The sequence below is a fragment of the Bradysia coprophila genome (assembly GCF_014529535.1).
Source record: "Bradysia coprophila strain Holo2 chromosome IV unlocalized genomic scaffold, BU_Bcop_v1 contig_5, whole genome shotgun sequence".
Lineage (NCBI taxonomy): Eukaryota > Metazoa > Arthropoda > Insecta > Diptera > Sciaridae > Bradysia > Bradysia coprophila.
The window spans coordinates 2,731,861-2,876,039 of record NW_023503374.1 but is presented as its reverse complement, the minus strand read 5'-3'; the positions used below and the strand labels follow the sequence as shown (position 1 = coordinate 2,876,039).

The following is a 144,179-nucleotide window of genomic DNA, read 5'->3' as shown; positions in this document are numbered from 1 at the left end:
AAACCAATGGAACACTAGTTTCGGGTAAATGTTTATGACATTGGCCACATGTCACATTCAATTTGTTAGATTGCAACACATGCCAAAACTCAATACTAACCAATATAGGTTTGTTCCAAGTAACTGTAAACACGAACTTTGACAACCCGAACAACAACAATTTCATCCACAGCAACGTCGCTTACGTGATATTTCAAACAAATCGAGCAACGTCGCCTACGCGATTTACACAGAAATGTTATTGAGTTCTGTGGATGAAACTTGACAATTCAAATGGCCTTGAAACAAACCTATGCAGTTCCAACAATATTACGCCAAATAACACGGAGGCGTTCTTATATTCATCCGAAACTTGGGTTCCGTAAAGTTTGTCATCCGCTGAGCGTTACCTCCAGTGTTTATATACTTAGGTAAAGAGATCCAACAAGACATTGAAACGTTTTACATGTGGGCGCGGTGTGATTTAGCGGTTTTCTCCACGAACCAAAAGACAATGAATGTACAAACAAGGTACGGCCGATTCTTCATAATCGATCGATTTAGCTTGAACGCACTCATTATTTTGGTCAAAATAATATGAGAATGAATGAGTTAGAATCCGCTTTTAAAAGCGCTATGTCCTTCGCGGTGACATTAGACCATGCCTGGGAAGTTTATATTCATTGATCATTGACTATTTTATTTTTCAAAACGTACTGTCAAAATGACAGTTCAAGGAAGAAAAGTTCTATTTTCTCCCCACGGAAGAGAAAGTGCTGCACTCAATAGAAATGTCATTCGGCTAATTGTCTAATAGTCAACAAAACGCGATTTTCTCACAGCAAATAAGGTAAATCACACCAAAAAAGGCTTTCGCTTGCTCACAATTAATTCGTCATGTGATAAACGTGAAACCTATAAGCCTACAATACTTCGACGGTCTAACATTTTTGCTGGTCTTGTTCAAGACTACGAATTAGGTAATGGCATTTATGATGTTCAAATGTTCATAAATAGTACATATAACAGTAGCTATGTATATCCTTTCCATCCGTATGATTGCTTAACATATAATTACACAATATAAAGAGATTTATTGCAATGTTTTTCGTTTTTCCATCCCAAATCATCATAACATGTTACACATACACACATTACAAAAATAAGAATAAGGACGAACCACCAACTCAATAACGGAATATATAAATCGAAAACAACAAACAAATTCTGGATGTTTTTTTTTACTTCGTTCTTGCAACATAAACACATTCATTCCATAATACACATCGCTTCCTCACCACTCGTCTTCTATTGTAACAACAAGCACCACACATAAATTTGTATTTTATATACATTTTATTGCTTGCCCCACGCGAAAATTGATTCTTACATATCAATTCGGTCCCTGCGAAAATGGTTGATTACATGAGGGATATTTGCCACAAACTGTTGCGATCGTTGTGACTTCTATTGAGATTACTGCTGTAAACTAATTATAGTAATTATAGCTAGAGAGGAAATTCGTACGACGAAATGAGGTCCCAACATCAGTTTCTGTAAGATATACATTTCGTATAATTTTCACCAACGCATGTATGCGTTGACGTTTTGATAGTTCAATTTGCCCACTTAATTAAGAGGGTAAACACATACCAATAAACACTTCATGTTGTGACCACATATTTTACGTACAGCCTATACATATTTTTCACATGCAGAATGAGCACCAGCTGAATATCACCAGCTGGATCTGCTAACACACACTTATTGTATGATAAACAATCAAAACACATTCTTAACAATGTGTTGACTTCATTCATACGTGTTACGTGCGCGTAGATGACGTTAACGTAGAAATGCACTGTGTGTAGGTTGTCTTTGAATTGTATGCAATACAAAGTGTTTTTGTTTGTACACCAGCTGGTGATATTCAGCTGGTGCTCATTCTGCATATGAAAAATATTTAGCAATTGTAAGTTTGTTCGAAATTTCATCTCTAGGTATAATTACTGTTAGGTTGTAACAACACCAACGTAACATTAGTGTTGTTTTCGGGATATTTTTTTGTAGAAGTGAGAGCCGATTTCAGCGTTACACTGATTCGTTTGCAAATGTTGTATCGCAACAAATTTGTTTTTCATGCTTCGGGGCCGAAAATGAGGGCAATTTTTCGAATTTTCTCGGGTTTACGGCCCTCTGCATGAAAACTTACATGTGCACCTGTTTAGGACGGTTGATTTAAGGCACTTTCGCTTGTAATCCTCACTTCCTTCGGCCTACAATCCGCGAAATTGCCTAAAATCAATCGTCCAAAACAGGTACACAAATAACCATTGTTTTGTTGGTTTTGTCCATCGATATAACATAGGGTAGATAAGTAATGTCAAAGCAACTCTATGCGGAAAGATCACATGGATGTATGTGTAACGTAACTTACGTTTTGAGAAAGCGCGCTAAATAATGTCATACAAATATTTGAAAATAATTGAAACTCTGCATTTCTCAATTTCTATGTTCTATGTTTCCGAAATTTCGTTCTTCTTGTCTCAATATCTACAGTATATTATATCGATAGTTTTGTCTACAGATATAATTGTATTAGGAAAAGTTAGAATCAATTTTCGCATGCTGCTGGCATGATTTCTTAATTCGAAAATTATTTTGAGATAAAAGCAACCGCACAAGTGTGTTGTTGAGCAACAAGCTTCGGTAACTGTTAGTTGAGACAAGTCTAGAGTTTACAGTTTTCGCCGAAAGCGAAAAAATTGTTCCCTCATGTAATGAATCATTTTCGCAGCATGCACTGTAACCTACTGTTAGATATGAAGTAAGCGCCCGCGATAGAATGAGATAGAGAGAAAACGTACGAGACGAACACAAGAACAAATTTTAAGATTAGGATTGATAATAATAAGATCGATGGAATATATGAATATGAATATATTAAGTGAATATATTCAGCTGACGCTATGCCATCTATCAAAAAACAACTCAATAAAACGTTTTCCTTAACATTATGATCCCCACGTGAAACATGTTTCCACATAATTTCAATTTTCTTCTCGTTTTTTTTTCTCTGCGGTGTGTGTTATCAAACATGAGTTTTTGTTTCGGTTATATATATTACGGTAAGTACGCCTATAATACTACTATTGTACATTAGCGCGACTAGTATGAAGTGGTTGGCTGGTTGAAAAGCCTGAAAATATTACGTTTTGGAACATGTTATGTATGAAAAGTCTATAATTTCATATTACAACACGCCGCTTATATATATATATGAACCTACATTCATCCGTATTCGCCTGCAATAGATATGCTGAGGTTATTACTTTTCATGTTGACAGATTAGACAAGACTTTACCTAATGATGTGTACAGAGATATGATAACTTATCAAATGTGAAAAATTTCCTTAGCTTAAAATCCCTTGCTCGCTACATAATTTCCAACGTAAGCCTTACATTATTAGCATAATATGGTGAACTGGCGGTTTTCGTTTCTAAATTAAATTGCTCGAGAGTTTAATTACTGGAAGATAGGATTTCATATCAATATGAAGTGGCGAATTTTGCGAAAGTTTTGCTTCCTCATTGGTAGAGTATCGGTAGCGTAGACGTATTACAGAAAATATCGAGTTCAAAAGTTTGTTATTCTGTGCTTTAAAGTTCCAAATTAATGGTTATTTACATGCCATTGTTTTTACAAGTGTCGAAAGTGACATATTACACACCCAGGTAAAACAAGAAAAATTGTTTTAACATATTCAAGGACGAAACATCTAGAACAAATCGGAATGTAAAAAGAAAAATTTGGTACAGGCGGGAAATCGAACCACCGCACAAGCACAGTTTTCGCTATCTAGGCGACTGTTCTAATCCGTACCTTCTCAATTGGTTTAAGTTTCAAAAGCATGTAAAATGCAACACAAAACTTGGAACAAAAAAAATTTAAAGGCTCATGTAAATAAATTCTACCGCTGGAAGAAAAAAGGACATTCCAACAGGAGTTGGTGCCGCGAATAGCTCGAGTTGGAATTTCAAATTTTTCTCCAAGGTTTTAAAACTCAGTGACAATTCAGGTCAGACAACAGACATTTTCTCTCCGTATTGCAAAGACTAAACTCTATGCCGAATTGTCTCCATTCAAAACATTAACAATTAGGACATTGGGGGCGAATACAACCGTGTGCGAGAGTTGATGCCCAGATGAGTAAAAAGTGTCCAAGGGCTTTAGCCCGAGGTACGTTTAGTCATCGTGATACGAAATATCAAATTATTTCCCTACTGTAGTATGACGTTTTCCTTTACGAAGGAGGAAAAGACTTTTCCCTAGGAACGAAAAGACCATTTTCCCTCCCTAGTAAAGGAAAATGCCATTTCTTCATGGCATTCTGTGTAGACCAAGTAACCAGATTTTTTCTGGATATGGACTTTTAGGATTGTTGAGGATGAGGTGATAGAGGCTGTTTCCAACATTCATGGCGCCACTTTTAAACTTTCCCTCCCTTTTTCCCTACGACCCCAATTTCTCTGTAATAATATTAGGATTTCTCGGTAAAAAAATGTATTTTCAATATTACTGACGCAACATACCTATGTAAATCGTCTTTATGCCACTCAGCATCATAATATGCAAAATTTGCAAACTAGATGTTTCTAGACCAATAATAAGAAACGTGGGATCGGAGGATATGCCCGACATAACTGTTGATGAAGTCAAGGCCGCAGTAGCCGAGATGAAAAACAAAAAGTCTCCCGGAGAAGATGGTGTTCCAGTGGAAGCCATTAAACTGGGTGGAGACTCCTTATTACAGGCAATCACGGCTTTGTTTAATCAATGTCTCCAATGGGAAGAAGTACCAGAAGCCTGGGAAAATGCGGTAATTACATTGCTGCATAAAAAAGGAGACATAACAAAGCTGGAAAATTACCGGCCCATAAGCCTATTGTCAACACTCTACAAGTTGTTTATGAAAATCATTACGAAGAGGAACACTAACAAGTTCGACTTCTACCAACCTGTTGAACAAGCTGCTTTCAGATCTGGTTTCAGCACAAACGACCATTTGCAGGTGATGAGAACGCTTATTGAGAAGTGTCGTGAATACAACATCGACATAGTCTCGCTATTCATAGACTTCGAAAAAGCTTTCGATTCAGTGGAAACATGGTCGATATTGGACGCATTAGACGAATGTAGAGTAGACTCAAGGTACTCCAACACAATTCGATATGTGTACAAAAATGCTACTTCATGTATAAAACTTCATAAGAGCACGGAGAAATTCAGAATCGGCCGAGGTGTAAGGCAGGGTGACACCATTTCACCGAAATTATTCACGGCGATTCTGCAGAGTGTTTTTAGGAAGTTAAACTGGAGTAAAATGGGAATAAAGATAAATGGAGAGTACCTGAGCAATCTCCGCTTCGCTGATGACATTTTACCGATAGCAGCGAATATAGGTCAGACTCAGCTTATGCTACAACAGTTAAGTGAAGAGGCAATCAAAGTTGGCCTCAAGATGAACTTATCGAAAACAAAAGTCATGACCAACATCAGGGACGATAGAGAAATCAAAATTGGTGACACTGTCATTGAACGAGTCGACAGCTATGTATATCTAGGACATAAACTGAAGTTAGGTCTGGACAAATAAACTGCAGAAATAAGACGTAGGATTGGTCTTGCATGGGCAGCGTTCGGAAAACTCAGACTAATTTTCAAAAGCAAAATGAATAATAGTCTGAAACGCAAAGTTTTCGACACTTGTGTCCTTCCAGTGCTCACTTATGGAGCGGAAACGTTAACTTTAACGAAAGCATCCGAAGATAAATTGAGAGTGACACAAAGAGCCATGGAACGGAGTATGCTTGGAATAACACTCAGAGACAGAATGACGAATAAATGGATTCGACAACAAACCAGGGTCGTTGATGTCATGGAAAGAATAGCATCTCTGAAATGGAGCAGGGCGGGACATATTGCAAGAAGGACAGACGAACGTTGGACCAAAAAGATCATGAACTGGCGACCATATAAAAGACGAGCTATAGGTAGACCACCAGAGAGATGGACAAACGGAATTAAGAATATTGCAGGTACAAACTGGCAGCAAATGGCAATGGATCGTACGAAATGGAAAGAAGTTGGAGAGGCCTACATCCAGCAGTGGATAGAAACAGGCTGAAAAAGAAGAAGAAGAAGATGTTTCTGTGGCATAAAACGTTGTATGCAACTCGATGCAAAGTACTTGATTAGGGTCATCACGATAAGTAATATGACACACTGCCTGCGGCCTCGCGACTAGAGCCTAATAAAGTACTTTGCACCTCGATTGTATAAATTACTATTACGGTTCCTAAACACTTATGGCATCATTTCATCATGACGTTTCGATAATGCTGACAAACAATGGTTTTCTTCATATCTCCAAAATTTTGTGAATGGAGCCTTCCGGTTGAATGAAACGAAAATGTACTTAACAAGAAACAACAAAAATTGACCAGTAAATGTCCAGACGCTTGTATTCTGTTCCTTTGAAAACGTCTATTGGAGGACGCCAGCATTTTTCGACGAAAACGATAATGCCCCACAATAACAGTAATTCCCAACAATAATGCCCCGTCAAAAATGGCGACCATTGTGAATGCATTCACATGGACAAGTCAATTTTCTATTTATTTATGATTTTTATGCTAAAAGTTCGTCCGGATCTATATTTTATCACAGCAATCCGTAGATCTAATCTGTAGCGAGCTAGCGACTTTGAGCTGGAAAAAATCTATTCACTTTACAACGCGCTGTACGACGACAAACATCATGTGTTCCGATTGCAGGTTAAGCACGTGTTTGTTGTGTAGTGGATGATGTTTGTCGTCGTACAGCGCGTTGTAAAGTGAATAGATTTTTTCCAGCTCAAAGTCGCTAGCTCGCTACAGATTAGATCTACGGATTGCTGTGATAAAATATAGATCCGGACGAACTTTTAGAATAAAAATCAAAAATAAATAGAAAATTGACTTGTTCATGTGAATGCATTCACAATGGTCGCCATTTTTGACGGGGCATTATTGTTGGGAATTACTGTTATTGTGGGGCATTATCGTTTTTGTCCAAAAAAGCTGGCGTCCTCTATTGACTAAAGCTACACTATGTCAATGTTATTGAAATGAACAAAATTGATCAACGATTCTTAATTCCCGTTACTCGATAGAGTAACGGGTCTGGTAAAAAAAATTAGTTTGTGTGTCCGCTGCTCGAGATCTGCTGATAATAGATATAATACTATTGCAATAATTTAGTAGTACAGTGGGTTCATTTTAGTTCGGAACATATTTGAAATTTTTGAGAGTTCTAAAAGTCATCGATGTTCCCAGTCAATAAAGCGTTTCCAGGTTATGATATTTTGGCACAAAATTTGAAAATCCCATAGCGAATTCAAATTTCGCGCCAAAATATCATAGACCGGGAAGAACTTAATTGACTGGGAACCTCGATGACTTTTAAAACTCTGATAAATCTGAAATTGTTCTTTCTAAAGATGAACACACTGTATATACTCCTTTGTGTTGCAATACTGCAGTATGATTTACTATATAAATAATAATATATAGTTTGTGTGTCCGCACATACACCCCTGGGCACGGAGAGTTTGTGTGTCCGCAGCCGAGAACTTCTGACACGTTATATTACACTTGCTGTTTATATATTGCAGTACTGCAGTATTATATATACTATACTTCCTAATACACAGCAGTACTATAGTACAGCAATACTTTATATATTATAATAAATAGTTTGTGTGTCCGCACCCGTCCCCAGGGCCAGCTGAGTTTGTGTGTCCGCTGGCCTCGGAGGGGTCAGCCGGTGGGACCTACGAGGCCATTTTTTAAAAACGGCTTCTGATGAGTCAGCCTGTAGGACGTCCGAGGCCGTTTTTCAAAAACCGCCTCCGATGTGTCAGCTGGAAGGACCTCCGAGGCCGTTTTTCAAATATGGCTTCCGAGGGGTCAGCAGGTAGGGCCATTTTTCAATAACATCATCCGATGTGTCAGCTAGAAGGACCTTCGAGGCCATTTTTCAAATATGGCTTCCCATGAGTCAGCTGGGAGGACCTCTGATGCCATTTTACAAATATAACCTCCGAGGGGTCAACTGGAGGGACCTCCGAGGTAGTTTTTCAGCATTTTTAAAAAACACAAAATCGGTAAGAGCAGCCTAAGAATAACTTTGTGAAATCGTCTACCGATTAGAATGTAACGGTCTCCCAACGGTTGAATTCAATTATTGAATTCAACGGTTGACTATCCTGAGTGATTTATAGAACAACTTTTACCTTTAATATATTTTCTGTTGTTAGCTGATTGGTTAAATTGTCGCCCGGAGAACGACTTCGAAAAATACCGTAGAAGAACAATTTGATATATAATAATTATATTTGTATAATAGTTATTTATGTAACAAGAATCGTATGAAGGTCGTGTTGCATGCAACGTTTTATGCAATGAAGAAAATCGAACAAATACAGAAGATAGCTTAGTGTGACTTCATTAACACACAGGCGGCGTAAGTTACAAATATCATCACTGAATTTTGTTTTATAAAATAAAATCAAATTAGAGTAACGGATGTGCCACGCTAGTGGCCTTACTTGTTCTTTTAAACGTGACGTCACGCTTCACGTAACCCTCCCCCTCCACCCCCTCTTCTCTCGTCACGTTTTGCTAGACACCCCACTCCCCCTTATAGCATGACGTCATATGTGAACAGTTACTGCTTGGCTCATCAAATCGGTGTAATGACCAAATTTATCAGCTTCTGCTTTTTTTCGCTGCCCAACCCAATTCACGTGCCGTTCTGTTCACATACAAGCTCGGAAATGTGTCTATACACATGTATACTCCCACAGGAATGATTTATCCTTCGCCCAAGGTACGAGAGTCGGAGAGTCAGCCCGTCGGGTTTCTTACCATCTGATCGGGAGCAACCAGTAGATTCACGTTTGCAAGGAATTTTAGCTGATCGGAATGCTCGTTGAATTAAATCATTTCCTGATCCATGTCTCGGAAGTGTGCCGGATGCTTTGCTACATGATAATCCATGTCTGCCGTATTTGTTAACTTTCGCACCACATACACATTTATGTAGCTGAGCAATTATTCAAATGAGTTTCTAATTGAGGTAACGGTAAACTGTGTAACCAAGCACCGGATTCTTTCGGTGAATTGGCCAAAAATCGAGCTTTGTCCACTGCAACGTTCAACTGTTGTTTAAGATTTTCAATTTTCTGATTAATTGTGTAAGATTCCCACCCGCCTTGATAAATACGGAACGATTCCACTGGAAGTTCTCCAAATTTTCCACACCATCGATCTTCTGATTCCACTTTTGTCACATTAACTAGTCCACTAGTCGATAATTTTCAGGTAACAGTTGAGGGGAAACATTATACAATGACGATAGAAAACATGGTTGAGCAATATCGGACGCATGACATATTCCAATTCCACCTTTCTTATTCGGTAATGAGGATCCGATCCAGGCTTTATCACTTAGTTCAATATTGAAGACACTTTCAATAGCATTTTTGAAGACTTCGCCGTACTGTAATAGGCCCGATTCATTACGCCACATGGGTGATCCTCGTAGAAAGAAACCTGGAGTCGTAATGGACATTCTTAACAAATAATAGGCGCTGTGCATGCTTATGTTCTTGAGTCTCTTTGTCAAATTCTACAAGTCCAGAATTGTTTGGTTCAGACATAATGTTGACGCGGCATTAGTTAGTGGACTTCCCAATAGGTTTCATTATTTGAATGCACTCTGCAATTGACTTGAATTTACGATCTATTTCAATCGTTGATTCTTCCGATTCTGATTCTAAAATTGAAAGTTCACTCAATTTCTTGTGACATGTTTATGATTGTTTTGAAGGCTTTCAAGACATTGGGTGAGCCAGCAATCGTTCCATCATCTAAGTACCATCAATTTAAATCCAGGTCTTGCAGGGACGAAATTATATCTTGAATGACAAGACAAAACAAAGCTGGTCCAAGTGGATCTCCATGATGTCAGACTATTTATACTTAAACGATGATTGAATCGTAAATCTTCGTGTCGGGTAAGCGTATTTATCTCCCCTCTGTCTCTCTCTCTCTCTTCCATTATTCAACATAGAGATAGAGCAATACAGTCAAAGTTGGCGTAACTGGTCAAGATTATGAATGTTGAATACAGAAGCGTAGGTCTCAAACCGTAGCCTTATCAGGGACTCAGTGTCGTTAGGCCTATTTTTGGGAAATAAACTTCCTGAAAAATTCACAAAAATGGGATCCTGTTATGGTCAGAATAACATAAAGTAAGAACAGGTTTTATAAAACACAAAATTTATATTTTTGAACCAAAATATCAAACAAATCTTCTCTTCTTTGTTCCTCCTTTCTTTTTCGGCGTCTGTTTCCGTTTCTTGCCTTTCGATTGACTTGGCTTTGCGCCGCCGAAATTAGTAACTTCATCACCCAAAGTACCTGCAAAGTAAGATGACGATTAGCTCTCTTCAGAACCTCACAATTTTCAATAAAAAATTTGAGTTTCGTCTGTCACAGAGAAATGTAACGTTGCAACGTCACTCAACGAAAATCATCTTTAAAATCCAAAATTATCTCACTCAGCCAGTCATCAATTTACGGAACGAACAACAAACTTATAGATTATGGGGAACTGTTCCCGTCATACCCGGAAAAATCAGCTGTGGCACTGCTGGCAAGTCGGACTCTTCAGCTCCAAAATGTAATAAAAGCGAACATTTGGTAACAAATTGCTTGTTCGATGAAAATGTTGCAGTTGCTCTTATGAAGTGACTTGCCAACAACGTCAATCAGTGACAGAACCGAAAAGTAATGCTCAAATCCACGCTCCACCCATCTACTCACCCAAAGTGGTTAACTTGTTGTGTCGATGCTTTTCCGCTTTGGTAACAGGCAACCGGGTTAGATATGTCTCCTCGTACTCCTCCTTCTCCTTTTGCGATTTGGACAAAATCTTCTGCGCTCTCGTACCAGCCGACTCTTCCGTTGGAATGTCCAAATATTCCTCTTTCAAATCCTGGATGATCGACGAACTGGAAATGGCAATGGCTGTCAAGGACGGAACAGGCGCAACGTCAACAAACTTTAATTACCTGAATGCACGTTTCTTGGCTCGTTCCATTTGTTTACGTTGTCGTTCGCCTTTGGTATCATCTGCATCGTAATGAACGGCACTTAACTTCGGAGGGACGTAGACAGCGCTTTTATTTACGCCTTTTGACTTATTGCGAGCTGCTTTCGTCGTTTTGCCGGTCTCTTCGTCATCGTCAGTATCCGAACTGTTGTCATCGTCACTCATCGCTTGTGACATTAGATTACCCGGATTGGCCTGTGAAGCACATCAAAACATTGAAACAAAACTTCGACTTCGGATCAGATGAATCAAGTCACCTTGAACGAATTGGGATCGAGAGCGTTGCTGGTGCCAGTAACTGCGGTCTTTACTATCTTGTCGATTTGGTACCTCAGTTTGTAGTCTATCGGCCGTATCTTCTCCAGTACCGTTCGGATTTCAATCAATCGATCGATGGCCGGATCCTTTTCAATTGTCCGTCCTATGCCAAATGCACACACCGTCAATCAACCTTGCCGGTTTGACAAAATATTGAAACATTTACCTGAGCTTTTCCTCAGCACCACGTACGTCAGATTAATTAGATAGTTGAGCAGCATCTGATATTTCACCGTCAAGAAACTGATGCCATGTTCCGTATTGACTTCTCCGCTCTTCACTTTCTGTATCATAGTTTCAACCAAATCGGTAACTTGATTAACATTGTTGTTCATCTCAACGAGCAGCCGTAAAGCGGGGATGTCCTCTTGGACGTTGCCATTGATTGCCTTAAAACAGAAAACCGTTTCTCGTATCAATAGGAACCACACACAAACGCTAAGGGGACATCAACAGTCCCAGTGTAATTTGATCAAATTCCGAGAATCATTCGATTCATTTGTCGCCTAGTTTGAACTTTGTTTAATCCTCATCTGTTTTTGATTTAAGAGAAACTTCATTTACCTCAACCATCGAAAACGAATGTTATTTTAGCTGATAAATATTCGATTTAATGGTACAGCACTGTACTGCACGTGGTATCCCTCAAAATATTTTGACATTTAATGTCAAATAATAGAAGTTGACGGCTGGATGTGGAACATGCTGGTAATGTGGTAATAGGCAAGGTAGATAATAGTGAACAGGTTGTGTCAATGCATAATAGAACAATTTATTGCTCAATACTAGATTGATGCTGTCGGTAGGTCGGTCTTGTGTCACATCCTACACAGTGTTTAAGGAGAGCGATTTTTGACCACTTTGTTTAAACTGGTCTCGGGGTCACACGTCATAATGAGAGAAATCACAAACAAATTTAAACTGGGCTCAACTCTCAATTTCTTTTTTCATTGATGAATATTTGACAGCTGACCCCGAGACCAATTAAATTTAACTGGTTTTCGCTTTCCTTAAACACTGTATAGATCTGTTCCAATTACAACAATGAAATGTCAAATTTCATCCACAGAGCTACAACCAAACAAATATGGTTTACAAAATGTTCGCAAAAGCGTTGAGGTTATGTGTATGAAATTTGACATTTAAATGCACTAAAATTACTCTTTCACTTGGGGAACAGACCTATAATGAACAATTTTTTTAGGGACAAATCGAGATTATAATTGGCTGGAACCCAGTCGCTTGAAACGAGCCATTTGTGGAACGTTTCTATTCTACTCGCTCTAAGGACTTCGAAATGTAGTTGTCTCACTAGCACATATGGCAATTCAAAGTGACTGAATGTTTGATTTAATTAATTTTTTGGCGCTCGAAAGACCTATACTTGCCTCCAGTGCCATCGCTGATTTTTACTGGAGTGACGAGAACAATTCCCATAATTTGTTCTGCATGCTACATTTTACATTTCATATAGCCTTGGAACAAACCTCCCCAACTATAACTACCTTGGTAACAGAGGTTCTTTGTCAGGTCCGGATTTTAATTTTTCGTCGCTTAATGGACTCCTTTTTTCTTTTGTTTCCAAATGTTGACAAATGTTGAGTAAGATTTTCTACACAATTGAGTATGCCAATCGATAAATATACTAAAAGATACGAACAGGGCGAAATCTGGTTCTAAGTCATAAAAAAACAGCAGAGATATCACCGTTTCAATTTGAATTTCCATACAAAAAATTGGAAATATCGGTTTTCATGGATTTTCCTCAAAGACGCTTTCTAAATAGGAAACCTCTACTGACCTGTAGAGGCGTCAAATTTGTTTTATTTCTTTTTTGCGCCCTATTTTTTGATGTAATGACTACACTTTGGTAAATATCCATGAAACTTCACGGCAGTGAAGTTAGTTGACACAAAAATAGGGCGCTGAGATGACATTAGTATAGATTAAGGTCCAGGTAGCTCAATCGGTAGAGCATTGGATTCATAACGTATGGGTCCTGGGCGTCCCGGGTTCGATTACCGGAGTAAACTTGCTTATACGGTTTTTCCTAATCAAAGAGTGATTAGTTAATGCCAATAGGCTCTTTCGACCGTAATAAAGTCGTAAAAAAACAAAAAGAAAACATAGCGATTTCTCATGTATGACAATCATGCATATACACAATTGTAACTTACAGTGCCATCTGTGATGTCACATAAACATCACACTCATACCGGATTTCAGTCGAAATGGACGTAAGGATAATAAGACTTACGTTTGACAGTGGTTCGGATTCGGGATTCCACTTTAATCAGTAGGTACAATTAGACGAAAAAGGTGCACGCACAACAGGCCCAACGGAAGCTTAGGTGCAGAGATTCGTCTCACCCCATACAATCTAATCTAATCTTAGTATAGAGTGTTATGAAAGAGAAAGAAATATTTTGACAAGTACCCCAAGGCAAGTTATAATTAACTAGTCCTCGGTTCTCTCGCTCATTTCCTATAATCACGAAAGCCATTCAAGATCAATTTGAAGCTTTGTTCACTTTCCTCAGTCAATAGAAATATTATTTTCCTGTTGGGAACGACGGGAACGACATAACCGAGAGGAAACCCAGCGAATACAACTGAAACAATACTGTCACTGTCAGTGAATCCAACTCTCCCATACATAAAAATGTCATTGAATTTTGACAAAAATTAAAAAAAAATAAATGGTCGCGTGGCTCGAGAAAGTTTTCGTAAAAAGTGTTTAACAAACAAGCGAAAAAAAACATTGAATTTGTGTTTGGATTATGGTTGAAAAATCAAGCAGATAAATTATTTGGTTTTGACGTGTAAACATCCTAATAAATCGTACGATAATATGGCTGATAATCAAGTGAAAGCAAGTAGTTCTTCGGAACCTGAAATGAAGGGCTGGTTACTGAAATGGACAAACTATTTGAAAGGATATCAGCGACGTTGGTTTGTTCTTTCGAACGGAGTATTATCCTATTACAGGTATGTATGGAATTAGGCGGCGACAATTCGTTTTCATTTAGCGTTTCGTTGATCATGGATTTTTGGTTTCACATACGTTTTTCGTTTCGACTTCGCATTATCCATCTTTCTTCTTTCTCCTTCTCTCTCATATTTAACATTTTATTAAGTTGTAATCCACTTGTTATGAAACTAAATTTTATACGATTTTCCAATCATTTCAATCGAATTTTAGTTACCATTTATACGTGTGTGTTATGTCTAATTGTCGGATAATATTGTCCTATGCTTAGCCCTTAAATTGTAGCACAATCCCACACAATATAAATAAATTTGATCGAAATTAACGTATGTAGTAGGAAATATTTGCGATGTTTGTGCTTATTGAAACGAGAGTTTGAAATTTTACCCTATCGTCATCCATAAATTTAATATTTTCACGCGATACGTCGATATGAAATGAAAAATAACTGCAATACACCACACCACACAAAATCACTTCCACAGTATCCTATGGTATTGAGCACGGGTATAACACCAGCATGAAAAATGTTCGAAAGTCGTAAATGAAACAAGCGATTTTGCCTAGCGTCAATAGAAACATTTTTATAAATTGTTGGTGTGTCTAAGTAAATCTGGTTTTCTTGAAAAATTATAAAAACGAGTCGTCCAGTTGGAACAGGGCTGGTAAAAAGAAAAATCAAAAAATGTCCTAATCGCCAACAATAAAATATGTTCTAAGTTGTTGTGACCCCTGATATCGAATTTCCGTAAAGAACGTCGACGAGTAAAGTGAACCAGTCAACTATAATAACTAGGTCGTCTTAATTGGTTGAAGAAAAGAAGAATTTCTGATAAGAATTTATTGTAGTTTCTGTTTCTATGTCAATGTATGAGTGTGTAGTGTATGCAGAATGTAAATAAATATGTACCGAGGGGTAAACAGCTGTTCGTATATATTGGGTACCATACGTACAAATAGTAAATGTCGGTTTGTCGAAGTAATTGATCAAATTAATTCGTTCGTTTCGACCGTTCCACTATTACCACTATTTCGTTACCCCTCGCATTCGACTCATACGTGAGTGTATTATAACTTTTTGTTCGAGTGATTCACACTCTTATAATCGGGTTGATTGATCCAACTAATTTGTTTTTCTTTTAAAGAAGATAAAATTTTGATGCCATCGGACTGCAATTGTTTTCGTTTTGTGGAAATAATTGTAGTTGACAAGAGGGGTTTTTATCGAGAGTTTGTTTAAAAATTTCAAATTTCAAACGCGACTCGATAGCGAATCGACCTATCTCAACGAAAGAAAAAAGAAATTTCGTGCTTAGGTATCGGTGAATCCATTGTTGTGTCCTTAAGGTTGACCTTGTAAAAATAGCACCAGCAAATGGGTAAACTGATAGAACTGTTTAAAATTGGATTGAGTAATAGTACATGACGTCAGCTTGCAAACAGGAAATTACGAAGCACCTGTTACGAATTTGTTATGAATTTGTCAGTTATACTGTTAAAATTGGTCAGGCATTTCAATTTCCTATAGTAAAAACTAGAAGAGAACGAAGCAGGCGCGGTGGCGTTAGTCCGGTACGAACTCTCATACCTATTGTGTACATAGCCCCAGTGCTTTCGCTGCTCTATTGCGACCGAAACCTTATTTCGTCCGTTATTTTCAAAGAAACACTCAGGGCCTAGAGTAGCGGCCTCAGTCCATGGACCCGAGATCAAAATCTTTTTTAACAAAAACCTTTCAAATAAAGCAAATTCATTCGATTTATTTGCAAAACCAAAACAATTAGAGCCGAGTAGCCTTTCATTTCTAGGGTCCACGTCCACTCATCCGATTTTAACCATTTTTATTACATTTGTATCGGATATACTTATCATCTGCTGTTTCATTTACATTTATTTCGTTTATTTTGCCGTTGATATACTCGAAATACGTACTAACTCAGGAAGGACAGTCCCAAATAAGCTCATATTCAAACTTAAATTCTTTCAGGGGATTTTTTCTTTTAAAATCGGCTGAGATTTACGAAGGCTCAATTAGAAATTCGGACAATTTTTTTTATCTATTTTCACTAAAGTATTAGTCAAGAATTTTTGTGTCCCAAGGCCTTAAATCAACAGATTAAATAAGCTTCGCTACCTACGTCGTTAAACAGATTTAAATGAAACAACGTTCAAATGTCAGTTTTTTTTAAATAAGATTACCTGACCTGTTCTGAGCTCTAGCTTCATGTAATGGATCGTTTTCGCCGGGTGCGAACTGTTATGTAATGGTCAACTTTCGCATGGGACAGTCAATAATAGCACATTACGTTGGGAGTCATTCATTAGATATGAATGTTGCGATACGAGCTCACAAGTGTGTATTTCAACGAGATTTGTAAACTGTCCTCTTGACAAGGTAGGACAAAGTATACAGTGTCCAAACAGAGTTACTTAAATCATACGATTGAATTAGCGTATTCACAAATTGTTCCCGAGTTAAGGAGTTACGCACGAAGCAGCATCCAATGTATTTGGTTTGCTTATCTATCGCTGCGAAAGTTGCCTGCTCTCCCGAAAGTTTAATATTACATAATGGTTTGCCCAACATGTAATGGATCGTTTTACAGCGGTGACAAATTGTTTAGTAATGCTCAATTTTCGCAGGGGACAGTAGACAAAATATATTTCGATAACGACGTTGAGACAAAGCGACAAGGTACATTTCTGTGGCGGGTAAGCGAAATTATATATTTTGCTAATTAAATTAACAAACGTCCGCAACACTACTTTATGTACTCTGCTGTATACATCGGCGATTGTTTTTCTGACATGAGTCATAAGTCACTTGTGGGTGCATACACCATTTTCTGAAATACAGAGAAATTCTATTTACCGCGTATTGTCAATCGAAAACATTGCTAAATGACTCAAAGCCATATTTTGCTCGTTATACACAAATCATAAACTTGAAATATTCCGATGTTAATTGCGTGTTTAGCGTCTATGTTAAATTGTTGCATCATCTCTTCTATCCAACAGCAAATATTTATTTTATAATTTACCTTAAACAACCAACATTTCATCAAACTTATCATGTCTAAAATACAAACTACAGTCGGGGGCAGTGAAATTTCAGCATCAATTTGCTTCAGCTGTTTTTCAGCTGATCTACACTGAGGCAATCAAAACTGTTTATACTTGTTTATACGGTTGAAGCTGCTACACACACACGCGCGTGGTAGTTGTAAAACTGTATACGGACATGTAAACACTTTTGATTGTTTGTGTGGATCAGCTGAAAAACAGCCGAAGCAAATTCATGCTGAAATTTCACTTACTCTGACTGTACAATCGAAAAAAGAAATAAATAAATTTAAAATTGATTTGACTCTGGGGTTTGCACAGGGCTGAACATGGAGTCGGAGCTAATTCCGGTGTACGAAGTACCGGGGGTAAATTATCTATTCGACGTCGCAGGCAAAAAGACTTCCGACAGGAGTGAGTAGCCGTGTATTAACAAACTACTAATTAATTTTTTTTTCCTTTGCAACAACTTCCTATTTCTTTGAATTTAATTTATTTTTTAGTCTCTTCTTATAGCTGAAACTTCATTTTAATAACTGCACAACATTCTATTTACTTTTTCATTTTACTGACGGAGAAAGATAAGACACCATAAATACAATTCAATTCTCCCTATTCATTCCGCAATGTGGCATTACCAATGTTAAGACGTTTATGTATGGATATATGTAACGTATATTAACGTGGATATAATGTGGAATGTGGAATGAATTGGATTGTAATTGTGACGTCTTATCTTTCTCCGACAGTACTGTACACATTTAGTTTTTAAGTTTTGATCATCATTATGACGTTTTATCACTTATTTTTTTGATTTTCTTGTTTGTCAGAGAGCGAACCCCAGACAAAGTCCTTAAAAATTTCTAAATACCGTCATATGCTATCTGAATTTGACATCGTTTACTTGTAATGTAATTTGTTTAAATATTTTCTATTGCTAACAGCTTACTAAATCACTTAATCTTTGTTTACTTACGCCAAGAAAAAACGCCGCCACTGACCTACTCCAAACAATTCATATTTTCTGGGCACAGGCGTGCCAAAAGTGTGTCCTTGTATTTCTTAATTGTGAGTCTTAGAACAAAGGCCCTTGCTTTTCGGCTCTAGCAGAGAACTTTTCACATTTTGTCAACACAGCACAAAAGTGATGTATTTGTATTTTTACACAACTAGAGATAAAATGATGAAAAGTAGAGTTTCCGTGCGAATTTTGTTGATCCGAGACGAAGCCGAGGTCAGTAAACACACGAAAACGAGACTTTTCATTTTATATCCGGAGTTATGTAATGGATATAATATGCTGAGAACGTCGAAATAAGTGCTTGAAACATGAATAGTACGATTTTCGACGCGTGTAGCATGTAAAGTATTTTACGTGTGTAGCTGAGTAGCAATGCTTTTAACTAGTGCACATAAACAGTGTTTGTTTCTTAGCTTTAAGCTGCTTATCATATCATTTATACATACATTCAGCGCATTTAATAGTTATTTGTTCAACAAGGGAAGAAAAAATGGAAATTGCATTTTGAGTGTGTTGTTTGTGGAGCGTAGCGTGGCCCACAAGTCACAGAAGAAAACGTTTGTGATGATGTAGACTACTTAGAGAAAATTCAGAATTTGTCAAGAAAGCCAAAAAAAACGATGATCCCACGTTTCCAGAAAGGAAGCGGATACAAAGTCATCATAGAATAGTATATTTCAACATACCCCAATACACACAAGGTGTGTATGGATACGAGGGCGAAGCCCGAGTGAAATACACACCGCGTGTGTATTGGGGTATTTTGAAAGATATTTTTCTGTAATAGTGAGAGTGTGTTGGTGCTTTCCTTCCCAACCGTTACTTTCCCGCTCGACCGTTTACTTTCCCGCTCGACCGATTCATATGACACCTCACCAATACACTCTCACGTATACAGAAAAACATATTATTTTTGCTCACAAATTTAGCGTTGTGTTGATTCATGTTAAGAGCAATTAACCATTTACAAATTTGCAGCCTACATTTAGGAGGAAAAATATTCGGTTTTTTTTGGAGATCACTCTGAACCAAAATCTTTATTTGAACAAGCCGTCAGAACTGTCGGAGCGTTTGCTGGGACTGAGCCCCATACGACCCGTAAACCTATTGCGTATGTGACCCTTGTGCGTCGGTAACCCTAATTCGTCCTTGATCCGAATACTTCCGTGGCACTAAAACGTCCGTAACCCTAATACAGATATAACCCTTATGCGCCCGTTACCATAATGCTTCCGTAACCCTTTTGCGTACTTGATTATTTTGCCCACCTAATTACCTAGCCCAAGTGCGGCACGTGCAATTTTAATAAAAGTATTCATCATAAAAATTGCACATTGCGCAATTACGAAAGCCCGTACGAAGTACCTCTCAATCTCAAATAAAACAAAAATTTACGAAGTAATTTGAGAAAACCAAATTTGAAACTTTTTCTCACCGTGTCCACATGCGTGATATATGGAATGCTTGAAACACCCCACACACATAACCAATTACTTCTCTGTTAACAGAAACTCTCTCTGTACCACTTTCCCCAAGATATATCGCTTTTACAAAAAATCCAATATGGCCGCCGGCAGCCATTTTGTTAGGAGACCGTAAATGGTACTGACGCTCTACATTCGTTAAACTAAATAAATTCATGAAATTCGGTCAAAATTTACTCGATATATTGGCAAAAAACAACACCTTCACTGTACGACCTAGTAGCCGTATGAGCTCACTCCAAAGGACCTGATCACGCTTCGGTGAACTGCATTTCATAAATTTTTTTTCCCTGATTGGTACTGTCAATACCTGTCTAATAAAGCAAAACCAGCATTTTCATATGGGTCTCACCATTGTCATTACCTATCAGGGAAAAAAGAATTTTTAAAATTGGTTGCGTTTTACTCAAGTTATCGTGTACACGGACGGACAGACAGACATTTTTAGCCCCGTACGAAGTACAAAGGGGCTTATAGGATTACGATGCCGTGTAATTGATGGAATTCGAAGCAGACGGTAAGGGCAAAGTGTTTGCCTATGTTCATAGATGACGAATCCGCAATAAAAATTTTGTCTGTCCGTCTGTCCGTCACGTCGATATCTTGAGTAAATCAAATCCGATTTCAAAAAAAAAAATTTCTCTGAAAGATAGTCGAAATAGTGAGGCTAAGTTCGAAGATGGGCATATTCGGGTCGGCCCTTCGTGAGTTAGGGACCTAAGTGATTTAAGGTCTTTTGGTGATATTTATGGCAAAATAAACGATGGAATTGTAAATGACACGACACATGATAGGTATTGTCAATACCAATCCAGGAAAAAAAAGTTTTTTAAAATCGGGTGAGTGGACCGTGAGTTAGGGCCTTAGAAGTGAAATGCTACTAGGGCCCTATGTGTATTTTACATATAACTCGAGCAAATTTCATCCGTTTTTCGTAATTTTGGTTTCATTTGGAAGGTAATCAAAGGCCGAATAGAATGTAGTTGAAAAACCCTATATGTGTATTTATACTCAAAAAATTAAAATTTTAGGGCGATTTGAAATTTTTGTTTCATTTGAAAGGAACGTTGTACGGGGCTTCGTAATTGCGCTATGCGCAATTTGTAAGATGTACACATTACATAATAATTTTACTTTAACTACATTAACCGGCGCAATAGGCTTACGGTCAAAGTAGGGTGACAGACGCACTAGGGTCACGTACGCAATAAATATACGGGTTTGTACGGGGCTCAGTCGCAGCAAACGCTCCGACTGTTCTGATGGCTCGTTTTATTGTGGATTCGTCATCTATAATCATACGCAAATGCTTTGTCCTTACCTTCTGCTTCGAATTCCACATGTTACAAACGGTATGGTGCTCTTATAAGCTCCCAGTACTTCGTATGGGTCTAAAAAGTAAAACCATTGAAGCAAGCAAAAATGATTAACTTTTAACGGAAAAATTGGGTTGTGAGTCACCCACTTGGAGAAACTTGTGAAAATTACATAAATTTACACAATCTGCAAAGGTTTCTCCACGTGGCAGGCATCCCCAATAACGTTATTCGAAAACCGAAATGAATTCGGTTACTCGAATAACGTTATTCAAAATCACGAACTAATTTCGGTTAATTTATCATAAATGCATGCAGATTACACCAAAGATCATTTGCAAGGACTGAAAAATACAAACCCAATCTCACAGACACAAATAATCGATTTCTGTGCATCGGGGGTCCATTGTTGTGTAAACAAATTAAAGTTTGGGGCACTCTCCGGTACATTGTTAATTTTTGGTCTCTCATCGATAGTGTTCAAAGCTGTCACTCAATCCAAGACGAGTTAGGTCGCTCAATAGCAAAATGTGCAACAAATGACGAAAATCGGTGAAAATCGACATTTTTTTAAAATTACGCATAGCTTGGTAAACAGCAGGTAAATCGCCTAGACAAATATATACCCAAAAATCCTTCTTGTGGGATTATACTGATAAGATCCAAACGTGTCGCAACACGACACTTCCCGTCTTGGATTGAGTGACACCCTTCTACATTATCGATGAGGTACCAAAAATTTACAATGTACCGGAGAGTGCCCCAAACTTTAATTTTTTTCACACAACAATGGACCCCCGACCCACAGAGATCGATTATTTGTGTCTGTGAGTTTGAGTTTGTATTTTTCAGTCCTTGGAAATGATCTTTGGTGTAATCTGCATGCATTTGTGATAAACTAAACAAAATTAGTTCATGATTTTGAATAACGTTATTCGAGTAACAGAAATCATTTCGGTTATAACGTTATTGATGCCTGCCATGTGGTATAAGTTATCACATTTTTGCGGTTTCACGGGTTTCACTTAAAAAACAAAAGATTTTGGTTCAGAGAAATCATCAAAAAGCGAATATTTTTCCGCCTAAATGTAGGCTACAAATTTGCAATGAGTCCATAGCTATTAAAGAAACGTAATTTAGATTTTTAGAGCGCAATTCTTAATTGAAGAAAACGGATGAGAGTGATGTAGGAGATATTAAATGAAGGAGAAAGACCATGAAGAAAAGTAGAAATGAATTGTAGGCGAGGAGGTGAAGGAAAAAGAAGCTTTTGAAACGATCTCGTACGGGTCCGCTCAGCTTGTGTCTACTATCATACGAGAGATTCTGTGAACAAAAAAGAAATGATGAGTGGCACCTGATAAGCGGCACCAGTCTGGATCTTTATTATTCTATACGAAAAAAAAAATTGAATAAATAGGAGTACATTAGGTACACTCGTCAAACTAAACATACGTACTGTGCTTTATGGGATTAGGTAATGGAAATACATATTTCATACAAGCGAAGCGCCATTTACATTGCCGTAACACATAAAAGCTGTACAGTTTCGGTGTGAAATATTTTTAACAAAGGAAGCCCTTGAAGGGCCAATGTTCATGTTCACAAATTGATAGGGGGAGAGTGTATCATTCTTGTGTGTCGGTTCCCAAAGTTTTGGAAAATTATTGGTTCTGGTGAGGTGATGCTGGGTTTGAAACCTAAAATTAGAATCGTTAATAATATACAAAGAGCTCGCATTTACTGTTGTACGGTGTATAGAATAACCCGAACTCACAGACCTCGAAAGTCTAGATAAGCTAAAATTTGATAGCATTTTCAGTTCTAGCCATATTGTCGATGTTAACGACTTGTCCACATAATAGAAAAAATCAACAATGTTGTACGTTGTTACAGAAATCAAGCTGAGATGGCACACACATGTCGCGGAACGATATCGCTACATGGCGCTCTTATACACACGGTTGATTCATGTACATTTGCAATCGCTAATGGTGGCACGCAAACGTTTCACATAAAGGCAGCCAATGAAGTTGAACGTCAATCATGGGTGACGGCACTTGAGTTAGCCAAGGCAAAGGCTATGTAAGATATAATGGACATTGTAGTTGCTTCATTTTAATTCATTAATTCTTTACGTGTACTTTGCATTAGACGTGCAATGGAAAGTGAAGACGAGGAGGACGATGCGGATGCCCTTTCAATTCCTAATGAAGATATGGACACTGTTCTGCGTGACTTGTCACCTCGATTAGAAAATCTGAAGACATGCTATGAGCTTATATCGAAACATGGCACGGCCTTGCAACGCGCACTAACCGATTTGGAATCCGGTGATGATTTGGCAAACCGAAGTAAAATAGTTAGTGAACGAGCTACCTTATTCCGCATATCATCGAATGCGATGATAAATGTAATTTGATGACGTTGCGTTCAGTATGTTGTAACAGACATGATTCGATATTGTTTTGACCTAGGCATGCAATGATTATCTGATTACCGCGCAAAATCAAGGACACAAGTGGTCGAAAATGATGCAACACAAACGGGATCAACGACAGCACCTTGAAGAAATGGTAGAACAGTTAGCCAGGCAACATTCACATTTGGAACAGGCCGCACATCGTTGCAGACCAAGTAATTATTGTGTTTTGTTACCGAGTTGTTTGAGTTATTTACGGATGAGTCTTGGACGATTGATTTTAGAGAAAATTTGTGAGTTGTACAGGACAAAGCGCCTAAAATTAATCGTCAAAGCCAGACGAAAGTTAGTTTATTTCGAAAATATTGGGGAGTTAGATCTCGACACGAAAACCTACCAAAGTACAAAGCAATATTTCTGTGACCCGCCTCCTGCAAAAATAAAGATCAGCTTCCTGCAAGTATAAGTACTTCTATTTAAAGAATAGAGGGGTGTGTCCTTTAAAGTGTATCATGCGTGCGCCCTAACTCCTGTGATTTGTACACATAATTTTGTGTGTGCCAATCACAAATTACTTTCTACGAGTGCCTTCGTAGGATTTGTACACAGAGTTTTGTAGTGTACAAATCTCAGACTACTTTCTACAAGTCTCTTTCTATGATTTATATGCAGACTTTTGTATACAAATCACAAATTGATGTCAGAAGTTGTTTTCTGTGATTTGTACACAGACTTTTTTTGTGTGTAAAAATCTCAAAATGCTGTCTGCTGTCGCGAGTCTCTTCATGTGATTTGTACACAGACCTTTTTGTGTACAAGTCACAAATTGCTGTTTGCTGTCGCGAGTCGCTTCTTGTGATTTGTACACAGATTTTTTGTGTGTGTAAAGAGGAAGTAACTTGTGATATCTACACACACAAAAATCTGTGTACAAATTGCGCAAAGGGACTCGTTGGAAGTTATTTGCGATTAGTAATACAAAATCGTTTGAGTTCAAATCACAGAACTTAGGGCACACCCATTACACTGTTAGTGTCACACCTACATTCTCTAAATAGGAGAACTTATACTGGCATGAGTTGGGTCCAAAATATTTTGTCTTGAGCCTTCACATACTGACACAAAGCCAGATTTATTGCTCCAATGTCCACTGAGTGATCTAGTGATGTAGTCACTATCACGTCTGTCGCCATTGTAATCTAAATTTCTATTTTGTTTGAGAAAAGAACGGAGTGGTTGATGGTAGCGTTGGATCTACTGTCTTTATGGCAATGATTGTATATTATCAGCAGTGACGGTATTCTTATCTAAATCCTTACTTTTTTTCGTTCACTCTTTTTTGTTGTAGTTTTTGCTTTGAATTGCGCTGAGGTTAGTTGAAGAACCAAATTTACTGCTAACATACCTTTAAGTTGAATCATGACACCGTTCTTATCTGAATTTTCAATTTGGTTTCGGTGAAGTTTTTTTCTGTAATTTTTCATTGAAGTGGGACGGTTATAGATGATGTTGCTGCCGTTACGTTCACAAGAGTTCTTGAAAATTCCAATAAGTTAGGATAGGATAGGATAGAATGGGTAAGGAAAGCAATCTCAGAAGACAAGTTCATTCATTCAACAATTTTACAAATTGATATCTTACTAAAATTCGGTATTCACAATAGTTGTTTACGCCATCGAGTGATAAAAGCCGTTTTGAGGTCGTAAGCCGAGTGTGACAATAGACATCGTCTGCTTAAAGAAGCATTTATCGCCGAGGCATTCTCAACAAAGTCAAGGAAAGCTATACTTTTCGTCACTGAGCTTATAAAAGAAGTGTTTGGGTCCGCTCACCTCCACTGTCCAAGTCTCTGAAGAAGGAAGACCCACAGAGGTTTTTGTGGACTTCATTTCAATCGAAAAACGTTCCCCATATTTTTGACGATTGTCAGACATGAACGAATCAAGTGTCCTTTGAGCAATCATAGCAACCGTTGCGCAAAATTTAATTCTATTTTACATTTCTGGACCTCAATTCGACACCCTAAATTTGCTGTAAAAATTCTGTTCAAAATTCGAACAAATGGCCAGCCCTCAGATACAATCAATTCCCGAACTGGTATCAGCCCGACACCAGCGATCGTCGCAAAAAGATTCCAAAAATTCGCTGAAATTGGTGACTGATTCCCATCAAACGGTTAAGGGTGCAACAAATAAGAAGAAGAAACTACGAAAAACTAGACTCACATTAAGGAAGAAACAATCGGCAGCGAATAATGAATCGAGCGCTTCTGGAAACGAAATGGTTGCGGCCCCTACACAACGACGTAAAAAGACGAAACGACGATCTAAGCAACAAAGTTATGAGTCTGCGGTTGAGTCTCTGGCAGCCGCAGGACGTGAGTACGGTAACAATGTGTCGAAGCGAAACGTATCGAAGGTGTCCGAACGACTGCAAGCCACGAGCAAATTGAGCCACAGCGTATCCACGAAAGGGGCTGTATCTCGAGAATATGGCGACTTCTTTAGTTGCAAAACGGGACTGACCTACTTAGAGACACATCGATTTGACCAGATTCAGTCAAAGGGCATCAAGCGCTTCACCGACGAATATTTGAAAAAACTGGAAAAGTGTGAAGCGTTTGAAAGTGGACATAATGTGCAGCCGTTTGCATCCATTCGACGGCAACTGCTGAATGGTGTTGAAAAGGGCGATATGTCTCGGGTCAGGGAAAGTTGGAGATCTGAGCGATTGTCTGATGTTCAAAATAATGATGAAGAAGGTGATAAAAATGTCGAAGCAGCAGGACCATCGATCACCGAGACAACCAACATTTCTACCGCAGCTTTAAAGACGATCGGATTAATTCAAAAGTTCAAAAATGGCGAGTCTATTGAAGCTGATTTACAGGCGAGCAAGAGAAATGAAAGTTCTTTAGCAGACACGACGAAAGCCAGTAAAAATAGTGTCGTCAGAGCGGTTACGAATCGGAACCATAACATTCCGAACACAAACGATGAGATTGTGGTCAAAATAGATTCAAATGAAAATGCGAGCAAAGCAGCCGGTGGGAAGAAAACGATTCCAGCCAAAAGTTCCACAACTGAAACATTTGACTCAAGGATCAAGAAATCTTTGGAAAAAGTGGATGCTCCTCCTGATCCACGCAAGAAAATAATGGAAAGATTGCCATCCATAGAAGAGTCCCCATTTGAACGCACAATCGATCTTTCCCTGGGTCAAAAACCCACTGACGAATCTCTTGAGTTACCCAAACACGAAGGAAATCCATCTGGGAAATTACTATCGTCTGCGGATGGATACGTGCTGATGAAAAAGGTGTTAACATCGTCGGAGAATACACTTACCATAGTTGACGGGAAAAAGTGGTATGACTCAAAGAATCGCAGCGTTGAAAGCCATTATGCTGGAAAGATGCCCATATCGCGCACATCTTCCGTCGACAAAAATAAAAATGTTTCAAAGGAAACGTATCAGACTACAAAGGGACATTGAGGCCTTGGTGGAAAGGAGAATCCGGTGAAATTATTGAAAATTTGTGAGAATTAGTAAAGTCATGGAATATCATTTGTGAGACTTTTCATTGCATGCGTTTGGTTGGAAATTGATTGATGGTGGATTCGACAGGTTCTCAAAATCTGGTAGTTAATTGGTAATTAGGACTAGGGTTGGGAACTCTTAACACATTATAGCTTCCTGAACACAAAATTCTACTTGACATCTTTGTATCCTAGTTTACCCCTACTATTTCTCCACTCAGTGACGAAAATAGAAACTTTCGTTGGCTTTTTTAAGAGGACGAGTGACAATCTACATTTTTACAATGCAGGCGACCAAATAGTCATTTTCTCCTCTCCTCTGAAAGTTTTTTAAGAACGTTGTGTTTGTCTCGGTAAGAAAAGTTGGAAATTTCACTTTCGCTGGTGATTTGTGGTCAGAGAATGGCGAAATGGAATTCCCAACTTTTCTTATCTCGTCGAACAAATAAACAAATCACATGTCAAGGGATAAAAACTTAAAAAGTCCATTTTTTGTGAATTTTCTTGATCCGAGGCGTAGCTGAAGTCAACTATGGCACGAAAATATGACTTTTCATTTTTATCCCAAGTTTTGTTGATCTTACAGCTTTGAGCTGGTAAACTAGTTCTCTTGTCATCCCTAGTGGTGTCATAAGCCAGTTTCTACCCTATATGGAACTCAAAAGAATTGAATTGTTCACCAAGGTAAAAAAGTTGAAAATTTAATTGCGAGTGTGTTGTCTGTGACTAGAGCGCAGCGAGGACCAGAAGTCAACTGATAAAATGAAATTTCCACCTTTTCTTCCCGAGGTCAGCAAAACGTTTTTCACAACAAAGCATCCGCATGTTTCACCTGAGGCGAGAGAATGCCTACTTTCTCGCCTGCGTTGTGAAATAGTACATTTCGTACCTAGGACTAAAAGTCTTTTTTGGCGTGTGAGAAGTTTCCGTATCGAATACGCTAAAAAAGACTTTTAGTCCGTGGTACGAATAGTATTTTTCATATTGGATGGAGAAAAAGTGCGTCGAAGTCGCACTTTCCGGGTCCTCGCCTTCGGCTCTGCCTGGAAACTTCTCACACGCTAAAAAAGACTTTTAGTCCTAGGTATGAAATGTTACATGACTAGGGATAAAAAGATGAAAAGTAGGGTTTTCGTGTGAATTATGTTGATTCGAGGCGAAGCCGAGGTCAAAAACACACGAAAACGAGTATGCTCAAAACAAACGAGGCATTGAAAACGTGTTTTGGTCCTAGTTTTCATTGACAGATGCAGCAATCGCGATTTTGAATAGAAAAAGTTCTAACTTCATTTGACAGTTTCGAAAATTTCGTCATGAAAAATAGGACCAAAACACGTTTTCAATGCCTCGTTTGTTTTGAGCAGTAGACTTTTCACTTTTATCCCGAGTTATGTAATGAATTTTACATGCTGAGGGTGTCGAAAGACGTGCTTCAAACATGAAAAGTACGGTTTTCGACGCATGTAGCATGTAAAACGCCTTGCACTTCCCTACTCATCAAAGTAAAAATTTCCAAGCGCTGACATAATGTCCTATTAACGGTGTAATTCATAGGTTCGCAACAGACACTCTGTCACCTTTGGGTCTTATAATTCTCAATGCAATGTCGTGACAAAAATCGAACACGCAAATTAACAGAAAAAAATGTTTCTTTAATGCAGATCCAGTGACATCAGCAACATCTGATGACGAAGACAATGAATTTTACGACGCTCAAGAGGATGGAGCATCAATAGCCTCACAAGGGGACAGTTCGTTTATTTTGAAAATACCTCGGTCCTCCAAACGAAATTCCAACGACGCGACCGGCAGTTCATCTGAAGGAGAAGAGCCGAAAAGTGAAACGCAGCAGGTACGATTTTCTTTGCCATTCCAGCCGACACTCTGTTTCACAATATGAACGTTTCGATTTCGACACACACACAGGTACTGGTAGTTACGGAATCTGATACGAAGAAAACCATGGATGACACGGACAGCATTAAATTGACAACGGTACAGAAAACGCCCGGTCGCAAGCGACGATCCAAAGTGCCGGAGAAACCGAATTATCCGTTGAATTTGTGGTCGATCATGAAGAATTGCATCGGCAAAGATTTGTCGAAAATTCCCATGCCCGTCAATTTCAACGAACCATTGTCCATGCTGCAACGCTTAACCGAAGATTATGAATATGCCGATCTGTTAGATATGGCAGCCGAATGTGATGATCCCTGTGAACAATTAGCATATGTAGCCGCATTCACCATTTCCAGTTATTCAACGTCCAGTAACCGAACCGGCAAGCCATTCAATCCATTATTGGGCGAAACGTTTGAATGTGATCGAATGGATGACTTGGGATGGCGGTGTGTAGCTGAACAGGTTAGAACTAAATATGCTCAGTACGATGTGCATGGTACAAGTTACAATATCATATCCTAGGTGTCACATCATCCACCGATGGCTGCAATTCATTGTGAAGGTCGCGGATGGTCGTGTTGGCAAGAATTTACAATGACGAGCAAATTTCGAGGAAAATATCTTCAAGTTATTCCGTTAGGCACCGCGTATGTGGAATTTAAAAAGAGTGGCAATCGATACGGATGGCGAAAGGTATGTTCTGATGGTCTGTGTGGGCTGAGGATTGTCATTAACAAAGTATCTCCGTCTCATCAACAGGTTACGACCACTATTCACAATATAATTGTCGGCAAATTGTGGATAGACAATCACGGTGACATGGACATCATTGGCACCAACAAAGCCAAGGGCATCAACTGCCACTTGAAGTATATTCCGTACTCATATTTCACAAGAGAAACTCAGCGTAAGGTGAAGGGTGTCATAATGAATCAGGACAGTCAGGTGAAATGGGTTCTGAGCGGTACGTGGGACAATAAAATCGAAATAGCGCATGTCATTTCAACCAGTGGATCGGCTGACAGTCCAGTATATAAAACTGGAAATTATAAAACGATTTGGGTACGGCGTATGCCGCCTTCTGATAGTGATAAGTGCGTAACTGATTTGTCATCGAAATCATGTGCATGCGGTAACGATATTCTGGGTATTTCCAGGTATTACAACTTTACCGAATTAGCATGCCAATTAAACGAAATAGAACCAGGTGTGGCACCAACAGATTCTCGTTTACGTAGCGATCAACGATTAATGGAGGATGGGCGCTGGGAGGAAAGTAACGCCGAGAAAATGAGGTTTGTTTCGACTAATCACTTTTTAGTCCCGTGTTTGTAAGCCCGGTCGAAAGACTTGCTTAAGTTGTTTCTTCGCGAGCTGTCATCTTCTGGGACGCTTTTATCAGAAGAATCTAACTTGACGAAAGTACACAATTCTCGTCATGTTGAATTTTCTCTTAAAGAAACCAAGCGTTTCAGAAGTTGACAGTTCTACGGAATGCTATGTCGATCATTGTGTAAAGTCACTTTTTAAAAAACGAAAAATTTGACCAATATAACCTTCGCGGAACTGTTAACTTCTGGGACGCTTGATTTATTTACAAGAAAATCCAACCTGACGAAAGTTATGTGTTGTTGTCAAGTTAGATGTTTCTGATAAAAATACCAAGCGTCCCAGAAGTTGAGAGTTCACGAATTTCACCGACGTCGTGAAAATCGTCGTTTGACTGTTTCAATGAGGGAAAAATTACACTTCAGTTCGACAAACTGAAAAATTCTTGCGAAATAAATTAAAATAAAGTGAGCCGCTACGCCTGAATATATCTTGAATCAGTGCTTTGGCTTCGTCAAATTGGTACGAATTGTTGATTAGAATTGGCCAGCGTAGCGAACTGTGCACTAGCCTTTAATAACTCAAAACAAAACCTTCCTTCCACATATGGCGCCAAATTCAAACTGATTTAAAAACCAAAACTTAAAACTCGAATTGTTCTCCAAAGCCTGGTTTACACATCGAGCGAAAATGAAAATTTGACAGAAAATGTATGGACAAAGTGCCATTGTTCTCGTGTGAACGAAAAAATTGACGGTCCGTACATTTTCTGTCAAATTTTTGTTTTCGATCGATGTGTGCCACGCCTGGTTCACGAAGTGATTTTGACGAGCAGCAATAAATTAACTCATTACCTAGTGAAGTCAATCAATTAACTTAAAACGTAAAAATCTCGATTTTTGTTTGCATATTATTGTGCTCGGGAATCCTACCAGTCGTATACCATCCATGTCAGTTCAGCACGTATGTCGTAGGATGCGATAAAGACAAAAACCGAACAAGCCAGTCTTAATCCCACTTCAGCTTAAAGGCTGTTCGTGAAGGGAAGACGTGACATTTGTACCGTGTGATTATCGTCCCGGACGATGATATTGATGATGGATTCTTCTGAAAAGCAGCAGACCGAAATCGGACGCATTTTTCATTGGAATTTTTTAAATGTGCCCAGTAAGGAATTCAACTACAGAAGCCAAAACCTTTCAAGCGAGCCATCAGAACAATCGAAGCGTTTGCTGCGACTGAGCCTCGTACGAACCCGTATATCTATTGCGTACGTGACCTTAGTGCGTCTGTCGGCCTACTTTGACCGTAAGCCTATTGCGCCCGTAAGCCTATTGCGCCCGTAAATGTAGTTAAAATAAAATTGCATGTACTTTCAGGGCAAATATGGGGTTTGAAAGTAACTACGATGAAATATGAGAAGTTGAAATGTTTAAGCGGTTGAATGGCTCATCGTAGATGGTAGTAAACTTTTGTAAGACTATACTTCCCCTGAAAGTACATGTAATTACCTTTCTAATGACATCCCTCACGACCATGTAGGTTTCGTGTACCTTGAGAAATTTCTATAAGAAAAGTATAAGCTTTCAGTATTTTTCGGGTGAAAACTTCTATTACACATCAGTAGATGTCAGTGTGGAATGTGGATGAATTTTAAACCCAATGAGACCCTGTTTGCCCCGACCAGACGACAGTAAGATCACGCAGTAGATGATAATATCGTCCACCAAATTGTGTGTGATAATATCACCGTGGGTGACATTACTGTCTAGGGTGATAATTTTTGCACAATAATAACGCCCAGAAGGTGTGAATAACCTCGGTCTGGGCGACATTATCGTATTCTAGGCAATATTACCTTTTTGATCAATAATATCATCTCTGAGCGATGATATTACGCATATCTGCATATTTTTATCTTCTTAGCGATAATCACACAATATAAATGCCCGGTCACCCTTTAAACATGTCTGAAACATTATTGAAAAATTACATCTGTTCCACAAGCTTGAAACTGCTTGCAAAATATAATGAATTTGATGTAGGCGCTATGCCATCTGACTGATTCCAATCGACAATTCGTAGTGGCTCACTCCATCTTAATTTTGTTCACAGGCATCTTTAAGAGCAGTGGACTCTTTGCAAATTTGTAGCCTACATTTAGGCGGGAAAATATTCGTTTGTTGATGATTTCTCTGAAGCAAAAATTTGATACTTTTATAGGAATAATTTCACTTCGAGAAACCTGTGCAGATTGTGTAAATTACTTTACAAAAAAACAGGATTTTGGTTCAGAGAAATCATCGAAAAACGAATATTTTTCCGCCTTGATGTGGGCTACAAATTTTCAATTGGTTCATTGCTCTTAAGCTTGTGGAACAATAAATATTTACTACTTGTCCATGCAAAAGTAGACCATTACACCGAAAATGATCCAATTTTCGCATGGGCAGATAGTAAACCAGAATGCATTGGATGCTGCAACGTACATCATTACGTCAACTAAATAAAAAAAAAATCGTTCTCAGATTGGAGAAAAAACAACGAACCACTCGACATCAACGCGAAGCCGAAGCTGAAACAGCTGCAGCCGAAGGACGTCCATTTACACCATACGAACCGGTATGGTTCGTTAAAGCGAAAGATGAAGACAATCCCGCTTACGATGCATTCATTCATGTCACGCGCGGTACGTATTGGGACGCCAAACAAAAACAAGATTGGTCACAATGTCCGGAAATTTTCTAATCGCAAAAATTACGGCGGAAAATTTGAAAAATTTGTAAAATCAAAAGTTTTCAATTTTTTTGAGATTTTTCTTTTTGTTGATTCTAACTGGAAATATGTGGGACATGGTTTGGTTTCGATTAATCAAATAATTTTTTTTTTGTTTTTTCGTTGTTGCTGTTGTTGTCCTTTAATTTATCGGATGAACTTTTTGAGGAAAAAACGAACGTTTAGCCATCATTTCTACAATAATTACACGAAAGTGAATGAATAGCTGAATAGAATATTGAAACGATATTTTACTGCGAAATGCCTGCTCTTAAGCTCTAACACACAATCATTGACGTCATTAACAAGAGAATAATCGATTATGATCAATCGTGGTCATTGACATGGTCAATGACCGTGAAGAATCGTAAAAATTCAAATCACTAAGTCTTGGCGATTCTTCACGCTTCGGTGATATTCTTAGCGATTTCTTTTTTTATTTTTTGATTTCGCAAACCCAAAATGTCAAGAAACGCTAAGATAAATCGCCAAGGAGTCAAGAAACACAAAGAAGAATCGTTAAAGTGTGAAGAGACGCCAAAAGAGATCGACGAAATGTAAATCAAAATGAAAATCAAAATAATTCTAAATTATGCTGCGAGGGCTCTGACCAGAAACCCACTGTGTCACTGAGTTTCACCAATGGTCACTTGTTTACCGAGGGAAAAAAATAGGAAAGACCAACAAGAGCGAAATGTGTTGGTTCAATTTGCAATTTTGCTCGAGTCGAAATTTCATATTTCTCCGAGAGTCGAGCACAACTTCTTTTATATGTGCTTTGTGTGATTTACCACTTTTCTTCAAAAAACAAAGAAACATAAATTCACCAACGGTTTTTGGAAACGTACTGTTAAAATGACAGTTCAAGTGGGAAAAGTTTCATTTTCTCCCCACAGGAAAGAAAGTTCTGCAGTTTTTTGAATAGAAATGTCATTTAACCAATCGTCCACAAAACGAAAATTTCTCCTGGTCTATCTATAAGGTAAATCACAAAGTAGACGACAAAATAGTCATTTTCTCGACTCAGCTTAAACTTCAATTGCCTTTGTTGTGAAAAACGTTGGGAAAAAATACGAAATTTCATTTTTTCGGGCGACTTGTGGCCCTCGGTACGATCTGAAATGAAATTTTTACAATTTTTTCTTTCTCTGGGTTAACAAATAACTATCCTTTACATCGGGAAGATAGTTGGAAATTGCATTTTTTTGGTGAATTTCCCTCGTTGAACAAATAACTATTTCACAAAAAGACTTCTGACGATTCAGCTTAGGTGAGAAAATGACTATTTCTCGCCTGTGAGGTGATAAAAATGCATTTTTGATCGATTTCTAAAAGGGATAAATTCTGAACAAAATGTGAAATACCACAACGACATTTCGTCACACGTTGTCGATTATTTCTAAACGTTTCGTCACACTTAGTCGATTTGTTCACACTTTGCTGATTCTTCACGGGAATTAGATGGCCAGTGAAATAGTTTTGCATACAAAATGTACGATAAGTATTGAAGAATGGTGGCCATTTACAATCATCATTTTCGTGAAATGTTCGACGCTTAGCTGCAAACATTTATCTATTGCACACACACACAAACAAACAAACAAACAAATTTATCCTCGTTATTTACCTATTTTATTATTTAGTCACTTTGTAAAAGCAAATTAGAAGTGGAAAAGGCATAAACAAAATAAATAAATTTTAGCAAAAAAAGAGAAACGAAAAGAGAAAATAATTTAAAAAAAAAATATAAAAAAGGCTTCCGTTGCTGTGTAAAAAACATTAAAAGAAAAAATATATTTATTGCAATTTTGTTGTTATATTTCTTCAATAACTATTAAATACATATTATATGAGAAATTCAAGAATGATTTTTTGATTACTCTGCACCTCAGATACTGGTCTGATGTCTGGGGAGGAAGTGTCCAAAGATTGCACCCTTTCAATATCGTGTCCATTTTGTCTTTATCTGAAGCATCCAAGCATCATCAGAATTTCGTTTGTTTTATGGTCGATGCTATTTACTTAACGATGTGAGTTAAATCATCCTTGGATTAGACGGGCGGTCCCATTTGGAGTGCAGAATTTTTGGTGCTGTTCATAAATACCATACAAACCGAACTGCTTAGCTTCGGTAATGCATCTGCGAGTTCTTGGTATGCTTAGTGTCATCCAAGAAGAACTTCACGACGTGCCACTCTACTATGACATTGGGAAATTTTGTTCGAATTTGAAGCTGGAAATGTTGCCTGTGCAACTTGTGACGAAAATTTATCTTCTAGATTTTTTTCGACCTAATTTTTGCTTTGACAATTTTTGCGCACAAGCGCAGAATGCGTCACCTACAGCGATATCAGTTGTTTTGGAAGTATGCACAAGGACTTGCGTCACTTTTTACTCTTTGAGTGTTTTTGACTGATACCAGCTTTTTGGAAGTTCGGTTTCATTTTCTGTTATGTTATTTGGTTGCAATTTATATCTTCCATCCGAAAACGCGAAAACCGCGAAATGTCGCGAACATACTTTTTCCAAAAAAGTGTTTTCTCGACGTTTCAGAAGATACTATATCCGAATCTGCAATTAAAAATTTAGGAACCAACCTTGGAACACCTCACTTATATCGAAAACAATCAAAATTCGATGGAAGTTAGGAAGTGCCAGAGGAATCATCTGTCATCATAAAAGTTAGGATGTTAGGAACCAACCTTGTAACACACAGGCCTGTAGCTGGGGGGGGGGGGTCAGGGGGGGACGATTCTCTTGCCCCCCTCCCCCTGGGATTTTTAAAGAAAATAAAAATTTTACACTGACTAAGCAAAATAAGAACGTGAAAAACCTCTGACTTTCAAATTTTGTTGAAAAAAAAATCTTTGCTCGTTTCGCTCGCACATAACCAACTCTTATCATTTTGCTTGCAAGAGTAAGAAATTCAATTACTAACAATTAGTACTGCTATTCCCATGTTATCTTGTCGGTTTTGTTTTTGTATATAACTTCTTTAATGAATCCAAAGTAAGTCTATGAACGGAACCGAAATTAAACAGCTTTGAAATTGCTGACAAGTGGAAATTTTTTATTGAATGTTGCTGGAATGAGATTCAATGTCAAACACGACACCCCATTTTGAAGCATAAGAATTTTTCGACTTCAAAATTTCGCCTGATGCGCATCGGGGTACACTGGTGGGAAGAGTGCGGGATCACGGGATCATCTCTACCGGAAAGAGATTTTGGGAAAAGTTAATGTACGCGAATCAAACCGTTTTTCAGTATTTCTAAATGTTGATGATCGCGAAGTTCCTAAAAGTTCCCGTTGGGAATGCAATTTTGTGTACCTTTGAAAACCTCGGTTTCAGTTTCAATTGAAATCTTCTGAAGATATGGCAACATCGGTGTCACTATCCGAGAATGAACACTTTTGGAACAAAGAGCACAGGACAGCGAACGTCATGAAACTTTTAACTTTGGGGTGTCCTTCAAGCATTATGAATGTTAACTGAGTGAGGCCAAACTTTCACCTGCGTCGTAATTTTATTTTGATGCAGTGTTTTAGTACAAAATCTCAAAAAACGTAAAAACTTCCATCTATTGAAAGTAACCATTTGAAACTATTTGTGTTTCCGTTACTTGAGATAGAGAGAAAAGAAAAGTAAATCCATTCGATTCTAGTCTGTCGTAGAAAAATATTTATATAAGGCGTGATCTTTTTGTTCTAATATGATTAATAAATTGAATTAAATTGAATTTGAAAATATCTTACTCTTGCAAAGCAGATGCTTCTTTAACTCTTAGTAAAAATAAGATTTTAGAAAGCGTAAGAGTTTTGTGTTAAAACACGATTTTAATAAAGAATACGCAAAAGAAACACACGATCCCGGGGAGAAAACATTATTTCCACCAGCGTCGTAGCACTGCTTTCTAAATGACTGTATTTAAATAGATAATTTTTACTTTGTGCGATTCAACTGTTATGATCAGAGCGAGAAAACCGAAGACTTGTTATTATAACTTGCCTTGATGTACTTGTCAAAGTATTTGCTTCTCTTTCAACGTGGTACGTTGAGAGCAAGAGGACAGAAGACCAGTTTATTTGAACTGGCCTTGGGGTACTTGTCAAAATATCTTCTTCTTTCATCATAACCATCTATTGCATTTTTTGTTTTTAACCGTTGACACTACCTCCACACTATAATCTACCTTGTGATTTACTGGGAACGTTTTAAATGGTTTTTGCTGTTGGGTCATGGAGCCATCAATATTTTCCGCCAACTTCATTGTATTTATAAAATCAATAAAATCACGCAAAACGTTTTCTTCTTCATTTAATTTTTAATTTAATTTCAATTTATATTCCGAGCAATGTCAGAAGGTGAATACGAAAGTTTCGAGATCAACGACTACGATTTAGAAAATGAATTTAATCCAAATAGACCACGGGCCAAGCTATCGAAAAATCAACAAATCTACGGTAAAGTCCACTTCAGTGCAGCGCACAACACCCATATTGAAAAACTTGCTAACGATAATCGTCTTAATTGACAGGAATTTGGGCAGACGATAGTGACAACGAAGTCCCCGATGAGAAGCCATCTCGTTCTCGACGCCGTGGAAAGGGTCGTAACGTGGATAACAATGGGCCCAGTGGAAAAGCGAGGCCTGGTGGTGCTAATTACTCAGAGCCAGTAAGCTTCGTATCAGGTGGCATCCAGCAGTCCGGGAAGAAGAAAGATGCTAAGCCCGACGAAAATTCAGCAGATGAATGTAAGTATTTAACGACTGAAGACGGCGCACCTCCTAACAACAGTCAATTGCTTATAGATGATGATAGTCAGTCGCCAAAAGGTGCCGTTGAATCCGGTAACACATCGAGTGAATCAGAGGAAGAACAACAAAGACCTTCGATGTCGAGCATGGCAGGATTTCGCACCAAGGCTAATCCAACGACAAAAGGTAATCGATTGTTTTTGACAAGAATCGCTGTGTACAGCCTCTGACCAAGGCGATTTCACAATTAACCGCTGGAATGAAGTTGCCTAAGTGATGTTGTCTTACAGGCATGGCTGACTGGGAACAGCATACGAAAGGCATTGGAGCTAAATTGCTGCTTCAGATGGGCTATCAACCGGGAAAAGGTTTAGGCAAAGATTTACAAGGCATTGCACAGCCCGTACAGGCGCATATGCGTTCGGGTCGTGGAGCAATCGGTGCGTATGGCCCCGAAAAGGTAATAACATCGGATGGTTGATGAAACACAATTTTTTGACCTTTTGTCTGCCTATTCTAACAGCGACAGACTGTTGGCGATGGTAAGGGTATCAAACCGAAAGTAGACGAAGACGTTAAGGAGACCATCGAATTCCAAGAGAAAATGAATCACTGGCGCAAGGACGTGCCGAAAAATAGCAAAAAGGGCCGCTACTATTACAAGTCGGTGCAGGATGTGATTGACAAGGGAAAATCGAAAAACTACTTGCTCGCTGATAGGCTAAGGTAAACCGCTTGACGATGTCCATCGATTCATCAACTCTAATCCTTCGTCTTACAGTAACGTGACAGTGATTGACATGAGAGGTCCCGAAAAACGCGTCTTGAGCGGATACCATGCACTGGGGCAAACAAAGGCAGCCGAAGAAAACCTGTACGAACACAGGCAATCGAAAAAGTGCAGCAATTTCAGTTTGCCAGAGCTGATGCATAACTTGGACCTGATTGTTGAACGATGCGAGCAGGTAATGCATGCCAGGTTAACTTGATTCACGAACTTTGTTGTCCGTCCACGCATGTTGTATGGGTCGCACGTAGCCATTTTTTCCTGATTTGAATTTTTTTGATTTTTTAAGGAAATCATCGAAGTGGACAAGAAGAAACGGTCGCTTAATGATCGTGAGACAGAATTGAGGCAGGACAAGGATAATTTGATCAAAATCGTTGACTTGGAGGAGAATCACTTGAAAACATTGGAAAAAGCTTTAGAACTCGTGTCTCAGTTAACAGAGCCTCTGGAACCGTTAACCCTAGACAAGGCTGCAGAGGTAAGCCTAACATGTTTTAGTGACAATTTCGTTACGCACAAACGAACAACGATTTTCCGCAGATTTTCACCGAACTACAAACTGACTTCGCTCCCGAGTACAAAGAATTCGGCCTAGGTGATCTGGCGCCTGGAGTCATCGCACCGTTATTCAACACTGAAATGGACGGATGGAAACCGTTGGAAGAGCCAACCAAACACACCGACCTGCTGAAAAAATGGCGACGCATTTTGGGATTCTATCAGGTGCAACATTCCACCAACGTTTTCGATCCATACGCAACGCTAGTTTGGTCGGGTGTAATGCCGAACATCCGTGCTGCTGTGGCAGAGTGGAATCCACGGAATCATCAACCGATGGCGGCGTTATTGGATGCCTGGGCACCACTTTTGCCCAGTTTCACGTTGGACAACATTTTGGAACAATTGATTCTGCCACGGATACAGCAGGGCGTCGACCATTGGGATCCATTGACAGGTAAGACTGAGAGGAATAACTTTGTGCGCATGGCTAATCGAGCTGCGTTGCAGACACTACTCCCATACATCTGTGGATACTTCCCTGGACCGGACTGCTGGGACACAAAATGGATGAAACGGTTTATTCGACCATTCGCGAGAAATTGGGAAATGCGTTGGTCTCGTGGTTGCCGCAGGATCGATCGGCTAGAGCTATGATAATGCCATGGTTGGGCGTATTTTCCGAGACTGACATGCATCTGTTTCTGCTGAAGCACATCGTACCGAAATTGCAACTGTGTCTGACAGAGCTGATCATCAATCCGATGGATCAGGATATGGGTACGCATGCACTGTCGATAAAAATCCGATAATCGAACTGTTTTCCTTTAACGTTCCCTTCTCCGTTACTTATTCGACAGAGGTGTGGCATCAAGTGTCCGAATGGAATGAAATCATACCACCGACAACAATGGCTCAACTGCTGGAGAAGTTCTTTTTCCCGAAATGGATTGAAACGCTGGTCTTTTGGCTGAATCGATCGCCCAATTTGGACCAAGTGTCGCGATGGTATGCGGGCTGGAAATCGGAACTGTCCAAAGAGATCTTACAGAATCCGGGCGTCACAGGTTGGTTCAATAATTTTCAGTTTGCGTAGTGTCAACAGTGTCGTTAACTTTTCTAATCATCAGAAAATTTCCGTCGCGCATTGGAACTGATGCATCGTTCCACTGGTTTGTCGGTTGATCAGCAACCTATTCCTACACCCGTTCAACCACCAGCACTAATGGATCTGCAGATAGCACCGCCTCAACAGCTCGAATTCAAAGAACTGGTGTCACAAAAATGTTCCGAACGAAATATATTGTTCGCTCCTATGCCCGGTCGTCGAGAATCTGGAAAACAGGTAGATTGGCTCTGCATTCTTTCGTCAATGTTTTATCGGGAATGATCGAGAAAAAGTTAAGCTCGTCTGAGATTCCTTGGGTTCGGATTGTAGAATTGAAAATTCGGATTTGGCCGGATCGAGGATTGAGGACTGCATTTGAAACCAATCCGAATATTTTGAAACGATTTTTCTTAAAGAGTTGTTGCCATGCATGACATGGTCTCATAAAAAGTCATCAGCCAAATAATCATCCACTACGACAAACGACTGAAACGACACTTTTAGTGTGATCTGAAGAACTGAAACCATCGTTGGTGCTATTGTTAAATCAAGTATCGAAAGCTTGAGGTAAAGTTGAGTAAACCAAATGTTATCTTCTCGTTGCTTTCCACTCTTGACAAAAACAGGAAGTGAAATCGTTATGTCAAAAGTTGTGACTTGAATCGATGGGCGAGTCGGTGGGATCCTATTTTATGTATAGTTGGCCAGATGACATCCAAGAAAGCCTGGCAGAAGATGATCTCTACATAAGATAGCTATCACAATTCGAAAGCTTGTCCTAAGCTTTGCTGATAAAGTTCTGATAAGCTTCTTTGAAGATAAAGGCTTACTTCAGAGCCAAAAGCACCTTAAAAATAGTCTTCTCGGTTAACCGGTTATTGACTATGGACTTTGTCTGCGGTTTGCAATCGCTAATCTCAATTCACCACAACCCAACACTTTACTGAAATGCCGGAATGAAACTGACAATGCGTTATTTGACGCGTTATCCTAGTTTCGTGGTTCTGATTGCGTTATGCAACGCAAAGACATTTCATCGTAGTGTTATGTGGTGAATTGACATTAGTAATAATCAACACAGTACCGTACCAGGGATATCTCGAATATTTATTCGGTCTGGGTTGGGATCTTCGAGAATTCGGCAGGTGCCGGGTCAGACTTTTTACACTAAGGGTAGAAAGGACCGGTCCAAAAAAAATTCTAGTCTTGAACAACTTCAGGTGGCGAAAAATCGAAAATGAAAACTTGACTTTGGTTTGTGACGCCAGTTCCCGATGGTCGATTTTCAGAACAAGTTTGAAACGTCAATTATTTAAAAATGCGATCAAAAAGCCTTTTAAATTAGCCATCACGGCAAAATATCCACTGGATTTCGACTACATTTTTGAATTAGTGAAGTTTCCAATTTGCTCTGAAAATCGACCATGGATGGGGAACCTTGGGGTTTAAGGATAAGAAATAGTCTAATCATCCGAGGCAGGGCCTATTTTACGAAAACATGTTTCTCAAGTTTTTGAAAGTTTCCAAATTGTTTCTTAAAGTTTCTTAAGGAAACTTTTCTATAAACTTTGAGAAACTTAAGGAAACTTTTCAGAAACATTTTCAGCACGAAGTTTGGATGACTTTTCTTATAGCAAACTTCATTGATCTTTATCTCATCTACTAGTGTACCGAATTCAAAGCAATATAAGATGTTCTACTGTTTGTTCAAAAATGAAATGCACAGTTTTTAGTATTTCGAGACATTTCAAAATTGCAATCTGTCAGATAGTAAAGGATGCGTTTAATTACCCGGCGCATTAAAAGATTTGAAATTTGAATGATCTAAGAGAAATTCTAGATGTAGAACAATACTCAGACTAAAAATAAATTTACATTTTTCTGTTCGCAAATTCTTCTGACGAAATCTAAGTTTCCTACTATTAAAATGCTATTTGCAAAAAATGTAAGAAACTTAACATGCAAAAATCTGTAGCTGTGGAAAAAACCATTCAAATTTCAAATCTGTTAATGCGCCGGTTAATTAAACGCATCCTTTACTATCTGACAGATTGAAATTTTCAACTGTCTCGAAATACTAAAAACTGTGCATTTCATTTTTGAACAAACAGTAAGAAAAGTTTAATAAATTTCGAGATATTTTGGTTTGAAGTTTTTCAGTCACTGGACGAGGTCATTGATTGCTACATATATATTAGCAGATGTAGACATTAGTTTTGCGGTTTTTAACTGAACCGTATGATGTAGGATGACTCTTAAATGAGGTTCGGAACAGGTTACTATTTTAGGCGAATTCTAAAGCTTCAGGTCCTTTTATGGGAATGCTGCAGATCCCCTCGTGAGTTAGGGCCGCCTAAGTGTTTTAAGGTCTTGTAGATATCTACGGCTGTTCGAAATTTTAGAATCGGTTGGCCCAGCTACACTACTACTGCGATGGTATGGCTACAGTAATAAACCGTAATTCTAAATAGAGAACGTTAGCTAAACGGCCGCTAACGCTAATTTCCAACGCTAAATCCCCCGCTAACGCTAAAATCAACGGTAATGCCCAGTCATACACATGGACGACACAATTTCGGTGTGTCTCGGTGTCAGTGTGTTTCTCGGTGTAACACATATATTGGCGAGTTATGATTCACTTCAGGTTATACCAGGGCCTATTTTAAGGAAATTAAATTTCCAAAAATTCTCCAATTTTTCCATCACTTTTCGTCATTTTATCTAAAAACACAACAGATTGCATCGTAAATGTTGTTTTTACTGCCTTTTTAGTTGTTTTTCATGTCTTTAAGCTTAACTGATTACTTTGGAATGACATCTTTCAGAAAACCAAATTTAGAAATTTAAAGAATTTTTGTGAAATTTGTGAAATTTTCGAAATTTTTGGAAATTAAATTCCTTAAAGTAGGCCCTGGGTTATACTCTTCAATGAGTATATAGAAGAGAAACGGGCAAGACAGGTAACCACACCGAGTCGTCCCTGATGTGTTTGTAACTTTACATTTCACTGGAATTGTAAAGATGAACTGCGAAGTTTTTGAATTTAGCGGAACAAAACGGTGTCTCTGGGTACTCTAGGGATAAACGAGACTCGGACGACTTTTTGTTTTTTCCATTCCATTCTCATTTCGAGATGTATCAGATTAGAGCATTGTTTTAACTGTATTTCTATATACAGATGTGGTATTGGGTTCAGGAATGAATGTATTAAGAGGTAGAAAAGACGAGAAGAAGACGATTGCTTCATGGATCGGCGAGTTATGGTTCACTTCAGGTTATACTCTTCAATGAGTATATAGAATAGAAACGGGCAAGACAGGTTTAGTCCCAAACACACCGAGTCCCAAACACACCTGACATAATTTTGTGATTATTCCTCCCACAATGTGATCGGATTAACATTTTATCAATGGAATAAGTAGATCTGACTTGTAGGAAGCCAGCGGTATTAAGCTGGAAACGTTTTTTATTCTCTTTTTAATGTTACAAATAGTATCCTCCACACGCCGAACACGCAGTTGGAAAATGTGATTCGTAAAACGTTTTATTGCAATCAAAAGTGAATAAAACTTTTCCAGCTTAATACCGCTGGCTTCCAGATCTACTAATTGCATTGATAAAATATTGATCCGATCACATTGTGGAAGTAATAATCACAAAATTAATTTCATGTGTTTCAATTGCAGGTTAACCACGTGTTTGTTGTGTAATTGAGGATGTTTGTCGTCAGCATTGTAAAGTTTATAGATTTTTTCCAACACAGTGTCGCTGCCTTCCTGCAAATTAGATCTACGGATTGCAGCAATAAAACATTGATCCGGATGACCTTTTAAAATAATAAATGAAAATAAATCGAAAATTGCGTCGTCCATGTGTATGCATTCACAATGGTGCCATTTATTGGCGGGGCATTACCGTTGATTTTAGCGTTAGCGGGGGATTTAGCGTGACTACAGTTAGGATCATACCACCGTTATTTTTGACCGGTGAAACACTCGTGGAATTCCGAACAACGGCAAAATAAACGATGGAAATGTAAATGAAACGACGATAGGTATTGTCAACACCAATTCAGGAAAAAAAAGTTCATTGAAATCGGTTGAATGTACCGTGAGTTAGGGCCCTAGAAGTAAAAGGCTAACTCGAGTAAATTTGATCGGATTTTGGTATTTTTTGTTTCATTTACTAGGTAGTCGACCACCGAATAGAATGTTGGTGACAAAATTGTATATTTAGGTTCTTGGACTGAGGCCGCTACTAGCAATGAAAGTAAATAGATAGGTATGGCCAAACGTTCAAATTTGTTCTAGCCGGAGCACATACGGATTTGCATGGCGCCACCTCAAACGAACTCATTTCTAGTGCAAATTTCCACTAGAAATGAGTTCGTTTGAGGTGGCGCCATGCAAATCCGTACGTGTTCCGACTTGTATGGACTGGCCATACCTACTTACCTACTTTCATTGGCTACTAGGTCCTATGTGTATTTATACTCAATAAATTAAAATTTTAGGTCAATTTGAAATTTTTGGTTACATTTGAAAGGAACGTCGTACGGGGCTTCGTAATTGCGCTATGCGCAATTTCTAAGATGTACAGATTTCATGCAAAAGGCTTACGGGGACAGACGCACTAGGGTAGCGTACGCAATAGATATACGGTTTGGTACGGGGCTCAGTCGCAGCAAACGCTCCGACTGTTCTGATGGCTCGTTTAGTTCTAGATGACACTTTATAGCTGGATTCACAGGATTTATTATACACGAAAAAAAAAAAGAAATATTCAATACCAATTAATCTAAAAAATTGGTATCGAATATATAAATATTTGTGGCGAATATATTAGATAAACATTTGTAGCAAATAATTAACTATATTCGTTACAAATATATAAATATTTGTCCGAACTATATTTAATTATTTGCCACAAATATTTTTTTAATAATTCGTCATAAATAATTAAATATATTTGTAACAAATATTTACATATTTGCTACAAATATTTATATATTTGTAACGAATATATTTTGAAATAATTTGTCACAAATAATTAAATATAATTGTGACAAGCAAATTACCTGAAATTTTGTGACAAATATAAATATATTTGTCACAACTATAAATATATTTCTAGCAAACAATTCTTTCCAAATCTTTTTTTTCCGTGTAGTCAGATTGTAACTAATGAACTCAGAAAAAATTGTGTGTAATAAATAGCGGTCGGTTTAGAACTTAAAGCCTTTACATTTGACTCATAATAACAATAATGACTCAAAGTAACGTGTTCCTGAACCTTACGTAAATAAATGAAGTATTCATTAAATTGCTATTGATGTTAGCTGCCATTTTCATTCACATTGTTCGTGCTATTGGCTTTAAGTCATAAATATATTTAATTCGGGTGCATTTTTAATACAATTGTTAAAAGTTTCCTATGTGCAGAATGAGCACCAGCTGAATATCACCAGCTGGATCTAATAACACACACTTATTGTATGATAACCCATCAAAACACATTATTAAGAATGTGTTTACTTCATTCATAGATGTTATGTGCGCGCATAGATGACGTTAACGAAGGAATGCACTGTGTGTAGGTTGGCTTTGAATTGTTTACAATACAAAGTGTTTTTGTTTGTACACCAGCTGGTGATATTCAACTGGTGCTCATTTTGCACATAGGAAACTTTTAGCAATTGTAATTATTACAATTTTGGCAGGTTGATGAAATTTAATACATTTTTGAGAAATTTGAGTAATTTAAGAATTTTTTTAAAAGAATTTTTAGAATTTTTAGAGAATACGATTTCTCAAAATAGTCCCTCTGGCATGAACTGTGTAACAAAAAACGAGGCTAAAAGTTTTTTTTGATGAATGAGATAAATTTTCGGTCTTTAACTTTTCTCCACCTGAATTTCTCCCAGAGTCTAAAAACACAATTTTCGGAGTCTATGGGCCACAGCAATTTTTTGTGGATGCAAGTCTGTGCTTTGTGTGGCTGTCTTGTTTACCTATTATACTTTTTCTTTTGCAGGTTTACCGAGTTGGCAAAATTTTCTGTTACATTGATCGTTCAGTTGTGATGATCAGCGATGGAAGTTTCAATAACTGGACGCCCGTGTCGCTGCAATCGCTTCTTGAACGAGCTATTTCAGGGAATATTTTTTAAGAATCTTGTTTTTTGTCATCTCCACTGCCTAATTCTCAGATGGTGTGTGTGCTATTTAATTATTGTATTTAGATTTTATTGAAATGGTAATAAAGTATACTGCATCTAAACGAAGTTCCTGTATGCCTACTTCTTACGTTAGATTTGACTATCTGTTTTCGACGGCTCTGTTAAAATCCCTTGAAAATACCATCGGCCATCACACATGGAAATTGAAGTCATTGGTTTTCAAGAAGTAGAAAAAAGTGTGAAATGCTTATCGTGATTAAATGGCGGAATCAATGGATTTTCTTTTTTCCATGGAACACGATGACGAACAGGCATCAATCGTGCACCATTAAATTCGGTGCCATGGACAACATTCGACTCTTCAAATAGTCGGAGAAATGTACTTGATAGTAAAAATGCCATCTCTCTAGTGTAACTCTATGTGTTAGACTCTTATCTGTATTTGACAACAATGGCTCTGTAACATATATGTCAATAGAAGTTAATGCCATCGGTTTTGAAGAAGAAGAAAAAAAAACTTGAAATTACGTAAAAATACGAAAATTTTATTTAATTTGTTGGTTCTACACAATAATGTCGTAAATTACAATTTCTACAACACAAAGGGGACGAGCGATTTACTGTTTCTTTTTGTTTTTCTTTTCTTTTGCCGAATGCTTTTTCGGATTGCCGGACGTTGATGCTGCCGGCTCGTCAGCATTTTCTGCTCTAGTTGCAGCTGCTGCGTTTCCTGCTTCAATTTTTTTAACGAACTTAGTCAATGTTTCACTTTGCCGAATTTTTTCGCTTCTGATGCGGGTTACCATCTGTTCTCCAAACAAGTATCTGTCGTTCGTCGGGCGATGAACCAGCTGAGAACACCGACGGCACCGAATCCCTACTTCCGCTACTTTCGCGATTTTTCCGTTTTTCCAATCCATTCGCTGACAAACGGTCAGTACTCGCTGACAAACGATCAGTACTAGCTGACAAACGGTCAGTACTAGCTGACAAACGGTCAGTACTAGCTGACAAACGGTCAGTACTACTGTTCATCAGAGTATCCGAGTCAAACTCAAAATTCAGTTCACGTAGTGGTGGAAATATCGGAATCTGAAGGTCGAATGGCTCGTTGTTAAATGGCGGCTTAACGATTGGATTTTCTTTATTCCATTGACAACGACGAGGAATAGATGAAGGAAGCGATGCGATTGGTTTTTTTTAATACTGCGGAGGTACCGGGTCTGTTTCTCGACTCAAACGAACTCGTTAGCTGACTAACTTCTATATCAGCCATGTCGTCGTCAGTTAGAAAATCCTGCTTACTTTGTTTAGGGCTTTCTGCTAGTGACGTTGATGCAGCGATCGGTGCAGGCGTAGAGCTTCCTGCTAGTGACATTGATGCAGCCATCGGTGCAGGCGTAGAGCTTCCTGCTAGTGACATTGATGCAGCCATCGGTACAGGCGTAGAGCTTCCTGCTAGTGACATTGATGCAGCCATCGGTGCAGGCGTAGAATTTCCTGCTAGTGACATTGATGCAGCCATCGGTGCAGGCTGAAGATTTTCGTTCGTACTCTCTTGCTGTTGAATTTCGTTCAATGCAATCATCTCAACCACATCAGCCATATCTTTGTCAGTTAGCAAATCCTGCTTAGGTCGTTTTGGGCTTTTTGCTAGTGACGTTGATGCAGCCATCGGTGCAGGCTGAAGATTTTCGTTCGTATTCTCTTGCTGTTGAATTTCGTTCAATGCAATCATCTCAACCACATCAGCCATATCGTCGTCAGTTATTAAATCCTGATTAGGTCGTTTTGGGCTTTTTGCCAGTGACGTTGATGCAGCCATCGGTGCAGGCTGAAGATTTGCGTTCGTACTCTCTTGCTGTTGCAATGCAATCATCTCATCCACATTCACTTCAGCATTCGTTGGATGAGCTCTGGTCAACGACTTAATAATCTCTCGATCTATTTCTTCTTCGCTGTCATCAGATGCGGAGACACGTATCGGAGGTATGCGTTTGGGTCCTGCGTTGTTTCGATCCATTTTTCTGTAAGTAAAAGAACCATTCAATTGAATGAACATCAGACCCATCAGCATCATTTTAATGGAATACAGTCGGCGACCTTCAATTGAATGACGCACTTCGTGTCAGCTGTTTTTAAGCTGATCCACTCAGACAATGCTAATGCTTGTTTGTAGGGGTGAACAATGTACACGCATGCGCGTGGTAATGGTAAAACCTTTTAGAGACGTAAGATACCATTTTGTTTGTATGAGTGAATCAGCTGAAACGAAATGCGGCACTTATTTCAAGGTCGACGACTATTGACTTCAGTATGTTAAAAAACCTCGAGGTTGCACGGTATTTCCATATCTTGGAAATCTGAAGCTTTTTATTGTCAGAAATGAAGTTTTTATGCTTTCTAACATTTTTTGGCAGTAGATGGACCCTCAAGGAGTCTTTGTATTAAATTCGATTAGATCCTGTCCCACATATAAATTTTCCCCATTCCCATCCCACGGTCCAAAGTCAATGAATTTTCGAGGACCCACAAAGTTTTTACAGAAATGGAAAGCGGGATCATTACAAGGGATCAGTTGAATCCGATCAAATCCTAACTTTATTTGGATTGAGTGACACCGTGTAATTGTCAGAAGCATTATTCGCAGGCTTGGTCTGGCCACATTGGGCGATTTGGCACATATTTTTAACAAGCGGACCTGGTCGGCAAAAATAATTTTGGCTGCCGCTTCAAAGAAGTCTTTCGGCCATTTTATCGACTTAAGTAAAGTATAGTCAAAACCATGTTTGCAAATAAAGAAAATGAGATTTTCGGTTGCATAACTATAACATCTGAGACCCGATACAAGCGTTTAAGGCGGAAAGCCTTATTCACCACAGCCTAAATAATGGAAAACGCAGCACAATTACCGATCCCATCAACGCAAAATTTCCTGTGTGTCTAAAGAATTAACGTGTTGTAGCACCTCAACACTTTGTTCTGAGCTTCATGCGCTGGCATTACGATCATTTTGATTTTTGTTTTGTTTTAAAAATGAGTGCGAACGTGAAAACGACTTGCCGCATGTATTACAAACAACATTTTTTACTAACGTTAATTGTTGGCTAAATTCACGATAAATCAGGCCGGTATGAAAGGCTCAATAGAATTCAACAAAGTTTCTTTTTCAGTTTTGTTTCCGCAATTATAGTTTTACCCGCCCAAGAGTGAATGGTATTAATTTGATGAATATTAGTCACTTACCGGTTTTATGCTTTAGCTTTATCTTTATGTCTGAAGATATAATAATGGCAGCAACCTCCTCTTTGCAACTTTGAGAGTCGACTGAACGCCGACCGAATCTGCAGAATCTTTCGAGAACAGTCTATTGTGAACAGCAATTATAGCATCCAATCAAATTACTCCAAGAGATTGTTCGAAAGTTTGCAGCATGGAAATGTAAATGTGTGTTTTTGGAGGAATTGTTTCGAGGATTGGTTTAGAAGAAGAAGCATCTCTTAACTTTTTTTTGTATCTGGATCTTTGCCTCATAGCTGAAGTCCTGCTTCCATGTTTCTATTATTGCATAACCCCATAGATTATTGCTGTCTAATTAGCGACTTAGAAATTTCTAGGCTTGTAATGAAACAGAACAATGTGCTAGCTGTACTGGGCGTAGACTATCTGGCAATTTAGATCGCTTGTATCGCTTGGACCATGGGATTATTTGGTCAGACATCATCACGGTTTATATTAACAGTTTTTGCATATTTAACTTGAAGCAATGCTCTTTCTAGCAATTAATAGTTATTTATCTACCGAGGTCAGCTTGTCCTCGGGTCGACAATCGATATATAGTGCGAAATGTTTTTGTTTTCACTAGAAAGTGGCCTATTTTACACCTAGGGAAAACAAGAGATTTGATTTAAGCAATATACCCTATCCAGCAACATAACTTCATTTATTGAGGTGGTAAAAATGCAACGCAGCCTCAGCATTTTACTTGTAAAATTAGAAATTAGTCAACAGTGTATGATTCTACAAAGAAAGGAATAAGACGGAATTTTGACAATGTGAAAACGAAGTTTGTTTGCTAGAAAGGGTATTGGTTTGAGTCTCAAAAGCATGTAAAGTCCATTGCAAAACTATTGATAAAAAAAATGAAAAGTGCAATTCGTCTGATTGCTGACCTTGGCTACGCCACGGATCAACAAATTTCACACCAAATCTCGACTTTCTAACTTTTTATCCCTTGTTACGTAATAGTAATTTTTGACGTCAAGTGCAAAGTGCTCGATTAAGCTCTAGATGTGTAATTCATCCAGCGATTTATGCAACAGAAGCATAGCATCCTCAGGCTCGAGCTGGAAAATTTGTATCAGCATAAGTTAGGAACAACGACCAAGTCGCGAAAGTTTAGCACTAGTTCCCGAGTAGAAATATTTTTCGAGTTGAGATGTCTCAAATCCTCACACATTTTAATATGGAAGTGAGATATCTGATTTCGACAGATATAGACATGTTTGAGACATTTGTAGCGCTGAGGACTCGTGAGACATGTGTGATATTGAGACTTTTATGAGACATGAGGACTTGAGTGAGACTTTTTTTAGTTTTCTAGTGAGACATTGAAGACGTTGTGAGACTTTATCGAGACTTTTGTGAGCCACTGAGGACATTGTGAGACATTGAGGACTTCTCGTGAGACTTAGAAGAGAGTTTTGTGAGACATTGAGGACTTCTCGTGAGGCATTGAGGACATTATGAGACTTATAAGAGGGTCTTGTGAGACATTGAGGACTTCTCGTGAGACAACGATGGCGTTGTGAGACTTAGAAGAGAGTTTTGTGAGACATTGAGGACTGGTGAGACATTAAGGACTTGTGAGATATTGAGGACTGGTGAGATATTGAGGACTGGTGAGACATTGAGGACTTATGAGATATTCAGGCCTGGTGAGGCATTGAGGACTGGTGAGATATTGAGGATTGGTGAGACATTGAGGACTGGTGAGACATTGAGGACTGGTGAGACATTGAGGCCTGGTGAGACATTGAGGACTGGTGAGACATTGAGGCCTGGTGAGACATTGAGGACTTGTGAGATATTCAGGCCTGGTGAGGCATTGAGGACTGGTGAGATATTGAGGACTGGTGAGACATTGAGGACTGGTGAGACATTGAGGACTGGTGAGACATTGAGGCCTGGTGAGACATTGAGGACTGGTGAGACATTGAGGCCTGGTGAGACATTGAGGACTGGTGAGACATTGAGGACTGGTGAGACATTGAGGACTTTGTGAGTGTTTTTAATCGAAAAAAAAGATATGAGAAATTTTTGCCTACTTTCCTCAATGTCTCACCAGTCCTCAATGTCTCACTAGGCCTCAATGTCTCACCAGGCCTCAATGTCTCACCAGGCCTCAATGTCTCACCAGGCCTCAATGTCTCACCAGGCCTCAATGCCTCACCTCACCAGTCCTCAATGCCTCACCAGTCCTCAATGTATTATTCTCACTGATACTTTTCTGCCAACATCCTTCCTCAATGAGTCTTCATTGCCTTCATTTCGTTTTCGTTATTCTCACTTAGATTATTGCGTTCGTTATCATCTTCATATTTTATGCAGAGATGGCAGCACCCTTCATTTTTGTTTATAATTCGCTAATCTGAAATGAGAAATTTGTTATTTTTTTATTTGAAAATTACCTTATTTTGATGATTTTTGCGGTCACCCACCTAAGTACTAACCGCGCCGATTGATGCTTAACCTAGATATCCGACCGCCAACTGGTTTACGCGTGTTGCTATTTCTGCTTATAGCTTTCCAAATCTTATTTTTGAACCGTTGTTACCAACTTGTGTGAGACAATTTTGAGACACTGAGATTTTTTTCGAGACTTGTTTTAGAGATATTGAGGATTTTTTTGAGATTGAGGTACTTATTTGTGAGGACTATGGTGAGATGTGAGGCCTTTCATGAGACTTTTTTGGGTTGCAGATGAGAACTGTAATAAGACATGAGGACTTTTGTGAGATATTTTTTTACACATGAGGACTATGGTGAGATGTGAGGCCTTTCATGAGACTTTTTGGGTTGCAGATGAGAACTGTAATAAGACATGAGGACTTTTGTGAGATATTTTTTTTTACACATGAGGACTATGGTGAGATGTGAGGCCTTTCATGAGACTTTATGGGTGCAGATGAGAACTGTAATAAGACATGAGGACAATTTTTAATCTTCTTAACATGCAAATTACTTTACAAAAAGAAAAACTCATTTGAGTCCTGTGAAACGGTAAACAATAAAACGAAAAAGAAACATTTTTCGCGCCTTAATGTTCCACAATGAAATTTTTTTAATTTTAAAAACCGAAGCTCTCAAAGAACGAAAATATCAAAAAACGTTACTAAAAAACACACTTTAAGTTCATAAACACATTCTTCAATCGACGAAAATTAGATCAAATGTAACTCAAATCCAAAATTCTCTACCGAAAACCCAAAAAACAGCTGATTTCGTCTTTATAAGACTCGTCAGTGCACCTTTGTTGCAACCATGTGCATATCAGCGTGTCCAAACCCAAACTGAAATCAATTTGAGTTTGTTCACATCTCGCAACACGTACTGAACGGTCAACTGCAAGAACAATGGACCGTGACGTCACATATGATCGAAAATTCTCGAATGAAAAAATGTGTTTGTTTTGCCAGGTTGAGTGCACGGAAAAACAAATTCTTCTATCCAAGATAGCAAATACAAATCTGAATATGAAAGGCACTCTGCTCACTTTGCTTGGCAGCTAATGAAAACAACTTTTAATCTTCTTTACATGCAAATTACTTTACAAAAAGAAAAACTCATTTGAGTCCTGTGAAACGGTAAACAATTAAACGAAAAAGAAACATTTTTCGCGCCTTAATGTTCCACAATGAAATTTTTTTAATTTTAAAAACCGAAGCTCTCAAAGAACGAAAATATCAAAAAACGTTACTAAAAAACACACTTCAAGTTCATAAACACATTTTTCAATTTCATTTGATCTCAAATCATCTCAAATTCATTTGATCTAATTTTCGTCGATTGAAGAATGTGTTTATGAACTTGAAGTGTGTTTTTTAGTAACGTTTTTTGATATTTTCGTTCTTTGAGAGCTTCGGTTTTTAAAATTAAAAAAATTTCATTGTGGAACATTACGGCGCGAAAAATGTTTCTTTTTCGTTTAAGACATGAGGACTTTTGTGAGATATTTTTTTTTACACATGAGGACTATGGTGAGATGTGAGGCCTTTCATGAGACTTTTTGGGTTGCAGATGAGAACTGTAATAAGACATGAGGACTTTTGTGAGAAATTTTTTTTTTTTACACATGAGGACTATGGTGAGATGTGAGGCCTTTCATGAGACTTTTTGGGTTGCAGATGAGAACTGTAATAAGACATGAGGACTTTTGTGAGATATTTTTTTACACATGAGGACTATGGTGAGATTTGAGGCCTTTCGTGAGACATTATTGTTTGTTTTTTTTTAACATTTGAACTAATAGAATCTAGAATCTAAGGCAAATGATTTCTAGATCTAGACCCTCAATCCTCAAGGTAGTCCTCATGTCTAACGAAAAATATCTCACAAAAATTCTCAATCTTCAACCTAGTCCTCATGTCTAACGAAAAATATCTCACAAAAATTCTCAATCCTCAACGTAGTCCTCATGTCTAACGAAAAATATCTCACAAAAATTCTCAATCCTCAACGTAGTCCTCATGTCTAACAAAAAATATCTCACAAAAATTCTCAATCCTCAACGTAGTCCTCATGTCTAACGAAAAATATCTCACAAAAATTCTCAATCTTCAACGTAGTCCTCATGTCTAACGAAAAATATCTCACAAAAATTCTCAATCCTCAACGTAGTCCTCATGTCTAACGAAAAATATCTCACAAAAATCCTCAATCCTCAACGTAGTCCTCATGTCTAACAATTAATATCTCACAAAAATTCTCAAGTCTCATCGTAGTCGTCATGTCTAACAATTAATATCTCACAAAAATTATCAATCCTCAACGTAGTCCTCATGTCTAACAATTAATATCTCACGTAAGTCCTCAATCCTCAACGTAGTCCTCATGTCTAACTAAAAACATCTCACAAAAATTCTCAATCCTCAACGTAGTCCTCATGTCTAACAATTAATATCTCACAAAAATTCTCAATCCTCAACGTAGTTCTCATGTCTAACGAAAAATATCTCACCAAAAAATCTCAAGCCTCATCGTAGTCCTCATGTCTAACGAAAAATATCTCACGAAAATTCTCAAGCCTCAGCGTAGTCCTCATGTCTAACGAAAAATATCTCACAAAAATTCTCAAGCCTCAGCGTAGTCCTCATGTCTAACAAAAAATATCTCACGAAAATTCTCAAGCCTCAGCGTAGTCCTCATGTCTAACGAAAAATATCTCACAAAAAATCTCAAGCCTCAACATAGTCCTCACTTTTAACAAAAAATATCTCACGAAAATACTCATGTCTCACAAAGTCTTCACGTCTGCAGCGCCACAAATCCTCAATCCTCAAAATTTAAACTTTACCAATATCTCACCAATCCTCAATCAATCCTCAGCCAAGATTTGAGACTTTGAGATAGCTCAAACCGTTCTCAATTGAGACTTTATTTTTACTCGGGTTAGGAAAACATCCTCCTTAAAAAAATTGTAGTTTGGTTTCTAGAGAGAGTATTGTTTGAAGACAATGGCAGAAAATCTATTCAACTACACAAATCACGTTTCATATACAGTGTTAAAAGAGGGTAAAAACAGGGGAAAAGATAGCTAACGCCGACCCGTACGAAACACCTATTGGTATCAAAAGCTGTGAAACTCTTCATTTCTCTTAATTCGTTTTCTTCTCTGCTGAAAAACTATTCTCCCTTTAAAATCACTTACATTATCCACTCTTTGCCTTGTTATCATATACAAATAAATTGCCGGATGCAATATAGACAGCCCCGTACGAAGTCAACTTTCATAAATTCCTATTTAAACAGCTATATACCGCTATATTTACCTATATTTCACTATAAATAAAAATTCCACAAATGAATATGCTATTATATAGCTCTACATGCCTGTATATTGCTCAATATAGCTGTATATAGATATATATAGAAGTCCATATATGGAATGCCTGAAACACCCCACACACATAATCACTTCTATGTTAACAGAAACTCTCTAAGTACAATTTTTCCCGCCGGCAGCCATTTTGTTAGGAGACCGGAGATAGTACTGACGCTTCGCATTCATTAACACCTTTCAAACAAAAAAAATCATGAAATTCAGTCAAAGTTACTCGAGATATTGACAAAATACTCCACGTTCACTGTACGGCCGAGTATAGCCGGATAAGAGTCAAACCACATCGAAATTTTCTGTCGTGAAGTGACAGTTTTGACATTGACATTTTTGACGTTGTCATTTTTGAAATCTGAAAAATTTCATCATAACCTCAATTTAAAACGTGAACTGAACACAAAACTTGTCTTAAAACAATTAATTTTAAATAATATTACAGTATTATCGTAAATATTACAATAAGTATGCGATAACACTGTAATATTATTCACAATTAATTGTTTTAAGACAAGTTTTGCGTTCAGTTCACGTTTTCAATTGAGGTTATGACAAAAAATTTCAGATGTCAATAATGACAACGTCAAAAATGTCAATGTCAAAACTGTCACTTCACTACAGAAAATTTCGATGTGGTTTGACTCTAAGAGCTCACTCCAAGAGACCTAGCTCACGCTATGGTGAACCTAATTTCATAAACTTTTTTTCCCTGATTGGTACAGTCAATAGCTATCTAATAAAGCGAAAGTAGACGAAATATGGCGCCCTGTACCTAGTTCACACCAAGGGGTCTAACTCACGAGTCGGTCATCCGATTTCCATAAACTTTTTTTTTGTCGATCGGTATTGTAAATACCTTTCATTTGACGTATCACTTACAAGTGTAACGTTTAAATGTCCGGAGATATCTCCGTAAAGCACTTATTGAGCCCCAGCCTGTCTTTTGACATTACCAAAATGGTAAAAAAAGAATTTTCAAAATCGGATGCGTTTTACTCAAGTTAGAGAACCCACAGACGGACAGACACACAGACGGACATTTTTTTCGCTGATTTGGCATCTATGGACAACCACAATAAGTTTCCCCTTCCTCAGGGAGTCCAATTCGAAGTGTTACAAACGTATGCGTAAGTACATGTTTGGGTGCCCATGTACTTTTTGGGAGCTGATTGGCGTCACCATGTCACCTCTCGATTATAACTCTATGACTCAATACCGATCAAGGCTGTATACTTTGGGGATGTCACGCAGATGCAGATACGCGGGTTACACACCACGTTTCATACAAAAAATTCACCACGCCATACAAATTCAATTTTGGTGAATTTGTTTGCATGGAAAAGGTGTGTTCCCGCGTATCTAATAAAATGGCGATCTGCGTGACCTCCCCAAAGTATACAGCCTTGATACCGATAGGTTGATTTGCTCTCAACATATCTTTGTTAACATTTTGCAAGGCTAATGCAGAGAGAAAACCATAATAATAAACAAGCCAGACATTCAGTGTCATGTTGTCTTTCATAGGTGAGCTTCAACCAATCAAATCACAGAATTTACCTTAAAGATACGAAGTATACACAGACATTTACCATATATGAAAGAGTGATATATACGACAAAGTCGAATATTCGTGGGTCAAAAAAGACTATGTTGGTAACTAAGCTTTTCCATCTTACTAGCTCAATTTTAGTGTGTCGAACACATAAAATTCCAGCCCACGTTTTTCTTCGACATGTCGTACATATCTCTCATTCATATATGCATTTACCCCATGACTTGTAGCAACTTTCCATTATGTTTCAAAACTTGATGGTTTCACTGTTACTATTTATTACAAAGTGTATGCAGTACTAGTCAACGGTCTCATTTTGTACCAGAGTCTATGACACGTTATAATGTTTACCTGAAAAATGATTAAATTGACGATTGAAATGCAAATTTCTTCAATAATATGTTAATGTAGTGAATCCGTGGAACATTTTTCACGATAAACCGGAACAATAATCGAAAAAATTGGACAATTACTGGGCTGTGGTAAGTATGATTCAGAGAAGGATTCAAAATTTGACATTTCTGTTTGCTGGAGACGGATTCTAAATCACAACCTTTTATGCTTTCAGCATTTTTTCCCTAATTGTGTAGAAAGAATTGTCGTGCTCGTCGTTGACGATGGTTGAACAATAAAATCGAAAAATCCCAATAAAAAGTGTGAAAATATGAACTAAATCTGGATAGTCAGTGTAATTTTATGACTAACAATGTGCTTGTTTCGATTTAAATGGTAAACAAAAGTGTAATTTTGAGGTCATGCACGAAATTCGATTGCATTTCTTCGAAATTGACGAAAAAGTGTATTTTTCTTGTGCCGTGCAAAGTTCTTTGTGGTGGAGCTTGTTGGATTTTGATCATATTCACCACTGATGGCTGTCGAGACTTTCGATTATTTTTATTTATGTTTTTGTTTGCTTTGTTCGTACAGCATTAATTGTGCATTTTTCACATAAAATTGAATTGTTGATATCGAAAAACGGGAACAGAAACAAATAAATTGAATAAAATCATCTTTCGGTTTTTGAAAAACCATTTTTGAGTAAAACCCATTACGACATGACTTATGCGAATAATTTTTAATTGGCGAAATTGACACTCCACTTACATACATTCCATTTTAAATAAATGAATGGTCAAATCAATTTTCAATTCTTCAGTTCAACACTTATAAATTGTAGTGTTTGCCTGCTGTAAACTATGTCGCAGAAAATTAACAGAAAATTTATGTTTGGTGAAAACACAAAAAAATTATTTTATGATGGCCCTAAGTGATGATGCAGATAAATTAATTGCAGCTGATTCTAAGGCAATTCCTTTTAATGATTTTCAAATTTTCTACGAATTTATGACACTTTTCTTTGTGAAAATGTTTGTTCACGGCAAAAGTCACCATTCACCTAAAACACTTCCTAATAAAATTATCCCAAACAATGATTGTGCCATCCAGCGATAAATTTTGTTTGGAAAACAACCAGCGACGATTAATTCTTTCATTTTGACTTGTTGATGCATCAGTTCCCGTTTCTTGTTTGTTGTAAAAAAAAAACGTCATTTTCATTAGCTGAACGCTGTATTAGTCATCAACAAAAAATGTTTTTTTTTAACTCCGAAACTGAGGAATCATCGATAACCGGTACTTTTTTCATGAACATTGATTATGTTCTCGCTAAGTGGAAGTGTTTCGAAATGAAGTGGAGTCATAACTCAAACAAATTGTGAATCGTCCGCTTCTTCAGCTCATAGTCGAGATAATACCTAAATATTTGGTGCCAGGACTTTTGCTATGTAAAAGAAGGTTGTTTCTTCTAGGCAACTCAATCAAAACTATAATTCCTACATATGTACTACCGACTTTGCTACCGAATTGGGTAGTACCAATAAGCGACAGATTAACAGAATTTTATAAGATTAATCAAATGACAAACATGTTCCTGTGATAAGTTAGCAAAACAAGCAGTCAAGTCTTATGTTGTAGCCTTTAAAACTTTCCTTTTTTATTCAATACCACGAGTTCAAACCGAATTAGCCAATTATTTATCAATTCGATTGCATTTGTAAAGTTTTTCGTTTATATTCTGTTACCAAAAATGTAACCAATGCATCAGTGATCATGCGTCTACATTTGCCAAAAAATTGAAATAAATTCCAACACATCCAAATAACAGGACAAAGACATTGCACAACATAAATGCATAATGTGGCTTTGGTGAATAATTCTGTGATATTGTGTTTGTGTCGAAAATTGGTCAGCTGGCGTTAGACAAGCCATTATTGCAGCCAAGTCTGGATAACAGCTGAGCCACCAATAATTTTGTTTTTTTTTTGTTGCAACAGAGGACCGTTCCGATTAAGTGGTTCATTATGCATTCGAATTATAAGGTGAAACAAAATGCTGAATAAATTCTAAGCCATGGATAAATGAGACAGAATTTGTTTGAAGTGTCACATGCTTTGTGGAATCGGTTGTGTTATTATTTTACAGTTTCGTTTGTACTGTTTGCAGTGAAGTAGTTTTTCATTAATAGTCATATTTTTGTCGACTCAATTTACGTCAATGAAAATGATACCATGTGGATTAATTCTGTTCGTCTTATTGGCTTTACCATACATAGAAAGCGGTAAGTTTGATTGACGTTTTTTTTGCTATTAAAGTTACTTAAAATGTTGTTTGAAATTTTGTCTCTCGCATGAAACAATGAATTTTTCGGTCAACATAGTCAATTGTTAAGGTGGCCTCACTGTCGTCCGTTTAACTCTCCGTTTACGTGACGTTTCTATTGTTTAGATGACTTAACATTGTTTTAATTGCGACTGTGAATTCAACGTTATCATCATCCCTATTATTGTCATTACCAACTTCATCTCAAAAGACAAAGGCCGTAGAGTGATTTTTTTGTGGCGAGTGTGCAGTGTTGCAACCAGAGTCGAAGACAAGGTTTGCTCTCAAAAACAGGAACACTTTCACCGACGTATGTACGAAACATTTAATGCCGAGGTTGGCGAAAGTTGATTTATACTCTTTAGCGGGGCGAAACTAGCTTGTCTCTTGTGACACATAATTTTTTCTGGTAGAATTTTATTTCTAACATTTTTTGGGTCAATATTTTGTTGATAAAACTTTTGCGTACAGGCGCAAGGCCGTCTTTTATTTTTCGATCAGTTGTTTACACTTTCCTCGTAATCTGCCATTCCTTCGTCATTCTGACGTTTCAGCGTCACTCCCACTGATATCAGTTCTTTTGTAAGTTGATAAAGGGACTTGCGTCCCACTTCCACTGTTTGTGGTTTTATATCAGTTCTTTTGTGAGCGTTGTGTCATATTTTCGATCGAATTTCAATTAAACGATAGAGCTTTGCAGACCCGTACGATTGTATCCCATTCTTAAATTCAGCCGAAAGAAACGGCTAGATATGATCATATCTTCCAAACGAATGACTTTCAAGAGCTCACACTTGAAACGCTCATAGCTTTGAAATTATTGAATTTTATGAAAATTCCTTAAAATTGGTTTCTGAGAATTATATCTTTGTCATACCTTGAAAATTTCATCCAAATCCACCAAACAATTCAAAAGTTTAACCGTTTAACAAAGTCACAAACTCACAAAGGTTGGTAAAATTCGTATGAACACGTATGAAAAACCATTTCTTCATACAAAATTTTGAAGTATCTCGGCCAAATCTCAACCTATTTTGACGTGTTATGATTCGCCTATTACTTCTCGTTGATTGAAAAATCTTGTAAAGTCCAATTCTTTTGTGACGAATAAAGTAACTTGGGGGTAGCAGGAGCAATGTAGGAAAAGCAAAAAAAGTTCGTGTTCCTTAGTCCTACGGATTTTTAGCCCCGTACGAAGTACGAAGGGGCTTATAGGATTACGATGCCGTGTGTGATTGATGGAATTTGAAGCAGACGGTAAGGGCAAAGTGTTTGCCTGTGTTCATAGATGACGAATCCGCAATAAAAATTTTGGCCGTCTGTCCGTCACGTCGATATCTTAAGTAAATCAAATCCGATTTCAAAAAAAAAAAAATTCCTGAAAGATAGTCAAAATAGTGAGGCTAAGTTCGAAGATGGGCGATTTTGGGTTGACCCCTCCCGAGCTGGGGCCCCATAAGTGATTTAACGTTTTCCGAAGATATCACTGGACATTTATAGGCAACACTTGTAAATGATACGTCAAAAGGTATTTAGAATACCGATCGCCAAAAAAAAGTTCATCGAAATTGGATGACCGACTCGTGAGTTAGACCCCTTGGTGTGAACTAGGTACAGGGCGGAAAGCCGTTTTTGCTTGTAGGCTGGCCAAATTTGAATGGATTTAGATAGATTTTGCTTTATTAGATAGGTATTGACCGTACCAATCCGGGAAAAAAAAAAGTTTATGAAATTCGGTTTACCGGAGCGTGAGCTAGGTCTCTTGGAGTGAGCTTATATGTGGCTACTCGGCCGTACAGTGAAGGTGCTGGTTTTTTGTTAATATATCGAGTAAAATTTGACCGAATTTCATGAATCTTTTTTTGTTTGAAAGGTACTAACGAATGTAAAGCAGCCGAACTATTCCACCTCCTAACAAAATGGCCGTCGGCCGCCATTTTAAATTTTTGTAAAAACAATATAAATCGATGAAAATGATAATTACAAAGTCACTGATCAGTGAGAAGTGTAGTTTGTGTTACATTTGAAAGGAACGTCGTACGGGGCTTCGTTATTGCGCTATGCGCAATTTTTAAGACGTACACATTTCATAAGAATTTTACTTTACCGACGTTTACGGCCGCAGTAGACTTACGGTAAGAGTAGGGCGACAGACGAACTAGGGTCACGTGCGCAATGGATGTACGGGTTTGTACGGTGCTCAGTCGCAGCAAACGCTCCGACTGTTCTGACGGCTCGTTTTTTCTTGGGTTAGGACTTGCGTCAAGTCGCCTTACTAACGTGGCATGAATTCTGTAAAAACATTCGTCATGTTCAATAAAACATTAATCGTTAAACAGAGCGGCATGTGATTTTTCTTCAGAAAATAGTAAAAAAAAAGTGATCAAATTTACCGAAAATAGTTGGTTTTCTCACTATGATTTACACCATTTACACCACTATTGATTTACAAAAAGTGACCGAATAGTGAAAAAAAAACAACTCTAAATCGCCAGTTTTTACTAAGAAGAAGTAAAGTAACACTTTAGCGCTTGTTGGGGTCGTGCGGGAGGTTTACAAATCTTGGAAAAGGAGCACAAAATTCGATTTGATTACTTTATTGAGACAAAGTGTGTTTGGGACATCTGAAAATAATAAGAACCGTACAGTTTTGGCGATTGGAAGGCCCTAAGAACTTATTGTTATCTGATTACTTGTTCTTGTCCCTTAAACTGAAATGACTCAAACAAAATGAAATATTATTTTTACAAACGTTTTTTAGAGCAAAAATCTCTACGACGAGTTATCAAAAGAACTCCATCTGATATATTTCAGACCCAATAGCACATGTTTAAACAGACACTGTGAAGGTGATTAAAAATTTAGAATTGTTTATAGACTTACGGGACAGCCTTTAGGAAAAATAAAATACCGGAGTTATTTCCCGTTTACCTCATCGATTAAGGAAACTAGTTGACCGATTGCTAAAAACAAGAGTGACTAATCCTCTAAAATTGTTTACCTTTGCTTGATTCAAGTAGTACATTACTTACCAATGTTACAAATACTGGAAATGGCACTGCTGTGTGAATTTTGGCGATCGAGTCGTAGGCCAGGTTGGTAAACACACAAGAATTGCCATTTCCACCATTTGTTCCATTACCAAGTAAGATATTTTATTGCTTGCCCCAAGCGAAAATTGATTCTTACATATCAATTTGGCCCCTGCGAAAATGGTCGATTACATGAGGGATATTTGTGTGATACTATCATCAAGGAATCTCTATTTTCGCGGGGTGCACAGTCATTCACGTAAAACGAGTTTTCGCGGGGTGCAGCCAGATGAAGGAGAATGCATCATCTGAAATATTTAATGCCTTCCAACAGAAAGAAAGAAAATAATTATTGATGTTTTGTGTTTTTGAACACAAATTTTCCAGTGGCGTGAGTTGAATGTCGCAAAAGCATTTGAATTATTTCGAAAAGAAAATCACAAAACTGAAAGTGTCAGCCATTTTTTGCTCCAGCAATAAATTCAATGTTTGTAATGAACACATGGCAAACACTTTTAGTTGCGTATTTTTCACTTATATTCGAGAACACTAAACACTTTGCTTATGTTAGACATTATTCACTTCACTTCACTGCCAAATTTTTTTCTAAATAACGAAAACAACAAAATTAATGCATTATCCTGAAACGGAAAAACAATTCAGTGACAAGCCGACTGTTGTGACCGTTGTGACGTGTATTGAGATTACTGCTGTAACAATACCAACATAACATTAGTGTTGTTTTCGGGATTTTTAGCCCCGTACGAAGTACTGGGGGCTTATAAGATTAATATGCCGTTTGTAACACGTCGAATTGGAAGCAGACAGTAAGGGCAAAGCATTTGGTTATGTTAATAGATGACGAATCCGCAATAAAAAAAAATGTCCGTCCGTCCGTCCGTCCGTCTGTGACCCCTCTAGCTTGAGCAAATCACAACCTTTTTTCAAAATTCTTTTTTTCCCCGATTGGTATCGACAAAAGTAAGGTCAAGTTCGAAAATGGGCATGGTAAGGTCGGCCCTTCCAGAGCTAGGGCCCAATAGGTGTTTTTCAGTCTTTCGACGATATCTACCGAAATACGCACGCAATAGCTGCTTGTGATATATCAAATGAAAGGTATTGACGAGTAGAACAAAGTTGCTGAACATTGTTTTTGGGTAAGATGCAACGTGGGCTTGTTGGGAGGGCTCAAAGGTCGTTACTCGGCCCTAAGTGTTTTTTGCACATAAATCGAGTAAATCTCATCCGATTTTGCTAGTTTTTGTTTCATTTGAGAGATAATTGAATGCCGAATAGAATGATGGCAAAAAAAGTTTCAAATTTGGGCCCTTGGACTAAGGCCGCTACTCGGCCCTAAGTGTTTTTTGCACATAAATCGAGTAAATCTCATCCGATTTTGCTAGTTTTTGTTTCATTTGAGAGATAATTGAATGCCGAATAGAATGATGGCAAAAAAAGTTTCAAATTTGGGCCCTTGGACTAGGGCCGCTACTCGGCCCTAAGTGCTTTTTGCACATAAATCGAGTAAATCTCATCCGATTTTGCTAGATTTAGTTTTTTATGGAAGGGAATTGAATACCGAAAATAACGTGGCGAAAAAAGTTTCAAATTTGGGCCCTTGGACTAGGGCCGCTACTCGGCCCTAAGGGTTTTTTGCACATAAATCGAGTAAATCTCATCCGATTTTGCCAGTTTTTGTTTCATTTGAGAGATAATTGAATACCTAATAGAAAGTTGGCAAAAATGTTGGGTTTCTAAAATAATGTCGTAAATTGTTGGTTTTGTTTGAGAGGTACTTCGTACGGGCTTTCGTAATTGCGCTATGCGCAATTTTAAAAATGAACACTTTCAGTAAATTTGACCATGCCCAACTTGACTTGCATTTTGGTAACAGACGCATTAGAGGGTTGTAGACGTATTAGGGTTCCGGGCGTATTACGGCTACGGACGTATTATGGTTACGGACGAAATAGGATTACGGGTCGTACGGGGCTAAGTCGCAGCAAACGCTCCGACTGTTCTGATGCCTTGTTTTCTTCGTAGACGTGTGAGCCAATTTCGGAGGGTTCGGCGGTATACTAGATTCGTTGTTACTGCGTTAAGGAATTGATATGTAAGAATCAATTTTCGCTTGGACAAGCAATAAAATAGGATACAGTGCAAGCTGCTGCCATGATTCATTACTTGGGGAAACAATTTTGAAACTCGCAACTCACGCGTGTGTGTTTAAGCGCCTCGGTTTGAAAACTGTTATTTTGACGCGGGTAGTTACATACCTCGCCTTCGGCTCGGATATGCAAACTCTACCCTTGTCAAAATAACAGTTTTCAAACCTTGGCGCTTAAACACACACTTGTGAGTTGCTCGTGCGGAGTTGTACTCCGTCAATAAAACGCTCGAATAAATTCTTAACTAAAAATGAATTTATTGACAAAATGGATCGAACCGTTTGACCGCTACGAACGGAATGATGACTCGATATAATGCAATCACTGAGAAGAGTGCGGGTGGTGAATATGTAATTTGCTGAATGAATAATGAACCGCCGCACTCGTATCTCAAAATTGTTCCCCCATGTAATGAATCATTTTCGCAGCATGCACTGTAACCTACTATTACTCAAAAACTTGAGGTTAAGTTTCGCCACAGTGAAATGAAGTTAACTTTACCTCACGTCTTTGAGTAAAGACTACTTTCTTGTTCCTTTTTTGAACATGTTTCCTCGATAGATTAGGTTCTTTTATTGTGATATGTACATGAGCTTTCCACATTTAGTTTACCTATCCGTAGAGACATTTTTTTAAATCTTCGTGTAGCCGTATGTAGCTGTGTTCTATAACCAATAGGAAATAACTCATTTGAAATGTGTTTCAATTCCTTATGCAGTAATAGAAAGCATTGAAAGCAAAAATTCAAATTGTTTTAAGTTTTTGTATTGGTACCTGCAGCTGCTTTCTGTTCGACTATAATGGTTATTTGTGTACCTGTTTCGACGATTGATTTTAGGCAATTTCGCGGATTGTAGGCCGAACGAAGTGAGTGCCTTAAATCAACCGTCCCAAACAGGTGCACATGTAAGTTTTCATGCAGAGGGCCGGAAACCCGAGAAAATTCGAAAAATTGCCCTCGTTTTCGGCCCCGAAGCATGAAAAAAAGATTCTCTGCAAATTTTAGATTCACATAAAGTCGACAAGTGGATAAGTGGACTACTGTGGTTTGGTGTACGTCTGAAAAAACCGAGGTACCCTAATACTTAGGAAAATCGGACAACGTGTTGACGTCTTTCTGTAATAAATATCAAGTTGAAATAAGAAATTGTTCCGATTTTTCAATATTTCTTTCAAAATAGTTGGAAATAGTGATAAAAGTTAAAAAATCAGGAAAAAGTAGGCTTCTTTTAAAAACAGTCGGAATTAGTGAGAAAAGTATAGTACATTGAATGACAAGGGGCGAAAGTAAAAAAATTCAACCGTGTGCGAGAGTTGATGCCCGCGCCGAAGGCAAGGGCCTCAATCGCACAGGTTGAATTTTTTTAATTTTGCCCCGAGTCGTTCATACTATTTTTTTTTGATACCAACATCGAAAGTTGATACGTATCGCAAACAGCAGAACAAAATGTTGAAATATGAAGGCATTTAGCCAGAAAATGCGGGGGTCCAGGGGGCAGCCTCCTGGTATATCAAAAATTTAATTATTTAGCCATCACAACAACAACACACACAAAAATTAACAAATAACTAACAAATCATTCAGCAACAAAAAGTATCAACTTCGTATGTTAATTTCAATATGAGCACTGGCGCACGCTTTATTTCAATTTTGATCGCAGTACACTTATTGACAAGAGTCGACTATTACATTATGTAGTCGACTTTCCCATTATGTATATTGACTTTCGCTTTATGTATTCTTTCTTTCTCCCCGCTCAAACACATAACTTGCATTTTTTTACTTTCGCCCCGGATTTCGAGGGCGAAAGTATCAACTTTCGATGTTGGTATCAAAAATAGTTATTTGTGTATCTGTTTAGGACGTTTGATTTTAGGCAATTTCGCGAGTTGTAGCCCGAACGAAGTGAGGGCTACATGCGAAAGTGCCTAAAATCAAACGTCCTAAACAGATACTCAAAAAAATTTTCATGTAAGGGGTCGAAAACCCGAGAAAAATCTCGAAACTCCCTCATTTTCGGCCCCGACACATGAAAAAGTCACATGCTGCCCTGGTTAAAAACATGATAAAGAAAAAACATTTTCATCACACGAACTACGAAAATTGTAATTTTCGGTTCCCAAACGGGAAGCGAAAGTAAAAAAATGCAAGTTATGTATCGATATCGGTTAATACATAATGCGAAAGTCTATGTACATAATGCGAAAGTCGATGTACATTATGCGAAAGTCAAATCTTGTCAAGATGTTTACTTTGATCAATATTGAACAAACCGTGCGCCAGTGCTCTGATTAATGTTAACATACAAAGTTGATGACGAATAATTCAAAGGATATTGTTGTTGTTTTTACGTCTGATTGTTGTGATGGTTGATAATATTAATATTTTCTTATACAAGGGGGCTGCCGCCCCCTGGACCCCCGCAAATGTCAACATATTTTGGTTTACTTCATCATACGATAACGCATTTCTTCGAGTTTATGTGCCTCAATTACAATTTTCGTAGTTCTCGTGATAAAAAGTTATGTGGATCACACGGGACGACGTAAAGAAATTCAACCTGTGCGATTGCGGCCCTTGCCTTCGGCGCGGGCAGCAACTCTCGCACACGGCTGAATTTCTTTACTTTCGTCCCTTGTGATCCAAATAACTATTGAATAAGCATTTATACAACAAGGAACGAATGGAATGACTCCCAACATATAAATAGTTTCGGATGACACACTTACATGACCAATGATATAAGATACTCAAAATCAACTTTTGAGTTGCAGTCACAACAGAATCAATAATATCGCGCGTTATACCTAACGAGAAAAGTTAAAATGAATTCCATTAGCTTCGTTACTCCAAAGTAAATGTTAATATTTTCGAATTTGAATACACAGAACCTGATAGTAAACGTTCTAAAATTCGCTCAAGCTTCATAGTTTGGGTAGTTGCAGCGTGTTTGGTGGCTGTAATGATGTACACTGTACACACTGAATGACTCGTATAACGTAACCCAAATACGATGAATTTATTTTCATATGTCTAGCCTACATGTAGGACGCAGTGCCTAATGAGATTTCATCAGCCTCCGAATATTTTCATATTATGTTCATAGTATGTTCATGCTAGGACCAATGCTGTGCACGATGCAATTACGTTTTGGTTTAGACAGTCAAATGTTTCGAATATGTTTTTGCCATCAATGTAAACAATACATGCTGTCACCACGATCATGTTTGTAGCCTGTTTTACAATACACATTGATCGCATTGCAAAACAAATTGGATGTGGCACATTTTATGTCTTTTTCTTGTTCGTATTCAATAATGTGGTAGTGAACAGTGAACACTCATCATATACCAAACATATGTTAAGCTAGGTGTACAACTTTCGATGCCTCTTTACTATAAATCTGAAACTTTTGTAACATTGTTGTTATCTGACCTAAATAGAAAAACTTACAACCCAACATCAAGTTAAATATGGGAAATTTATTCTTTTTTGTCTATTGTCTGAATTATAAGGTTGGATATACTACCACTATGTGTAGTGTATATATACATGCACTTGAATGGCGCATATAGATACAATTTACAACGTTCGCCACTTTTGGGGTAATATCCATTTAATAAAAATTTACAAAGAGATGTTGAAAACATGTTTGCGCATGTTTTAAATCTGTTTTTAATCAAACGAGAAGGCCTGCAGTGTTTCATACACACAAAGTTTGCCATGATAGACGATGCTAAACAACATTGAATCGTAAACGAAACTCGAAGTGAATTTGATATACAAAACAGAAATGGCAACCTCTATTGTTGAGAGTTCTCGAAAACCCTTTCTGTGGAAATAACATCAGAAATTGATTGAAATTTTCGGTTGTTTTTAGTAAGAACTGTACGGTTCGGGGTCCCAACAAGAAGTGAACTGTAAACGTTTAAATGTGTTTCTGCGAATCGATGACGTTCGGTGCATGAAGATGCAATTCATAAAACATTCATATAGTAGGTGATTCGACTCATGTTTCTACAGAAAGTCGTGTTCTTCGTTTAAAATTCCTTTAGGGGAAATACTGTTTGGAAACTAAACGTCAAATGTAATAGATTTTCGTAGAAATTTCTAGTACATTTCGTCACAAAATAACTGATGTCAGTACTCCATCTCTTTGTGAACCAACTTCGCTGCTCTGACATTTCATGGACATTTTACCAGAGTGAAGTTATATGTATCACCTGATAATAGAGCGCAAAGAATGAAATGCTAAAGAAAAAAATTATGGCGCCTGCTGAGTTGCATGCTCCTCAAAAATTACATTAGCCCAATTTTTGACACTATTTTTTTGATCGAATAAATTGTAGAAGCTTCGATTCCTTATAATTGGCACGATTGCAAATTACTACTCCGCATAGTATGGTTACGGCATGTTAGGGCATGTTGCCTGTTCATGTTTAGCGTATTCTGACTTTCATAGGGAGAAGAATTTCGCGTGTCATTTTGTCAATTATTTTGAATGGCGTGGCGCGAAATTCCTAGCAGCCATACTTCTTATTTCTACTCTGATGCATGGCCATCTTTGAACTCGTGGAATTCGCAACACTCCCATTTGTGGTTTTCGATTTAAAATGAGGAAACAACGCATCCTGATTCCAGGTTGATTGATTCTTCCATTTGTTTTCTTGCCAATGACAGATGCAATCGTCTGTCACTGATTGTCCAAATTTCCATTATCGTCTGTCAGATGCAATCGTCGGCCACACCATCCTGTCTCGGCTGTCACGTTCGAAATTTTAGAAGTCCTGTTCCTCTGGTGCGTTGGCCTTTCAACGTTCATGTTTCTTCCGACTTTCATTGTTACAAGTAGTCCGTATTTATACCTTGATTCATGGTCACGTTCGACCAGTATAATTTCAAGAGGTTACTTGACTGAATTCATTAGTGGAATTCACAACATTAACTAACAGTTGTTTTTAGCAGTGGTGACGGGAATTGAGCTATTTATTTCATAAATATCTATAACGCACACGCATTCTATATCTTCCTCATTAACTGGACACTTGAAACGGTAGTGGTATATAGCTGTAGACATAGCCACTTCATAAATTTACCTTCGGATGGGGCTTTCAACAGTACATTGAGAAATTTTAATAGGACAACATAAATATCAGCAGAAGTTTCATTGGAGAGACTTAAAGATTTAGTAATGCAGAGCAGTTTCAAGATAGGAGATCCAGAAAAGTAGCTAACATTATTCGTACGGGTCGCTATGTTTGTTGACCTAAATAATTTTTCTACATAAAAACGGTTGGCTGCGCGCAGTATATTGATACAAATATTCATTTAGTACACACTAGAACGAGTACTCAAATATTGCTTATTAAGGAGTTTCCGATGTGAACAGCACATTTTTGTCTAATGAAGTTGACATAGAGTATAATGTAGGATATGATTTCCCTTACACTTTTCTCTGCTAAAATTAAAAGCATTTATGCGGCATGCAAGCCATGAGCACAGAATATGAGGCAAATAGAATTTTCTTTTTCATATTCATGTATGTGAAATCTGCATATCTACATCAACAAATTATATCGTTAATTATTAGTCTGGCGATTTATGGGTCATACAACCTTTAGTAACAGTTCCACCATTCTTCGTGTGCGTATAAATCTACCTAAAGAAATCAATTAGACCTTGCGTTGTTCACAAATTTTTGTGGACAAGCATTAAAGGGGTCATTGTTGTAAAGTTAATTAGATTATGCACGTATCCTCACTTTCGTGTCTTTATGTTGAACACATATTGAAATCGTTTGCGTCAAGTTGCAGCTAATGGTTAGGTGAATTCGATTCCATGCAAACTTAGCAGGTGCAACAATATTTGTCTCAAAATATGATGTTGGCAGCATAGGTTTCTTCCATCGTACGGTAAAAGCGAATTTTGACAGGCCGAAGACAACCGACCGTCATCCACAGAAGCCAACATAACCGCAACTTAAACAAATTTGTTCGTTAAAACTTCAAAGTGAGGTTGTGTTGACTTCTCTGTGGATGACGATTGACATTTTCAACGGCCTTGGAAGAGACCTATTACAAAAATGAATTCACCTGTCAGTCGGTATCAGTAATATCTGATCCGCTGAGGGCTTGCATATCCTTCAGTGTTCAGTATACTTCAGTCAGGGAGTGCACAAAATTCACTCAGTTTTTAAACGTTGCAGGTTGGCAATGGACCATTTAAGTATAATATGATATGTATCTTCAGACAAACGTCACAAACAAGAACTCTCGCTGTAGCCTATACAAGGGACTCCGTTAAGGAGAAGGTGATCTTGATGAAATCAAGTTCTAAGCAGAGATAACCCGTTTCGTCATTTAGGAGATCTAAGAACTGCTACTCATCAGTCGGTGGCAAACAGTCCATAGAGGTTTTCTAAATGTGCCATCGATACAGGAGACTTGTACAATTGAACAACAATTGCGTACATCTTCAGGATATTTGGACGTAAGTCCAAAATGACATCAAAACAAAACTCTTCTGATCGAATAATTGATCATCTCATTCTCACAAGCAAAGCATCAAATTGCACATTTCAGACACATACGTGATAAAAGCTTCGTCCGACACTCTTTGCCTGACACAGACACACTATAACCACGCATGCAATACAACTAAAAATGGAAAAGGAAAATTCTCACCTCAGTCGTACCTATAACAGAAAATGAACAGCCAGACAGATTAATCAGCACGAACACAGAGAAGCAAACACCAAAAAATTTCCCTCTTTTTTACAATCAGACAACTCGTTAGGGAGCAGCGCCGTTATTCTTTCTCAGTGGCAGCAAACAGTCCAATCTTCAAACCTCACCAATACCTATAGTTAGGACCTAATCAAAAGACGTCGACATCTCAACGAATTCAAAATACGTACGGATAAAACAACAAGTTCCAACACGGACTCCGGCGACCGCAAAAACAAAACCAACAGACAACTTGAAGAAGACTATTTGGCTCTTTCCACCGCATCCCAAGAACAGTCCAAAATTGTCATATACATTCAGTTTTTTATGTTGGTATAATGCCACTACGGACGTTTCATACAAAAAACGGGTCAACTGACAGTTGATAAGATCTGTTCCTTTGTCTGTACTTAGAGTGCGTTGCTCTTTCCTAATTCATACTGTTATTCCACTAAAAATGAGACATCTGATGTCTAACTTGAAGACGTTTCGGATCAATCCATAAAATGTTACAGTTGTAGTCGTCTGTCGTTAATAAACTTTCGTCTTGACGTCTCTCACCATTCGATTTGTGTAACTAGCAGACCGAGATATTTTACAGCACAATGACTACGACAACTTTTCATAAGTGACATCATCTTCTGCAGCACATAGCAATTAATATTGATCAAAATAATTAATTACTTAAGTTTATGACCTTTATTTATGGACTAGCACTGTCACCCGGGCTTTGCCTGTTACCTCTTTTATTTAATTTTGGTAATTTCTTGGGAATCGTAATTCCTACACCAAGTGAAGTCAGGTGACCCTAAGTCTAACGATTTCGATTAATAATGCAAATTAATGATCCTTAAGAGCAATGTATCCTTTGCAAATTTGTAGCCTACATTTAGGCCGCAAAATAGACGTTTTTTTGAAAAAGTAAAACAATAAAAATTTGTTACTTTTTAAGGAAAAATTGGTTTGTGGGTTGGAGAAACATGTGCAGATTACATAAATTTACACTATATGCAAAGATTTCTCCATGTAGGATAAGGTATCATCCACAAATCAAGTTTTCCTTTAAGTAACACATTTTTGCGTGTTAAAACCAGAAATTTAATTCTTCAACAAAAGATTTTAATTCAGAGAATATCATCAAAAAACGACTATTTTCCGCCTAAATGTAGCCTGCTTTGAAAAGGGTCCATTGCTCAATACGTTCTCTTCCAACGGCCAATGATTTACGTACAGCCGACCAGCTGGTCCATACAAACGTTTATAGTATTTATCAAATTTTATTAAAGCTTAAAATACTGATTACATTGATTATGCGTAAAGGAAATGTGCTTTGAGGGGAACTCAGTCTACTGTGTAATTTGGATTTCCTATGTTATTTGAATAAATAAAATGTTTTCGGTTAATTAAAATCTGTGAACAAAAAAAAACAGATTTATAGCAACCAGGCGAGTGTAATGCAATGACTCTGAATGAATTACTTTTTTTTACATTCAATGTGTCACGGCATAATGGTTCAAAAACCTGTTTTTGTCAATCCATCGATTCGTCATGACGGGTTTTGTCGTTTCGATCAGATAAATAATTGGATTATGTCAATTAAAACGAATTGAAGACCAGACGATGATCGTTGACGTCAAATCAGCATTTCGAACTACCGAAATATCGTTTTTTAACGATAATATCGTTTTTGAACGATAATATCGTTTTCTAACGATAATATCGCTTTTTGAACGATAATATCGCTTTTTGAACGAAAATATCGCTTTTTAACGATAATATCGCTTTTTAACGATAATATCGCTTTTTAACGATAATATCGCTTTTTGAACGATAATATCGCTTTTTAAACGATAATATCGCTTTTTGAACGATAATATCGCTTTTTAGACTATATTGACCTTGTAGAAATGTTGCCTCTTCGTGTTGGATTGGAACAAATTCACAGCAACGTTTCGACTTCTTCCGTTGACCCTAATGACTCTCAACTCTCAACATCTGCCACTTATGACGCAAATATTTTGACAGAATTTATTTGTTTTGATAAAATTGTTGAGTTCAGGCATAGAATGCGTGACCATTAGCAATATCAGTTATTTTGTAAGCAAAGACACAAATACTTGCGTTATTGTAGGGTTCGGTGTTTCATTGTTTCGAATTCATCAATATTCATTAAATATCTAGTGCACAATTCACTTTTTCGACGACGATACATTGTCAAACTCACCTTCGACTACCATGAAGTGAGGAGACCAATCTCATTTTATGTTTTATTGAGCATTTAAATGGCAAGGCAAAACCTCGCAACTGCATGCATCGTACGAGTTTAATTAATCGAATTTAATTTTACATTTTGAAAGAATGTTTCGGTTGTTTAAAGCAGGTGTATGTCGCTAGCGCTCCAATATTTTTGGGCTGTTAGTTAATGAGCTACCTTCTGTGCTATTGAATCGTGGTCTTCGCAAGTTTTGTGCTGCAACACTTAGACGATTGTGCAAGCTTCCGGTTGGGTGCACACAATAGAAGCATCCCATAAACGACGACATATTTCGAACAAAAAGTAGGGCTTTCTCCGGTGATTGCGCAGCACAATGTCAGTATTAAATAGCACATAAGGTAGCTTACTAACTAAGCTTACGAAAATCGCAACTTATAAGGATGGGGGCGCTGACGGCACACACCTATTTTAAACGTCATTCAACTCTGTAATATTGAACGAAATAAGTTTATCGCTGCTCCTAATGTCATACAGAAAACCGAAGCATGTGTAATATGATTGTGGTTTATGGCAGCTCATGTATAAATATATATACGAACAGAGGAAGTGTATTAAACGATTGCGTGGTTTTTGTTATGCTTTATTTGCAATTTGTAAATATATGGTAGACCGTAGACTCGGGGATACCTCTCGTACTTAAGTAATTTTAATTTAACGTAAACAGTTGGTACACAATTGAAATAACAATAAATTTCCCGAAATAATTTAGCAGCAGAAATGTTTTGCATACAATAACTCACCAGCTTATGTGATATTGGAGGGGTGTTTGTTTTGACTGACTCTAATTTAATGTGTGCGTGCAGTTACAGTTTGCATCTGAATTACATTTATCTAAAAATCTAGTCAAAAATTAATAAAAGAGTAAAAAGTGACGCAAGTCGCTGTTTATTACTTTCCAAAACAAATGATCTCGTTTTAACAACAAAACTACTATTTCATTTAAATATTTTGTTCCTTTGTTTGTAAAATTAATAAATTTTCTTTTTTTTATTTGCAGGATACGTAAAAGAATCTGGTGGTAAGTGTCATTTTTACCGACTGAAGCAAACTGTGGATCAAGTGATTCACCAATAATGGAGGCATCACAAATTTCATTAAGAGTGATGGACCCTCGGCAAATTTGTAGCCTATGTTTTGGAGGAAAAATATTCGTTTTTTGATGATTTTTCTGAACCAAAATCATTCTTTGAAAGAGTTTTTTGAAAAAGTAAAATCATTAAAGCGCGTAAAAATGTGTTACTTTTAAAGGAAGAATTGTGGCAGATCACTTATCCCACTTGGAAAAATTTGTGCGGATTACATAAATTTACACAATGTGCACAGGTTTCACCAAGTGGGTTAAGTTATGACTCACAAACCAACTTTTCCTTTAAAAGTAACACATTTTTGCGCGCTTTAATGGTTTAATTTTTTCAAAAAAAGATTTTGGCTCAGAATATTGTAGGCTAAAAGTTTGCAAACTGTCAATTGCTCTTAAGTGCCACACACAAAAATCTCTGGTGCTTATTGGTTCATGCTAAAAACACACATTTAAGAGTTGTCTAAGAGGTTTAAAATTCATTGATGTTCCCAGTCAATTAAGTGTCTCCAGCTTATGACATTTTAACGCAAAATTTGAATACGCTTTAGCGAATTAGGAATGTCGAAAAAACAAAAATTATGGATTTTTTTGCATTTCTCACAAAAAGAGCTAAATTAATGAGACCCGTGTTTCATATTTTGTCAAACAAATTCATAATTTTTAAGTATTTCCGGTTTATAAGTTCCGTTCCCGCCCAAAAAAAAATGTGGAATCCACATTAAAGTATTAAGTTTCCTAATGGGACTTGTTCTTTAATCGTCTACAATGCTTTAGAAGTGTAATAATTTAAAACAATTCTGTGAAGAATGCCAAAAGGTACGCTATCATTGCATGTAAACAAACATTGTAGCCGCATCTGATGTGAAGATTGTCATAAGATGTGTTAAAAATGCCCTCCAAATTGCAATATAAGATTTTGATTTAACAGTGTGACCGACAGAGCGGTTTTCTGTCAATTGCTTGATGCAAGTTCTGACATTTACTTGACGTCCGAAAGGTTTAGTTTTCTGTGTTTTTTGTCATTTAATTTTGCGTCGTAAACCAAGATAGACGATCAATTTAGCAAAATCTTTGTACATTTTTATAATCGGTTTTATATGAAGTTGAAGAGAAATAGTGCGTGTGATACTAGATGTAAGGACGCTTAAGTTTTTTGTTTTGTTTTGTCACGGCAGAGTAAAATAAACCAGGCAGTAGCGGTTCATTTTCGAAACGTCAAATAAGGGACCTAATACACGGGATGAAAATGAACTCAAATGAACACTGACATAAATTGTAAAATTTTATTCGCAAAATATCAAGGACTACTAGATTATTCAGGTCCCTAGTCAAACAAGCGCTCCTACCTGGTTAACTGTACTATGTCGTGGTTTTGTGCATCATCTAATGCTTTCCGACACTATTTTTTAGATTTTTAAGCGCCACCGTGTAATTTTCATACGACACTTGGATCAATAAATGAATTATTGAATTTATGGGTTTCGTTTTTGGTGCTAGTGAAACTAGTATTATGATCAATCGTATCTCTTTTCAACAAGATGTACTCATATGTCTAAAATTGTTTTCGCGGTCAAATTCAAAACTACTTTCGGCGGAAGTAATTTGTTGCGTGTTTCCGGTGAAATGAAATAGTTTTCCAGCAATGGTCTTTGGTCACCTTTCAAATGCCATCATTAGTTAAAATGGTTCGGCATGGTCTTTTCAAATCTCGAGCAAAAATACCATAAACTGGGAATTGTGAAAGTTAGTATAAAAGTCGGTCTATTACATCTGTCAAAGTGACGTTTTAAACGTCAAACCAAAATAAATATGCGAAGTGGTCAAAAAAACGTTTATTTTTCTTTATCTTTCTTTATCTTTCAATGAAAAAAATTGAGGAAAATTAAAATATTTATGTGACCACTTCGCTTGTGTATCTTGGTTTGACGTTTAAAACGTCACTTTGACAAATGAAATAGACTTTTGAATCCAACTTTCACAATTGACTTTTGCAACGCTGATAAATCTAAAATTGTGTTTTCTTAAGATGAACACAAGAATCATTGGTAAATTACGTAACACTTTTCCAGTGCTGTCATCGAAAATGGTATCTTATATATATATGTATATAAAACCCTAACTCACTGCATTTCACTGCAGTGCATGTCACCACATTTTGATGCATTTCGCTGCATCTCACTACACTTTGGTACATTTCGCTACACCTAGGTACATTTTACTACATATTAGTGCATCTCACTACACCCAAGTTCCCCAGCCGGGTCTACGGATGGGCGGATGGGCCCGGCCAGGATTTCAAGGAGGCTCCCAGTTAAGCTTTCCCGGCCAGGGTTTTAATGGGGTTTAATAATGTGTGGAAACGTTTCGGGTTTTAGAAATCAAAACAAAAATATGAGTTTTTTATAAAAGTTTCACGACGATGAATGACATAGCTCCCACACGATCATAGTTTTAGGAGAAATTAGTTAGTTCTTATAGAAAAGTGGCTATTTTGTGACTCCTAAACGTTTCTATAGATTTTCCTGAAATTTTGGTTATAGGTCAAGCTCTAGATCAAAATGAGATTTGAAAAATGGGTGTACACGAGCTTTTTTAGTAGCTATGTGTGTGTGACATACAAAATGATATATTTATTGTTCTAATAGATAGCATATGGCTAAAACTACAGAACTTTGTGAACGTCACACCCCCCCTGAACCAAAATAAAGTTTTACCGAAAATGCACCCAAAAATTGATTGCTGTTCTAAATAGAGTGACCCTAGGGGAGTTCAAGACGATGGTCCATTAAGCTGGACCAGATGCTTCCCCATCCCATATATTTTTTTTCTTAGTTGTATGGGGTTGGGGTAGCATCTGGTCCAGCTTAACGGACCATCGTTTTGAACTCCCCTAGGGTCCCTCTATTGAGAACAGCAATCAATTTTTGGGTGCATTTTCATCAAAACTTTATTTTGGTTCAGGGGGACCGTGACGTAGCGTTTTTCCGTGTGCGTTAAAATTTTGGTTTTTGGTAAGAATATTTTATAAAGTTGAATAATTTAAATGAACATAATTAATTTTGATGAAGTAATCCCATCAATGTGATCCAAGAACACCCGTCTTTATCTGAACATTAAAAGAAGTTATCAAAAATTCTGTGTCCGACAACAATTATCGTAGTAGCGCCGACCTCCACACATGAAAGTATCAATTTTGTAACGTAAGACCGATCCAACTTTAGTCTTTTTTCTATAATAATTAATTAATTTTACCACTAATAAAGTATATAACAACAGGTCTACTAGCATTCTACAGGATCTACATAAAAAACGAAAGTATCAACCTTCTCGAAATTAAAATATTGTAACTGAAGTTACACAGAAAATTCCAACTTCTGCACAAATAGTTTTAACCATATGTTGTTTTTTGGAAGAATGTCGGGCAGGTGGAATTTACTGTTTCAATTATGTTTTTAGAGTGGTTTTCGGAACTAAGGCAGATGGAATGTTGGTTTCTTCGGTAAAGTCTTAGAGCTTTGGGATAATAATATCAGCGAATGATCAAAAGTTGGAAAAGTGTTTCAATTTTAGGCTTTTCGATTTTCGAACTATATGGCAGATGAAATATTCGTTTCTCCGGCAAAGTTTCAGAGTTTTGAGGGTGGAAGACGGCTATCTTCGGTGTTACAAGGCATAGGGTATTCGTTTCTTCGTCAAAATCTAAAAGAAACTTTTAACATGTAAAATCTTCAACCTTAGAGCTTGCAAAAGAAGGTGGTAGGAGAAAAAGGTCCTTACAAAATAACTAACATCGTTTAAAGTGACGCATTCTGCGCCTGTATGCAAAAATTTCAATAACATAAATTTTATACATAAGTTTCAGAAAGAAAATCGCCCAAAACCACTTGCAGTGGAGGTGTGACGCAAGTCCTGTTATCCACTTACAAAAGAACTGATATCGGTGTAGGTGACACTTACAGATTCTACACGCAAAAAGATATGCGTCACAAATGGCAGCTGATGAGCAAAGTACGCGAAAGTTTTATCAACAAAAATCTTACCAGAAAAATTTTAGGAAGAAAATTATAATAAAAAAGTTTGCGTCAAAAAGTGGCAGATGATTCGGCTTTCTTCCGTTTGAATTCCATTCATTAAAGGAATATATTTCACAATTATAAAAATTTTCCTTCCTCAACATCTGCCACTTGTGACGCAAACTTTTTTAATATAATTTTCTTCCTAAAATTTTTTTGGTAAGATTTTTGTTGATAAAACTTTCGAATATTTTGCTCATCAGCTGCCATTTGTGACGCATATCTTTTTGCGTGTAGAATCTGTAAGCGTCACCTACACCGATATCAGTTCTTTTGTAAGTGGATAACAGGACTTGCGTCACACCTCCACTGCAAGTGGTTTTGGGCGATATCAGCTCCTTTGTAAGTTGTGATTTTTTAGAATTGGGTCGAAGATAATAGACAATTATACTATGCAGTTTGAACGAAAATATTCTTCTTAGAAAACTGTATATAGTTATGGCTGACATAGCTCGCACTTAAAACGCCCATATCTTCAAGATAAGCGACTTTTTAGGGAAACCATGAAACACGTATCGACTAGAATCTAAAACTCTATAACTTTGTCTTTTACACGAAGTTTCCATCTGCTGTATTTTCCGAGTTATGGCTGACATAGCTCGCACTTAAAACGCCCATATCTCCAAAATAAGCGACTTTTTAGGTAAACCGTGAAACACGCATCGACTAGAATCTAAAACTCTATAAATTTGTCTTTTCTACGAAGTTTCCATCTGCTGTATTTTCCGAGTTATGGCTGACATAGCTCGCACTCAAAACGCCCATATCTCCAAAATAAGCGACTTTTTAGGGAAACCATGAAACACGCATCGACTAGAATCTAAAACTCTATAACTTTGTCTTTTACACGAAGTTTCCATCTGCTGTATTTTCCGAGTTATGGCTGACATAGCTCGCACTTAAAACGCTCATAGCTTCCAAATAGACGTCTTTTTAGGTAAACCATGAAACACGTGTCGAATGAAATCTGGAACTTTATAAATTTGTCTTTTAAACGAACTTTCTATCTGCCATATTTTCCGAGTTATAGGTTCCATAGCTCAATAGCTTAACACGCTCATAACTCCGAAATTATAAGCTTTTATAAAAATTCCTTCAAATTAGTTTCTTAGAATTACGTCCTTAACATACCCCACATAGTGACAGAGTGACAAAGGTTGGTAAAATTCATCAATTTCAAAATGTATGAAAATGAATTTCTTCATACAAATTTCTGCAAATTTCCAAGTTTTGAAATTTAATATCTCGGCCAAATTTTAACCTTATGAGGCGTGTGATAGCTCGTTAAACTCGTATGGACGCCCAGATTACGAATAAAATACTTTGGGGGTAGTAGGAGCAAAGGGGGAAAAGTCAAAAAGTTCGTATATATATTTTCCTCAGTCCTGCGGAAAAAAAATTTTGTCAAATTTTTCAGTGTGAACGGACTTGCGTCACGGCCCTTCACTAACGTAGGGTCATGATTAAAAATAGGTGACACGTGGCAGATGTTGAGGAAACTACAGTTAACGAAATTGTTACAGGGAAAAATATGTCCTGAAGAAAGGCATTCGAAATAAAAAAAACTAATCATCTGCCAATTGATTGCAACGATTTTTTTTAAATTTTCTTTCTAAAAAATTTTTATCAAATTTTTGTTGTGATGAAACGGTCCCGATCCCTATATTTGGGGTTGTTTCTCTAGCACTTCTTAACTTCATGAGAGTTTTAATGAATTTGGGCCTAGGTCAAAAAGGATACAAAATCTTTTGGTTTTAATAAATTTAATTTACATCAAAAGCAATAACACCCGATGTCAACGTTAAGACATGATTCAGGCATTTGTCATGTATTTTATGACACGCAATGTTCATGTTCATAGAGTAAATTTCTGCAATTTTCCATATCGTAAAAAAAATCCGAAAGACGATCAATAAAACTATAACTAAGTACCAGATATGTCAAATATTCTTGAGAATGGCCGTGAATCATACAAGTGTTCTAAAAAATTGTGTACAGCCTCCTCTGTAAAACTTTCATAATTCTATTTTCGAAATAAAGGGTTGTGATATATCAAAAATATTTTTGAATTCATTGTGTCTTTTAAAGTTTGGGTAGTTAATTTTTTAGTTTTTTCCATATGTTTTATGTTCAGAATGTTCTTTTGTGCCAATATTCACTCAAATAATCTAAGACTCAGAATGTCATTTACCTTATGTCAAATTTATGCCGGGCGAAGCCCGGCTTCAAACGCTAGTCCTAAATAATTCGCTATCTGTGAAGGTAAAACTATGTTCTATCCGCCCATTTAGGAGAGTATATTGGTCGGGCATAGGTTTAACTTCGTTGGGTTTTTCTCGAGTTATTTCAGATTTTTTATTTGATGACACCACTGAAAAAGCGTTCCCTAATTTATGAATGATCCCCTTATACTAATCATTATCACTAATTCGTTTGTCCTATACTGTTGCACTTAGAAACATTTCCGTTCATGGGATTAGTTGTTGTTCTTCTGATGCCTTTCCGACCTAACTACTTCAACGAACTGAAGTTAATTCTCGTCAATTTCTGCTTATCACAGAATCGGTTTTTCAGCCACTTTCGCTGTGATGCTCAACCAATCGAAACACTTTCGCAGTGTGGATAATTCGAGAAAAAAAAACAAAAACTGTTTCGATCTCGCACCAAATGATTGAATTTCACAAAAGAACCTGACGGTTTTTCAATTGGTAACGGTCTATTGATGGCCTCACTACTAACATCAATACAATTGTAAACATTAAAAGTATAAGTAGGTCATATTGAAAGATTGAAAGTTATTTGTTATGTTGTTGGGTTCACATGCTTGCTTGCAGTATGATTCAATCATGTATAGTAGAACCAGCACTGATGTTTGTTGTGTATAAGCAACAAAATGTACTGGTACATAACCAGGTTGTAATACAGCTTACGACGATGTATGTAGCATACAAGATCTCGCTGGATATAAATATTTCGTTTTATGAAATTTGTGCTCTCAAAATTCATTTCAAATTGCAGAAAATTTTAAATTATTTTTTTTTTTCGCGAAAATTGTTACATAAACTTGAACTGAATGAAACCGTATTTACAGAAAACCTAGCGATGGAAACAATGAAATGACTTTCAATTTTGAGTAGTCATTTATTGACTTACATCGTTGTCAATGAGTTGCTAAGTGAGTGAGTAGATACGCAACAGAAATGTAAAGAAAGGGCTTACGGCTTTCCTTGTGTATTTTTGAATGAATTTGTGGTTCTTTGTGTTTGATTCTAAGTATTTTAAAATGTCATTCAATAACATAACAATGGTTTTACATCAAAGACAAAACGATGAAGCCGCTGCTGCCCGCGCCCTTCCTTCACAAAATTAAAAGTGTTCAGAAACTGTTCAAAATAACTGAAGCCTTCATATGGCAAATAGGATGATCTAACTATTCACAGTTCAGTGTACATAAACCAAAGCGCACAAGGTTGTTATGGTCCACTGCTTAACCACAGTTCCATATCAACATGTTTGCGTGCTATAATCTTGGCAACAATGACCCCCATAATAATAACTAAAACATTGCAGATATTAATCAAAATGAAGACATCGAATGGCCAAACATTTCCAGTGACAAAAGATGTTTCTTGGCGCGTACACCCTTCATGTAAAGGAAATGTATAGGAAATTATAAACCACCAGTGATTTGAATCACTTTGTCAGTTACTTTTTTCACATTTTTCAGGTATTCTATTTCCCTTGTACAATATTATCTTGTGCACAAAAACCAAAACAAGGAAAACCAATGTTGAAAAATCTTACATTTCCACACTCAAATAAGTTCAAAATATGTCGTATTGTGACACTCGGTTGCAGAAAAGTAATTCAAATAACTAACAAAATAACTAGCAGTCCTTTGCTTAGTTGATTATCACTTAAAGCCCCTTAAGGCGATGTTAAGCGCCTTCACCTGGCCTTAAAAGAGTAAAAAGTGACGCAGGTCCCATTGTATACTTCTAAGAGAACTGATTTCGTTTCAGTTGGCGAATTCTGCATTTGTAATAACATAAAACCATTTACAACACATACTCACGTATCGGCGTTTTTACATGAGGCTCTATGATAACTTGAAAAGGCTCCCAAGGGATCGTCCATTAATGACGTCACTTTTTTTCAGCTTTTTTCAGCATTCATAGCTTGATAAATATGTAGCACTGAAAAAAACGGATGTTATTTATGGATCATTTCTAAACAAGCAAACGATGCTAATATTCTGTTTGGACGCACTCGTTTTCATATTATTTTGACATAAATTATAAATGTGTTCAAGATACATGGACTGATTTTGAAGAATCGACTCTTCCTGGTTATTTACATTCATTGGTATATGGTTCCGCAGTCTACTATTTTTGTTTATTTTTGCTTTTAATTTGACTTACGGGCACGCCAGCTATTATACATGCTCCATAGTATGGGTTCCATACCATATTCAATCACATCAATGTCCCGACTAACAGCAACACAGTAGCAACCAGTCATTTTTGATTTAATGCCACCACGAAAAAAGGCTGTTGGCCCAACCTCCTAATAATATACAACCGAGGCAACCACAGCGGATCATACTGATACAGAGTGAGAGCTGTGTGAATGTGTGGAATTTATTGAAAACGTGGAAACCATCGATGTGAGACAATTGAGATGTCGTGGACTGTAGCAAATACTTTTTAAGTATGTTCTTTTGGTGCTTCCACAAAATGAGCAAATGTACCATCGGATTATTATTAGGGAAGACTGACAGATGAGCTCGTATAACAAAATTGGTTCCACTAGTTTATAGCGAGTACAATCATTATACAGTTTTCCCTTTCCCAATTCCCTTTGTTTGTATATTTCGAATTTTCCGGTAATAATTCTTGTTCGTATTATGTGCGTCATAGTCATATGCGAATCTTAAAATTCAATATCAAAATTCTGTCGACACTCTAAATTCACGAACAGCCGGAAAAATGTCAATGACTCACTCGCTGTAATTATGTCGCTATAAGGTGTAGGCAAACTTTTATTATTACTGCGAAGTACTTACTGTCTGTGAGCTATTCGCATGTGATTTGTACCTGTGTATGCAAAAGGAATATTACAAAAATACAACAGGTTGTTGTACTCTTTTACCGTGTTTAGATGAGATCATGCGGACGGCTTTTTTTATTTTTTATTTCGTGTGCGTGCTTGTCGAATCCAATGATAGAATATGGGCGCTATCTAAATTGTATCCGATTATGTATTTTGTGTAAACTTTAATTTGAAAACATTTTGCTGGAAGAGTTTAGTTTAATCTTTGCTTTTATTACACATCGTGTTGTATGGTAATTAAGTAAAGCAAACACGTTTTTTCAGCCAGTTTTTATTCTTCTCAATTTATACATTTAGCATTCGAAAAAGGTTATTCGCAAATTGTGGAAAAAATTGTCACTTTGTTAGATTGGCAGATTTCCGGGAGTACACCTACTTAATTTGCATAATTCAGAATCGTCAATCATATGACCAAGCACCTCCTTAAACTACAACAAAGGAGTTTTTCCAATCCCACCTAAATTAAACTGCAACATTTTTAGACGGTCCACTTAATACGTAGTCCACCGTAATTGTATTCCATTTCCAATTTTTTACATTACACTTCCGTTTTCCATTTTCACCACTTCCTTTCATTTTTTATGGTCAGTTCCCTCTACCACTTTCTTTCATGCCCATGCGGTGAATTCCATCTACTCCTTCAGGATTTCCGATTTCTCACGACCATCAGCTGGGCTATGGCTGTGCCACTTCCAACACCCCTGACAGAGTTACGTATTCTTTGTTGTACTTGAATGTTCCATTTCTTTCAACATAACTTGTTCCGTCTTCTTAGAAATAATTAAAAAATATATTTTACATTCCACCGGAATCTGGGCCCATAACCTGTTAGATTCGAAGATTTCCGGTAGCAGAATGAAACGACTCATTACAAAATAACCTCCATTTATGAATGTAACGTTCAAAACCACTGAAACACTTTATAATACTTGTTCGCACATTGTGCCATTCTTGTCTAAATGGTTTAGGTAAGGTGTTTGATCGATCTTACTAAATTCATCCTTGTGTTGTTTAAGGTAGGTGTTTCGTTCGATCCTATTGACTTGATCCTTATACAAATGCTGTAAGGTAGGCTTGACTTGTTACTACTGAATTCATACTTCACCAGAGCTTCATCCTTCACTTCATAAAAATGCCTGTGTTCTCGAGTTATCAAAGATTTAAAACTGTTAGAACTCCTGACGAAAGTGAGCGTCGTTTATAAACTAAGGCTTATGGTCTAAGCGTTTTGTTCGACCTTGAAAAAATACTATTTTCTTCAGAATGTGCCAACAGACAATGTACAATGTGCGAATAGCCCTTACGTTTAACATTCCAAAGTCCTTTGGTTTTCTGATAAATGATTTTTCTTTTTTGTTTGTTGCAGGTAAACGTTTGAATGAGTACATATCACATTACGAAACGCTAAGCTACGATGAACGGCACATTCACGCTAGTCATAACAGGGCGAAACGATCGGTCACCAAAGATCCTCATGTTTTTTTAAAATTCAAAGCGCATGGACGAAATTTTCACATTAGATTAAAGAGAGACATTAGCACGTTTAGTGATAGTTTAGTTGTAAGTATAAAACCAGTAACGATCAGCAATGTTTTACGTTCTAACCAATAAATTGTTCACAGATCGATAGTCCCAAAGGTGTCATTTCCGTTGACTCTTCGCATATATACAGAGGCGAAGTGCTAGGCGAGCCAGATAGTTTGGTTTTCGGTTCGATTCACGATGGTGTATTTGAAGGGAAAATAATTACCGATCGGGATGCTTACTATGTGGAAAATGCGAAACATTATTTTCCGAACCGGACCCATCTCGATCACGGTTTTCATTCCGTTATTTACAATGAAAATCATGTCGAAGATGCGTATGCACATAAAAGAGAGGGTAAGTAATTCGAACGCATTTTCATTCCTAAAAATTTAAAATTAATTTACATTATGCACGGGGCAAGGTTCCGATAAAAAAATAAATATTTACGCGATGCTACTGTAAATTTTTAATGAAAGATCCGGTCGGATTCAATTGATGATACTTGTCTTAAGCTCCTTATGGATCCCTTTTTTCATTTCTATAATAACTTTATAGGAACCAACCTATTACACCTCAGCAATCCTAAAAGTACAAAAAGGATCAGAAAAGAAACCTTTCAAATCCTTTAAATCGCTGTGAATTGTAGGACTGGGAAGATTGTAGACAAAAATTCCAGATGAGAACCTAAATGAACCTAAAAAATGCTTCAAACTAGTTCTAAAAGCGGGAAGATAGTGGATCATGTGGGCTGTGAAAATTTGGGAACCAAAACACTCAATAACCATAGCAATAACCTCAATAATCTCAAAAGTCCAGAAGATAACCCAAAGAAAACCTGATAAATCCATCAAATTCTTTGACTTCTAGAACTTCTAGAAAGATGGTGGACCATATGAGGTGCTAGAATTTTGGGAATCAACATGCTTGCAACTTTATAATACCAAAGAGAGAACCCAAAAAAACCCTCAGAAATTCTTCTAAATCCTTCAGTTCTATAACTGGAGAAGATGGTCGACCATGAGGAGTAAGGCAACTGAGCTTTTTTATTGGTTTTTTTGGTTTTTCTGCACATAGATACAAAAACCATCCATATATAATTCTACGGTCGACGTAGCACGATTTAACCTCACTGTAGAGCTTTAGCCCATGATCCAGTTGATCGATTTGTATGAACTCTTTTTCCATCGATTGGTCTGAACAAAACCTGCACTTCTAGTAATTAAGATTCGATTGTCTGTCCGACGTCGATAATCTTATCCTGTATCACGCGACCGCCCGGGTTAACCTGTTAACCTGACGCCAAGCATGTGACCAGTATTATTATCGGATCTATTACTTCTATCGATCAAAGTATTTTTAATCTGTTGATTTCAAATCTTGTACTTCAATTTTTGTAACATGCATTTCACCATATAAAGGACCATATTTACATAGATCTTGTCATTATTTTTGTTGTCGTTATCGATAACAGATGAGTACTATTCATGTAATAGCTGTATTAATGTGACGGGCTAATTTGTGTACCTTCAAAATGCAGCTTATGCAAAAACCGACTGGCTCAAAACCGGTCAGATCATAAAAATTTTCTAGATCCACCCCTGACATGTTAGTGTCGCTATGTTGACAAACTTGTGTCACGCTACTTGAATATGTCCGTCTGTGACTTCATTCAAGATCAGCGAACCGAGTGAAAAAAAATAGCTCTGTACATTCTGTCGAGGTGGTTATTCTTTGTGGCAATCAGCAGATGTATATTTAATGATTTTAGAAGTTCATTTGCTGTTACGGTTACCTCTACAAACTACCGTTTGTCAGTAACTTTTATTAGATTTCAGTTTCACCTGTTTCACCAGAGGTGTATAATCCACTAATATGCGCCACTCAAAGTATTCAACAAAAACATTGGCACACTGTTTTCGTTGAATGTTTTGAGTAACCGTTATCCACCGAAAATGTTTACCTGAATAACACAAAATAAAACCTAAAATTTCGAAATATATTTTGTAAAAATAGTTGGTTTTACATTGGATGCTGCCAAAGTAATTCATTACATGAGATAACAATTTTGTGATAAAAGCAAACTCCCAAATGTTGTTTGTTCGGTAACTCTCTTTTCGAGATGTGTAGAGTTTGTGTGTCCAAGCCGAAGGCGACGAAAAACAGTTGCAGAAGCAATATATTCGAAAACACACTTATGAGTATGCGAGCATCACAAAATTGCTTCCGAATTAATGAAGCAAGTAGCATCTTTAGTGCCGTCTTTAGTTTTTGGAAAAAAGTGCGCCAATTTGTTAAAGTTAATTTTTTTAAAGGATTTCGGGTGCCAATTTCTTTTGATCTACTTCGGGCGCCACTGGCATTTGCCCATTTTGCCCATATGGAAAAGGCGGCACTGAGCATCTAATGTATTCTGATTTACTTGCTACCATATGCGAAAGTTGAATATCACATGAAAATTTATGGAAAATTAACCGAAATATGAATCATTTTCGCAAGGGGCAAATTGCTATGTAATGGTCAACTTTCGAATCGCGCAGGCAGTAAAGTTCGTTCTTTCTGTAAATAGTAATTATGTAAATGCAAGTGGGCTGAATCAAAATTATGACTTCGAAACGATAACAACTGAAATAAACGAAAATTACATATAAAGCACAATGTCCGAGAAGTGCGGGAAATCACAGTTTTGGACAGATTATAAATGACAATTTGAAACAACTACGAGGTGAATCCTCAAAATGTTTAACAAACTTAAAAAAATCAAAAATTGCACCCACTTTAATGAAGAAAATGACAATGCCATTAACACTTGTCCATCTTTAAATGCTTCATTCATGATTGTAACGGGACCGATTTTAATTTTAATTAGATTCCAAAATTTCATAAAATGAAGAGAAGTTAGTTGGTTGGCTGATCAAGTCATAAAATGAACATATGTACTTCGATAAGCGGTCATAGGAGTAAATATAGCCACAACCGCTTGTAAAATTTTTAATAATTTAATTCCCTTAAAATAAGCACTGGATTGTACTGATGCTTGAAAATTCGTGTCATCGTTAAACCATTAAACCATTAAATTTCTGTGATTATGTTTACGCTTCTGCGAACGCGTCGAAACACGCAAACACAATTTAGCAAAATGTTGACAAAAATACCAAAAACAGTCACAAAATGTAGCTGATGTAGCTGCAGTTTTAAATTGAATTTTAGAGAACAAATGTTCGTTTATCAATAAACGAATTAATGAAACTAATGTAAAGCATATGTAAAGCAGCTAAATTTTGCTGTTTTTCATGTAATTTCGACAAAAACAATGGTACTACGTCCAATGAAATGTATGTAAATTACCAGGTATGGTCTAATGTCACCGCGGAGGACATAACCATATTGATAACGGACTCAAACACACTCATTTTCGTATTATTTTGACATCAATAATTGATGTGCTCAAGATAAATCGACTGGCTTTAGAGAATCGGCCATACCTGGCTATTTAGAGTCATTGGTCCAATTGAGTCGTCTAAACATTTTCTATCAAATTTTTGTTTTAGCTCGATGCGTAAATCAGGCTTTACAGTTGGTGCAATTTTTGTTTTTTTGCATTTTTTTTTGAATGTAACACCAGAAAAGTTACGATGGAATTATGTTTTTTAAGTTTCACAGTCAAGAGCTGTGAATTCCCGCTGCTCCATCATCATTACAATTTGTAAATCTGCCATATGCTTTTTATTCATGCTGTTATTCCGACAGAAATGGTAATTAGAGTGAGATTAATTCACTTGGATGCGGTTTGTTATTATATTTTGTACAGCTTTTAATTCGGTTTATTGTTTTCTGTTATTATTAAAATAATCAAAACGATTTCATTTAAATGGCAGCTAGACATGATCTGGATGTAGTTGTTGTTGTTTGAACATTTTTAGCATTTTTAGTCTACAATGTTTCACTTCTTCTTATGGTTTTACTTTCCGCGAATTTCGTTTTTGTTTAGAGAGAAAAATGCGAATTTTCATTCAGTTCTTACTACAGATCGCACAGTGTTTCTACAAATGAAAATGTAGTTTCGTTGGCGTCTTGAATTCAACGACTTTCCTTCCCATGCAGACTTTTAAATTGATTGACAAAATTTCCTCGTTAGAAAGAAATCATTTATTTACCAAAATAAAGCTGCAGACCTCATATTGAAGGTTGCTTTGTTACAATTATGTTCAATTCAATTTACAGGACATGTGGGTGGCTGTGGAATAAATGAAGAAGTATCTCAATGGATGGACAACATACAAAATTCTGCCGTTGACGAACCTCCTCCAAAGCGACACAATTCGTCTTCGCATCAAACAAAGCCAGGAAATGTGCACCACAACTCGTTATTCAACCAAGAATTTCGGTTGCCACACGAAAAATACAGTCGTGATGCGAACTGGCGGGACAGATCGAATGCAGGTAGCGATGATGATTGGCATGCACAATCACATGAACGGGTGAGACGGGCCACCCGACCCAAAGAAGAAAATAAAAACACTTGCTCGTTGTACATACAAACGGACCCATTAATATGGAGACACATTAGAGAGGGAATAGCTGATGTAAGTTATTACAGTGGTGCATCGGGACATCGGGACTCTAGAGTTTCGTTTTTTTTCTTAATGTGATAACATTCGACACGTGCATACCAATGACATTAAAGTTTAATATTTCGTAATTAAAGTGGAACTAAAATAAGATATGAAATGTATGGTAGTCACGGTGTGCCTGAACCGATTTTAAGTGATAATTTTGTGCAAATCAGATTTCTCTTCTGATTTTGGTTCTTAGACGCCATACGAAATGTACAATTCGTATGGTGACTGAGAAATCAGACGAGAAATTTGATTTTCACAAAATTATCACTTTAAATCGGTTCAGGCACACCGTAAGTGTGGTTCTATTTTAACTTAAGGGTAATACGTAGCATTTACGGAAATTAAAAAAAAAACGGCGGACATTAGACCGGAAACACACGAGCAATTTTGCATTGTTCGGATCGACAATTATGCGGTGATTTGCATTGTTTAGCCTGTGATGAATATATGATTACAATGGGACAAACAGCATAATTGTCGATACAAACAACGCAAAATTGCTCGTGTTTTTTCAGCCGTAGATTCAATTTTGACAGATTAAGTAAGTTAATTTAACTGCGGCTGAAATTTGAACGTTACCCAGTGTTGATGTACTGAGACTTTATGTACGAAATATTGCTCACTTTTGTTCGACTTTTTAAACTTTAATGTCAGTAAGGGTAAGCCATTATGGTTCGTAAAGTTCGTAAGTATGGCAATTTCGTGAACTTTTGACATTTCTCCCATATTTCAAAAGTGTATGAAATCGCAATACTCACGAGCTTCGCGAACCATAGCGGTTTACCCCTATTGATTGGTTCTTTTCACAAAAATTCTTTTCGTTTTGCGTAGCTCCAGTTATTGTTTTCAATTTAAATCATTCGTCATCATGTCGACGGAAAATAATATGCCAAACGACTGTCGTTATCTTTATGATTTTAATCGAGTTCGTTTATATAATAAATTACAATTACTTGTCAGTTCTCATCATTTGAAATCCCGCAACCGATGTGCTTACCCGAGTCATCAAAATGTAAATTTGATTCATAATAAAATTATTTGTTTTTTTCTCGGTTCCAGCACGATCGCGGTAGAAAATCTGAAATAGACGAAAAGACTCGTGAAGAAATTTTATCTTTAATTGCTCATCACGTGACTGCTGTTAACTACATTTATAGAAATACGAAATTTGATGGTAGAGTTGAACATAGGAATATTAGATTTGAGGTAAGTATTTATAAAACGAGAGTAAAGAACTTCGTGCCTATTGTTGAATGCATAATCGATTTTGCTTGAATTAAGACGCATTTGAAACACCATGCGCCCTTATAAAAAAACAATATTTGAAATCGTGATGACAGACAGACTCACATGACACGTTTTTTTTTAAATTTTGACATATCTTGTAATGGATACGTTACACGTCTGTCTAGCTGAACAACTATGGTGCAGCTGTTAAATTTCGAATGACGAGTTTCCACTCGTTGTCTGACTAAAATAAATCAAAGTCATTTTCAATTAAAATTGGTCGAATACAGGCACGGCATAGTCACATACGCACTGCATAAATACGGGGTTTTGTTTGTATACCGAAATAAACTTAGCAGTTGAAAATAGATTCGTTCTCAAAGAAGACAGAAGCAGGGGGATCATATTCAGGAAATTTGTTGTGAAAGTCACGAAAATTCGCGAATATAGACACTGGATTGAAGGAGTCTTTTGAATTTCGACCAAAACCCCAAAAACCAGTCTCAATGCTTTCCACTCTACATAATGTAGCTGGTGGGATTCTCTAAAATCTAGCCATTTCATATTACTGACGCCATTTCCATAGGAAGGGTAGGACATGAACGAGTATGTTAGTGTTCCATTCTATGCTTTCTTCAACGTCCATTAAAGTTACTGAACTATTACCATGTGAACTGGACGAGAAAAAACTCTACGCAAAACTCTACAAAAGACTTGTTCTTCACTTTCCCTTAAGATCTAACATCGTCATCAAACCATGTAAAGGGTTTAAACGGGTACAATACATAATCAAATAGCCTTCTTAGCAAGAAACTTAGCTCTTCCGTTAACCCCTTTTCACGTTTTGGGATCTTCATAGAATGTTTTCTATCAGAGCGGAGACGCTGTTTCGGTCTCATCATCAGTTGCTCCACAGGGCAACATCAAAAAAATGTAGACGGTCAAATCATCACTTTCTACCAAAGACCAATCTTCGGGCTGTCGAGAAATTTATTTCTTTTAAGTTCATCTGTCGTCTTCATCGCTGGTTCAACTATTTGGTTGGCTGGTTGTTTCTATTGGGCATGTTACCCGATGTTACCCACTCAAAGGTTGATGTGGTTCTGATATCATTTCCATACAAACTTCTGAACCTACCTGAACCTTAACTACTTTTAAATGGGGAAACCTTATTTAGAAGCCAAATCTATTGTCCAACCGAGGGATCCCATTCCAAAGTGCACTTCAATCTTCTTGAACAAATCCTGTACCGTGCCGAACATACGTGCTTTCCGATCCGACGAACAAATAACAAATTCCGTTTTTCATTGACACTAAATCTTTGTAGCAAAGACCCAAACCTCATCTGAAAATCTTTGCTAAAAATATGTTCGTTCACACCCTTACAGGTTCAAAGAATTAAAATCGATGATGATTCAGCGTGTAGTGAATCGTACAACGGCGACTTAAATCCATTCTGCATGGAGAACATCGACGTGTCCAATTTCCTCAATTTACACTCTCTCAGCAATCATGAGTTCTTCTGTTTAGCCTACGTATTCACGTACAGGTTGGTATTTGAACGTAATACGCATGCCATAGATAAGAGAACAATTTATGCAACATTTTTCAAATGTGTTCAGGGATTTCACTGGAGGAACCCTTGGCTTAGCTTGGGTAGCTTCAGCATCTGGCGCTTCGGGAGGAATATGTGAAAAATACAAAACGTACACGGAAACGGTTGGCGGTCTTTATCAGAGCACCAAGCGTTCGTTGAATACAGGAATCATTACGTTCGTTAACTACAATAGTCGAGTACCGCCAAAAGTGTCTCAATTAACACTAGCCCATGAAATTGGCCACAATTTCGGATCACCGGTAAGTCGTTTCTCATTTTCTTGTTGCAGAGGTCATTGAGTGACATCCAATCGTTTACAGCATGACTATCCTCAAGAATGTCGACCGGGTGGACTCAGCGGAAATTACATAATGTTTGCTAGCGCAACTAGTGGTGATCGCCCGAACAATAGTAAATTTTCGACATGTTCCATACGGAATATATCCAATGTTCTAGATGCTATTGAAGACAGCAAGAAACGCAATTGTTTCTTGATGTCAGAGGGTGCCTTTTGTGGCAATAAAATTGTTGAAGTCGGCGAAGAATGCGACTGTGGCTTTAACGACGAAGAGTGTCAAGATAAATGTTGTTATCCGCGACAAATCAATGAAAATGACATTAGCGTCAACCTAACAGCTCGTGGTTGTACGCGACGAGCACGTACTCAGTGCAGTCCCAGTCAGGGACCGTGCTGTCTTAGTGAAACGTGTACGTTCGTACCGGCTGAATTCCGAACGAAATGCAAAGAGCCAACAGAATGTTCGAAGAGTTCTACATGCAATGGCACGACGCCAGAATGTCCAGAACCGGAGCCGAGAGACGATCTCACTAAGTGTAATAATGGAACGCAGTTGTGTAGTAAGGGGGAATGTACTGGTTCGATCTGTTTGTTGTGGAATATGACCGAATGCTTCCTAACATCGCAAATTATTCCAAACATCAACAAACGCAAACTGTGTGAATTGGCTTGTCAAGATGGCAACAACTCGAACACGTGTCGAAGTACCAGCGAATTTGGACTGCAAGTCGGACTTCCCGAAGAAGGAATTAGTCTTCGTCCCGGTTCGCCTTGCGACAACTTCCAGGGATATTGTGATGTTTTCCTGAAATGTCGGGCTGTCGACGCAGAAGGTCCGTTGGTGAAGCTGAAGAACCTTCTGTTCAACAAACAAACATTGATTACCATCACTCAATGGGTCATGGAAAATTGGTACTTTGTTGTGCTGCTTGGCATCGCATTCGTCATTTTCATGGGAATGTTCATTAAATGCTGTGCTGTACACACACCCAGCTCAAATCCGAAATTGAAAAAACCGCGACGCATCAGCGAAACGTTAAGACGACCGATGCATACGTTGCGAAGAATGGTAAGTGGTACGGGTTTGGTTGCGGAGCAATTAAGCAATGAGTCTTCAAATTACAGAGACACCACGGAAATCGTGGTGCTGGACCACGAAGTATACCACCGCCACCACATGAACGCGGCGGACGAGTCGTTGAAGGTCGTGGTGCAGCGAGTGCATCTGCTGCAACGCCGAGTGGACGAGAGCCGAGACGCCAACCGAGACCATCAAGTAGTTCTAGGGGACCAACACATCATGGGTATGGTGAGGGACGAGGAGCTCAATATTACCCACCGAAAGGTGTGTTCTACAAACCAGTTCGATCTTGTTGAAGTTTTCTAAACAGAATTGTTGTGTTGTCGTTTTGCTTTGTATTACACATACAAACACCCACGCACACACAATAGACCCATGTGCAATATGTACACAGACACACACAACCGTAAAAAGTTCGTTTTTTTTAAATTAATTTTTTATTTTTCAAATTCAGTTCTTCTGTTTGCTTGACAGTGTGTGTAGTATTCTAGCTAAGCTGAATTGATTTGAGCATTTTAGATGATTTTGGTCGATTTTAAAAATTATTTTTATTTGTATCGCATGAACGTATCCAAACATTTGACCTGGTTCCCCATTGAGTTATTCATTTTGTTTTCCTCAAGTTGCTTTTGCCGCTGGCTTTGGGATGTAATTGCAACAGGTAGAACTTGCTACATCACAAGAAAATAGTTACATAGGATGCTGCGAAAGTGATTCATTACGTGAGGTTACAATTTTTTGACAAAAACAGACTCCTAATGGTGTGTTTTTGAGCAACAACCTTCGGTTCGGTAACTGTCTTTTCGACAAGTGTTGATTTTCCATATCCGAGCCTAATTAGACATTTGTCGAAAAGACTGTTGTCGAAGCTTGTTGTTCAAAAACATTCCGAGTGAGTTTGCGACTAGCACAAAGTTATTTCCGAAGTAATGAAGTGCGTAGCAGCATCCGATGGACTCTGGCTTTACTACCTGTCCCATGCGAAAGGTAATTTTCACATAGGAACCCAAAATAGTCCACACGTAATGGATCATTTTCACAAGGAGTAAATTGCAATGTAATAGTCAACTTTCGCATTTGGCAGGCTGTAAATTGAAGTTTTCGTTTACGTTACTTTCTCTCGGGCTGTGCGCAGGTTGCTGCGAGTAAAAAATTTCAAAGCAAATGAAGACTGAGGCTTCAGACAACTATGATATTTCACAAAGTTTTAATTCAAAATACAAAATTCCAAACAGTTACGCAAGTAATTTTATCACTAATCCCCAGGAATTGATTCATTACGGGCTGACATGTGCGGTAATTTTCATTTCCCAAATGGCCTTTTGAGTAAAATAGCATACCTACTGGTTTAAATATTGTTATTTTGTTGTTGAGTCACTCGCCTCCGGCTAACGCAAGACTCGTCAAAATGAAAATCTGCGGTAGAGTAGATCAACATTCTGGACGGGCGTAATCTACTACTATTACCACAATTCGAGAGCATCGTTTAATTGCCATGAAGTCACGTGATAATCTATTTGTTTAACAAAGATTGTGATTTTCCCGAAACTAGTCCATTATTTGCAAGATAATAGCTAAATGTCAAATAGCGGTTTCTTCTATCAAATAAGCTGTCAATTTCACAAAGTTAACCTCAAAAAAATGAAAGCTTCATCGAAATTTTACATGCTTCTGCACCAAAAACCGTTCATTCCATCAATAAAGCACTTTAATCGGTGCCCTCAGCATGTAAAATAGTTTACGTAACTCGGACGAAAAATTAAAAGTTACTTTTCACGTGGTTATTAACCTCGACTTCGTCTCGGATCAACAAACTTCACACACTAACTTAACTTTTTTACTTTTCTGTCCTTGTGACTCGTGATGAAAGTGGAATTTTTCGTAGCATGTCGTAAGCTTACCCTACTCGGGTTCGCCTCGTTAGGCATGTTTACGACTAGTACCGAAAATACGAATTTTTCCGCCCTTGTGACGTACCAAACTTTGTGAAAATGACAGCTTATTTGACGTCTACAACGACACACAATGTTTCACAAATCTGAAAAAATGGCGTGAGAAGAATCTCAGGGAAACATCAGCCGATTTTCGTGTTTCTTTTTTTGTTATGTCAGGAATAGATGAGAGTGTTAGATAGAGTACAAAGAAAATACGAAAAACGTGTCCATTTCTCAGTCAGAGTTTTAAGCAGGTTATGTTTGGTGTCTATCGAAAGGTAATTTCAAACGAGCCCCATCTTGCTACGCTTCGATTTCCCTGTGTACTCTTATGACCGTTCAAAGTCAGTGGTTTAACATCAGAAAATTCAACTTTTAGTCCAGTTGCATTGACAAATATAGTCAAATTTGATGTCATTCGAAAGTACTTAAAATACCTTTCTAACAAGCATAATGTTGCTATCATCCCAAGTCTGCATCAGGAGATCTGGCAATTTTGGTTTATTAGGTAAAAAATTAAATGTTTTGATGGTCATATAGTGGCTGTAAATACGACTATTTATAGCAGTATTAAGCTTGTTAGAAAGGCATTTTCAATTGCTTCCAAATGAAATCAAATTTGACCAGATTTGTCACTGCAACTGGACTTGAAGCATAATTTTGTTAAATCATTGACTTTGAACGGCCATAAAACTACACAGGGAAGTCAAAGCGTAAAATGGGACTTGTTTGAAAGTTACTGAAATTACCTTTCGATTGACACTAAACATGACCTGCTTAAAAATCTTAAAAATGGGAACGTTTCTCCAGTTTTCGAAATATTTTTTGACTTTGGGCCAGTGCCGGCGCCGTGACGTGAGTGGTACCAAAGTTCTTTGTACCCTATCTAATACTCTCATCTATTCCTTACACAGTTGATTTTTCACTGAGATTCTTCTCACGCCATTTTTTCAGATTTTTGAAACACTGTGACGTTGGCAATGGTCTATTCCCAAGTGGAAGTTGTCTAAAAGATTGAATTTAAATAATTTATCGGCGACGAACGACTAAAATGCTTAAAACGAATTTCCTTAAATTTCATATCAAAATTGACTGAACAAGAATGGATCGTAGAACACGCCAATAATATTTTGCTCTTAGTCGATGTACAAATTGTTTTTATTGTTTCATTGCCTAGAATCGATTTAGTTATTAGAATAAATAATTCTTAGAAATTAAAATGCAAACCTTTATGTACAGTATACATAGCCACTTATGAACTAACAAAACGTTTATTTTTATTGTCTTCCAATGGCTTTATAAATTTGAACCGAGCGTAGACCACATTTAACGTGTAACACCACAACATCGTTGTTTCCTTACTTTACAGCCACCGCGCCACCAGCAAACTATAGTCGACCACCAAATAATCCAGAGCTCTATGCAGATGCATACGATCTCCCGCATTCTAGGCAACCAAACAATAAAGTCTGACAGCCAAAATCAATTTCAATTATCGAAAAGACCGCAAACATTTCCAACTACAACACAACAACATCATCACCATCATCATCATCAACAGCTGAAAAAGTGTACAACTCTGATGGTAACAGCAGTGGTACAAAAGAGTTTTTTCAATTTTCCATTTTCATGTTCTCGAATTGTAATTCTCATTTCTTATAATTCGTAAAATTGATTTTAATTAATTAACTTAGCCGTGAGCGCCAAAATGTGGTGTCAAAGAATTTCAATTCCATTTTGATTTTGAAATAGTGAAAATGAAAATGAATTTTCCAGATTTTTTGTCCATAAATTTATTTTAAGTTCGGTATTTAAATTAAGTCTGATTTTGAATGGATGAGGAGCACATTACAGTTCAGATCACTCACAAGACACTTAACACAAAAATAAGTCTGTGATAGATAAATGAAACAAAACAAACAAAATTAATCGAGAATGTAGGAGCATTGATGTCGGTTTTAATTTTATTTTGCATTTATTTTCGAGATTGTTATGGGTTTTTTGGGGTTCGACATCAGGGCGTATTTTTTGGAATTTATTTCTGGATTTTTTTTTTGACAAATTCCGACAAAATTTCGAAAAGTTCCGACAATTTTCCGTAAAGTTCCGTAAAATTCCGACAAAATTTCGAAAGGTTCAGACGAAGTTCCGGAAAGTTCCGAAAAATTCAGACAAAATTTCGAAAGGTTCCGACGAAGTTCAGTAAAGCTCCGAAAAATTCCGACAAAACTTCGAAAAGTTACGACAAAGTTCCAAAAAATCTGACAAAGTTCCGGAAAAATTCCGACAAAATTTCGAAAAGTTATGGCAAAGTTTCGGAAAAATTCCGACAAATTTCGAAAAGTTACGACAAAGTTCCAAAAAATTCTGACAAAGTTCCGACAAAATTTCGAAAGGTTCCGGAAAGTTTCGAAAAATTCAGACAACATTTTGAAAGGTTCCTACAAAGTTCCGGAAATCCCGAAATTTGTTCAGAACTTTCCGTAATTTTTCAGAATTAAATTTTCAAAAAAAAGCCCAATTCGACATACACCAATATTACGCTCAGTTTAAGAAGGTTGTTGCCACGCCACTCGCAGAGAATTTTTTGTATTTAATTTTTAAAACACAAACAAAGGAAATGAGGAACATACAACCCGCCATAGCAAAAAAAAAATAATCTCATCTTCTCTCGGTGCCCTGAGAAGTTTATTCAAACTTGCGAGAACTAAATTTTAAAGAATCTCGCCATTAGTGCAATAGGAACGTTTCTCGTGTTGTTTGTACTGACTTTATTAAATTTCTCTGTAACAAACCACTCAAATCCGTTCAAACGCAATGCTCCTAGCCTCATACAGCCCTGTTATAGACATCATATAACTGCTTAAACTACAAACAACGTAAATCAAACGACAGAATTTGTCATGCATATAAAATTTGAGGAAAAATGTTTACTCAAAAACGTGAAGTAAAGTTGATCGGAGAAGCTTTACTTTAAGTTCTTGATTCAAATACTTGTGAATGGGACAAATAATGGAAAAAAGGTCTTGTGTGGTTATCGACCTCGGGGTCGACCTCGTATCGCTTAACTTCACACAAAAAGTACAATTTCCATCATGGTCTCATTCATAAGCAATGTACTAATTACTTGCCAAATGTATTCAACTGCCAAAACAACAAAAGAGTAAAACGAACAAAAATATCAAAATTCTAAAACAGAAATTACAATCATAAAGCATCAAAACTTTACCCAATACAGAAACACACTTCGGGAAAATGAAGTTTAAAAAGAACCGAATTACTATGTGAATAGGGACGTTGAACTTGAAAATACAATTTGCTTTGCAATTTTTATGTAACAGTTGACGTCAAAGGAAACCGCTTTCCCATACGCACCTCATTGAAATATTGCATTGTTCGCTTGGAAATCAATTTGAAAACACCCAAGTTAATATGATATGACGTCATATCAAGTTTCTTTTGGTTGACGTCATTAAAAACATGTTAAAGATCAAAATATTGCTTAGATGCAATGTCCTTATTGAAGAGTTCAATAATTTATAAATTTCTCGCTCACTGAAAGCCGAAAATCTCAACAAAACGAAGGCTTCGCATATACCAAGTATGTAAAGCAGGTTTTACTTATTTCATTTACATACTTTTGCTTTCCCTAGGTGTTCGAAAGTGGCTTATTACAGGCCTACTGGCCTACGGATGAAAATTAAATCAAAAGTAAGCTCAAAATCATGTAAAATCCATTACATAGCTCGGGTTTAAAATGGAATGTCTCGTTGTGGTAGGTTTATCGGCTTCGCCTCGGATCACACAAAAACTCTACTTTTCATTGATTGTTATGTAGTCATTTACGTAACTATTCGTTGAAAAGGTCACTTTGCCGTTGCAAATAGTATTTTTGGTTACGAGTTATGAAATGTAGAATTAATCGTAAGATCTTTCTAACGGTAACGAGGCGAGGTCGAGAAACATGAAATATCCTTTACAGTTCTTGTAACATATAAACTGTTACTTTAAACGAGTACTAAAGAAAAATGGGATAATAATCAAACGTTTGCGTTACATGTGTAACAGTTAGGGATGTGATTTTGATTCAGTTACGAATAATAAGCATTTTTTTCGCTGTTTGGTATTTCAGTCTTATTTCGGGCGTCAAATGCTCAAAATGTCCAAATGGAAAAGGCGGAACTGGTGGTCCCTCTTTGTCATTTCTTGATGACGTGTCAGTAAAGGCAATTTCCTCTCTTAGAGAAAAACAAAATGAAAATGACAGTTGGTTCAATCTAAAAAAACATTTGACACTTTTTTAAGAGTTTTAAAAGTCATCGTTCACAGTCTCAATAAAGTGGTTCCAGGTCTATGATATTTTGGCGCAAAATTTGAATATGTTTCAGCGAATTCAAATTTTGCGCCAAAATATCATAGACCTGGAATCCCTTTATTAAACATCGATGACTTTTAAAGCTCTACAAAAAATCTTAAATTGTGTTTTCTAAAGATGAACACACTGTAGACATTCATTTTATCTTGATTCAATAAGGAATGAAAGCTTTGACCAGAGAGTTGACATCAGATGGCGTTCTTTAATAAACTGGATGTGTTCGAAAATTCGTGTGAACGGTCACTGTCACATCCCGTTAAACAAACAGGGATGTCTCAATGTCGTATAAGTAACAGGAAACCAGGGAAAAATATTTATATTTGAAACTAAATAGAAACTTCAGAACAAATAAACAAAACTTATATTTGAACAAAAGATTGAAAGAAAGAAAAGAGAAAAAAGAAACATTTTCTGGGTCAATAAAAACAAAAAAGCAAAAAAAAATGAAAAATATTTTTTAAAAACTATGAAAATATTGGATATAGGAAATTAGTTAGGTAAATTCGCAAGACACACACTATTTTTGTAAAGAGACGACGACAAAGAAAACAGATGGAAAAATGTTATCGATTGAATCGTAGACAAGAAAGAAAAGACAGTTGAATTTTAAAGAAGATCTATGATTTCTCACTAATTGATTTAGGTAAATTTCGTTTTTATTACTTCGTAGTCTTATAATTTAGTTTCCAAAAGTTGTAGCTAATTTTTTTGGGTTAAAAAAACAATTTTGTTACAGCAAATTTGTTTGATCTTAGTCAATACTAAACGTAAGACATAATTATCTTGGCATCAAAATTACGACAATGACTTTCGACATGTTATTAAGGTTAAATCTTACACATCGGTTGCAGTATTTTAAATTTATTTGACTCCGAAACCGTCATTTTCAATTAGGTACTTTAGTTCGATAATTCAGAGATTTGTTATTAAAGATAAAGTTTAAGATCTGAACCTTACACCGAACTAGGCTTACAATTTTCGGGTTTTAGATTGAAGTTCCTACGAGATTCGAATCAATCTCAGAATTATTTTTCCATTGGATTGGGATAAGTTGTTTCCGAACAGTTATTTTGACTTCAAAAATATTCTTCGGTGGCTATCTTCACACTAGGAATTTTAAATTAATCCATATTTTGATCGAGTTGCGATCTTGACTCTATAATAAATATAAATTTTCGTATCGAGGTATTTGAACCACATGTAACAACAATCGGAATAGTTATTTATTCAACTCGCTACGCTCTTAAACAACAACCTCGAAATGCAATTTCCAACTATTTTCCCGATATTAACACAACGTTCTTTACAACAAAGGCTTCCGAATTTTCAGCCGATGTGAGAAAATGACCCTCGCGTCGCTCTGGTGACAAAATATTTTTTTTGCATATCATTGAACAAATAACTACTTAACGGTCGATTTTATGCCTTGAAAGGCCTTGGTCCCAAGATGTCAAAACTGACATCAGATATTTTCTACCAGTCTGCTTTCGGCTGGCAGTGGCATGACTTTGAAATTATGACTTTTTCTTACTCGTGCAATCGCCGTTGGAGGTGAACAATCCGGATCGAAATGTTTTCATTGGAAAGCCAAGGTTATGAGCCATACATAGTTTAGACCAAGTTCGGCAATTTATGTCCAAAATAAATGGAAAGTAACAGCACAGTGGGTTCTGTTTAGTTCCGAACATATTTGACATTTATCAAAGTTGTAAGAGTCATCAATGTACCCAGTGAATTAAGTGATTCCCAGTCTTTGATATTTTGGCGTAAAATTTGAAAAGTCCTTAGCGAATTCAAAGTTTGCGCCAAAATATTATAGACTGGGAACCACTTTACTGATTGGGAACATCGATGACTTTTACGACTCTGATCAATCTAAAATTGTGTTTTCTTAAGGTGAACAAACTGTAAAAATGTTTTTGTTTTTTTAAATAAATTTTTAGAGAAAAATTTGATTTTTAAACTACCTTAATTTGTAACTTGTAAAAAAAGGTTAGCCACGGTTCAAACGTATTTCAGAATATGTATAGATAAGGACATAAATAGAAAAATGTGAGGAGACGTCAGTGAAATCTGGACATGAATTTGTTTCAGCTGATTTTCAGCTGGTCCACTCAAACAACCAGAGTGCTTATACTGGTTTTAACGGGTAAAATAGTTGTAGATACCCACGCGTGATAGTGTTAAAACCGTATGAAGACATATTATCGGTTTTGTTAGTATCGTACCAGCTGACAAACAAATGAAGCAGTTTTAGGTCCAAATTTCACTGACGTCCTCTGTACAAATTAATTCAAAAAATATTTACTTTGAAAGAAATGTAAAATTGACTGAGATAAATTGGGCGGGGTATAGAAATGTAAAAATTTAATGTAAATAAAGAAAAGGGACAAAAGCTAAAACAAACTTCATCAGTTTGGATAGAAGACAATTTTAGATTTTAGCTACACTCAAAGAAAAAGAGAAAAAAAAAGATTAAGCAAAAACTATGCTATTGATATTTTGTTGATCTATCGAGAAATGGTTTAATGGCAAGCTATCTATCGGCGATACATAGATTGGCATACAGAAATGTTGACCAATAAAATCGTCGAAAAACACTTTGTTTTAAACATTTCTCGGGATCAATAAACTGAAATGACCAAGCTATCGATTTACTAGATTGTGTGAAGAAGAAGAAAAAATGTAAAATTTTCTTCAAAAAGTTGTATAAAATTAACAAAAGAAAAATCACTTCCTGATGAATTTAACAGCTTTGAAACAAAACAAAGTAAAAAATTTCCAACATTTCTATTTTTTAAAAGTTGAGTGAACGTGAATGGTATTTCCTGTAAAAAAATGTTTTTACAAAACCCAAATAGCTATTTTCCCACCGCAGATGAAGCTCTGTTCCTCTGTTGTGAAAAAATATATTTGAATCTGGAAAAAAGTGGAAGTTGCAACTTTCAACTTTGCTTGGTTAACAAATAACTATTTTACAAAGTAAACTCTTGACTACTTTGATTACAATCAAAGAGTACTCAAAAAAAATAAAAAGGAAAAGATTATATTAAACTAAAGTGAAATTAGAACGTATAATAATGAGAAATGAAAAGAAAATTATATTTAAAAAAAAAACAGTAAATAATAATAACATAAAACCTAGTAAACGAAAAAACAGAAGAATAAATGTGTTATTATTTGTGATTTAAGTAAAAAAATGAAAGAATTAAAATAAGTTGCATAAATAAACTGTAAAAAGATAAGTTGAGATTTAAGAAAAATAAAAATTTTTAATTATAAACCAAATACAGTGTGAACAACAAGAGGACGAGGACCAACTGAAGCCTAGGTGAGGTTTTTCTTTTTTTGCTGATGATTTTATTTTCCTAATAGTCCACGTTCTTATGTTTAAAAACGAGCCATCAGAACAGTCGGAGCGTTTGCTGCGACTGAGCCCCGTACAAACCCGTATATCTATTGCGTACGTGACCCTAGTGCGTCTATCACCCTACTTTGACCGTAAGCCTATGCGCCGGTTAAAGTAGTTAAAGTAAAATTATTATGTAATGTGTACATCTTAGAAATCGCGCATAGCGCAATTACGAAGCCCCGTACGACGTTCCTTTCAAATAAAACAAAAATTTCAAAAAGCCCTAAAATTTTAATTTATTGAGTATAAATACACATAGGGCCTAGTATCGGCCTCAGTCCGAGGATCCAAATTTATTTTTTTTTTTCAACTACATTCTATTCGGCCTTTGATTACCTTCCAAATGAAACAAAAAATACGAAAAACGGATGAAATTTGCTCGAGTTATATGTAAAATACACATAGGGCCCTAGTAGCGGCCTTAGTCCGAGGACCCAAATTTAATTTTTTTTTCAACAACATTCTATTCGGCCTTTGATTACCTTCCAAATGAAACAAAAATTACGAAAAACGGATGAAATTTGCTCGAGTTATATGTAAAATACACATAGGGCCCTAGTAACGGCCTTAGTCCAAGGACCCAAATTTAATTTTTTTCAACAACATTCTATTCGGTGTTCGATTATCTTTCAAATGAAACAAAAATTACGAAAAACGGATGAAATTTACGCGAGTTGTATGTAAAATACGCATAGGGCCCTAGTAGCGGTCTTAGTCCGAGGACCCAAATTTAATTTTTTTTTTCAACAACATTCTATTCGGTTTTCAATAATCTTTCAAATGAAACAAAAATTACGAAAAACGGATGAAATGTACTCGAGTTGTATGTAAAATACACATAGGGCCCTAGTAGCTTTTCACTTCTAAGGCCCTAACTCACGGTCCACTCACCCGATTTTAAAAAACTTTTTTTCCTGGATTGGTATTGACAATACCTATCATTTGCCGTGTCATTTACATTTCCATCGTTTATTTTGCCATAAATATCACCAAAAGACCTTAAATCACTTAGGCGGCCCTAACTCACGAAGGGCCGACCCGAATATGCCCATCTTCGAACTTAGCCTCACTATTTTGACTATCTTTCAGGGAAAAAAAATTTTTTGAAATCGGATTTGATTTACTCAAGATATCGACGTGACAGACAGACGGACAGACGGCCCAAATTTTTATTGCGGATTCGTCATCTATGAACATAGGCAAACACTTTGCCCTTACCGTCTGCTTCGAATTCCATCAATTACACACGGCATCGTAATCCTATAAGCCCCTTCGTACTTCGTACGGGGCTAAAAAAAAGTTCTGCGCGCTCGGGCAGTTAACAAAAATGTGAAAATATGGGATATGGCGCGAACTGGTAATATCGGTAAAATAACCGGTTCAGTGGAAAACTAAAAACTTGAATGTCTCATCCTTTAAGAATGAATATGCCAATGTATCGAACAACTGAGATTCACGCCACGTCCGATCCGATTGATCGATCGCTCTATAGAATCGTTAGTCTGCCCTGACAATTTTGTGGAACAACTTTTTTCTGGTTGTCTTTTTATTTTTGGCAGTAGAGTTGTAAAAGTGAGCTGTGTCGCATGTTGAAAAATATTTATTTGTGAACTCAAAGTTGAATTATTTCGCCAATAAACAGACGATTCATTTGGAAGTTTGCAGGTTTGTAGTGCTTAGAAAGACGCTGCGATACATACCCAAAAAAAGGTCGAAAGGTCCGTGTGTGGAAGCGCTAGACATCGAAAATCAGTATATGGTTTTCGGTTTCGGAATCTCTTGGACAGCAGCGACCAAACAAGTTTGACAATGGATAGTTGAGAATAGTCCACCAGGAGTCCAACGATACTACGGAAGCCGTTGGCCGTCGCTGTCCAATGTTGTGACAGGAAATTGAGAAAATTTGACTACGCCGAAGAACTTCTAAGGGCTCATCTGCCGCCATAAAGAAACTAAAAAACGAAAACATTTCAGACCTCGTTACTACGGGTCTCTACTTTCCAATGATACCAAACACGCGTGGGTAGAGACTCGACGAATGTATTTTTTATTAGTAAATGTGACACACAGTACGTTTATGTGAAGAATAATTATGGAGTGAAAAAAATGCCAGAAAATTCATTCCAACAGTCTTAATCCTCTTTCTTCGCATTGAACGTGATAAAACAGTAAATTAATCTTCTTAATCTTCTTTTACCACTCTACTCCCAATAAAAAGACAACCAGGAAAAAGTTGTTCCACAAAATTTTCAGGGGAGACTAACGATTCTATAGAGTCATCGATCATTCTGTTCGGATGTGGCTTGAATTTGATTTTCATATAAGCTGGATGAAGTTTTCGCAAATTCATTCTTAAAATGCAAAAGTTTCTAATTTAGTTCGTTCGAAAGCCTGATCGATATTTTATGGAAGAACTTTTTTCTGGGACTGGAAAAATGCCCTAGCTATTTGAGATTGCCCAAAAAGTAACAAAAGAAACCACTAACTTTGACCCAGGCTTTGGGAAATTGCCCAAATTGGCCAAATTACACATTGTATTGCTACGCGGTTCTTTGGAAAACTAGCACTTTCAGATCCATAGAAGGCCAGGTATGAGTTTTCAGAGGGACTATAGATACGAGCCTGAAGTATCACAATACCTATAAGTAAGTAGAACAGAGTTAAATTCCTATTATTCTACTATTCCTGAATGCTCCACCCTATTCCCAATTCTATAGAACACATGGATAACTTTCACATTTTCTTGGTTTTCTACTGGATTTATATCATTATTTCTGAATGATCCTCTGCATATCCAATCTTAGAACTCACGGATTATGTTTGCTTCCATCAAGTTTTTATTTTGGTTTTAGTTATTTCTGTCTCTTCAGCTATGAAACATTTGAGTTATAAACAGGAAGAATTATTTCAGCTTAGCACTCGAACAGTAAATATCTGATATCTCTGATTGCTGATAGTTGGTCAGTTCGTATTTAATTTTACCAACTATCAGCCACAGCAACCAATCTATCTTTATGTATATGTTGGATTGCTTGGTATTGGTTTATTGGTTTGCCTTCAATTTTCCTTACTCACACCTTGTTCACTTCTTTAAATCGATCCATGAAGCCATGATGAGACAGTCAAGGAAAATCCTGAAGAACAAGATAAAACCACATTGGTTACCACAATGTGCGGCTATACAATCTACTCAAAGCATATTCTCAAGAAGAACCTTCCAATCCTTACTAATACGGCGGAGATTCTTTCCCTACCAAAAGCATTACCAAAGAAGTTAGAAGAAGCACAAAGAGCAATGGTATGTTAGGAATATCACTCAAAGACCAAATATTCAACCAAAGTCGATGTTGCAGTGGAACTGGGCAAGAATGTCAGCTGAATAGTAGGCAAAGGCAATTACGAGTGGCCACTATCGACAAATCCTACCAAAAACGTGGCTTATAAAATCGAAAAAAGTGGAAAGAGTTAGGGTAGTCATATTATTGACTATATTGTCGGTTGGATTGGCTCACTCAATTGTGAAAAATACTTTCGATGTAAACCAAGCAAAATCTGGTGCGCCACTGTTTTTGAATTGGAATTTACATAAAAAATCGGATTTCATGATTTGTTCGATCCAACAAAACGCGTGGGTTGAAATGGAAACACAGTTTCGGTTAAATTTCTTTTGTTTTTATTTTTTTATTTAATTGACAACATTAAGGCACATCATCACGAGGGAGCACTGAATTCAGAAAGTCACTAGTGAGTCAGAAGAAGTCATTGTAAATTATTGTGGAAACATGATTACAATCCAATTCTCTTTAAAAGTTCCACAAATTCCATTATCGCGTGTGGAATGAATAATATCAATTGGATTGTAATCCTTTCAAATGTGTGTCTTCTCTTTTACTGTACTGGGTGAGTGAGTTAAGTGAGTTTCCCAACTCGGAGTACTCCTCGCTTTTTACTAGAATCTAAATATGTGCGATGTACACGCACGGAATTTCGAAAACCGACACATGTTCACTGTTTTGTGGTTTATCAGTTTTTTGTCACTCAACAAAAAACATAGAAATAGAAAATGTGTCGGTTTTCAAAATTCCGTGCGTGTATTTGCAGCAGCGGTTAATTTTTATTTAAGTTGAATTAATCCTTTCTACAATAAGAAAAATTAAATTAATTAAAAAAACGTTATTGCCATCCCATCCGGAAAATGTTTGTACATTTCACCCTACGGAAAGCGTTCATTATATCAGGGAAATTATTTGTGACCTTGAAGGAAAGTCCATTTCTTACCAAGTGAAGGAATGGTCACTTGTTAACCAAGGGGAGAAAATAGGAAATTCAAATAAGGCAGAAAATTTGCGGTCAGAGCGAAGCGAAGTCGCTCGAGTTGGAATTTTCTATTTATTCCCGAGGTGCCCCAACACATAATTTTTAATCAGTGCTGGCGTGAATAACCGTCGATTTGTTTCACCATTTTTCAATAACCCAAAAAAAGTGACAGTTGCAAAGAGAAAAAAAACTCTTGTTTAGATAACGGGAGAAACATGAGGTGAGAAAATAAACATTTTCCCACCTGAACTGTCATCGCCATGTGTTTAAATTTCCGGATAGGGCGAAAAGCAGTGTTCTATTGAATGATGCTTAGTCATTCAATACACTCGGAATCAACTTTATGAATTGTCAAGAATTAGGCAACAAAATTTGTAAACTGTTATTTTGACATGTGTATATTTGTCAAAATAACGTCTTTTTACTTAAAACCGCACTTGCAAGTTCGGGACACGGAATTGTTCCCTTATGTAATGAGCTACTTCCACAGCATCCAATGTATGTTCTTTGTTTTTAGTTTAACATAAACTTAGAAAGAAAAGGCACAGAAGATCAGAGTACGACGAAAACAATAAATTAGTTGGTCAGTTAATTAATTCAATATTAAGAGAAGTTTGTAAAACGATGACGAATGGTCACTGACTAACGCTGGCGAGATGCTTTCTTGCTTTTGTCAGCTTTAGGCGGTACTGGTCCAGATTTTCCGTCGCTGCTTTGTCGATTGTAGAGACTGAAAGGAAGAGAAAAAAACTTTTAAAAAAATCCTCTAAGATTAGAAGGTTATTTTGAAGAGGGAATGAAAGTCATAGTCACCCATCCACCTATACCACGGTGGGTTGAACTAATCTAAAATAGAGTCGCGTTACCACCTCTGATTTTTCTTCATGTTCTTATTGAAGGACTCGAGTATTATAAGGAACCACATTCAGTTCGCGGATCCATCCAGCCGTTTCGGAGAACCGGCACTTATGGCCGTGCGGGACCGACGAGTCGATTTGAATACAGATTGTTATCGCAACGGATAGAGGGATAGAGATTCTAAGCTAATTCGTGTTAAAATGGCTTCCCTCGACAACCTGACCACGTAGCCAACGTTGTAAAGCTTAGACTGCAGGCTGATTAGGCATTATTGTCGGCCATGAGTGCTTGTTCTCCGAAACGGCTGAATGGATCCGCGAACTGAATGTGGTTCCTTATAGTATTCGACTCCCCCAATAAGAACAAGAGAAAGGTTGTTCGTTAATGCATACAAATGAAATGACGAATCAGCTAGAAAAAAAATGTCCGTCTCTGAAGACGAGTGGACGGGATGTTAAAGGATCTTGTACACTTTGTAATTTACATTTTTTAAACGAAATTTTTAATTGAAGGAAATGGATGAGAGGAGATGAATAAGAGATTAGAAGAAAGAGAGAGGAGTCGGATAAAAGACTAGGTGCAGATAGAAAAGGCATTTGAAACGATCCTGCGGATGCGCGTAGCCTTCTTTTAAACCGTTCTCCCACTCTGAACTCAGAAGTCTTTTTCTACTACTTCTAATTCGTTATGTGCAGCAAGAGGTTAGCTGGATAATCCAGCCTGGATTAGGCATTCATGCGTTTCAAAATGAGAGTTCCACAGATCGTCGAAGTTCGAACAGATTTCAGCTAACTTACATCCTGTACGCTTCCGTTTTGATGTAGTCCAGAACGTGACTGATGCCTAATAAATATTGCTCTGCAATTGGCTGAACCCATTCATTTTCCTCCATTTTCAGGACCGACTTATTGCCCAGCAAATCGAGGTTCGCTGTAAAAAAAAACGAATGACAAAACTGGAGATGTAAAACTATATAAAAAAAGGTTACCAATTTCTGGTGGTAGCACCGTCAAACGATTATTTTGAATGTGAAGTTCTCTCAAACGAACGAGTTCGCCGATTTCACGTGGTATATCAAGGAGATCGTTGTCTCTGATTCCGAGCTGAGAATTTTATTTTTTGAATTTATTGATCTAGTGATCAGGCACACGTCCCAGTATCAGTACTTACGATCTGTAAATTTTTTAGATTCCCAATCTCTCTCGGCAAATGCTCAAAGTCGTTGTCACCCAAATACAGAGCACGCAGAGTTTCTACACAAAGATATTGTTTGTTCAAAATCGTTTTTGTCCGTAAAACCGACGTTCCTTACCCATCATGAAAAAGTTGCCGGGTAGTGTGTGTTCATTCAGATTGTTGTACGACACGTCCAGCACCTCCAACACCGGAAATGCTCCAAATCCTCTGGGTAATGTATTCAGTCTGTTGATGGATACGTTGAGGATTCTCAATTTTGGCATCGAAGACAACGAAACTGGAAGCTCTTCAATGTGATTGTTGGCCAAATTTAAGATTTCCAAATTGATGAGATTGGCTATGCCCGGCGGAAGGATATTTATTTTGTTGTGACTTAGTGTTATTCGAGTTACGTTTAGCATATTCACTGGAAGAGAAGAAATCTGTGATAAGTCCAGTTTGGTTGAGAGCCTGAACTAAAGGATTCTTTCCAATTATAGTTAAGGCCAGGTTATAGTCTCATAAATCGCACAGATGTAAGCGGATATAACCTGGCCTTAAGGTAACCTAATAATATTAAGAGAAAATATTCATTTTCTTATCTCAACTGAAACTTCGGTAGCCTTTGCTGTGAAAAACGTCGGGAAAAAGAAGGAAATTTCGTTGTCTAGAGGGTGACTTGTGGCGCTCGCTACACTATTTCATAAGGGCTGTGTGATTTACTTTATTTTCTCCCCTAAGAGGTCGTGAGAAAATTGAAGATTGGGCGAATTACACTACTGATGAGAAAAGTGCAGTATTTACCATTACAGTGAGTCATTGTTTTACACGCATACCACCATGACACGCCTATCAAAAATTAGAAGCGCTTTATGTCTGACTTTCGTGTGTTGATGCTAGCAGTGCTCTGGAGATTGTATATATGACGATAACTATATAGTGAGTACAACCTCTAGAGATGAGTGGGCATAGCAAGTTTTTGTGCCCACATGCCCACTAAGCCCATCATTTGAAAAAATGAGCCCAATGCCCAGACCAATGCCCACAAGTAAAATGCCCATGGGCACTAGCCCATCCCACAAACTTTGTCTACAAAAATCGCTGATTTAGTTAGTGTTAAATATGTCTTGTATGGGTAATAAGTTTGTATAAAGACATTCTGCTAGTGATTCCCATGTTAATGACGAACGTTTCAAACAAAATTTGATTCCAGGATTCAAAAAATTCCGATATTACACTAATTATCGAAAAAAAATTCTTATGAATTGATGGGATGACGACAACAAATCGTAGTTTGGGCGCCCAAGTTTTATAAAAATGCCCACACCCAGGCCCATGCCCACGATCTCTGAAGCCCATTACGCCCATGCCCATGGGCATGAGACATGGGCTGCGGGCAGCCCGCTTTTGCGGGCGGCCCACTCATCTCTAACTCATTTGCAAAATCATAGTTTAAGTCAAGGCTGTGAACTTTGGGGACACACCACACTTGGCGATAGCTAATATGGCAAAAAAGCAGAAGCGAGTTACGGTTTCAGTACAAGGACCTAAATTTAATAATTTTAATAAATTGTTTAAGCTGTTGCAATTCCTGCACATAAATCGAGTAGATTTCATCTGACTTTCCTCATTTTCGACTTGTTTTAAATGTAAAATCAGTGGTAATAAAATGGCGATCTGCTCTACCTCTACAAGTTTACCCTTGGTTTAAAAAGTTCCTTTGAATTATTGTTTGCAATCGAACTGGGACTTACGTTGTGGTAATGTAGTTTTTGTAATCAATGTAACGAAATCAAATAGTTTCTCTTCATTTTTGGAATGTTAGAAAATGTAAACATTTTCGTCGATGAAAATGTTACGAAAATTGTGTGTGTGGGTGTCGTCGATGTTATGTACAGTATGCGTAATAAAAACTAAAAATCCGTCGATTCAACTGCAAAATATCCTAATTTGAGTAGCGCAGCATGTTAGTTGGTAATCAAAAAGCATCTGAAGACACTTACGCAGTCCCGACATTTCGTCAAAGGATGATACATTTTTATCAACCAAATCCAGTTCTCGATTCTGAGAATCCCTTGCTTCATCAATCGCTTTCTTAGCCTTAGACATTTTACTGTTCACTGGCAAACATGACACTGGCGCTGAACTCATATTTTCCCGTTCTTGATTGGCACAAAAAGGTAGATAAGAAAATTGATAATAAAATGAACAGATAAGATTAGAAAAATGAAAAATATTTCAAACGAAAACACTCCCTGACAGTGAGTAATGTTGACATTTGCAATACTTCAGATGCAGGTTTCCCATCATTCGTTTACTCAAATATTGAGTATTGGCACTTGATCTGCACTGTTGAGGTCGCCACTTTTCTATGAAAAAGCGAAGATTACGACTAATTGTCATCTCACTTCTCTCTCTGATTTTTCCCTATGTTTTTGACGTATCGTGATCATTGTGATCATTTCTAATAGTATTGTCAGGTTACACCTAAAGTGCCTATTGTACAGTGATAGTTATTTGTTCACCGAGAAAAACGTTGAATGCTTAAGAATTAGAGTGCTTTACGCTCTGAAATGCTATGGGATTCGATTTTTTCCAGAGAATGTCAACACAAGGTAGGGTCGAATGTCAAACTTTGTATGGACATAGCGATTTCATATAAACAAACTCACCTCTCATGAGATGCTATGTCCTCTGGTTTGTATGAACAGACCATACCTGGTTTATACTTTCATTGATTTTATCTATCACAGAAGTATCAGTCACATTCCGTCATTATTGGGAGAAAATCATATCGCGTTGGAAACCTGTAAATGTTTATACATAAAGTGAATGTCGAATCAACCCCATCTATGAACGAGAATGAATAACACCGTCTTTCAATGCGTTCATTATGAAATTTCAAAATAATTTTCAAGACGTCAACTGTCATTTTTTGATCATTTACCAGAGAGTTGCTAATATGACGACTGGGTCGTTTCGACGGATAGAGTGAATATGTCGAATGACAGTTGGGTTTTTGAGAGAGAATTCAATACATTTTCGCTCAACCAATTTCAAAATCATTCGACATATTCCCTCTATCCGTCGAAACGAACCAGTCGTCAAATTAGCATCTCTCTGTCATTCATGCAAAATTCAAACTCTGAAGCGCACTTACGGTGTGAATTCGATGAGTGATGTCATTTTTGTAGACATGTCTTCAAACTTTTGCAGGAGAATTTACACAAGAAGCTGAGCGGTAAAATTTCGTGACGTGCTTGCGTATTCTTGGTTTCATTCCGCCCGAAGTGAAGTATCAACAAAACAATAGATTTAGGAATTTGTTCATGAAATTTGGAATTTGTTGAAAAGTGGATTGCCACCGATTTTCAGTGGGTTTTAATTTTTCGTTGTCACTCGCAAAGCATATAAATATACTGAAGGTAATGCAAATCCACAAAAACTCACGGAACCCTCATTTCGGGTTCGGGTGAATGAAATTTTAACAATGTTGGCCACTAGTTAAATTCACTTTGTTTAGTTGCATGTTTATACTCAACACAAAGAATTGTATGCCAAACTGTACGAATCGGAACAACACATTTCTACCAACATTAAAACGCCAAACATCACGCAAGCAACATAACAAGTCTTATATTCACCCGAAACTTGGGATGCGTAAATTGTGTATGATCCGCTGAGAATTTGCTTTACCTTCAGTATGTTTATCTTCTTTGGTCACTCGTGTTGTTGCCAAATTCAAGATTTCACGTTGCACAAAATTTAAGACTGCTGACACTGAAATATCTGCAACATGAAAAAACTAAATTTAAAAACCCCATGCTTTCAGCCAAAGTAACACTGAAGGTAATAGAGAACGTTAGCTAAACGGCCGCTAACGCTAATTTCCAACGCTAAATCCCCCGCTAACGCTAAAATCAACGGTAATGCCCCGTCAATAAATGGCACCATTGTGAATGCATACACATGGACGACGCAATTTTCGATTTATTTTCATTTATTATTTTAAAAGGTCATCCGGATCAATGTTTTATTGCTGCAATCCGTAGATCTAATTTGCAGGAAGGCAGCGACACTGTGTTGGAAAAAATCTATAAACTTTACAATGTGCTGTTCGACGACAAACATCCTCAATTACACAACAAACAAGTGGTTAACCTGCAATTGAAACACATGAAATTAATTTTGTGATTATTGCTCCCACAATGTGATCGGATCAATATTTTATCAATGCAATTAGTAGATCTGGAAGCCAGCGGTATTAAGCTGGAAAAGTTTTATTCACTTTTGATTGCAATAAAACGTTTTACGAATCACATTTTCCAACTGCGTGTTCGGCGTGTGGAGGATACTATTTGGAACATTAAAAAGAGAATAAAAAACGTTTCCAGCTTAATACTGCTGGCTTCCTACAAGTCAGATCTACTTATTCCATTGATAAAATGTTAATCCGATCACATTGTGGGAGGAATAATCACAAAATTATGTCAGGTGTGTTTGGGACTCGGTGTGTTTGGGACTAAACCTGTCTTGCCCGTTTCTATTCTATATACTCATTGAAGAGTATAACCTGAAGTGAACCATAACTCGCCGATCCATGAAGCAATCGTCTTCTTCTCGTCTTTTCTACCTCTTAATACATTCATTCCTGAACCCAATACCACATCTGTATATAGAAATACAGTTAAAACAATGCTCTGATCTGATACATCTCGAAATGAGAATGGAATGGAAAAAACAAAAAGTCGTCCGAGTCTCGTTTATCCCTAGAGTACCCAGAGACACCGTTTTGTTCCGCTAAATTCAAAAACTTCGCAGTTCATCTTTACAATTCCAGTGAAATGTAAAGTGAAGACAAACACATTGGGGAACTCATCAGGGACGACTCGGTGTGGTTGTTACCTGTCTTGCCCGTTTCTCTTCTATATACTCATTGAAGAGTATAACCCAGGGCCTACTTTAAGGAATTTAATTTCCAAAAATTTCGAAAATTTCACAAATTTCACAAAAATTCTTTAAATTTCTAAATTTGGTTTTCTGAAAGATGTCATTCCAAAGTAATCAGTTAAGCTTAAATACATGAAAAACAACTAAAAAGGCAGTAAAAACAACATTTACGATGCAATCTGTTGTGTAAAGATTTTAGATAAAATGACGAAAAGTGATGGAAAAATTGGAGAATTTTTGGAAATTTAATTTCCTTAAAATAGGCCCTGGTATAACCTGAAGTGAATCATAACTCGCCAATATATGTGTTACACCGAGAAACACACCGACACCGAGACACACCGAAATTGTGTCGTCCATGTGTATGCATTCACAATGATACCATTTATTGACTGGGCATTACCGTTGATTTTAGCGTTAGCGGGGGATTTAGCGCTGGAAATTAGCGTTAGCGGCCGTTTAGCTAACGTTCTCTAATGCCAATGCCCAGTTGCGCACAGATCCTTACTTTCAGGTGAATTTAGTTTCGTTATGTGAATTTAATTCCACTCAAACTTAGCAGGTGCAACAACATTAGTCAAAAGAAAATGTGGTGATCATAAAAATGAATTCACCTGCAAGTGGAGAACGTAATTTCTCTGATCTGCTGAAGTTTTGCATTACCTTCAGTGTTTATATACTTTGGAATTCGCGAGGGAATTTGATAATTTTGATAAATTTAAGCACGACAATTTGTCTGAGATATGAAATCCGTGAAATACGTGAAATCGCACCCATTTTCAAATTGTTTTGACATGAATAATGAATGCGTTCAATTCAAGATAAATTGACCGATTTTGAGGAATCAGCCATACCTGGAATGTACATTGGGTATCCGCGTATAGACTGTTATGATGAAAGAGAAGGAAATATCAAACAGACCAGTTACTTTAACTTGCCTTGGATCAAAAAATTATATGTGAAAGAATTGACAAGTTATAATTACCAGGGTTTTATGTACTTATTTGTATGCCAGCCACCCCAGCCACCTAGAAAATTTGAATATGCACGAAACTGTTCACTTTTCGCTGCGCCGTTGCAGAACAGTTTATTTCAAGCGAACCAATGTCGGACGCATCAAACGCACTCAACGAAAAGCACGTTGCGGCGACATCTCGAAACGAAATTATGAATGTGGCAACACTAGACGATATAAAAATGTCTACTTCATAAGAAGCACATCACTCTTATGTAGCATCTAAAAAAGTTGTTTAATTTCATATAAATCGTGTTTCGAAGAAGATCAAACAATTTCCATTGAACAATCGAGTGGCTCGGCAACACTTTCGAACCATAGTTATCGCATAGAACATAAAGTTTGGAGGATAATGTGAGTGTGAAAATTTTATGATGCTCCTATGACGATTGTGAGCCCTTTTTATGTTCGCTTCGATTTTAGAGTGCCAGTGTGTTTTCAATGCCGCCATTTTACCACTTGATTACTGTACCCCAAGGTGGACATTTGCGCGGAGGAATACATTTGTGAGCAGTTGATAATCAAAACGAATCGAATTTGTTGAAAGTATCAAATCGAGCGTCTGGCATCGCTGAGAGCAGCTGTAATCAACTCAAAATACGAAGGAAATTTTCCGTACAAAATTCATGGGTGAGTGTTTGCAATGCAATATACTGGTGGCATTCGTTTCGTCGCTGATAGAAATTCAAAATAAAAAGTTTAGTGAAAGAAATGTTCCATGAACTGGTGTTCGTGTGTTCAATTTAAGTCGTGTGCCATTCGCTTTATTCCAAGAAATAAGCAATCAAAACGAATTGACAAAGAAAAATATTTTTCCGGTGACTTTATTGCATTTTAATGACAGATAAACTAAGAGACAGACGCTGCAATCTAGCTACGTAATATTACACCCTAATCTGCTAAAACCTAGTTTCCGATTGCAAAACCATTTTTAATTTGTTTATTTTGTTCGAAATTAGCTTTCTGCTGCGTGCCTCCCTTTGTTTTTCGATATCATTTGGCATTGTGATTGTTGTGCATTTTTGTCGCGTTGAATTTCGATATTGTTCATGCCACTAATTTGCTGTCATCGGTTCGACAATTTCGAATTAATGCTCAATTGTGAAATCCTGAATTTTATAGTTTTTGAAGGACACGCACAGAATTTTGCCAGCCGACCGATTCTGAAATCGGACTCATTTTCCAGTCCATTTTTTTATTTGTGCCCAGAAAGGCATTGACGAATTAAAAGAGAACCGAAAACAACGAATTTCTGAAGAAAAGGTGAGTTCAAAAATTCGCCGTTTCTTTAAAAAGTCGTCGATTCGTTGTTTCTATTGTCGTCGATTTTTCAGTGCAATAATTCCTCCGGCTACACGAAACAAGGTCTTGTGAGGTGTCATTAGAGAGGCAATTACATGATAATTACAGACGATTAGGGTCTTATTAGGTTTAAAATTCACGAACACTGAGACATGGTCAGTTGAAAAAAATGACTAAAAATTTGACTATTTCGGTGAACTTCTAGTGGTTCCTCTGTATCCGAAACACAACGAAAACATTAGGGAAATTTTTTCCTTTGATCGAGATATTCTCTACTGGTCTGGGTAGTGTCACGATCAATATCGATGGATGTACATTTGAAGCGTAAATTAGAGGCTCAGTTCATTCAATTCCGAGAGGATCAAAAAATATTATTTATGCAACAACTACTGCTGCAAGCTTACCTTTTTGAAATCAGTGTATGTAAGACACTGGAAATAACGGAGATTAGCTCTTACACTTGTTTAGAGGGTTTAACAGCGGTGAGTGTCGATGAATTTTAAATCTAATAAGACCCTTACCGGAAAATTTGTTTTTGTAAGAATTTGGTTACCGGGAAATTTTGACCTCGTTACCGGGAAGAAAACATTATTTCCATGGCCGATGGGGAATTCTTAATTTAAAAGAAACTGTTTCTCAAGAGTCCAACGTTTCAAGAATTGCATTTAAAACTCGTCTCTTCTTTTGCAGAGTACTTCATGGAACGCGATGAAGCCCCGTTGCATACCGCCACCTACGAGAACTGTTTTCCGACCCATTGCGTCAAAGTCAACGGTGACAGTTCACCAGAACAACAAAACATCAGCCACAACAGTAGCAGTGCAACCGATATGATTGAGTCATCGGCGGATGTGAATGAGTCGGATGCGACGAGAAAAGCGGAAATTGGTCCTGGCTGTGATGAGTCTAGTATTTTGAAGCGTAAACTTAGCGAAATCTATTCGGACACAACGTCATTTTCGGCACCGACATCGCCACACCACAAAAAGCCCCGAACAGAGAATGTGGACGGTAACGGTGGACTGGATGATACACTGCAAGAGCAGCAGGAGAACGGTGAATTGTTTTCGAATTGTGTGAAATGCGACGGTTTCGAAACGTTGTTCAATCCGAAAGCGTTCAAGAGCACCGACGAAATGACGTACTTATGGAAGCAGAAGCTGCAGTTTAGCGATCTGGGCAAAATATTCGGAAACGTCGAAATGACCACCGACCACGATCCGATGAAGAAATTCGAATACGCCCAGTGCTTCGGCATACAGCCGACGGTGAAATTTCAATGCATTATTTGTTCCGATTCAAATTTCACCACCTTGAGCGAACTGACGCAACACAAACGCTTCTGCCAGAAGGTTCGGAAAGGTGAAAAGATGCCGTGCGAAATGGTTGCCGATTCGAATCGACGCATCATCGACGAGGACATCCTGAATGAGACAACCAAAACCATTCAGATGGACACACAGATTCGGATCACCCGCAAAGTGTTTCTCTGTTCAGCGTGCGGGACGTACTACGAAAATTGGAGCTTATACGACCACATCAAACGAGTGCATGCACGTTTCTTCTGTCTGCACTGTTTGGGTATATTTCCTAGTGCCGAACGGTTGGCATCGCATTTGGAGGTGAAGCACAGCATCAAGCCGGTTATCTACGAAAAGAAGCAACAGTTTCTCGACTCCATTCTCGGCCAGTGTTTCATAACGTGCGTCAAGTGCTCGAACAATTTCAGCGAGACCGACGACTTTACGAACCATTCGTGCGAAAATTATGTTCAGCCGTGCTCGCTGTGTGGTGTAAAATTTAGGCATAATGCGAACTGCAAAGCGGCAGCCAATAAGAAAGTGGTCAAACATAAACGACCGTCGAACAGACATCGAAAAGGGCCGAGTCTGGTCAACAAATCATTTGATATGAACGGCAGTGATAACGCATTGCGTCAACATGCGGCTAGTGATTTAATCGAGCAGATGAACGGACCGGGAAGAGAGGTACCGGAAACGGGAGGACGAGCGGCAGAACAAACAAATCATTCAATTGTCGACAGTACACCCGACAAAGACTCAACATTCAACTATCAGGCGATGCTAAATGATGTCACGAAGTTTTCGCCAGCCGCCACATGCGTCGAGTCACCCTCAGAAACAATACCAACCGATAATGATCACCAACGAAATGATAGCAGTTCTAGTCAAATTAGTAGCATTCTTAAGCAAGAATTTGGTGGTCTACCGATGGGTTTGCGTGGCTCAAACGTTGCGAATGGTTACCTCGAACCGGATGACAAATTGTTGCAGTCAACCGAAGTCCAGTCAAACGACGAATCAATTCACGAGAACGGCGAAATCGAAGACGACGACGATGAGAGCGATAGCAGTCCGTCGCCGTCGCCTAATGTTGAAGAAAAACCACTGTTGGTGCCAAAGTTGAAATTGAATTTGAAAAATTTCCAAGCTCCCATCATCGAATCGGAGGAATCGTCAACGGAAAGTGACGACGATGACATGGGTCCGAATGCCGACGACGACGAGCACGATGAACCCGATGAACCAAACGAACCGAATGACCTTCGATTGAATCAAGACGATTTTCGACCGGTTGCGTCTCAGGACGAAGAAATGGTGGCGAATCATGACGATGATGTATTAGATGACAGTCAGACAAACGAAGTTAATGTCGAAGAGGAGGACGATAACGATGAAGATGAGGTGGAACGGAAGTCTGTGCCGAACGTACCGGCGGATGGTATTGATATTGCTGGTGACGATGTTGTAGCAGTTGATTTGCTGCTGCATCAACCATTGGACAAAATTCCAGTACGAGATTTCCTTCGAATTTGCTTGCAGAACACATACCCCACTTGTCTGTACTGCAACCATGCAAGAAAAATTTCGGTTGACGGTAACAGCCTGGCGCTACACATGATAACAGCTCACCGCTTTACGGCAACCGTTGACAGTATAACGGCCGAAGAACTTCTGCCCACAACCATCGTTCAGCTGATCAAGTCCTCACTGGACGAGCTGAGCGGCATCTACTTTAATCTCGATTCATACGACAGCGCCGACAAAGAGTTCACCATACCGTACGAGAAACAGTACGAATGCTTTCAGTGTCGCTTCCAGTCTCGCGTTCACAAGGACTTGTACCTGCACAACCGGAAAATGCATCTCAAATCGATGATTATGTGTCTGATGTGCAAAGCAAACTTTTACAGCTACAGCGAACTGGTGTGCCACATGTGTCCGGGTAGCAACAAAAAACTTGTGCCATTCGAACTAACGTTTCGTTGCGTTCTATGCAATCTGGACAACATTCCGTCGGCATTTCGGTTAATGGTTCACCTGCGGAAAAAGCATTTTGCTTGCGACGTATGTCTGGAGGAATGTTACGATCAAAGCAAACTGTCGTCACACGTGTGGAAGCACAAATTACACCATTTGTGCTACCGGTGCGGTATAGCATACCGTAACAAGCCGGACATTACAAAACATCTGTTCTGGAAGCATGGCACGGAGAGTGTGGTGTGCAAACGATGTTTGCACAAGAAATGGCCTCACGTCTACCACTTCTGCATTCCTCCATCGACATTCGACTGTGAAACGTGTGGCATGTCATTTTCAAAGGCGGTGGCACTCAAGGTTCACAAACGTATCCATTCGGAGGACGCACCGTATCCATGCACAGAGGTTGGATGCGAACAAAAATTCATTTCGCGGAAACTGTTGCTGAAACATGTCGCCCGGCATTACATGCCAATTGAAGAAATCAAGCAGGAAGAGATTCCACTCAAACAAGAGCCAATGGAGGAAGAACCCATTGTACCGGAAGAAGTGACTGCCGAAGAACAATCGACTGTCGTCGAGGTTGAATCGGAAGAAAAGAAAACTAAAAAATTGAAAAAACCAAAATCCGTTCGAGACGCATGCAGAAACCTAATGGACATCATTGATCTGCCTGCACCCAATTTGTCGGAAAGTGATAGCAGCGAAGAGTCGGACAGCGATCGACCGCCAATTCCCATAACAACACCGGCGTTCATTTCGATTCCGGTTGACGATATGACAACTGAATATGATCCAATAGCTCGTCGCCCGGAAACCGAAGATGAACTTGCACCTCCGCCACCCGTGAAAGACATCTGGGAAAAGTTCAGATCGTATCAAGCCAGCCAAATTCATAAGCAATCGATTGACGATGAAACTGAAATCATCGAAATGGCTCCACCGCCCATCCTGCATGTCGCTCAATCTGATCACGACTATGGTAAGTGATTTTAATTTTCTTGTCAAGTCTTTCAAGTCAACTAATCTTTCCTCCTTTCCAGTCTGCATGTACAAACCGTTCATAGAGAAGCAGAAGGAAATGAAAATGGATTCACCCATCGCTGCCATTGAATCAATCGAGCAAACTTTAATCAACATAACCGAAGGCGACAAACCTGTGATAATTGAACAACCGCAAGTGATTCAGGAGCCGAATACAAGTCCAGTCAAATCACCCGAAAAGTTGTCACCAAAGAAGGGCTTCTCGCCGAAGAAATGCCTCGTCAACACGAAATCGGACTCGTCATCCGATTCCAGTGACTCGGACTCCAGCTGTTCGTGTGGATCGAACTGTAGCTGTACGACATCGAGCAGCGGTTCCAGTTCGTCCAGTTCGTCGGACAGTGACAGTTCCAGTTCGGAAGGACGTCGTAAATTGGAACTAAAAAAAGTGCTGAAACAAGAGCGCGACCGGGTAAAGTGTGAGAATGCAAATTTGTCGGACAACATCGACGTTGTCAATACGGACAAAACCGATGAAAAGGTTACCAACGATCCGGACTCGGTGATATTTGAGTCGGATTTGGAAACTGACGAATCCGAAACCGACGAAGATTTCTATGACGAGCATCCGCAGCGTTTGGCCAATCAGTTGCTAGCCGAAAAGCGGAAACAATTGATGCAAACGTGTCTGAGTCCGATGAACAGCTTTGATATAATCGAAAACAGTCGACCGTCGACGCCGTCACTACCGGAAGAAATGATCAAAGAGAAGAAAGTGAAAGTGAAAAAGCGGAAAAAGGATCGCAAGAGCTCGAAAAATGTGCCGTCGTTGAAGCTCAACATTCCATTGAAGTTAATTGAACCGATATCCGAATCGACACCAAGCGTGACCGTTCCCGAACCATCGACGCCAACATTCAATTCGTCCAGTGTGGAGGGAAACAAAGTCAAAATTTCGATTCTGGCCACGAAACCGAACAAATCGACAAAGCCCAGTGCAACCAGTTCGAACAACGTATCGCGCCTGAGTACCGGCAGCAGTTGCTCGGACATTGAAACGCCATTGAAACGATCGCAACGGAGACGCATTCCCAATAAATTTTACGGTTACCACAGCGATGAAGATACCAGTGACGTGCTGGCGAATCCATTCAAACCGACACCACCGCCGAATTTAACGTGGCATAAAGAAGATCTGCCGCAAACTCCAACCCTCGTTCGAACACCGCCCATCAAAACAGTCATCAAATTAAGCACAGCCACAAATTTCAAATTGACTCAACCCGACCATCATCCACCGGCTCAACTATTCGAATCAAAGTCGTTCATATCACCGAAACCCTTGCCACCACATAAACTATTTCAGTCAGCTCAGCCGCCCATCCCACCAATAATAATTCGTCCGAATCGGATCCAACAACAACCTCCACGCGTCGAACCGCTACGCGTTCCAGCTGTGCCAGTTCGTCACATCGCTGCAACACCAGATTCAGATCAATCTGCCAGTGAATCCGACAGTGAATCCAGTGACGATCCAGTGACATTGCAAATATCGCAACCGCAACCATTACCAGCGCCAGTCGTTGCAGCCCCACCAACAATTCCAATCAATTTCCAATCGAATCAAATTCGCTACCCGATAATGCCACCAGCTGGATGTCGACCTGCACGCGAAGGCGAAAGTGTCTATTGCTACTGTCGCTGTCCGTACGACGAAGTGTCCGAAATGATCGCTTGCGATGGATCCGATTGTGCGATCGAATGGTTCCACTTCGAATGTGTGAATATAATGGTACCGCCGAAAGGGACCTGGTACTGTCCACAGTGTCGACCGAAATATATGAGTGACAGCCAGAACACGTATGAAGGTATCACATAATTCTGCTGTGAAAGTGAATTTTTGTTATTTTTTTGAGTAAAATTTCCTTTTTCGCATCTCGTTTAATAAATTTATTCGTTTGTTATCATGTCAACAAAACCATTTTTCGTTTTTCGTTTCAACGACACGTTTCCTCTGTTGGTGAAACGCATCGACGTTAGTTTCCTCTCAGTGGAGTAGACCTCGGCCTCAGAGTAATAATGGAGAACAAGGTGCAGTCACGAACAAACGTAAGACCTTTCACTAGATTACGAATGCTAGACCGATGACTGTCTTTTGCCCGCTGATTTTACAATTTCTTTCTAAGAGAAAAGCCGCCCACCGAATTCTGACGCCTTTTCCAGTGGTTCTCTTTATATGGGTAACTCCAGGGTTAGTTGCGTTACAAATTTCGTCATTGCTGAGGCATAACGTGAGCAGTGTTGGCTATGTTTTGCGGTAACAAATCAGTCTATAAATTTTCTAATACTCAGGAGATACAGTGCTTTCATACCAACAAGAATTGGAATTTTTAGCCTGCGAAGTGTGACTTGTGTGATCGCAAAAGTCGGCGGTTAGTTGCGTTACACGTTTGTGAAGTTTCGAAATATTTTCACCAAATGTAAACTGATTTCTGTAAACTTTTTTTCCCTGAAAGATATGGTCAAGACGCGCAGTTTAAGCCCAATATGTGGTTGGTAGCCCAAAATTTGTGAGAGATATGTCTATAAAAGTGATATTTTTCGGTGGTCATTAATAACCAGAAATATTTTTAGACCCGTACGAAGTACTGGGGTCTTTTAGGTTTACGCATACGTTTGTAACACATCGAATTGGACTCCCTGAGTAAGGGGAAACCTCTTGTGGTTGTCTAGAGATGCTAAATCCGCGAAAAAATGTCCGTCTGTCCGTCTGTCTGTCTGCACGATAACTTGAGTACAACGCATCCGATTTTGAAAATTCTTTTTTTCGCCGTTTAATAATGTCAAAAGACAGGCTAAGTTCGAAGATGGGTGATTTCGGGTCGACCCCTGCCAATCTGGGGCCCAATAAGTGCTTTAGGGTTTTTCGATGATATCTCCGGACATTTAAACGCTACACTCGTAAGTGATGCGTTAAATGAAAGATATTTACAATACCGATCGACAAAAAAAAGTTTATGGAAATCGGATGACCGACTCGTGAGTTGTTGACCCCTTGGTGTGAAACAGGCACAGGGCGGCAAGCAGTTTTTGCTGTCGGCCAAATTTGAACATATTTCGTCTGTTTTCGCTTAATTAGATAGGTATTGACCGTACCAATCAGGGAAAAAAAATTTATGAAATTATGTTCACCGGAGCGTGCGCTAGGTCTCTTGGAGTGAGCTCTTATCTGACTACTCGGCCGTACAGTGAACGTGAACGTGGAGTATTTTGTCAACATCTCGAGTAAATTTTGACCGAATTTCATGATTTTTTTTTTTGTTTGAAAGGTATTAACTAATGTAAAGCGTCGGTATTATTCCCGGTCTCCTAACAAAATGGCTGCTGGTCGGCGTTAGCTATGTTTTTTTTCGAAATTAGTGGTTGTTGCCGGACAGAAAATGTTGATTTGGCTCAAATCGTTTAAAAAGTGTTTACGCGTTTTAACTGGACTATGGACATATTGGAGGTCCAATGTCTTCTCGAAATAAGGATCTTATCGGGAGCGACTTTAAAAGAGATCTTATTCGGTTGAACAGTTTATTCGAATTGAATATTTTATTTTACACAAGAATCGATGACTACTTGAGTCAGGTTACTACATTAATTTGGAATAAGTATTTCTTAGTGATCTTTGATTCCAACATCCCTCCTCAAAGATTACTACATCTTGAAATCGCCAAGTCCAACGAGTTGAGTGAGTTTACGTAACTTGACTGACTCCAACGGTTTTGTAAGCATATCGGCAATCATGTTTTCGGATGGACAATACTGAAAGTTCACGAGATTCCTTTTCTTGAGATCTTTAGCAAAATGGTATCGTATCTCAATGTGTTTGGATTTGCTACTGAATTTTTCGCTACTCAAAGACGTTAAGCAACTTTGATTATCCTCGTACATAACGTTCTTCTTGTTTGCCAAATGAAAATCCTTCAACAAGTTCTGTAGCCAAATCAGTTCTTGACATGCTTCGGATAGTGATATGTATTCAGCCTCTTTCGATGAAAGGCTGACGCAGTCTTGCTTTTTACTGGACCAGCTGACTGTACCACCATAAATTTTGAAACATTGACCACTCGTTGACTTGCGGTCTTTTGTATCTCCTCCCCAGTCGGCATCTGCATAACCAACTATGTTCGCTTCGTTTAATTGTTCTTCGTCTCCTCCAAGCTTCAATTTGTAATCCATTGTACCTTTAAGATATCGGATCACTCGCTTCAATTCCACCCAATCGGATTCAGATGGATTCGTAACTTTTCTTCCAAGAATTGAAGTGCTCACAGCGATGTCTGGTCGTGTATTAACGGATAAGAAAAGCAGTGTACCAATTGCAGATCGATAAATGTCAGGTCGTTTCATCGCATCATGAATTTCAACTCTTTTGCCATGCCCTGGATCCAATGGAATTTTCGATACCTTGCAATCCTCCAATCGAAATTTCTTTAGAATGTTCAAGATATATTGCTTCTGGCTGATATAAAATATTCCATTTTCATCCCTTTCGATTGCAACACCCAGGTAAAATTGCAAATCGCCCATCAATTGGATTTCGACAGACTCTCCAATTTTCTTCTCGACTTCATCCATTAATTGTTCGTTTTCGCATGCCATGATAATGTCGTCAATGAAAATTAGAAGGTAAATGATCGTACCATTCACGAACTTCGTGTATAAGCAATTGTCGGCTTCGCCTCGTTTGAATTCAAAGTCTAACAAAATTTGATTGATTTTCTCGTTCCAAGCGCGGGCTGACTGCTTCAAACCATACAAAGTTTTCATTAAATGACAAACCAAATGTTCTTTACCTTCTTCCGCGAAACCCTCAGGTTGATTCATAAATATGTCTTCGTTCAAGTCACCATTTAAGAACGCAGTTTTCACGTCGTAATGGCGAACTTTCAAATTTTGTTTTCCAGCAATGGCAAGTAATGTTCGAATTGTAGTATGTTTCACCACCGGAGCGAATACTTCATCGTAGTCCTCTCCATATTTCTGTGAAAAGCCTTGTGCTACCAATCTGGACTTGTAGCGCGTTATCTGACCATTTGACCCCTTCTTGATTTTGAATGTCCATTTGCATCCAACGGCTTTTCGTCCTTGCGGAAGTTCGGTCAGTTTCCAAGTTTCATTGCTCAGCAATGAGTCCATTTCGCTTTTAATGGCTTCTTTCCATTTTTCCTTGTCTTTGCATGTTACGGCTTCTTTAAACGTTTTCGGTTCGTCGACATCGGTTGTAACTTTGTTCGCCTTGAATCGTTCAGGGGGAACACCTTTCGTTGTTCGTATCGATCTACGAGCATCCGGAATGTCTTCTGTGTTTTCGCCGTTTTCTTCATTCTGTAAATTGATAACCGGTGCGTTACCTTTACTTTCAATTTCGGTATCTGACTCCAAAAGTTCATTGAAATCGATTTCGCTTGATTCACCATCGTCTTCTTCTTCGGAGTTTGACCATTCTTGTTCGATAATTTCGAGTGATTCGTTCGCTTCGCTGGCTTCGTAATTTTCTTCGATGAATCTTACATCACGACTGATAGTAATCTTACCCGTTTTCGGATCCAATAATCGGTAAGCTTTTGAATCGTTCGAATATCCAACCATTACCAGTTTCATTGACTTACTGTCCAATTTTCGTCGGTTGGCCTTCGGTATATGAGCATATGCAGTACATCCAAAAATGCGTAAATGATCAACAATCGGCTTCTTGTTGTACAATATTTCGAACGGAGTTTTATCAGTTGATCTTGTTGGTAAACGGTTTTGCAGGTAGTTTGCTGTGTTTATTGCCTCACCCCAGTACCGTAAATTCAATTTCGAGTCGATCAACATACACCTTCCCATTTCGATCAAGTACCGATTCTTACGTTCTGCGACACCGTTTTGTTCTGGTGTTTTTGAAGCTGCACATTGTATTTCTATGCCTTCGTTCACCAAGAACTACCGAAATTTCTTACTAATGTATTCTCCGCCCTTGTCTGAACGAAAAATTTTGATTTTCTTCTGAAATTGGGTTTTAACGCCTTCGTGGTATTCCTTGAATTTCTCGAATGCTTCGCTTTTATGTCCAAGTAAAAATATTTTCGTGTAATGACTAAAATCGTCGATGAGAGTCATCACGTACTTCTTATTTCCAGGTGTAGTCACTTGTGGTATTGAACATACATCTGAGTGTACGAGATCAAAAATTTCTTTCGTTTTCGTTGTACTCTCTGGGAATGGTAGACGGGTCATTTTGCCTAGAACACAGCATTCGCATATTGATTTCGTTTTGCATGAATTCAGTTTCATTCCTTCGACCATATCGTGATTAATCAATTTCTTTACTGCATCCACGTCTCTATGGCCGAATCGTCGGTGCCATTTGTGAATACAGTTCGATAGGTCATTACACTTGACCTTGCATAATTTCTCTTTCGTATTCAGTCGGTACAAGTTGCTCTGATCAATTGATCCTGTAGCGATCGTTGTATTATCCTCGCAAATAGTACAGTTGTTACCGCTGAAGTTCACTTTGAAACCGAGTGATGTTAGCTTACGTACGGATAATAAATTCGTGTCTAATTCGGGTACGTAGAGCACATTCTTCATCAGAATTTCGTGAGTTTCTCCTTTATCGTTGATGCATGTGATGAAACCTTCTCCAATGCCCGTAGCAAGAATGTTTCTGCCATCAGGTAATTCGACCGGGTGATTGGTTCCCATTTGGATTTTTACGAAGAATTTCAGGTTATTGCACATATGACTGGATGCACCTGAATCTATGTACCAATCATCCACATACTTCGTTGCTTTCGGTGTATTCTTAACCATGAAACATTTGTATTTCCCTGGAGCTGGTTCGTCATCGGATTCGTTACTATCGTTCGTAAGAATTTTCTTCGCCTTTTCGTTCTTCGATTGTTCGGTTTTCGGTTTCTCTGAATTCTTCTCCAGTGATTTCTTGTATGAATAGCAATCTCGTTGGAAATGTCCTTTCTTATTACAGAAATGACATGTGAACTTTGTGTACGCAGCTTTACCTTTCGTGATCTTCAAAGCACTTTCCTTTTCTTGTGATGAACTAGAACAAGTACCAGCATCGTTGTTTCTTTTGTACTCATTGATCAGCTTTCCCTTAACCATTTCCAGTGTAAGGTCCTTTTCATCACGGCTTTCGAGTGCGGTAATTAACGGATTGTAACTGTCGGGTAAACTACACAGCAATAAAGCGACCACCAAGTGATCCGCTAATTTCTCCCCTAGAGCTTCCAACTGATTGACTAGATCAAGTAGACTGTTAACGTGATCTTCCATATTGCCATTTGAAGGCATTTGCATCCTGCACAATCGTTTTAGGACAAAAATCTTGTTCGTTAACGTAGATTTTTCGTGGTGAGCCTTTAGTGCTTGCCATGCGCCTGCAGCACTTTCTTCCTTTCGAATGTGGCACAATTGATTATCATCAACCATGAGACCAATTCGTGCGAAAGCCTTTCCGTCCTTTTTTAACCATTCTGCATTTGGTGCGGCTGGACGTGGTTCAGATATTTTGTCCCAGTGTCCCACACTTCCTTGTCGGTGAGCAGCATCTGCATTTTGAATTTCCATATTTGGTAATTCGTTCCGTTCAATTTCGTGAATTGTAATTTCTCCATTTTTCGATTAAAATTCTGAATCCGATAAAATTCAATATTCACGAGCAGTGTGGAAGGCCCATAACCTATTGGAGGTCCAATGTCTTCTCGAAATAAGGATCTTATCGGGAGCGACTTTAAAAGAGATCTTATTCGGTTGAACAGTTTATTCGAATTGAATATTTTATTTTACACAAGAATCGATGACTACTTGAGTCAGGTTACTACATTAATTTGGAATAAGTATTTCTTAGTGATCTTTGATTCCAACAGGACAAAGATTTGGCCTTGTTGTTTCGAGAGTTTATTTTCAATTTTAGACATGCATTAACCGCACGAATAGTCAGAATGACTTTAGCAATCTTTTTGTACTGATCTACTGAAAATGGTATCAAGAACGCAAATTCAGTTTTATGGCATCAGGAACGCAAATTCAATCTTTTGTCTCTCAAAAGAGTGTTAACACACCCCCTGAACCAAAATAAAGTTTTACCGAAAACGCACCCAAAATTGATTGCTGTTCTAAATAGAGGGACCCTAGGGGAGTTCAAAACGATGGTCCGTTAAGCTGGACCAGATGCTACCCCAACCCCATACAACTAAGAAAAAAAATATATGGGATGGGGAAGCATCTGGTCCAGCTTAACGGACCATCGTTTTGAACTCCCCTAGGGTCCCTCTATTTAGAACAGCAATCAATTTTTGGGTGCATTTTCGGTAAAACTTTATTTTGGTTCAGGGGGGGTGTGTGTTCTTGTCACCTTCGGGTGGCAAGTAAAATACTGTTATTAAAAATACTTCTAAAAGTATTGTAACAAGAAGAGACATCAATTTTTGGGCAACATTATTTATCTCTTCTTGTTAGAAAAATTTAGAAGAATTTTAAGTGCTGTTTGAGCAACTAATTTTGGTAAACGTTTGCCCTTGTCGACTAGACTAGTTACAAAATTTTTCGAGATAGCCTCGACGAGTCAAAATTCGAGGATGACACTTATCACCTCTGGTAAGCTGATTCACTCATGCAACTAACCTGGCCGAGCCAAAGTTATTTTTCTTGTGAAGTCATATGCTGTAGCTTTCGAATGACACCGATCTTCAGTTTTTATATAAAACCATCGATATAACATAGGGTAGATAAGTAATGTCAAAGCAACTTTATGCGGAAAGATCACATGGATGTATGTGTAACGTAACTTACGTTTTGAGATAGCGCGCGAAATATTGTCATACAAATATTTGAAATTAATTGAAACTCTGCATTTCTCAATTTCGTTTTTCTCTTCGTTTTGTGTTGTAATTCGTATTTTTTGCACTTGTATGTGTGCTATATCTCCGAAATTTCGTTCTTCGTGTCTCATTATCCACAATATATTATATCGATGCATAAAACATAGCTAACGCCGACCCGTACGAAACACCTATTCGTATCAAAAGCCTGTAATGTCAAACTTATCATCTCTCTCACTTCCTTCTCTTATCTGCTGAAAAGCCATGAGCCCTAGAATCACTTACATTATTTGCCTTGTTATCATGCATAAAGAAATTGCCAGAGGCAATGTCGACAGCCCCGTACGAAGTCAAATTTAATAAATTCCTAAATCAACCGCTATATAGCGCCATTTTTGACTATATTTCACTATAGGTCTGTTCCAAGGCCATACGAATTGTTAAATTTTATCCATAGACAACATAACCTAAACAATTTCTCACGAAAAATGATCTGCCGAAATTAGCGCGAAGCAGCTTCAATACGTAATTTTTTTTTAAATCTGTCACTATAAGTATAAGGCGCCGCGGCGAATCAAAATTTTTGCAAAAAAATAAAGGTTATGTCGTCTGCGGATGAAATCGTCGTGGTTCAGTTATTTGGAACAAACCTATAAATGATGACATCACAGATAAATATGCCATTATATAGCAAAATAGCTCTTATCTGTATTCTCTTATCGAAAGCGTTTGCAAAACTAGGATCACTATTTACAGGCTTCTTCGGTTGCTTCGTAAATGAGATATCTGTCTTTCAACGTGGTGAAATTTTGCCTATCAGCTGTTATTGCTCCATGAAGAAATTATCGAGAGCAATAATTTTTACACAGTAGACCTTAGAATTTGTCCCTCTACCAATTCCAATATAAATCTTCAATCCTCACTGTTTCACAAGCCCTGGCTGACGTTGTTGCTGGTTCTCAGAAACAGCTCAGGGGATTTTGCTAAAACTTGTTTACTTGAATAGCACTTCCCTCCCCCAACTCACTTATGAAAAAACCGGGTTGGAAACTTACACGCTTATTTAAAATTCGTTCAGCCCCACCGTGTACTATTCTTTACGATTTATCGTTTGAGAAAGGTTTTGAATGAACTTTTCCATGACTCCGGCTTAGGATCACAATAAACATTTGGACACATGTGCATAATATTTATTATCTTCCTAGAACGATAATCTCGCAATTGTCCCTCTAAATCCTCTTATCCCTATAAATTTGTTGATATATCTGTTCTCGTCAGATAAAATAACATATGCACCACTGTCCATTGTGACGCTGTGACGATTTGGATTATACCAAGCCTTCGACTCGCTTTATGGCGATTGTATACAACCTTCCGTAAGCCCTAGTTCGTGCTGCAAAGTTTCAGAAAAATCTAAAGAACGTTTGGAAGTTAGCCGCGATCACCAGTCCATAAGATGTGAGGAATGGGTTGGAAACTTACATGCTTATTTAAAATTCGTTCAAACCCACTGTGAGTACATTTCGTACCTGGGACTAACAGTCTTTTTCAGCGTGTGAAAAGTTTCCAGAGAGAGCCGAACACTTTTTCTCCGTCCAGTATGAAAAAACGGACAGACAAAATTTTTATTGTGGATTCGTCATCTATGAACATAGGCAAACACTTTGCCCTTACCGTCTGCTTCGAATTCCATCAATTACACACGGAATCGTAATCCTATGAGCCCCTTTGTACTTCGTACGGGGCTAAAAAGTTAATATTCCATAGGCATGGGCGATAATGATGATGATTATCGATAATACGTATTGGAGCTAAGATTTGTAACCGTCATAAATGCAGATGTGGAGAAATCGTCAGTGAATTCGGTTCTCATGGACTTAGTTGTTTATATAGCTCTGGCAGACTTCCACGTCATGCTGATTTTAATAATATAATTCATAGATCACTCCAGTCGGCAAATGTACCATCTATGCGAGAACCTCCAGGGATGTTCAGAGACGATAGAAAAAGAGTAGACTTTGATACCATGGCGTAACGGTCAATCAATGGTTTGGGACGCAACGTGCTCAGATGCTCCATCCCCATCGTATCTACGTTTGTCACTGAATCCATTCTAATAAGATTTGCATTTGCCAATCATGGGTGCGCGTTAGCATAGCGCCCGTGACGCAAGTCCTATTACTAGAAACAAATTCAAAAAAAAATTTTTTGTCGTAGACTGCAGATACCATATATACAGCAAATATTGAAGTTCTACAATTCAGAGACAAATGACTCCAAATTACCATTAAAAAAAACTAGGCGTCCGTACGAGTTCAACGAGCTATCACACGTTCTTGCAGCTTAAAATTTGGCCACGCAAAAAATCTTCCAAGAAGCCCCATTTCCATACATTTTGGTCAATTTCAGTACTTTAAACGAAATGAAAAAATCCTACGTTACTTTGTTAGTCCGTCCGTCCGTGTTTCCTATCTTCTAAAGTCTTCTTTAGATTTTGTTGAAATTTTGGGAGTAGATTCTAGTCGTCATTCTAAGACATTCCAGAAAAAAAAATTGGGGGGAACCGGCCTCGTTTCGGAGCTAGGGCTCCTCGAAGTTCCCATATAGGCCCCATATAAGAACACCTTTAAGTGAGGATGGGTATGGTAGAACTTTGTTCGCTTTTGGTATTTGGTAAGCTCTGCTCGCCTAATTTTTTTCCCTAAATTTAGTATTTTTTAAATTTTTAAACTTTTCAAAATTTTTAAATTTTTTCAAATTTTTCAAACTTTTTTACATTTTTAAAATTTTTCTAATTTTTTTAAATTTTTCAAAATTTTTTACATTTTTCAAAATTTTTCAAAATTTGTAAATAAGGTAAAAGCAAAATAAAATGATAGTCTGGTTTTTGACAATTGAAATTCAATTGTCAAAATCCAGACTCGATCATTTTATTTTGTTTCCATTTTATTTCAAATTTTTTAAATTTTTAAAATTTTTTAATTTTTTTAAATTTTTAAAATTTTTCAAATTTTTTAAATTTTTTAAATTTTTTAAATTTTTTCAAATTTTTTAAATTTTTTTAAATTTTTGCTGTTACAGTTTTTGCGTACAAGCGCAGAATGCGTCACCTCCAGCGATATCAGTTGTTTTGGAAGTATGCACAGGGACTTGCGTCACTTTTACTCTTTTGAGTGTTTTTGACTGATAGGAAATTTGAAGCTGTTTGAAATAAAACCACAAAATTGATGCTATTGGTGTATTTAGTATGAAAGGTGACCAATTTTAAAATGATGTATTTAAAGCGAGAATATGCAATAAGTTTTGTGGTGATATAGGACCAAAGGTAGAAACTAAAATGTTCGGCTATACATAGTTGACCAATCACAAAATTATTTCTCTGTGTTTTTTGTGTGCAAGAAAGACTGCGTCAAGTCCCCCGCTATCGCTCCGGACATGGTTTATAGGTGGTGAGATCGTGAGTTCTCTTCCCGCAACAAACATTTTTTTTAAATTCATTTTATTACAGTGAACGACATCTCAAATGTCTCACTGTCAAATTTTTCTGAGAATGTTATTGTGTCATTGCAAATTCACAATGAAATTCTCTGAAAAAAATGACAGTGAGACATTTGAGATGTCGTTAACTGTAAAATAAATTGCAAATAAACTATGCTCATCTCTTTATCTTAAGTTGATTTTCATTCGAACGAGTAAGAAATAAATTCAAAAAAGAATTTTTTTTATGAGTAAGTCAATCACAGGTCAGGTCAAAACGTATCTAGCTGATCCAAGCGTACACCAAAAATGTTTATCCAACTGCACTACGCAATACGGTAATATCGATTGGAGATTCACATTGTGGCCACTTGCCATCATCTGGACAATATTCACGACTCACTGGTAAAAATAGTGTGAATTTATTTAAACATTCCCATACGCCTGGGTGAAAATCTTGACGTTCTCTTATACATAAACAGTCTGGACCAATGCCAATACTATCTGATGGACACATCCGTCCAATTTCGCTTTTACACACATCTTCACTTCTATCGTAATAATATTCTAAATCATCACATGTACAGAGCGGTTTAATTCCTGAACTATTTTCCGGACAGGCAAGATAACATTGATTTATATAGGCACTGAACACTAAATTTTCATCGTCGCATTGACACCCTGGATAGAAACCGGCAGCGTTTGTTGGACACTCAATACATGTTCTACGCTTTTGACTAAAGTACCCATTCAAACAATTACAATGCGGATAAACGCCCTCACTATTTTCGGGACATCCGACACAAATGTTGTCTTCCTGAATATACTGATGGAACGGTTGATCGCAACCACAATTCGGATATTCTCCAGTGCTATTAGTTGGACATTTGTGGTACTGCTTCGAATCACTGTTGTTTTCTTCTTGTTGTTTTTCTATGCAGATATTTCCATTGTATGTCAAGCTTCCTGTGCAGATGCAATCCGAGTAGATGCCTGTACTATTAATAGGACAGCTGTCGCATTCGTTTTCTAATTCGTTGTAGATTCCGTCACCTTTGCAAGTGCAATCCGGGAATTTTCCATTACTATTATACGGACATAGGATAGTGTCTTTACAGACATTCTCGTACATTGAAAATTTTTTATCATCTCCACAGTTACAATCGGGATATTGGCCAGTACTATCTGCGGGACAAGCGATGCAACTAAATTGTTCCTTATCGAAAACATAACCATCGGAATCGCAGTTGCATTTGGGCCAATAGCCGCTACTATTTTCTGGACAAACTCGAAAGCATAAGTTCAAAGCGCTATGTAGAAGTCTCGGACTCCTATCTAATACGTAAAATGAAAGGCCACTGTTCGACTTACTAATTACAATTTATTGAGCTCGTTTAAATGATGCTGACGCTATGGTGGTCGAGTGAATAAAGATCTTCGTCGTAACTCATACGCTCTAGTTATATTACGGTCGGTTAACCGAATATAACGAGAGAGTTCGTACTAAGAGAATGCGATGTTATTTGACATTTCGACACTTGTTACGTAGGGGTAGTGACTCAGTTCACGACCACTACATTATTCCCCTTTTCAACAAAAAAAAAAACAAGAAAAACAAAAAAAAAATTACAAACTACGAAAGGACATCCCGTCTGAACGTGTACTTAGTTTATAGCTATCAGCACAAGCCCACAACGACCAAAACTATCGAAAACTAACCGACTTCTTCTTAAGGACTTTATTATCCGATGCCACCGACAGAATCCCAAACGCTGGCTTTAAACGATCTATCGACACCGTATCGTTCTTCCCGTTAACGTGCAAAACGTAACCCTTCCTCAAACGTTTAATAACTTTAAATGGTCCGTCGTAACGGGGATGCAGACTAGGCTTTACCCTGTCAATTCTAACGAAAACGTGACTGCACGTACTTAACGCCTTGGGAACGCTCTCTTGAGCTTGTCGGGAAACCGCAGGCTCAACTGGCTTTACAGCACGCATATGTTTTCGCAACCTATCAACAAAATTAGAATGATCGAGCGGATCGGTCAGCGGTGTATCGACGAAAAATTCTCCCGGAATCTTCAAAGTTTGCCCATATACTAACTCAGCTGGTGAGCATCCTAAGCCTTCTTTCACTGTAGCTCTTATTCCCAGCAAGACTAGAGGCAACTCGTCGGTCCAATGAACAGTATTACATCTAGCGATTATCGAATCTTTAAAATTTCTATGAAAACGCTCTACCATGCCATTGGCTTGCGGATGATACGATGTTGTACGGATCCTGTCTGAGCCTAACAACTTACACAATTCGGCAAACAACTGCGACTCGAACTGCTTTCCTCTGTCAGTCGTGATTTCTAATGGCACGCCAAACCGCGAAATATACTGGCTAACTAGGCACCTAGCTGTCGTTTCGGCAGTCTGATCATGTATAGGATAAGCTTCTGGCCAGCGAGTAAACCTGTCTACGACAGTCAGAACGCTCGTGAAACCGTTAGAACAGGGTAGCGGACCAACAAGGTCAATATGAATGTGCTCAAACCTACTAGAAGGAGCCTTGAATTTTCCTAGCGGCGATTTCACATGTCTCACGACTTTAGCCCGCTGGCAAGGAATACACGACCTGGTCCAGTGGTTTACGTCCTTGTTGACACATGGCCAAAAATACCGTGATGTAACTAATTTTCGCGTTCCCCGAATTCCAGGGTGCGATAGTGAATGAAACTGATCAAAGATAGCTCTCCTAAGCGGTTCTGGTACAAACGGACGATTTTGGCCCGTGCTAACGTCGCACCATAACTTGCCTAGGGAAAGTGGCAAATCAACTTCTTTTAAGCAATATTTAGACTTATCGTCTTGCTTTTCTAATAACTCTTGGATCTCGTCGTCGCCTTTCTGAAGCTCGATTAGTGCTTTCAATTCTAAACTGGTTTTCAACGAAGCTACTTCCGGTTCATCGATCCGTGACAAAAAATCAGCGACAACATTGTTCTTTCCTTTGACGTGTTGAATATTCGTTGTGAACTGAGAAATGAATTCTAAATGGCGACACTGTCGCGGACTGCGTTCAGCCGTCGATGTCATAGCCGTGGTCAGTGGCTTATGATCGGTGTAAACGATAAACTCTCTCCCTTCTAAAAAATAGCGGAAGTGCTTAACCGATAAATATATCGCCAAAAGCTCACGGTCTAGAGTACTATATTTCACTTCCGCCGAACTAAGCTTTTTTGAGAAAAAACCTAACGGTTGCCAGATACCTTTGTGATACTGCTGCAAGACTGACCCTACAGCTTTACCCGAAGCGTCTGTGAACAAACTGATAATTAACCCTTTCTTCTTCGGGTGCACTAGCATCGTCGCATTGGCTAAAGCTTCTTTGGCTTGATTAAACGCGTCATTACAACTATCAGGCCAATGGAACTCTAATTTCCGATTCCGATTCTTTTTCTTCATTCCTTCCATTTCTGCTATATGAGAATGCAGTGGAATCAAAATTTCAGCCAATTTTGGCACAAATCTGAAGTAATAATTAATCATTCCAACGAAACGTTGGGCTTTCTTAAGAGAATCGGGCGCCGGGAAACTAGTAATCGCTTCCACTCTTTCTGCCGAAGGCAAAATGCCATTTTCGTCAACATAATGACCAAGAAATTCGAGTGCTTTCACACCAAGTACACATTTGGAAGGCTTAATACACAAGCCGTATTCGGCCAAACGTTCGAAAAGTGTGTCCAAATGAGCTTTATGCTCTTCGGGCGATTTACTGAAAATCAAAATGTCGTCAATATAAACGAACACAAAGTCTAGTCCTTTGCAAACTTCATTCATAAATCTCTGGAAAGTCTGGGCTGCGTTACGCAGTCCAAATGGCATCCTAGGGAATTCAAACAATCCGAAAGGAGTGATTATGGCAGTCTTATGCACATCCTCTGGTGCCACTGGAATATTGTGAAAAGATCTCACTAAATCAATTTTGGAAAAAATCTTACTCCCTGCCACTTTAGCATTGAAATCTTGAATGTGTGGCAGAGGATACCTGTCCGGAATCGTTATAGCATTTAACCTTCGATAGTCACCACATGGACGGAAGTCCGGACTTCGAGGTTTAGGCGGCATAGTTAATGCCGAAGCTGCTTGTGACGACGAAGGTCGACAAATTCCAACTTCATTCATATAGTTGAATTCGACTTGAGCCACTTTAAACTTATCGGGGCTTAGCCTGCGTGCCTTGGAATACGGCAACGGACCTTTCGTGTGTATATGGTGGACAACATTGTGCTTGACTGGCAGATTGAAATTAGGCGGAGCAACTAATGACGGATACTTCTTGAGAATTTCGCCGAATTCTGTGGCAATTGAATACAACCTAGGAGTTGGCTCATAGCAATTATCAGCCCTCATCGCGTTTATTACCAAAGAGGTTGCTGGATCGACCAATTTCTTGTTCCTCAAGTCCGGTAGAAGACCGTGCTTAGCTAGAAAATCTGCTCCTATTATCGGTTTGTTCACATCAGCTAGGATAAACTCGTGAGGATAATTCCTCCTTAAACCTAACTCAACTTCAACTACTTTGCTTCCGTACGTATTAATCACCGAACCGTTCGCAGCCGTTAGCTGAAAATCTTTGTTTAATTTGAAAAACTTAACAAAACTTTTCGGAATGACACTTACGTCAGCTCCGGTATCAATTAAAAACAGCAATTTATTCTTATTATCCCTAACAAAAAGGCGGCAAGATTTAAACAACATCCCACTGGTAGCCGCGTCTACAGCAGGACTCTTTAGTTTGGGTTACTCGCTCGGTCTCTTGAAACACTCGTGTCTTGGGATTTATCCACGAATGCGCAAGGCTTAGTACACTTCGTTGCTCTCTTTCCGAACTTAAAATGATCAAAGCAGAATCTACCATTTGGGTTGAACCGTGAACTTCGTGAACGATTTCTGCGATAATTGCTGTTTGAACGAGTGTGATTGTTCGAGCTTTCATTAGAGCAATTTCGAGAACGACTTCTGTTCCTATTGCGAGACCTATCAAACGAAATCTTTTCGATCATCATTTTTAGAGAATTAATTTCGCTTTTTAGCTCATCATAGATTGAAGATGGACCGGCCGGATGATTACTCACAGCAGAGATGTTAGCTGTTTTTATTGCTTCCCACACTTGGTCAGCCAATTTCATCAAGTTACCAATCTCATCGTCCTTTTGAGGAATAAGAGCTACACTGATCGCCTGAGGAAGTCTACCCATCCACAGCTTTTTCAACAACTCATCACCAACCGTACCGCAGTTGCCTGCTAAACGCTTAAGGGTCCTAAAAAACTCAGACGGCTTTTTATCGCCGATCTCTTCATCGGATGTTAACTTCCTTATCCGGCTTTCCAAACTCAATGAATGACGACCAATAAGCTCGTCTTTCAAATTCTTATACAAATCGCTCGCTGGGGGATTCTCTAAAATATCCGATACCGATTCGGCTATGTCTTGAGGCAACGTAGCTACGACGTAATTGTACTTACTAACATCAGATGTGATTTTACCTAACGAGAATTGTGCTTCTGCCTGTATAAACCAAGTACGCGGATTACTTGCCCAAAACGTTGGCAATTTCACTATAAGAGCGTTAATGTCGGTTGGAGTTTTTAACCCTTGATCAGGCTGTGGTTCTGGACCATTTTCACCTTGTAACTCCTTTTCGTCAACCATATTTAATAATTACACCGCGAAGTGTCGAAAAATTAATCGAAAAAATAAATCGCACTCACCCAGTCCGTTCAACAAGACTAATGATCAACTCAAACATGAAAAACTCGACTGGAAACTTTCAGTCGTTTCGGAATATTCTCAAATTAAAATTCCAAGAAAAATCAATTAAATGATCTCGAAAATGAAAGCAAAATGTTCTACGTTAAATGATGATCAAACAAAAGCTAAATTCCGAAACGCTGCCTAACCTTGAGCTAGTTTAGAAATTGATGGGTTTCGTTATATAATGCAAATGAAATGAGAACAATCTGATGAAATGATTTTATCAGTTGATTGTCTTGGGTACGTTGAGTAACTGTTGATTGTTGAATACCAGTGTGGATACCGAACAAAGGAATCGACGCGCCAAAACCAACGGGAATTATGTATTTTCTCGAACAATGTAGATTACGCGCCAAGATCCAGATTTTTCGATCGACAATTCAACGCAAACGATATAATTTCGGTGTGGCAATGAATTTATGACTAAGTCACGTACCTTTTATCCCCACAGGATTTGTACCTGTGGAGATTTCCAACCAACAAAGCCTGGTATTTCCAATGGTCTGCTACCAACGACCTTGACCGTAGAAGTTTTTTGTACCAATGAATTTCGTCCTTCTTGCAGACCAGTTTTACGGACGTGATAATGTTCCGCTAGCACACGCCACAATGCTTAAAATCGACGGCCAGCCAAATACTATGTCTTGTCACATCCACTTTGCTCTGAATGACCTCGACCACGTTGTTTTCTCTCGTGATAGCTCCAAACGATGATTTTATTTCGCGATCAACCAGGATTTAGCTCACGTTAGCTTTAAATCAGAATGGATAATCCTTTCTGCCAAAACTAACGGCCAAATGATGAACGCAGCGTTCGATCAGCCAAAGTTCACGTTTTATTGAAGTTAACGGCCAAATTGCAAATGAAAATGTCTCCGGTCGGCGTCAGCAAAAAATTACTTTTGTTTCACTTTTTCAATATCAATTTCACTCAATGAATTTAATTTAACTTTCTGTGTTCGTCGGGGTCACCAATGTAGAAGTCTCGGACTCCTATCTAATACGTAAAATGAAAGGCCACTGTTCGACTTACTAATTACAATTTATTGAGCTCGTTTAAATGATGCTGACGCTATGGTGGTCGAGTGAATAAAGATCTTCGTCGTAACTCATACGCTCTAGTTATATTACGGTCGGTTAACCGAATATAACGAGAGAGTTCGTACTAAGAGAATGCGATGTTATTTGACATTTCGACACTTGTTACGTAGGGGTAGTGACTCAGTTCACGACCACTACAGCTACTGTAATCAAAGTTTTTGTGTTGACACGTACAGTTTGGGTAGATTCCAATACTTTTATTTGCTGGACATTCCAGTTTTTTGTCAGCCGAAACAATGCCCAGGATATAACAACAGACTGTAAACACGGGTAAGATCCGCTTTAAAACAAAATTTAGCTGATTTAGATTATGATGATTTAGCTGAATTTCGTATTTTAAAATAGAATTACCATTCTTGAGAACTTAGTCTTCCAACGATAACCAAATATCTGAGTAGCAAAACGTCTCAATGACATGAATATAAATATAGAGAAAAGGTCATTTTACAATTTTTAGTTTTTAGACCCGTACGAAGTACTGGGGTCTTATAGGTTTACGCATACGTTTGTAACACGTCGAATTGGACTCCCTGAGTAAGGGGAAACCTATTGTGGTTGTCTAGAGATGCCAAATCCGCGAAAAAAAAATGTCCGTCTGTCCGTCTGTCCGTCTGTCCGTCTGTCTGTCTGCACGATAACTTGAGTAAAACGCATCCGATTTTGAAAATTCTTTTTTTTCCCGTTTGGTAATGTCAAAAGACAGGCTAAGTTCGAAGATGAGTGATTTTGGATCGACCCCTCCCGAGCTGTGGCCCAATAAGTGCTTTACGGTTTTTCGAAGATATCTCCGGACATTTAAACGTTAAACTTGTAAGTGATACGTCAAATAAAAGGTATTTACAATACCGATCGACAAAAAAAAGTTTATGGAAATCGGATGACCGACTCGTGAGTTAGACCCCTTGGTGTGGAACAGGCACAGGGCGGCAAGCAGTTTTTGCTTGTAGGTCGGCCACATTTGAACATATTTCGTCTGTTTTAGCTTTATTAGATAGGTACTGACCGTACCAATCAGGGAAAAAAATTTTATGAGATTATGTTCTCCGGAGCGTGAGCTAGGTCTCTTGGAGTGAGCTCTTATCTGGCTACTCGGAAGTACAGTGAACGTGGTGTATTTTGACAATATCTCGAGTAAATTTTGACCGAATTTCATGAATTTTTTTTTGTTTGAAAGGTATTAACGAATGTAAAGCGTCGGTACTATTTCCGGTCTCCTAACAAAATGGCTGCCGGCGGCCATATTGGATTTTATTAAAAGTGATATAAAGTGGGAAAAATGATGCTTAGAGAGTTTCTGTTAACATGGAAATAATGTGTTAAGTGTGAGGGGTTTCAGGGATTCCATATACGGACATCTATATATACCTATATACAGCTATATTGAGCTATATACAGGCATATATAGAGCTATATAATAGCATATTTATCTGTGAAATGTTTATTTATAGTGAAATATAGTTAAATATAGCGGTATATAGCTGTTTAAATAGGAATTTATGAAATTTGTCTTCGTACGGGGCTGTCTATATTGCCTCCGGCAATTTAGTTGTATATGATAACAAGGCAAAGAGTGTATAATGTAAGTGATTTTAAAGGAAGAATAGTTTTTCAGCAGATAAGAAAATGAAGTAAGAGAAATGAAGAGTTTCACATTAAAGGCTTTTGATACGAATAGGTGTTTCGTACGGGTCGGCGTTAGCTATGTTTTATTATAGAAAAACTTGTTGCACCTGAAATATCTATGAGGATGAGGGGACTTTTGTATACTTTTGCGCTCAGATTTATAGTAAGTACAACATTATTTCGTACAAACGTTGTTACTACTGGCTTGATTTTAATTTTATATATTTGTTAATGAATTGCTCTGAAAGCATAAGAGTTTTGCTGGATTAGTAATTGCCGGTGCTGTAGTACCTATTCGTTGCAAAATTAAAGGTTGGTACGGGTATCTTAGAAAGACTTCCACGAAGAGCAAATCATGAGATATGCATAAATTTCTTTCGAAATATTTGATAAATGTCAAGGCCAATTGGTAAATAATAAAACCAGCCGGTCGAACAGTCTGAGCGTTTGCTCCGTAAATATATTTTGGGCGAGTGCTATTGGCACTTGGGTGCGAATAGTTTATACGAAGACTATTAGCACTGAAGTGTAATTAGTAATTAGTTAGATCACCAGTCTCTAATGTCAACGTCTGTAAAAGGGATCAACAGGCTGCAATGTTACAGTTTGTAAAAGGGATATACAGTCTCTTATATGACAGTTTGTAAAAGGGATAAACAGTCTGTAATGTCAAAGTTTGTAAAAGAGATTAACAGTCTGCAATGTCACAGTTTGTAAAAGGTATCACCAGTCTTTAATGTCAACGTTTGTAAAAGGGATCAACAGGCTACAATGTTACAGTTTGTAAAAGGGATCTACAATCTGTTATATGACAGTTTCTAAAAGGGACCAACAGTCTGTAATGTCAAAGTT

At 37.8% G+C, this 144,179-nt stretch overlaps 7 protein-coding genes and 1 long non-coding RNA gene across 16 annotated transcripts; 4 read left to right on the top strand and 4 right to left on the bottom strand.

The window, feature by feature from the left end:
- Window positions 1-10,347: 10,347 nt before the first annotated feature.
- On the bottom strand, window positions 10,348-12,179 carry LOC119071577 (neuroguidin). Its single transcript, XM_037176519.1, has 6 exons — window positions 12,084-12,179; window positions 11,686-11,908; window positions 11,459-11,622; window positions 11,161-11,396; window positions 10,913-11,100; window positions 10,348-10,507 (listed from the first exon to the last, which is right to left on the bottom strand). The coding sequence occupies exons 1-6, from the start codon at window positions 12,090-12,092 to the stop codon at window positions 10,389-10,391; spliced, it is 939 nt and encodes a 312-aa protein (XP_037032414.1). The 5' UTR covers window positions 12,093-12,179; the 3' UTR covers window positions 10,348-10,388.
- A 1,951-nt stretch (window positions 12,180-14,130) lies between these two features.
- LOC119071555 (oxysterol-binding protein 1) lies at window positions 14,131-35,056 on the top strand. Of its 2 annotated transcripts, XM_037176478.1 has the most exons (11): window positions 14,148-14,507; window positions 17,893-17,985; window positions 23,289-23,477; window positions 23,547-23,805; window positions 23,870-24,029; window positions 29,015-29,205; window positions 29,280-29,717; window positions 29,778-29,948; window positions 30,015-30,349; window positions 30,413-30,550; window positions 33,113-35,056. In XM_037176478.1, exons 1-11 carry the CDS (start codon window positions 14,371-14,373, stop codon window positions 33,330-33,332), a joined length of 2,331 nt encoding a protein of 776 aa, XP_037032373.1. In that variant the 5' UTR covers window positions 14,148-14,370; the 3' UTR covers window positions 33,333-35,056. The 2 variants fall into 2 exon arrangements, with proteins under 2 accessions (XP_037032374.1, XP_037032373.1); XM_037176479.1 differs by lacking the exon at window positions 17,893-17,985 and having other exon boundaries at window positions 14,131-14,507.
- Window positions 35,057-37,624: 2,568 nt separating this feature from the next.
- On the top strand, window positions 37,625-46,797 carry LOC119071552 (septin-interacting protein 1). 2 transcript variants are annotated; one of them, XM_037176475.1, is made up of 12 exons: window positions 37,625-37,823; window positions 37,898-38,116; window positions 38,174-38,305; window positions 38,410-38,579; window positions 38,643-38,845; window positions 38,901-39,084; window positions 39,196-39,387; window positions 39,450-39,864; window positions 39,918-40,187; window positions 40,268-40,474; window positions 40,538-40,752; window positions 46,549-46,794. In XM_037176475.1, exons 1-12 carry the CDS (start codon window positions 37,715-37,717, stop codon window positions 46,681-46,683), a joined length of 2,451 nt encoding a protein of 816 aa, XP_037032370.1. In that variant the 5' UTR covers window positions 37,625-37,714; the 3' UTR covers window positions 46,684-46,794. The 2 variants fall into 2 exon arrangements, with proteins under 2 accessions (XP_037032370.1, XP_037032368.1); XM_037176473.1 differs by having other exon boundaries at window positions 37,898-38,305; window positions 46,549-46,797.
- A 1,024-nt stretch (window positions 46,798-47,821) lies between these two features.
- On the bottom strand, window positions 47,822-48,730 carry LOC119071589. Its single transcript, XM_037176536.1, has 2 exons — window positions 48,366-48,730; window positions 47,822-48,032 (listed from the first exon to the last, which is right to left on the bottom strand). Exons 1-2 carry the CDS (start codon window positions 48,713-48,715, stop codon window positions 47,837-47,839), a joined length of 546 nt encoding a protein of 181 aa, XP_037032431.1. The 5' UTR covers window positions 48,716-48,730; the 3' UTR covers window positions 47,822-47,836.
- An 8,921-nt stretch (window positions 48,731-57,651) lies between these two features.
- Window positions 57,652-101,130, top strand: LOC119071547 (disintegrin and metalloproteinase domain-containing protein 10). 4 transcript variants are annotated; one of them, XM_037176448.1, is made up of 13 exons: window positions 57,652-57,841; window positions 57,928-58,041; window positions 59,693-59,976; window positions 75,216-75,236; window positions 85,851-86,044; window positions 86,107-86,365; window positions 90,233-90,594; window positions 91,690-91,836; window positions 93,246-93,406; window positions 93,480-93,714; window positions 93,775-94,821; window positions 94,878-95,097; window positions 98,137-101,130. In XM_037176448.1, exons 3-13 carry the CDS (start codon window positions 59,913-59,915, stop codon window positions 98,238-98,240), a joined length of 2,814 nt encoding a protein of 937 aa, XP_037032343.1. In that variant the 5' UTR covers window positions 57,652-57,841; window positions 57,928-58,041; window positions 59,693-59,912; the 3' UTR covers window positions 98,241-101,130. The 4 variants fall into 4 exon arrangements, with proteins under 4 accessions (XP_037032343.1, XP_037032342.1, XP_037032345.1 ...); XM_037176447.1 differs by having other exon boundaries at window positions 57,688-57,841; window positions 57,928-58,088; XM_037176450.1 differs by lacking the exon at window positions 57,652-57,841 and having other exon boundaries at window positions 57,930-58,088; window positions 94,878-95,056; window positions 98,137-98,559.
- Window positions 78,902-89,257, bottom strand: LOC119071606. The gene is made up of 3 exons (XR_005086689.1): window positions 89,246-89,257; window positions 85,393-85,394; window positions 78,902-78,950 (listed from the first exon to the last, which is right to left on the bottom strand). It is a non-coding gene; the product is annotated as an uncharacterized LOC119071606 (long non-coding RNA).
- Window positions 101,131-103,648: 2,518 nt separating the features above from the next.
- Window positions 103,649-113,197, bottom strand: LOC119071580 (ras suppressor protein 1). 3 transcript variants are annotated; one of them, XM_037176525.1, is made up of 8 exons: window positions 112,909-113,197; window positions 111,042-111,332; window positions 110,900-110,982; window positions 110,718-110,832; window positions 110,527-110,659; window positions 109,501-109,601; window positions 106,466-106,477; window positions 103,649-103,652 (listed from the first exon to the last, which is right to left on the bottom strand). In XM_037176525.1, the coding sequence occupies exons 1-6, from the start codon at window positions 113,054-113,056 to the stop codon at window positions 109,514-109,516; spliced, it is 858 nt and encodes a 285-aa protein (XP_037032420.1). In that variant the 5' UTR covers window positions 113,057-113,197; the 3' UTR covers window positions 103,649-103,652; window positions 106,466-106,477; window positions 109,501-109,513. The 3 variants fall into 3 exon arrangements, with proteins under 3 accessions (XP_037032420.1, XP_037032419.1, XP_037032421.1); XM_037176524.1 differs by lacking the exons at window positions 103,649-103,652; window positions 106,466-106,477 and having other exon boundaries at window positions 109,117-109,601; window positions 112,909-113,196; XM_037176526.1 differs by lacking the exons at window positions 103,649-103,652; window positions 106,466-106,477; window positions 112,909-113,197 and adding an exon at window positions 111,508-111,616 and having other exon boundaries at window positions 109,117-109,601.
- A 3,838-nt stretch (window positions 113,198-117,035) lies between these two features.
- On the top strand, window positions 117,036-124,410 carry LOC119071540. Of its 2 annotated transcripts, none has more exons than XM_037176426.1 (4): window positions 117,036-117,224; window positions 117,294-117,500; window positions 118,863-122,435; window positions 122,497-124,410. In XM_037176426.1, exons 2-4 carry the CDS (start codon window positions 117,497-117,499, stop codon window positions 124,314-124,316), a joined length of 5,397 nt encoding a protein of 1,798 aa, XP_037032321.1. In that variant the 5' UTR covers window positions 117,036-117,224; window positions 117,294-117,496; the 3' UTR covers window positions 124,317-124,410. The 2 variants fall into 2 exon arrangements, with proteins under 2 accessions (XP_037032321.1, XP_037032322.1); XM_037176427.1 differs by having other exon boundaries at window positions 117,349-117,500; window positions 122,497-124,321.
- Window positions 124,411-144,179: the final 19,769 nt, after the last annotated feature.

Bases quoted from the DNA above. Each gene is read 5' to 3' on its own strand.
- LOC119071577 (XM_037176519.1), bottom strand. The intron at 11,623-11,685 runs GTAAATGTTTCA...CATTTGGCATAG, and splicing joins GGTGCTGAGGAAAAGCTCAG to GACGGACAATTGAAAAGGAT. The intron at 11,101-11,160 runs GTAATTAAAGTT...TGCCATTTCCAG, and splicing joins GCCAAGAAACGTGCATTCAG to TTCGTCGATCATCCAGGATT.
- LOC119071555 (XM_037176478.1), top strand. From the start codon at position 14,371: ATGGCTGATAATCAAGTGAAAGCAAGTAGTTCTTCGGAACCTGAAATG. The intron at 14,508-17,892 runs GTATGTATGGAA...GGGTTTGCACAG, and splicing joins GGAGTATTATCCTATTACAG to GGCTGAACATGGAGTCGGAG. The intron at 29,206-29,279 runs GTACGATTTTCT...ACACACACACAG, and splicing joins CGAAAAGTGAAACGCAGCAG to GTACTGGTAGTTACGGAATC.
- LOC119071552 (XM_037176473.1), top strand. From the start codon at position 37,715: ATGTCAGAAGGTGAATACGAAAGTTTCGAGATCAACGACTACGATTTA. The intron at 39,865-39,917 runs GTAAGACTGAGA...GCTGCGTTGCAG, and splicing joins CCATTGGGATCCATTGACAG to ACACTACTCCCATACATCTG. The intron at 40,475-40,537 runs GTTGGTTCAATA...TCTAATCATCAG, and splicing joins ACAGAATCCGGGCGTCACAG to AAAATTTCCGTCGCGCATTG.
- LOC119071589 (XM_037176536.1), bottom strand. From the start codon at position 48,715: ATGGATCGAAACAACGCAGGACCCAAACGCATACCTCCGATACGTGTC. The intron at 48,033-48,365 runs GGCTGCATCAAC...TGCACCGATCGC, and splicing joins AATCTTCAGCCTGCACCGAT to TGCATCAACGTCACTAGCAG.
- LOC119071547 (XM_037176448.1), top strand. From the start codon at position 59,913: ATGAAAATGATACCATGTGGATTAATTCTGTTCGTCTTATTGGCTTTA. The intron at 59,977-75,215 runs GTAAGTTTGATT...TTTTATTTGCAG, and splicing joins TTTACCATACATAGAAAGCG to GATACGTAAAAGAATCTGGT. The intron at 95,098-98,136 runs GTGTGTTCTACA...CTTACTTTACAG, and splicing joins TCAATATTACCCACCGAAAG to CCACCGCGCCACCAGCAAAC.
- LOC119071580 (XM_037176525.1), bottom strand. From the start codon at position 113,056: ATGAGTTCAGCGCCAGTGTCATGTTTGCCAGTGAACAGTAAAATGTCT. The intron at 110,833-110,899 runs GTAAGTACTGAT...TAAAATTCTCAG, and splicing joins ATCTAAAAAATTTACAGATC to CTCGGAATCAGAGACAACGA. The intron at 110,660-110,717 runs GTAACCTTTTTT...TTTTTTTTACAG, and splicing joins GGTGCTACCACCAGAAATTG to CGAACCTCGATTTGCTGGGC.
- LOC119071540 (XM_037176426.1), top strand. The intron at 122,436-122,496 runs GTAAGTGATTTT...CCTCCTTTCCAG, and splicing joins TCAATCTGATCACGACTATG to TCTGCATGTACAAACCGTTC.